This window comes from Drosophila montana, unplaced genomic scaffold (genome assembly GCF_035044405.1).
Source record: "Drosophila montana isolate Dmon_TW-CO22-7 unplaced genomic scaffold, ASM3504440v1 contig_2496_1, whole genome shotgun sequence".
NCBI classification, from domain to species: domain Eukaryota; kingdom Metazoa; phylum Arthropoda; class Insecta; order Diptera; family Drosophilidae; genus Drosophila; species Drosophila montana.
In genome coordinates, this window is record NW_026997364.1 from 669,522 (window position 1) to 813,700 (window position 144,179).

General features: G+C 38.4%; 4 protein-coding genes across 6 annotated transcripts; 2 read left to right on the forward strand and 2 right to left on the reverse strand.

Moving 5' to 3' along the window:
- The first annotated feature begins 48,932 nt into the window (after positions 1-48,932).
- On the forward strand, positions 48,933-83,528 carry ovo. Its single transcript, XM_064682752.1, is given in 8 exon segments — positions 48,933-48,951; positions 76,288-77,865; positions 78,004-79,299; positions 79,377-79,427; positions 79,430-79,621; positions 79,624-79,847; positions 80,877-81,629; positions 82,436-83,528. Coding segments are annotated over 7 exon segments (3,651 nt in total). The 5' UTR covers positions 48,933-48,951; positions 76,288-76,916; the 3' UTR covers positions 82,622-83,528.
- A 10,088-nt stretch (positions 83,529-93,616) lies between these two features.
- On the reverse strand, positions 93,617-105,613 carry LOC135428697 (AF4/FMR2 family member lilli). Of its 3 annotated transcripts, none has more exons than XM_064682784.1 (5): positions 105,486-105,613; positions 101,583-103,484; positions 98,651-99,675; positions 97,558-98,579; positions 93,617-96,077 (listed from the first exon to the last, which is right to left on the reverse strand). In XM_064682784.1, exons 2-5 carry the CDS (start codon positions 102,633-102,635, stop codon positions 95,038-95,040), a joined length of 4,140 nt encoding a protein of 1,379 aa, XP_064538854.1. In that variant the 5' UTR covers positions 102,636-103,484; positions 105,486-105,613; the 3' UTR covers positions 93,617-95,037. The 3 variants fall into 3 exon arrangements, with proteins under 3 accessions (XP_064538854.1, XP_064538856.1, XP_064538855.1); XM_064682786.1 differs by having other exon boundaries at positions 101,583-103,364; positions 105,486-105,607; XM_064682785.1 differs by having other exon boundaries at positions 101,583-103,392; positions 105,486-105,589.
- A 421-nt stretch (positions 105,614-106,034) lies between these two features.
- Positions 106,035-120,811, reverse strand: ogre (optic ganglion reduced). The gene is made up of 6 exons (XM_064682792.1): positions 120,275-120,811; positions 111,953-112,419; positions 109,595-109,702; positions 108,053-108,208; positions 107,633-107,985; positions 106,035-107,184 (listed from the first exon to the last, which is right to left on the reverse strand). The coding sequence occupies exons 2-6, from the start codon at positions 112,199-112,201 to the stop codon at positions 106,962-106,964; spliced, it is 1,089 nt and encodes a 362-aa protein (XP_064538862.1). The 5' UTR covers positions 112,202-112,419; positions 120,275-120,811; the 3' UTR covers positions 106,035-106,961.
- Positions 120,812-128,375: 7,564 nt separating this feature from the next.
- Positions 128,376-129,324, forward strand: bou (boudin). Its single transcript, XM_064682751.1, has one exon. The coding sequence runs from the start codon at positions 128,622-128,624 to the stop codon at positions 129,063-129,065; it is 444 nt and encodes a 147-aa protein (XP_064538821.1). The 5' UTR covers positions 128,376-128,621; the 3' UTR covers positions 129,066-129,324.
- Positions 129,325-144,179: the final 14,855 nt, after the last annotated feature.

Here is a 144,179-nt window from a genome sequence, read left to right on the forward strand (position 1 = left end):
CAGGCAGCAGCAATTTAAATTAGCCTCGAAAAAAAAAAAACAAAAAAGGAGAAAATGCCGAAATGGAATTGTGTATACCCTGACACAGAGTCGAAAGTGTGTTCTAACTGAGAGTTTGTGGCTTAAATTAAGTTCAAAAGTGTTCTTTGCTCGTATCTATGAAGAAAAGTGACCATGGAGGTGTTTAGCAGTACATAAAGTGAAAATGGAGATGTGCAATAAATAAAAAATTATATTGAATATAATGTTGCAAAAGAATAACCGTATTTCAGGCATATTTTTGCTTACAAGTGACCATGGACGTCCGATTGAACGCAGTTTTGGTGTAAATGAAGTGGCCATGGAGGTTATGTATGGCAAATATGCACAACAATTGAATAAGGCGACTCGTTTAAGCTTATAAGATTACAAATTCCTAGCTTATTCTTGTATAAATGTGACCATTGAGGACACTTTGAAGGATTTGCATGTGAATAAAGTAGCCCCGGAGGTGAAGTTGTGCGAGAATGCTCAAAATTTAATGAGACCAGATGAAGAGAACACATGAAGGCGCAATTTATGTGTCCAAAAAAATGGAAGCTGCAATGCAATCCTAAACAACATGGTGGACCATTTATGCACAGTTCAAAGAAAATAAAATAAACCAAATCAAATAAATCGATAAAATATAATAAAATAAATAAATCAAATAAACAAATCAAATAAAACAAAGAGGTAACTAATTAAATAAAATTTAAAAAAATTATTTAAATAAATAAAATACAATAAGTAAAGTAAGTAAAAGTGAGCATGGAGCACATACAAATTATATTGTATGCAATTTAAAGTGAGTAAAGAGAGCAAATTGTGTGAATAAAATGTAGAGAAAACAACGAGAAATGTAAAGTGAAACAAAGTGAACATGGAGGACAGGCTGGAATAGAATGAAGACTGACACACTTAAGTGAAGATGGAGAGCAAATTGTGAGTTAAAACTTAAATTAACAACAAATGGAAGAAAAGACATTAAAGCCAAGTGAACATGGAGGAGACCAAATCAAGTCTTACGAAGACTTTAGTTACATTTACAGTTAAGGGAATATCTCTTATTCGAATTAAAGCCACAGGGAACTCAGACAAAGAAAGTGAAGATGGAGGTGACCAAGACAAGTCTTATGCAGACTCAAGTTATTTTTACAACAAGGAGGATAAAAGAACTTAAAGCCTCAGAACAAAGAAAGTGAACATGGAGGAGAACAAGCCAAGGCTCGTGAGGACACAAGTTAAATTTACAATAAAGGAATATATTTTATTCCAATTAAAGCTACAACGAATTCAGACCAAAAAAGTGACCATGGAGGTGACCAAGACAAGTCTAAAGGAGAAGGAGGTGACCAAGTCAAGTCTCAAGCAGCATGGCAAACAAGCCAAATCTCAAGTAAAGTAAATATTACTTGGCACTAAATAGATAGCATAGCTAATATGCCCGAATTAATAAACGTTGTTAAAATCAATACAATTTATCGACACGTATCTAGGATATTAAATAGGAGAAAATGAAACTGCAGCTGCTGTTGGTTTGCCGCTGATGCAGCTTCTGCTGCTAATGCTGAGCCGCATCAAAGCCGCAGCAATAACAACAAGACAACAACAACAACAACAAGACAACAAGAACAACAACATAGGAGACGACACAAGGCAATTAATCAACGAAATGAGTTTTATGCATTTTAAATGGTCGCTCGCTCGCTATAGAAGCCAAACCGCACCGTTAGCTGTCGTTTGTCGTCGGGCAAACGCAAACGCCGCTGGCCACACTTGGGCAGTCAATCAACATGGATGCAAAAGCCAAAAGTGTGTGCGGCAGCCGGGCCCAGCCTTCCACTGAAGACGCTCCGAAGACTGAAAGACTGAGAGACTGAGAGATTGAGAGACTGCGAGACTGCAAGACGGAAGACTGAAAGACTGAAAGACCGAAAGACTGAAAGACTCAAGAATCGCCATGGCGTTCCGGGTGTATGCAATTTTCAAATCAAATTCGCTTTCATGCCATTTGGCCACACAGTAAACAAAAAAAGAAAATAAGAAGCAGAGATCATGTAAGAATTATTTGAAGTTAAAAATGCTTGACTGACAGATACCCTGCACTTGGGAAAATATTTATAAAAATAATAGATGCATTTCCATTGGCACACTAATACATATAGAATATTCCCATTGTATTCGCATAGTTCAAATAAGAATAAAAGACACAAATTTTTAATGTTGGTACAAGTTTATCAGTGTGAAATAAGATTAACCTAAACTTATGTTTATTTAGGTTGCGGTTATGAAAAGTTTGGTTAGTTTCGAGATTAAGTTAGGTTAGGTTCGATATTAACTTAGGTAAAGTCGAAATACATTAGATTAGATTATTAATTGGGTTAGCTTAAGTGCGGTTAAGTTCGATTAGATAAGATAAGATTAGATTAGATTATATTAGATTAGGTAAGATTTAAGTTATGTTAGGATAGTTTTGGTTAAGGTTGGTTAGTTTAAAAGAAGTAAAGTTAGGTTCGGGTTTGATTAGGTAAGATTAGGTTTGATTTATGTATGTTAGTTTAAATAAGTGAGGTTAGGTTTGACTAGATTAGGTACGGTTAGGTTCGGTTAGATTCGATAAGGTTTGATTAGGATCAATTAGGTCAGTTAGGTTAGGCATGATAAAGTAAGGTTGGGTAAGGTTCAATTAGGTTACATTAGGTTAAATTAGGTTAGATAAGTAAGGATAAAAGAAGATAGCTTTCATCAAAAAAAGTAAGGTTACACTAAAATAAGTTGAGCTACTTTAAAATAAGTTAGGTGAGGCGAGAAAAATTGGAGTAAGGCTAGATTGGATAGGCAAAGTTGGGTGCGAAAAAAAGCGAAGTTAGGTTAGGTTAAAAAAGGCAAAATAAGGTTTAATTAAGTTCGATGGGTAAGATTCAATTAGCTACGCTGTCCCCTTGAAATTCAAAGTGGGCAGAATTGGGATGTCCTATCCAGCTTAGCGAGAGTCCAAGCCCGATCCTCCAGTTCCCTCTACACGATTTATTTCCAATTACCGGATCCGTACTCTGACAAATGTTGAATGTTTTCTTTCTCATATTCCATCCCACAGTTATCCCAACACAAGTCCTGAATGCGTGAAGCTCGCACAAATTCTGATTGCAATAGTTTCTACAGCCGGCTGTTACTACGGCTTTTACTTATCAATAATAAATATTTATATATGCAAAGTAACCAGCAACTACCTGTTACACGCCTCTGCACAACATTATGCTACAACTCTTAACCACCATTTACAGGGTATTTAAAAGCAAAATTCTTTGCGCACGGCTGCCGCACATTAATTTAATAAAAGGCTACGCGCTGCGCTCAACCCGCTGCACGCGGGACACGCGGACAAAGTTAGCCAACTGCTTATCGTGGCTGGGGGCACCGACGGCCGCAAAAGTAAGAAAAACACACAGATGCACTTAATGTGCGCCCACCTCTTGTCAGCTGCATGTCGCCTCTCCCCCCCCCCCCCCCCCCCGTTCACCTCTTGCATGCCCTGCCCCTCGCCGAAAAATAACCAAAACCAACTAATGGGGTGTGGCATTGGCCAGTGCAAATAAATTAAAGAGCATCGCGCGAAAAACACACACAACACAAAAATCCACAAAAAAAATAAACCAAAAAAAAAAAATTGCAACCAGATGACTGAGTGGGGTGGGCGGGGAGAGGGGCCACAGTACAGAGTTAGGTGGGTAACAGCAACTGTTCGAGGCATTTTGATTGCATTTCATTTCATGACGCGACGCGACGCGTCGCAGTCAACGATTTGGCTTTTGTTTGCTTTGCAAATTGCGCTCAAGTGAGGCAGCGAGGGCAAAGTTCGGGGGGCAGAGAATGAAGATAAGGGATGGGGAAAAGTGAAGTTGAGGGCAGGGAAAGAAGGCAAAAGGGGAGGAAAGAGGCTGCAGTTGAAGTTACGGATGAGAAGGAGCTTGGGGGAAAATGACAGAAAAAAAAGGGGCAGAGCGGGGGGAAGGAGAACGCTGTAGTTAAGATGAAGGAAAGGTCAGGTGAAGCAAAGGATGAAGCTGCGAATAAATCAGAGAATGAGCAGGCTGCATATGAAGCTGAGTCTAAGACTTGAGATCTTGAGCCACAGGCACAGCCGGGCAGAGGCAGAGGCTGTGGCTTAGAGAGAAGGTGGATAAGGCTAAGATGAAAAAGAAACCCGAAGATGATAAGCGCGAGGATAAGAAAGCCGACGATGAGACTAAGCTTAAAGCTATAAATGAAGCCGAGAGGCTGAGAAGAAGACCAAGACTGGGCTGAGAGGCTGACAAACAGGAGGCCGAAGGGGAGCGCATGTGGCTGAAGCTGTCGATGAGGCAGTGCTGGGCATGGGCCAGGCAAAGAGTCAAGAGTCGAGAGACCAAAGCTGCATTGCATGTGCCTTATGATTTCTTATCTGTGCAGCTGCCGGCACACTCCAAGTGTGTGTGCGTGCGTGTGTGTCATTCTTTGAGCAAATAATGGCAACAATTACCAAACAGCAGAAGGCAAAGGCAAGAGCCAAAGTCAAAGCCAAAGCCAAAGCCAACGCCAACTGATTGCACTGGATGATTATGCAATTTAGCAGCTTGTAAGTGATTGTTTGTGGGGCGTTCTGTACGCAAACAAAAAAAATATACATAAAAAACCCAAACCCAAACCCAAGCCCAAAGCCAAAGCCAGGCCCGAATCCGTACCCAGTGCACGGACTTCGATTGCAAGGTGCAACCTGGCGGCAGCTGTGCGGCCCGCAAAATTGTGAATTCTGTTGCACATTTCATTTAGCCCGGCATTTAGCCAATTTTACATTTTTTTTTTTTATTTTCACCCGTCATTTTCAAGTATTTTTTTCCTTTGGTTTGCTGCGCTGATTGTTACAATTTTTGTGCAGCAGTTGCATTTTTCGGAGGGCTCCAAAAATTTGAAGACATTCAACTGCGGCAAGCCAATGCGGCAGGTGACTCCCGAATGCTCTCACTCAATTCATATGCTGATATCAGAAGCTCAATTGAAAGATTTAATTTACATAAGTCTTACATAAAGAATTTAAAAATGCCAAGCCTAGATTTTTCTTAAAAGAAGTCCAAACAAATAAATATCTATACAAAAAACATATAATAAACCATAATTCATAAAGAAATTCAGATGAAATAAATAATATAAACTAAAAGAAAACTCTATTTAACAAAATAAAATTAATAAAATAAAGAATTTTTTAGGAAAAATAATAAATTTAAAAAAAGATAAAAAAAAAATTAAATTAGAAATAAAGTGCATTAAGTAAATTAATAAGAAAACATTAAGAGCTCAACGTGTGCATTCATTATTAAAAAATATTAATAAAACAATTGAATAAATAAACATGAAACAATATTAAATAAATACATTGAAAGCGAGTAAGAGTGCCCTAGTCGGGAGTGCCCGACTAGGTGATGCCCTATACCTTCTTCCAACAACACCAAATGCACGATAGCTATAAAATGAAAGCTACTTGACCTGTATATACTATTTTAGAAGCTACATGACAAGTTTGGTGCCTCAAGCTCGTAAAACCGAAGAGGTTTGCTCTCAAAACGGCGCAGGGTATCGAATATCGGAAACAAACTCGTACTCCTCCTACTGCCAGTAGGAGGACCTACGTTCAAAATATCAAATTTCTAGCTCTAATAGGATCTGAGATCGACACACGGACGGACGGACGGACATAGCTAAATCGACTCGGGTTTTGAAATTGATCAAGAGTATATACACATTACGGGGTCGGGGATGCTTCCTTCTGCCTGTTACATTTACATTTTCACAAAAACATTTACTTTACCCAGTTACCCATTTTCAATGGTATACAAATAAAAGTTGTAAGCGAACATTCAGTGCTGCCTGTAAAACGCTTACGAATGACAGACAAAGAAGAATGGAAGAAAATACCAGCGCGCGCGTTAGAGGATCTCCAACGTAGTCTAGACTCAAGCATTTGCTCTGCTTAGATCGCAAAAGAAAGTTCATTCTGACTTGTTACAATAGGCGGAAAGCCCGTTTTAGTTAGGGTATTTGCAACTGAGCTGAAATGATGAGCTGATGCACTCAAGCGCTGCTCAAATGAAATAATCGTAATTTTTATAACAGCTGCTGGCAAAGTGGCAACCAAACGGCAACAACAACAACAACAACAACAACGACGACAACAACAACGACAATAACAAGACGAAAGGCAACAAACGAAATCATGTTCAAGGTCGGGCAACAAAAACTGCTCAAAGAAATTCATTGAACCGACGACTTTCGACAACAATTTCAACAAATTTGCGACAACGCCCAAAATGCTCGTCGATCGACAATCGACATTCGACAGTCGACAATCGACGTTCGACATTCGACGTTCGACATTCGCCGATGACGTTTGCAATTGTGGTTTAGGAATACGAACATCCAATGCCCATCAACAATACCTGAACCAATTTCTACCCGTTGCCCATACAGTGACCGCAAATTAATTTCGCACAATTGAAGCGAAGCCGGCGATAACATTTTTGGGGCGACACAGGTCTGAGGTCGGCCAGCCACGCCCTGCGGTTGACAGTGCGAGTGGGCGCTATCCCTGTCACACTTGCGGTTGCGACCAGGACGAGCCGCAACACATTTAGCTGTGACAAAATGACTCAAATTAAAAAGAAAGAATAAATAAAAGTAAATAAAAAGAAACACGTAAGAGGTTCTAGTCGGGAGCTCCCGACTAGGGGATACCCTGAGCCCTCTTCTTCCGACAGGCGATAGGTATAAAATGAAAAATACTTGCTATATATATATGTATATACTATTCTAGAAGTTACATTTCAAGTTTGGTGACTCTAGCTCATATTATTTACCGTAATTGCTAAAAAAAAAAAAAACAGGATTTCGCTATCGATTTGTATCGATTACTTGGAAACGGGGCATGTTATCGAATATCGGAAACAAACTCGATCTGCGCATGGACCAAGAGGACATACAGCTAAAATTTCAAGTCTCTAGCTCTTATAGGTTCTGAGATCCTTGCGTTCATACATACGGACAGACGGACGGACGGACGGACGGACGGACGGACAGACGGACAGACAGACAGACGGACATGGCTAGATCGACTCGGCTATTGATGCTGATCAAGAATATACATATATACTTTTTGGGGTCGGAGATGCTTCCTTCTGCCTGTTACATACATTTGCACAAATTCATTATACCCGTTTTACCCATTTTTAATGCGTTCAGGGTACAAAAATTAATTTAAAATAAATAAAAATTAAGGCTCCAGAATCGAATCGCATAAAACACAGCGGGACTGGCCACAGCGTCTCATCCACTGTCTTTGGGGATGGCGGCGGGGGCGGCAGGCTGTGTGTTGAGGGCGCGGGGGGGAGGGGCTGCTTTGACTGTTCATTAATCATATGACAAACGTTTTTCTTTGTTCGCAACGTACAGCTTTATGAAATTTATGCGATTCTTAACAACGGTCTGCAGCCAAAAGGTGCCCTTTCTCTCGCTCCCTCTCTCTCCCCCTCTCTCTCTGTCTGTGAGAGTTGCTACGCTCTTTCTCTCTCACTCGCACTGAGGCCCCAAATATAAATGTTGGTTTCAGATTCGAGATTTGTCCAGATTTCAGTTGCAACGCGCGACTGCATTAAGCTCGTTTTTTATAAGCATCAACAACAACAACAAGGAGGCAAATGGGGCGCAATTTGAGAACTGTCCACTGATTCATTAAAGTCGAAATTTCCAGAAAATAAAAAAAAGACAGCTCAGCCCAATGCGTGAAAGCAATTAAAAGCCTTTGGCATGATTCAAAAACTCAAACAAGTCGACAGAGCTGCAACAAAGCCGCCAAGTCTTACGGCAAATGAGAGTTTAGATAAATGGGGATAAAAGTATTTTTATAGGCCCCATAACTGAGGTTGCCAATAGTTCCGTGGCAGTCCTATCGATTTGGTAAAACATCTTAAATCGATAAAAGGGAGCTTAGTCGCAAACAGGTACGGAACGAGATCCTGGTCTGATCCCAAGCGAATCGCTCGAGATAGACGCCAGAATTTTTGTATCCATTTTAATTGTAATGAGACTTTTTTATACCCTGAACCCATTTGAAATGTGTTAGAAGAGTATAATGTATTTGTGCAAACCCATTAGCTACATTCTTGATCATCTTCAATATCCGATTCGACCCAGCCATGTCCGTCTGTCTGTGCGTCTGTCCATCTGTCCGTCCGCCTGTCCGTGGGTCGATCTCAGATCGTATAAGAGCTAGCGCAGCACAAATTTGTTTTCGATAATCGATAACTTGTCCCGTTTACAAGCAATCGATAAATAAATCGATATAGAAATCTTGTTTTAAGAGCAAATCTCGCAGATTTTAAGAGCTAGAGTCACAAAATTTGACATGTAGCTTCTTTATATATATATATATATATATATATTTATATATACCTTTAATTTTATAGCTATCGCCAGCCCCAGCCTCCACAATTTTAATTCAATATTCTTTTAATAATATAAATATAAATCCTTTAAACCTAAGTTTTAGTGGCTCGGAGCAAGTAAGGCAAAGCCTGAAGTACTCCATTTTGTAAATATCTTGAATACTAGATAAACTTATAAATAAATAAATTATTAATAAATATTCTAATATTTTATTATCGCCATGAGCTAAGCGGCCACACACTGAGCCTGAAGTTCACAATTCAAGTTCCTAAGAAGACGGCAGTGGTTTTTTTCTGCGAATTACACAAGCAATTTCGCTAACATTTGCAGTTGCAACACTACTCATTTGAACCGGGCAAAGCCGGTTAATTTCTTTGGGTAAATAATGCGAAAAATGCATTTAATTTCACTGCCGAATTTATGAACTAACTGAATCTTTTTTTCTTTCTAGCTCGAATGTTTATGATACACCTGCCCCTGGCTAAGAAACTTTTCTTTAAGCCAAAAGCCGCTTCACAAATTGAAAAACCATTTGTAGTAAGGATCTGTAAGTTATGCTTGACGGCACTTCTGCAGCTTGTTGCAGCGTTCGGCGGCCGCACGATGTGCCTGTTGCAGTTGCAGGCCGCATTTGGTGGCATCCAGCCGTGTTCGTAGCATTTATGATTAGTTGTGCTTTTGTCAGCTGCTTGGCGATGCCAACATTATTGAATATTTTGCATGCAAGTATAATAATTGCATAAATATATACACGAGAGGAAGAGAAGGGCATTCCATCATTTTCATGCAGCGTGCCTCAAAATGCAGCCAAAACTAAAACCAAAACCAAAACCAAATCCGTATTTGTTGGTTCACGGATTGCAACATACTATATAATATCATGGGAGTAGACACACTCACACTCACACACACACACACACACACACACACAACTTGGAATGCTACACATAATTTTGCATAGTTTTATTGGCCAAGAATGCAGGCCGGGACTAACTCTGGCTAACTGGCTGAGGGCCAAGTGAAGTGCTCGACATTTATATGCGCATCACTTAGAGCAGCTCCCGACTCTGAACTCTCCCGAGTCCCGCCACGCCATTCTTCAGTTTTCTATCTGCTGTCTGAGCCGGCATTTTCAAATTCCAAATTCTGGAAACAACAAAACAGCTGAGCGGAATTCATAAAAGCCCAAACACACTGTCGAGAGACCCTGAGAAAAGCAGTAGCTGCAGCTGTAGCCCCAACCATCTCTTCTACACATACACACCTACATTTAAATATATATATTATACATATGTATATCAACTATCCAAAACCTTTAAATACCCTGTTGCTCAAAACTGGGCGTAAAGCGTATCGTCAATTGGCCTCAAGAGCCACATTTGTACCCTTTAAGCATAAACAAATATGCATCGTCTTAGAAAACGCATTAATCCAGCTTTTTGTTGTTAGTATAACCCATTGTACGAGAACTCTTATTAACCAATATACCATATATAGATGAAGTTTTCTATTTCTTTTTTTAGAATCCGTTTTAGATATGGAGTCTTGAAATTAGCCATACTCAATTTTGGGCATATATTCTTTACATTTTGAAAATTACAAAAGATTCGCAGTTATTAAGGAAATATTTCGAAAGATTACGAATAGGCCGCTAGAAGCTTTGTATCTATGTATGTGTTTGATATTGTTATTATTACTTCTGTAAGCCTGCAGATTAAAATGTTATATTATTATAATATTATATTAATATCATTATAATACAGGGTGTCTCTTAGTAGAGCCACTTTCAAGCAGTGTATTTCATCTAATTCATTCTGACAGCCTGAGTGAATTAGTCGGAATATTCTGACTAGCTTAAAACCCTCAACTTGGTTTGGCTATGACATAAGAAAATTGCTTTTAAATGCAACATTTTCATGGCGTAATTGCAAAGAAGCAACCAGCAGCAGCAACAACAACAACAACGGGCGAAATTCACTTGAGCGCAAAAACAAAAGCGGAAGCTTTGGCAATGATCATGCAAACTGCTCATTCATAGGATAATTATTCCATGAGTTCATCATAAACAATTGTTTTTGTTGTTGTTGTTGTTGTTGTTGTTGTTGTGGCACCTTCTGATGCATTCATTGCGCTATTCTCTACACCGAAGCCAATGTCGTGGGAGTTGCACCACAGAACCCGAACGCCCCCGCGACTGCGCTCCCTCCCGCCCGCTTTGGACCACACCTTTGCATCTGCGCCCTCCGCACCTCAAATGGATTGCATTGCATTTTTAATGTTTTCATCGCGTAAACTGCATAAATAATTAATATGAAACGAATGCCGCGAATACAAAGACCTCGATATACCCTATCAGTGCTGTTAACCACGCATCGCACAATGCTATCTATCTTTATATGGAGCTCTGTCTAACAAGATCTCACAAGATCTAATATATGAAACAGTTATTCCATATTCTTATATTTGATACAACTCTAATTTTTGGCATTGAGCTTCTATGTTTTAATAGTTCCGCTTTGTCCTGAGTTTAGGCACATACCATGAAAACGTTAACGAATGGAGTGTGTAGGAGAAAGCAAGAGAGAGAGAGAAAGTGAAATAAAGAATGAAAGAGAGAAAGAGGGAGGGAGAGAGATAGAGAGAAAGACAGAAGAGAGAAAGACAGAAGAGATAGATAGAGAGAGACAGAGAGACAGAGATAGAAAGAGAGTGAGAGAGAGGGAGAGAGAGAGAGAGAGAGAGAATGAGAGAAATTGAGGAAGAGAGAAAGTGTGAGAGAAAGAAAGTAAAATAAATAAAGTAAAAGAAAGAAAAAATAAAGGGAGCAGAGAAAAAAAGTAAGAAAAACAAAAGAAAAAGAGGCGGGGAGAAAAAAGAGATAATATTAGAGAGAGGGATAGATAAAGTAGGAAACGGAGGGTTAAAGATACACTGAAAAGGGGTAAAATACAGGGGCGGAAAATATAGAGAAAGAGAGATAAAAACAGATTTACAAATAGACAGATACTAGAAAGGAAGAAGGAAATAGAGAGAAAGAGAGGGATAAACTAATTGATAGACAGAAAAAGACATAATGAATATACAATGTATGCATTTACATCCATGTTCGATATTGGCATATCCAAAAATATATATATGATATATATACGAGTATACGGGTATAGATACGGGAATAGAATACACATAGGGATATAGATAACATGTATTCCCTTTTCAACTAAATTCAACACTATTTTTACTAAAAACTGTTATACTGCTAATATCAAAACAAACCACTTTGTATTACCTAATGGACTTTTCTATAACATTAGAGGGTTTCTTGAAGAGCTGCCATACAAATTCGCGGGTCAGCTGAAGTCATGACATAGCGACAAAGTTCACATCCGTCAAACAGTTGATGACTTTGTCTTTCTGTAAATGGACGCGCAGTGTACAGAAGGCAAAGTATATAAGTATTTAAGTAAAATATAGTATGTACAATGAGCAATCGCTGCATGCAATGTGCATTTCATGACACAGTTTTTTAATTAGAGAATTGAACAGCGAATTGCATTGTTTTGTTTGAATTTGGTCGAGAGCATGGAGATCGCCCTGCCCTGGGTTACTACTTGACTTACTCATACACATGGGGCGAGGGGGTGAGGGGGCGAGAGTGAACGAGGGGGAGGATGGCGACGCCTACGCTACACAAATTCAACCAGTTTTTGTGTATATCCCAAAGTAAATAAAGCCAAAAATAAAATTCTTTGACAATGACAATGACTGAGTGGTCCACATACTTAACTCAACAAAACGCACACACATGCGAATATATATATATATATATATATATATATATATCTATATATATTGTGAGGGGCCATTTGTTTGTGTTTGCACAGTGAATTATGCGCGGCGACTAACTTGCATATGTGTAGTATATAGTATAAGGTATTTATAACTGAACGGCCGCTTTCTGTTGCTGCTGTTTTGTGTACGTGTGTGCGGCTTCCTTTCGCTGAAAACGGTAAAAAAGTAAATTTGATTCAATAGCAACAACAACAAAAGCATTCGCTTGTTTATTAAACACGTTGTTGTTGCGGTTTACTCGCTTTTTATGGCTGCCTGGTTTTTTGTTTTTGCTGCTTCTGTTGTTGTACAAATTTCTGCGAAATTTTATTGACAAATTTCATTAGAACTTGTACTTTGTGTCGCGTTGCTGCCGCCCAGCGAACAGTAGCGAATGCCAGTGCGGAGCGGCGGGACAGGCGGGGGGGGGGGGGGGGGGGGGGGCAGGGGGGCTTTGTTAAAGCACCTGGCACCTGGTTCCTAACTGTAGTGAACTGAGCTGAACCGCAAAGAGTTGCCAAAAAAAAAAAAAAGAGCGGCAATCAGCTGTAACACAAACAAAAGACTTAGGCAACGAACTTGAATCGTATGCGGGCATATGCGTGTGTGTGTGTGTGTTTCGGTGTGTTTAGGAGTGTGTATGTGTGTGTGTGTATATGCCCATGGAAATAAACAAATCTAGAAGTAAAGCTGCAAGCAAAATATCAATACATGAATTTTCAGTCGTTCGTAAGGAGAAAAAGCTGTGAATAGATTTTGAATTATTTGTGGTACAGCACAAAAAGTTAATCATAATTAATTCCTATAATTGAAAAAATATTCTGTGATATACAAATATATACATATATACATACACTTAAAAGAAGTCAAGATGAAAGATTTAAGGAAATGCATGATTTTTCAGTAGTTTGTAAGGGAAGAACGCAGTAGTTGGGTTGAGAATTGAAGTTGAGAAACATGCCAAAACTAAGTATTACAATGTTTGGAAACATATATATACCATAAATAAGATTATCTAAGATTTAAGATAGGGCATGATTTTGCAGTAGTTTGTAAGGAGAAAAAGAAGCTGAGAAACATGCCATAATAATAATTACACTGGGAAACATATATACAATTATTCCTTGACACATATACTATGAAAAACTGTTATCAAGGTTCTGACAGAGTACATGATTTCTCAGTAGTTTGTAAGGAGAAAAAGAAGTGAAGTGACGAAAAGTATGCCATAACTAATTTTAATGTTGTTTGGAAACATATTTCGTGAAATATATACGATTAAGAAGATTTATAATATGCTCTATATATCAATCAGAATACTTTCATAGATTTCACAAAGTGCACGATTTTGCCGGAGAAAAAGAACAGGGAGGCTTAATCAGAACTTTTTTTTTTTTTTTTTTTTTTTGCCAGATTAATATCTTTATTTTGGTTTATTTTGCGCTGGAATCGATCAGTGCCTTCTGATCTCTACCAAGCGGAGTTAAGGGTATATTGTATAGTTATTATTTAATAACTTAAATGATAATTACAGACTTAAAAATATATAACAATAATGGGAAAGGGATGTTTAAGTGATGCGCCTCGTTGGTAGGTCGTCGGGGTGTAGCCTTCGGAGGCGCCTCTCACTGATGGGCTCAGCCAGGGCCCTTGCGGCTGCGTTCGGATGCTGCACCAATTTGTCGGAGTATCGGCTGCTGAAGAAGTTGAGCTGATCTCCGACCTTTGTTAGGCGGAGATCGCGTTCGATGGCGTCTGTTGTTACGTACCATGGCAGGCCAGCAACCTTGCGTGCTGCCTTGGCTTGGACCACTCTTATGCGACGGAGCTGGTGTGCTGATGCCGTGCCCCAGACTTGGATCGCATATGTCCAGATAGGCGTTACCATCGTTTTGATAAGCAGTGTCTTCGTGGATATGTGCAGCTTGCTTTGAGGCTTTAGTAGCCAATCGAGCTTTTGTAGTCTTCTCAGGCATTTTGCTCTCGTTGCTGCGATGTGAGGCCCCCATATGAGCCTTCGATCGAGGTGGACACCCAAATAGCAGAAAGAGTTGGTCTGCTCAATGGTTCCTCCATCGAACCGTAGCCCCTGGCAGCTGTCTGGGCGCAGCGTAAAAGTGACGCAGGCGGACTTGGCACAGTTTATAGCGATGTTCCACATAGCTGTCCAGGTTTCGATCTGCAGCAGCCAGTCCTGCACTGCACTTGTAGCAGCTTGCAGATTTTTGTGGGAGGCTAGGAAGGCAGTGTCGTCCGCATATGTTGCCACCAGCAGTCTCGCAGGGCTGAGGTCTTCATTGCTTTGTCCTTGTGTGGGCAGGTCCGCCGTGTACAGCGTGTACAGCATCGGACCGAGGACGCTGCCTTGTGGGACACCTGCTCTGATGCCCTTAATTGCCGACCTTTGGTCTTTAACGGCCACATTAAAGGTGCGTCCTGCCAGAAAGGAGCTAAGGATGCTGAAGTATGGCGCTGGGAGTATCAGTTTGATCTTGAACAGAAGACCATCGTGCCAGACCTTGTCAAACGCTTGTTTGACATCGAGGAAAACGCCGACGCAGTATTGCTTCTGCTCAAAAGCTTCTATTACATGTTTTACTGCCCGGTGGACCTGCTCGGGGCAGCCGTGAGACTTTCTGAAGCCAAACTGATGATCCGGGACCAGGCGCGTGACCTCGTCGAGTTCTAAGAGACGGCTTAGCAGAAGTCGCTCAAAGACTTTTGAGAGCGTCGGCAGAAGGCTTATAGGGCGGTAGGACTCAAGTTGAGTTAGCGGCTTACCGGGTTTGGCGATCATCACAATTTTCGCATGTTTCCATTGCTTCGGAAAGTGGCCAAGGCGGAGCATGGAGTTGAAAATTGTGGCGAGCGCCATGACTCCTTTGCGTGGGAGAGCCTTAGCTGCTCTGTTGTCGATTTCGTCGCATCCTGGGGTCTTCTTTAGCTCAAGAATTTTCAGCTGTGTCCCGATTTCCGCGGGGGAGATGCTTCTTATCGGGAGAGCCATCTGCAGTGGAGCGTCCAGTGACTCGGCTACTTTACGGCGCTGTGCAACATCTGCGAAGTCGAATGGCTTGAAGGTTGTCTCCAAGTAGTCAGCAAATGCATTGGCCTTTTCCTCGTCCGATCGGAGCCAGAGGCCAGAGTGGTCCGTGATCGGGGAGGTAAAAACTGTTTGCCTTTTAATGCTTCTGGTGAGCTTCCACACTGAAAAGGTGCTGTTGCCGTCATGCCCAGTTGCTTCGAGGAAGCTGTCTAGATTTTCCGTTCGAGTCCTAGCCATCAGTCGTCTGAGCCGGTTGGACGCGCTTACCATTTCTGCCTTGGTAGAGAGGTCTCCGTTGCGGATGTACAGCCTCCTTAGACGTCTTTTGTCGGCAAGGAGACTCCTGGCTTCAGGGCTTAGTAGGGACCTTCTGAAGGTACGAGTGTGAGGCAGGGTTTGCGGGGCTGCACGTCTAGCAGCTTCCGTAATTTTCGCTGTGAGGTGGTCAACGTAGCTCTCCAGTTCACTTGCCGTATTTATGGTGACGTTGAGCTCTAATGTGTCCTCGAGGCAGGCCCGGTATACTTCCAAGTTAGAGCGCGGCGGGAGCATTTTGCGGATTCCAACTTCCCACTTGGGAGTCTCCTCGAGCTCAATCAGTAATGGGAGGTGATCCGACGTCAGGTCAAGGAGGCTTCGTATTCGCAGCTGTTCCTGTCTGAATCCCTTGTAGAATCAGAACTTTTATGTATAAAACATGAAACCTTTGGCAACTATTTTACATCTACGTAACTAACTGTTAAAATAAGCTTGATAAGGTCAGGTCAGTGAGCAGAGAGTATTATCTGATGTATTATTTCATAAATGCTTGAAAGGATTTTCAGCATTTAACCGATTCCCTTTCCAAAACTCCCGCTCAGCACACTTCTGATCAAGGCACATGCTAATTGCTGATCCAATGCATGACCGACAACTAGCTTAACGCGAACCAAGTTAAACGAACGCAGCGCCGAACAACTGAACTGAGCTCTTAATTAGCTTGCATATGCAAAGAGTAAGAGGAAGCAGCAGAAGTTCATTAATCTAAATTGTAAACAAATCGGCGAGTTTGTCATCTACAAACTGAAGCTCATTAACTAGGGACAGCAAATGCTCAAACACTCGCGTTTCAAGCGGGTATCAAAAAATCCAGTTTAGTAGCGACGACTACGCACAAGGCATGCGGAAGGCATGAGTGAGAGGGATCGGGGGGCGCATGACTTGAAGAGATCAAAAATTGTGTAATCACCAAAGCGTACACCCCATCAAAATCAACTGAATTGCTAATTTGTGGGCTCTATGCGACTCTCACACTGTCCAGATCTCCCTCTCCCCCTCTATCTCGCTCTCTCTCACTCACTCAGCGAACAGTTCTGTGCGGTGTGCAGAGCAGCGTGACAAGAACAAACAAAATATACAAATAGAAGAAAAAAAAAACAGAAGCAAGAGTACTCTAGTCGAAAATCTCCACAAAAATATACCCTGCATTTTCCCTCTGCAACACATTCAAATAACTTGTCTAGTTATGGTCCAGTTGTTAAAAAAAAAATGTCTGTTCCTAAAGATGACATTATAATGTTTGCATTCATCAAAAATCAAGAACATACCTCGTATAGACGCTTGTAATTCTCAACTAGTTAAAGCCTTGCGAAAGAAGGCAAAGCGGTTGCAATCGATATGAAAGTCCGCGGAGAATAAGGGAAAGAAAAAATTGTTAAATTCCTAAGCTGTGTATGCTATATGAAAAAAGCAGAAAAAAAGTGCTAGAAAACAATCTTAAGCTGAGCGTCGCAATAATAGGGGCAGAGGTCGCTGGTTCAAATCCAACAATTGTCAAGCTCTTGCAGTTGCCGAAACGTTTAACAAACACTTGAATGCCTAAATTAAGCATGTTTATATTTTAATTTAATAGCATTTCATTTACTCAACTATAAGATACCCTTTCTTTTTAGGCATTTTCAGTAACTACAGGGTATGCGAAAAAAAAAATCCAGAACTTTTGCTAGGTATTGAAATGGTAATAGATTTGAGTGTTCTGTGTGGCTGTTTGCTGTGCAGCCGCCGCCGCCGCCCATTGTGCGAGATTTGCAAGAGCAACAACAATATGAACAATAAGAGCAACAACGTTGTTGTTGTTGTTGTTGTTGTTGTTGTTGTTGGCTGGTGTTGCTGCTGCTGTAAGTGTTAAAGTTCGTGTGAATGTTTAAGCTGGCTGCCTGTTGTTGTTTCAGGGAGCAGGCAGCTCAGCGGGCAGTCGGCGTTGCTGAACATCATTATCATGCCACACTAAACAACAACAACAACAACAAAAGCAACAACAACAACAAAAATGTTTGCCATTGTTTAGCTTTTGTTATTACAATGAAAGCTCTTTGTATAACAATTGCAATCAAATATACAACAAGTGTTTTACCTTTTGCCTGAGACAGACAGACAGACACACACACACACACAATTACAACAACAACAACAACAACAACACTAGGCAGCTACAACAACAACGACGCCAACAACTTGTCCATTTTTGGCCACAAAATGCCCCATTAAAATGTTACATTGTAATTCCCAATGCCCTCGCTGTGGGTCGGTCTTCAGTTAAACTTGGTTTGTATGAAACGCATTCAACTCAGGCATTTACGAGCTCCAATCGATGCTGCACTCTACGCTCTGAGCCAAACTCTCTGTGCTGTTAGCCTTTATGTAAATTGTTAAACACGTTTTATTATGGCCAGTAAAAAAATATTGTAAATCGTTGCATCGAACTTTTGTGTCACTTAGCTAAAGAAATAAGTGTGCCGAGTACTTAGTTTTTAGTTCAAAAACTAAATTGTTTTCTGAAAAAATTTATTCCAAAACAACTAAATTGAGCTTTTAGCTGATTAGAATTGTGTTAACCGGCGTTGCGCGGCTCGATACTTCAGTGTAATTTAATTGGATTTTATATTTATATTTTTAATTTTTTTATACAATGGCAATTGCCAAGGCTCGAACTCGAGTGTTACTTTAAAAATTATCGATGCAATTTATTACAGAAATTTTATTTATATTTATATATTTTTTTATGATTATGTATTTATAATTTTTTATTATTTAATATTATTTATCAAATTTATTATGCAAAAAATTTGCTTCAAATCTGAACTTTTCAACCAGTTAGGGTATTTGCAACTTCGTCCTCTTGTTGTTAGCTTTTCTTGCGTCTTGTGCATTTCTATTGCTGACTCTTTGCATAGTGTGTTAACAATGTCTCGAGGAGCTGCAAGATTGGGTCATTGTTGTTGTTTTTGTTGTTGTTCCTGTTCTTGTTCTTTTTGTTGTTGTTGTTGTTGTTGTTGTTTGGTTCTAACTCGTTTAAGTTGCCTTTTGCAGTCTTTACGGTTTATGGCTTCTGTCAGGGCTTTTGTTCTCTTGAGCTTCCACTATTTGCCTTTGCTTGTTACAATTCCATTTCGGTTAAACTTCAGTTTATGCACTTTTTCTTTCAGCACCTCCGGCAGTGAGCAGCAACAATGCGCCAAAAATCAATGAGGAAGTAATTAAATTTAATTAAATTACATTAGATCAGATTTTATGTGATTAGATTATTAGCTTACAACGGCGTTTGGGTTTAGGGCAATTTTCATGCCAGTTGCAGGTTTAATTTTTCAAGTTTTTTCAGTCTTTCCTTTTTTGTTGTTTATAAATCAAGTGTAAGTGACATTGAAATTTATTATGTTTATTGTTTGTGCGCGTAAAGTTGTTGTTGTTGCTTTTGTTGTGTCAGGAGTTGTTATTATCTTGCCGCTGTCTTGTCTTGCTCTGTTGCGTGAGAGTTTCGCATGTTGTGCGGCAGTTTAAGAAACTTGAAAGAGTAATACAAGTATTGTATATATATACATAAAATTATACACACAAATAAGTATATATATATATATATGTTATATATGTGTGTTACCTATTCTATGTTCTCTTATATAAATTGCAGCTCAACCAGCTGACAAAAAACTGTCTGCCTTTCGAAGTAATTCTCTAGAGTTCAGCTGAGAGAAGCATATTAATAACCAAAAACTTATCCAAAGTTTTGATATGCTATGCACGCTTCTCTCGTTGCTTGACGCCTGTAATTCTCAACAAGTTAAAGCTTCGTGAAAGTAGGCAAAGCATATCTATACGCTGCAGCGCCTAAACCGTTTGGGAATTATTATCTAAGCCCAAAATCGAAAATTACAGTCTTTATATTTGGTATACGCACACACTTAAATACCAACAGTAGCTGCTGCATATATCACATCGATGGGCCCATCAGCACAAAAGTTACTTAAAAAACCATATTAATCTTAAGAATCGGCCTGAGAAAGGGAGAACGAACAGTGGCTGTCTGCCTAACTATTATGTCTCATTGTGTACAGTTTGTTGTATTATTTTATTAATATGAATCTCGAGAATTGGCTAAAAATAGCATACTACATGCTAGCTTTAGCTCAGCTCCAGGCCATAATCTATTCAAAGCTCGGCCAATTCTATCAGCTCTTCCCCCCCGTGGCTCAGAGTCCGCGCATTTGCCAAACTCTTGTGTACGCCGATTTTTGCGTGTTCAAACGAAATTAATTTGCATTTTTGCTACTTCCGGACTTTGGGGATATTGAAACTGGCTGGCTAAGATAATCATATGCGATGTGTCGCTAGTTTATGCGAAGGGGAAGAGAGGGAGAGAGAGAGAGGGAAAGAGAGAGGGAGACAGTGTGGATATGTGAGAGTCACAAAAAAAGCTGAGCCAATTAGAACAAACATCTTTTGATTGATGTTGCCTAACGTGGAACATGATTTTCAATTTTGCCAAGAGTCTTAGCATCAGAGTGGGAGCCAGGGGGTTGTTAGGCGAGGGGGGTGGGGGGTTGGGCCTGCTTGCTCTGTTGTACAGCGAGTCACGCACAAACGGCACTTTTCATGGGCCAACTGGGAGGCGGGGGGGGAGGGGCGGTCTGGCACACAGCACAGAGACATTCACAAAGGCCGCACAAAATCGGACGATGCGTGGCATTAACTCGTCTTAATGGTTTGTGTTGTGGGGTAGTTGGAGCAGCTTAGAAGTTAATGAACACACGATGCTTTTTGTTAGTTTCGGCAGCCAGAAAAAACAATTTTGTTTCTGTTTGTTCGCGCGGCCTTGGCCTTGACGTCGGTTATTGGCTGTACAGAAACTAAAATAAAGCTAAATAATGTTGCTTTTATTTTGGCCACAAAAAAAATAAACCAAAGATATAGTACGGCAGGCATTAGGCTCTACAACAGCGCCATGCTGAAAGAAATGGGGAAAAAAATTGTATCTGAACTAACTAATTTAAATGTTTGAGTAATTAAATCAAGTCAGCGCATCTTTGGCAGCAACGAACTCTGTCTTAACTCATTTCTATTTCAATCGTATATTGATTTAAGGCGGATGTAGCTGCCCAGGTCAGTGTATGCGAGAGAGAGAGAGAGAGAGAGAGGGACACACGATGTCCGGCCAGGAAATTCACACGTGAATTGTTTAATTAATGCGTTGACGAAAAAAATTAAATTGATATACAGTAGCTGCGAGTCAAGTTGCCGAGTTGAGGCACAGAATAAATGCGCTTAACGGATGTTCATTGTAAAAATATTAACAATTTATGTTTGCCAGCTTATACCCTGTAAACAAGCCAAAAATGGGCACAACCCAGACACAATGCACACATTCAAAGAATGTAATCAAAAAGTCAGTCAAGTGCTGGAATTCAGTTCTTTGCATCTACGTACATTTAACTCATTGAACTAGGGATCCTTACGAGCTGGAACTATCAAATTTGGTATGAAGACTCCTATTTAATTTAGCATGCATATAGAACCTATTCATTATATATAGCCCATGGAACTCGGGATCTTTATGAGCTACAGACAGCAAATTTGATATGTAGACACCCGTAAGCTATTATAACTCAAATAAATAAAATGCACCTAAATTCATATAACATTTTTAGCTCTATTTCACTTTCTCTTAAAGATATTAGGACCCAATGCCAACACAATTCAAATGTAGAACCTATTTCAACTCTACTCTCAGGACAAGCTTCTACATATCCGAGTGTGCATATTGAGCCCTCCTTAATTATTTCCACAGGTAATTTGCTAGTCGAGCTGTTTCTAGCTCAACAAACTCAGGTGTTTACTTGTGCTTTTTTCGCATTTTTTTGTTTTTTGGCGAAATCATGTGCTGAAATTGGCCTTTAACTGTAATGTTCTATTTAATCAGCTTTGCTTGGACTGTCTCGCTTGTGTCTTCATTTATAATGTTGGCAATGCGAAGCGTCATGTTTATAAGTCTGGCAACAGCTCAATCGATGCGAATTGCCGTCAATTTGCTGGCCCAATAGCCAATCAGAACGGTATCAAGAGACTTAAGCCTTACGAATTTTGTTGCGACTTACATAACGGTCCCATTTGAAGATGCGCAATTAAAACAAGGCAAAATTCCCCCCACAATGTATCTTTGAGATAGCTTTAAAATGCCCGCAAAGTCTCTTAGGGGGCAATGTACAATAGACAAACACGCACACACACACAGACAGACAATATATTGTGAAGATTTACAGCTTAAAAGATGATGTAAACTTTATGGATTTATGTACGAAAGAGTTGCATCAACATTGTAGTTTGTTGTATGTCTGTTTAGTGCTTACAAACAATGTTTGATTTGTATCTTAGCATGGCCGAAATTAAACAAACTTGCGGACATTGGTCATATTAAATCAGCTGCAGGTATAACTAGTTGGGGATTATAAGCTTGATTGAAAATGCTTGATATGATCAACTGTCGAAATATAAGAGCATATAAACAAAATGTGTTGCCATTTATCAGCATTAAGCCAATCGAATTCTTAACTCCCTTTTCCTTCAAGGAAAGGATTTTTTATCCCGGTTGCCCAACGAGATGTATTTAGGAAGTTTGAGTACACATTAGTTTATCCCAGCCACAAGCGAATCCAAGAAACATTATTGATTTTGAATACTCAATAAACCAAAATGGCAATCATCAAAATCGGCTACATTCACTAGAGATTGATCAACAAATCGCCAAAAAAAAAAACTGTTTTCAGATATCGTTTATTACTAACTTTGATACCCGCAATCGTTTAGAAATTGAATACAGATGCAGATATGTAGGAATAGGGAAGCTCGTAAATGCGGAGTTTAATGCAAATATCGTAAAAAAGAGAATATTTCGCCGTACAAGAACCAATCGTCCCTATTACATCGTCGTTCAGACATATGAGCTGCCTGCAATAGAAAGACGGACCTATAAAAAGTTTAAGGACGATAGCTTTAAAACTTCGCATAGAAACAGACAGACGGAGAGACGGACAGATGGATGGACGCACATAGCTTTATCAACTCGGCTGATCTAGCATACATATGCCTTATAGGCTCGGAGATATCTCCTCCTGTGCGTTACACGTATTATGACAAAATTATAACACCTTCTACAAGGGTATAAAAAGACAACAAAACAAGGAAATATGCTCTCAAAAATCCTTCATAAAATCGAAAATGTCAGCCTCCGCTTCCCACTTATTTTGCAACATGTATAAAAATATACAAATTATCTACTTACTTTATAATTATCAATTAAAGCGCGACATTACAGCTTCCCAAATCAGCTGCAAACTGAAACTGAAACATAAAAAAAAATATTAATTATATAATAAAAAAAAAATTAATAATAATAAATAAGCAAGCAGCTAATTATAGAGCAAAAAGTAATCAGGGAGCGGCAAGGAAAATGATTGAAATGACTAACAGAAGGCAAAAATAAATTTTAAAAAAAATATCTAATTATAATTAGACTTAGGGAGGATTAAGAGAGAGAGCGAGAGGGAAAGAGCGAGAAATAGTGAGAGAGAGAGAGAGAGAGAGAGAGAGAGAGAGAGAGAGAGAGAGAGAGAGAGAAGCAAATAAGGAAATCGACGGCAACTGCGACAAGTCTGGCAAAATCGCATAAAAGCCGCCAACTCGTTTCATAATTGTTGTTATCATCATCTTGTGAGCGCCATAAAGCGAATCATTTGAATGCAATTTATGAAATTGAATTGCAATTGAAAATTAAACGACATTCATTAAAAAATGTTAAAAAAAAAAAAAAAAACAACGAGCAGGAATGCGCTGCATGTTACCATCAGACCATGAGATACCCTGTACGCAAAAAGTTTTCAAAATATTTTATTTGCAATTTTCTTGAATTTAGATTTCTTTGTTTTAGATTTTGGTAGAGTTGGAAAAGATTTCAAATAGGTTCAAAAGCTTCTTGAAGTAAAAAATGTGTTAAGAAAGCGACGCTTATGAATTCTGGTCAAATATTATCTAAAGAGACCCAAATAGACGCTTACCAAAAATCCCACAAGTATTCTTTGACATAAAATAATATGATTTATGATTGTATGATAATAGAGATATATGTTTATGCTCTCTGCCCAACTAAGTTTTAGTCCAAGAAGCGAACTAATTTGCGAACACGTTAATCCATTAGTCATTTTATTTTAACTTTCAACTTGTTCCCAGCTGAAGTGTGTGTTTGTGCTTGTGCCTCACAAATCGCGCTTATTTATCTTTTATAAATTTCGCCGATTTATGCCGAGAAAAAAGCGTTTCCATTTCACAAGATGCGCTGCAACAACAACACCAACAACAACAACAACAACAACAACAATCAACACTGATGCGACTCATTCACTTAGTCAGCTTGCCCAGCGCCCAGATAGCAGGCTTGAGTCGCGCCGTCTCCGTCTGTGTCCATGTCGGAGTCAAAGTTATATGGTAGTTTAAGTTGGGCCCAACCAGTCAGTCAGTCAGTCAATGAACTGCAAATTTTGCAGGCCAATTGAATACGCAGCTCGGCTGGGCTGACCACGACAGAGCGCTATAACTGAGCCAAGCATGAGAGCTGCACTTTTGCTGGGAAATGTATGAAAGTTGATTCAATAATTGCCAAATTTAAGTTTGTTAGAGGTAAGAGAGAAGCGCTAGCAGCGCAAGCAGTCAAACGTTTAAGAATGATGCGCAAAAGAGAATGGAAATTTGGCACAAGCGAAGAACAAACGCTGAAGAGAGCAAGCGAAAGAGATACAGACAATAAACAAAATGTATATGAATGTAATTGGACTTAAAATCTTAAGTGAAGCACCTTTAATAGATCATAACGTTTAAGGCAACAAGCCCAAGGCAAAAGAGAAAAATTAAATGCTAGCTAAGCCTTTGAGCAGACATTTTAATACCACTTGTAAAACAAACGTTTAACGTTTAAGAAGAGCGTACAAAGAAGACCCGAGTAAAGACGTGATAAGACATATGACAATAGTCAATCCATGAGAATACAAATAGAAGTTACCGTATATTACTCTTCCACAGTGAAACTTCATATTTTCTACAGGAGAATAACAGTCGTCGCAGCCGCAACAAAAGTCAAAGAATCAGCAACTGGCAGCACCAAAAGCGCCAAAAACAATTTGTGAATGAATGCAGACATAAAATAACAATAATTTGCGCAAAAGAGCCAACAACAATAACAACAAGAACAACAAATTATTTGGGCAAAGAAAATTACTCGTATATATTCCATGTAGCTGCCAAATCTAATAACAGTTGTTATACATTCTTAATTTGCTGATTGTTACCCTGCAAGCTGACCAAAAATAGATAATGCCAAAAGCAGCCAGAAAAATAAAATACATTTAAAAAAAAGCTATGGCTAAAAATAGCCAAACGCAAAAGAAAATTAACTTGGGTTTAAAGAACACGAAATACGCTTGCTGTTAAAAATAATTAAAAGAATTTAAAATTTATTTTAAGTAGGATAAAGCTGGGATAAACCTAGCTAAACTGGAGAAATGTCGGAAAACAATAAATAAATATATTATGAATAATGAATAATAAAAAATAGATAATAAATTATAAATAAAAAAAAATAAATAAATAATAAAAGCTAACCAAAAAAAAGTTTGAGAATTTCTTATTTAGCTTGCTTAAAGCAAAATTTAAATGATATTATTATGGAAATCGGTCGAAATTTTCCACTCCCATAACTCGGTCAAAACTCAACCGATTTTCACGAGGAATGGCTCTTTGTTCATGTCTTGGACTCTAGATCGATTTGGCATCAAAATCTGACAACACTATTTTTGGTCGAAATTCATGTAGAAATAGTACGCTCAAATATCCTTTAAAGACATAGGTCGAAATTTCCGACTCCCATAACTCGGTCAAAACTCAACCGATTTTCACGAGGGATGGATCGTTGTTCATGGTTTGACCTCTTAATCAAATAGGCATCCTAATCTGGCAACGTTACTTTTGGTCGAAATTCATGTAGAAATGGTACCCTCAAATGTCCTATATAGATATAGGTCGAAATTTCCCACTTCTCTAACTCGGTCAAAACTCAACCGATTTTCACGAGCTGTGCCTCTTTGTTCATGTCTTGGCCTCTAAATCAATTAAACATCCTAATCTGGCAACATTATTTTTGATCGAAATTCATGTAGAAATGGTACCCTAAAATTTACTATATAGACATAGGTAAAAATTTTCCACTCCCGTAACTCGGTCAAAGTTCAACCGATTTTCACCAGGGATTGCTCTTTGTTCATGTCTTGGCCTCTAGATCAATTTTGGCATATAAATCAGGCAACATTATTATATATGATATTATTAATAAATTTTGCTAAATCCCAAAAAAAAAAATTAAACCAAAAATGTATCATATAAAAGCTTAATACTCGAAAGACTACTATGATAAAACCTCAGCCATACGATATAGCCAATGAAAGTCGTTTCAATATATATTTAACCTATACCTATACCTGTCAACAAGACAGCCTCACTTAGAGTTACCGTGGAACATATAGACACAGACGTGATAACTAAATCTGATTTCAAGCTTTTATTTAAAAATGTAACACATTTCATGCAAAGTTTTCAGCACCCGCTGTAAGTGTAATAAAATTCACATAACTATGCGGAATAACAATCGATTGAATAGACCATTTCACACATACTTGGGCTATAAATAGCATTAGAGAGTTCTTGATTTTGCTAAAAATGATGTGGAACAGTTACAAAACTAAACAACCTCCCCCCCCCCCCCCCCTGGTAATGTGGGTGGGCCGAGCTAAAGCAACCTGCTGGATGGGGAGATGGAGGTGGGGGAACTATTAATTGTTAACTGACCAAATGAGTTTGGCATTGGCTAGAAAGAAAAAAATTGCCAAGAGCGTCAATTAGAGCGCGAACGCGAGCGCCGATCATTAGGAAAAAGCATTTTTTGATGGAGCCAACAGACGATTGGACAATTGTCAGTGATAGATAGCCAGCTGGAGGATGGATGGCTGGACAGTCGGACAGCTGGGTAGCTAGATAGCTGGGTAGCTGGATAGCTGGTATTGGCATTCGAGCTAATTCCATTTGTGGATATATCAAAGCGGGAGCGGCCGCTTTAAGTGACTAATTTATGGCCTTTTATGAGTATATATGTATATATATATATATATATATATATATATGCGTTGCGATATGCGACCAAGACTATGTGCACGTAATGTCCAATGCAATGGTAACAATCGAAACAATCGAAATAAGCGGACCAATCGAAACAACGGACCTGAGTCTCTGGGGTAGGCGTGGGGCTGGGGCATTGGCTCTTTGTCTAATTGCCGCCGATTTGTCCCATTTGTTGGCACACACACAGACACAGACAGACACACATACGCACACACACAACCACACATAGAGAGACAGCAATGAACTTTTATCAGCAGGCACTTACATAGCGCACTGTAAGCTCAGGCACACTGGTCGTAGCTCATGAAATTCCATACCAAAAACCTAATCAAGCTATTTTTATACCCTTGTAGAGGGTATAAGATCCTACTATTCCACCGATCTTTCCTATAGTAGCTATATTAAATAGTGGTCCGATATTGATAAGATAAGGCATAGTAAAAGGTGTAAAGGCCTAGTTTTGGTAAGATAGAGCCTCATTTTCGACTGATCTTTTCTATTGCAGCTATATGATATAATGGTCCGATCCAGCCGGCTCCAAAATATGTACTGCGTGCAACTGAAAGTATGCAAAGTTTAATGACGATAGCTTTAAAACTGAGAGACGGGTTCGCAAAGAAACAGATAGACGGACTGACGGACATGGCTATATCGACTCGGCTGTTGATACTGATCAATAATATGTATATATATACTTTATGAGGGTAAGGGGCAAGGGTATAAAAGAGCTGTTTACAATTTCCAACATGCCTGCTTATATGCATACACTTAATAAGAAAGAACCTTTAAGAACATTTGTGCCACTGTGCAAGGCACCTGCTGACAAGCCAGGGAAACGAACGACCCTGGGGGCCCTACCAGAAAAATGCAGCAGTCTTCAACTATGCAACATACACAAATATATACGTATGTACCTATCTAGAAGTTAAGATCGTGCAGTGGTCCGCTTCGCTCATTAAGCATGCTTCATTTCTCTGGACATTTATAGGCACGTCAACAAGTAGATTTTAATGTGAGCTGGAAAAAATAAAAAAGAGCTGAAAAGCTGTAAGGCCGAGGAACTGCAGAACTGGAACCAAGAGCTACAGCCCGTAATCTCGGCTCGTTTATCAAAAAACATGCTACAGAGTGAAAGATAGAGAGTGAGTGAGAGAGAGGGAGAGAGCGCGGCGAGAGCGAGAGGAAAGTCCGAAATACGCACACACTAATTGGCCTAACAAGTTGGTCAGATACTCGAGGTATTTAGAAATTGATGAGTGGGGGGAGGAGGGGGGGGGGGGTGATGGGTGGGGAGGGGCGTAGCTGATGTTGGGGGAAGCCTGACTTAGGGTTAGCTGCAGCTGCAGTCACGTTGCGTATGCAAATCAACAGCTACTTTTTTGATTATTAAAACAAGAACAAAAGAAATATATAAAAACTTAAATTTAATTTCCTTTTTATATTTTTTTTTTCTCCCAACCTTTTCTTCTTGGTTAATTTTTATTGCCAACTGATTTGCATTGCCCGCTTTGGAAATGGACCAAAGAAAAATCCATTAGGTGAGCTGTTCAATTTTCCAAATGCACAAGACCCGAATTCGTGGGCATTCTAGCGCCAGGCGTGTTTTGGCCTTTTATCTTGGGCACTTTTGGGCAGTTTTATGTGCGCGATCGATAAACCAACCGATTAGTAATCGAAAATACAAGGCTACGCATCGGAAACTGGGTCAGCAGGGTAATCAAACGGGCTGGCCTATCGCGTGGACAACATCGCTTGTTCGATTCTTATCGGCAAATTGTTAAAACAAGCTAATGACGAGCATTTCGTTGCGGCAATTGCTTTTCGGAGCAGCCCTCCTTTTTAAGCCCTTGTAGAGTGTATTATGATAGTGCCATCCAATATGTGTAAAGCATAGAAGAAGATTGTAGACAATTTGCAGTTGCCGCTCAGTTTAAGTTCGCATTAGTTACAAATATATATAAACATGCACTTGCCACGCATGCAAAGCTCATTTTTATAAGTTTTAATAAGTTTAATTTCGAAAGCAGCTAACAAAAAAAACTAGGTATTATGTCAACAAAATGTTGAAATTGTACGCAATGGCAACTGCATGTCAAATTGTGGCATGCGCTTTGGCCATTCAAAGCGAAGAAAACGAAATGCGCTCTGACAACGTCTTAATGTGGCTGTCAACTTCATAAATCATACAAAAAAGCTGGCAGTTTGGCTAAGAGAAAGAAGCATATGAATTTGTGCATAGTTTGGCAGCATGTTGACATGAATGTCAACTTTGACAGCAACGTGACAAATTTAAGCCCAATGAAAAAATGAAACCAAATAAATTAGATAAAATGCAAATTATGAGTGACAATTTGTTAAATTGTTAAAACATAAAAGAAACCGTAACAAAGTTTGACAGCATGTTTAAGTGGCTGTCAACTTAATAGACTCACATTTTAAACAGGTTGATTGGATTAAAAAAAAAAAGAGTTGAGAAGAGAGGTAATCAGGAATGTCAACAAGCAGATCAGCTACAAAATTATGAAGAAACACGCTGAAGACGACATCTTCAGCATGGTACTGGCTGTCAACTTTGACAGGCACATAGAAAAACATGATTTCATAGAGCTTACAATATGAAGCACTATCGTTGTCTCGCTCTTACCAATTAAGCTGTGTTTGCGTGAAGTCGTTTATTGTTCTGGCACATTAACGTGCCTTTCTATGCGATTCTCATCGATTTTTTAACAGCCAGGAAGTGAAATCCATAAGCTAAATTTGAGCCTGAAAGCACAGTTTAAATTTTATAGTCAAATTTGAACTGAATTTAGAAGAGTCGTCAAACATTTAATGATGCCCCGCAGCTCGGTAGCTTTATTTCGGGCTTAGTGGCAGCAAAATCCGTTTTTACGATGTGAATTAAAGCTGCTTGGGAGCACAAACAACACACTTTTCACACACAGACACCAAAACATGATCAAAATGTATATCAATAAAAAAATGCAACTAACAACTAACACAAAAAAGGAAAGGGGCGCGACCTAATCAAATCGACATTAAAACCGCTAGAACGACAACAAGCCCAACACACAAGAAAAGTGTTAACAAGAGAGATGAGGAAATGCAATAAAAACAAATAAGAAAAGCATACTTGTAGTACTTACAAGTCCAATAGGCTTTTGTTAAGAACCTCAGATCAATTTTCGCCCAAAAATATATTTGCATGATAATGGAATGGAACTTGAGATGCAGAAGACGCAAGAGTTAAATAAAACTTGGAAAAAAATCTAAAAATTCAGCCACGAAACTGTTAAGCAACGCACACAAAACCGGCGCGTATTAAAGTTTTATATTACAGCAACTACTTTTGGCTAGAAGCTTGAGGCCCGCAGCGCATTATCAGCCAGCTTTTTTTTTTTTATTTTACGATGGGAGCCACAGCGGAAGTCATTTGTCTGGCAAGCAACAAAAGTGGCTTTTGCATGTGCTGTACTTGTTGTTGTTGTTGTTGTTGTTACTGCGATTACGTCACTGCCACTGCAGTAAGAGAGGGGCGTCAGGGGGAATGGCAGTCGCAGCTTTTGTCACATTTGTCTGGGATGAGGCAGCTGCTGCAGCTGATGAGGCTGGCTCGCAATGTGAACGCAGCGTTTCCCATGGTCAATCTTGATATATATACCACATACTATATATATATATATATATATATATACTATATACACGATATATATATATATGTATATAAAGTACAGCTAACTGCGATCTGGTGAGACAGCAGGGCAGCAGAGTACAACTCAATCAAAGCAAAGCATTCGCGCTCAGCTCACAGCTGGGAACCGAGCGTGTCCATTACTATTTTGCTACCTGCTAGCTGCCACTTGCCACTCGCTGCTTGCCACTTGCTGCTTGCTGCTTGCCGCTTGCCGCTTGCCACTTGCTATTTTTGCCGTTGTATGACGCTGCGACAAGTGCGAGCTTTAGCCAAGAACTCGGATAATGGCAACAGCGGCAACAATAATAGAAATTAACTTGGCTACAAACAAAAAAAAAATAAAACAACAACAACGAAAAATTAAAGTAAAAAAAAAATAAACGGCTAAAAGTCAGGCGATTAGCTGACCGTTTTGCAGATTTCAGATATGAAACAGCAGCTAATGGAAATAGCGACAAAACACAAAACATTCAGATTACATACAATTAGTCGCAAATTGCTATTCTCGAGAGATTGGCGATCAAATTAGCTCCCAACTACATTCAATAATAGCCGCGAATTTGGCTGCAGCTGGAAAGGAAGTGATCTAATTTGTGCAGATGGGTTTTATATGAGAACATGACTGTGGCATGTCAGCCATTAGTTTTCTGATTACGTTTAAATTGAACATGGAGGACATGCAAAAATTTATTCATTTAAAAGCAAGGCTAAAGATATAGCCTCTTAATGTGACCTCCTCCTCTTGCATTACATAAAGCTAACAATTAAATGCGTCATAGTCGGAAAAACCTTGAATTTCGCTTTTGTTTATCAATAAACTGACAATGGAGGACATAGTAGTAGTTTTCCCTTTAAATAAACCTAATGTTGAACACAAACAAATAACAGCTAGAAATGTATTATATGATTCTAATAAAGTGACCATGGAGGACACGAATGAATCCAGCCAAGTTAAAGATACATACAAGACCTCCCAAACGAAAGTGATCTAATTTGTGCAGATGGGTTTTATATGAGAACACGACTGTGGAATGTTAACCATTAGTTTTCTGATTAGGTTTAAAGTGAACATGGAGGACATGCAAAATCCATTCATTTGAAAGCAGAGCTTAAGATAATTCCTGGTAGGTCTGGAGGGAGCAAAGAATTGCAGACGGCCTCAAAGAAAAAATGAATCTATGCTACTGCTGCACAATCAGACATTTCATTTGTAATTCCCAATTAGTTAAAGCTTTAACCTCATATGCATACTTGAAATTTCGAATAGAGAACATCAAGTACATAGGTTGGGATATCACTGACCCGATGAGGGAAGTCTTAAGGCATGTCCGACAAGCTATGCCCCTACTTATAGCTGGGCGTGGTCAGTGTGTTCGCGAAGATATCCTGAAAGCAAACACTTTATTATGGGAGGAGAAATCTCAATAGAGAATACGTGGTACATGCTATTGTAATTTATAAATAATAATTAAATAGAAACAAATGGCGATAATTCCTGCTAGGTGTAGAATGAGTAAAGAATTGAAGAGGACCTCAAAGAAAAAAGAATCTATGTACTATCTATGCTCTGCTGCGGCACAGTATTCAATTTCATTTATAATTCCCAATTGGTTTCTTAAGTGCTTTATTATTTATTATTGATGGAATTTAATTTGTAATTCTCAACTACTTTAAGCACAAGTTCCCATACACGCCTTCAAGACGTGCGTGTGACTGAAGATGTTGCTTATCACTTAGCTTCACGGTTGTCGTATTTGTTGCAGTTGCTGTGGCTGTGGATGCTGCCCGGGTTGATAGCCACTTGTAGGCTATCAAAGTACCGTTTCATCAGCAGCCGATATATAAACTACTTAAAGAATTTACACACACAAACACATATATAAGTTATGTGTATATATACTTATATAAATATCGCATCTAAATGATATGCAGTCCAGAGAATGCCGCCTTTATCAAGCGACGGCAGCGCCATAAATTTATGCTAAAATTTAAATTTTCTTTAAAGTAAAAAATGTGTTGTTGTTCTTCTCTGTGTGTGTGTGTGTGTGTGTCGCCCTTAGGCCCAAAAGGTCATACCAAATGGGACCAGAGCTCGGTGACAAAATGCCACATAAATATTACATGAAGCGCAGCTGATAGGCAAATGTCACTGTTATTAAAATGAAAAGAAAGAAAATTGTAACAAAGCGTGCATAGAAAATGACATCAAATGCTGCTGTCCATTGATCGAACTTCCGAATATCTGCATGTAGTATGCGACGAAAGCATCAACCTTCGAGTAGAAGAACAAGCTAAGCAGATAAACAAAGATCCCAGACTGTGGAGGCAGAACAAGTGTCTTTGTGTGGTGTTCAGAATATATACAAATGCGAAGACTTACAAAGCCGACAAAAACATGCAGCTATTCACGTTGCCTGCTAACTTGTTAGCTTTGCTAGATTATAAACAGAAATTCGGTGTGAACTGCATTGATTTATATTACAGCATACTTTGGAGACTTAGCTGATTATATCTGTTTATAAGATGTGCAAAAAATTTAAAACAAATAAGCAAAGCTATCAAGCTAGCAGCCAGCACTCTCCTTGGGCACTTGCTAGCTAAAAAGAAAGAAAATGGTAACAAAGATTACAGATTTGTTCAAATATCGGGCTACGCCAGAGCTAGCAAAGACATCACGATTGAAGTGATTTAAGCTGCTCTTAAAATTAGCAATAAACAAGTAAAAGGTGTTCTAGTTGATTTGGTAACTCTAGCTCTAACCTAAGTGAGCCTAAGTGATTTGCTCATAGAACAGGATTTCGATATCGATTTTTATCGATTGCTTGGAAACGGGGCAAGTTATCGATTATCGATAAAAAAAAACTCGTGGTGAGCGGGCACTAGGAGGAACTTCGTTCAAATTGTGTCTAGCTCTTATAGTTCTTGAGATCGACGCGTTCAAACATATAGATAGACGGACGGATAGCTAGATCGACTCAGCTATTGATGCTGATCAATAATATATATTCTTTATGGGGTCGGAGATGTTTCCTTCTGCCTGGTACATACATTTGCACGTTTGGGTTCAGAATATAAAAGAAAGTACCCAAGCTGCCAGCTACCAGCCAAAAAGAACATTGATAAATTTGCTAAGTTTTGAGCGAATTGTCTTTTAGTTCAATTCCTACATCGAACGGCTTTACTTTTGTTGCGATAATAAGTTATTTTCATATTTAAAGAAGGTAGCTAGCAAATGGCGACACTTTCAGCTTACTGCCCACAAATTTGAAAATGCTGTCAAGAAATCATAACTTTAGTCGGTCAAAAACACAGTTTCAGTCTATTTATAAAATATTCCTTTGCTAATTCATTCACAGAAAACTTCTGCCTTTCATGAGCTACAAATTCTTTCAATAAAAAAAAATGAAAAAAAAAAAAAACTTGTCCACTAAATAAGCATTAACATCGTCTTGACTTCATTTTGTGTTATTTGTTTGCTTTCGGATTTGTTGTTTTTTTTTTTTTCTTTCTATTTGTTATTTGTCGGAAAGGCTGTGAATGCAGTCAGAGCTGGTAACCGATCGCATTTATCATCAAATTAGAAAAGGGGTAAAAATGGGTAAAAGCCCAGAGCCAAAGCGTTCTCTTTGCTGTCATGAATGGTTAGGCTTGGAATAGGGCCAGAATCCGAGCCTCAGCTTTAGTTCGAGTTCGAGTTCGAGTTCGAGTTTCAGCGCTGGGCTTTTTTTTTCATTTTTCGTTTTATCAATCGGACGCCCTGCGGTGCGGCGTGTTGACGTCTCTCTTATTACAAGAGCCTCATTATGGGGCATTAGGGCTATTAGGAGCCATTATATGGCCAACACAGCTATTGATGCCTTGTGTGCGCTCCTCTTTAGCGAGTGTCACAATAAGCCAAGGCGGCAAGGCATTTGCCTAGACATCAAATATATTGTATATACTCTCCATAATATTGACGGCGAGGTCTGACAGCAACAGGAAGCTTTGGCTGGCAGGAAATTTGCGATTTAACGCATTTAAAAGTTAAACGCGCACATGACACAATTAAATGGACAAACGGAGTTCAATTATCAGAGCGCACATGTAAACTCAAAGTCAAAGTTAATGGTTTTTAATTTCAGTTTACCTTGAACATTAAAAGCCGCAGCGATAACCCGCCCAGACACCCGCCTCTGATTGCCCGCATAGCTGTTCTCTCTAGCACCCGACAAATGCTTCATTGCATAATTGTTGCCAAACTACGCAATCAATGGCCCAGAAGCTACACGAAAGTTACATAAGTTCAAAATACAAGAAAAGAAAATATAAAAGCTTGCCAGACACACTTATCACATACCCTGTAGTTAACGTACTTATTCAAAAAAAACGAAAAGGTTAATATTGACTGATCGATGCTGGACTGGCTAACTGACTGATTGATTGACCGAGTGATTGAATCATTGATTAAATAGACTCATTGACTGAATGACTGACTGACTGATTGACCAACTGACTGAGCAACTGTCTGACTGATTGACTGATGGAGTGATTGACTAAGTGATTGATTGCCTGACGTTCAGACTGATTGATTAATTGACTGACTGATGACTGATTGATTGATTGATTGATTGATTGATTGATTGATTGATTGATTGATTGATTGACTGACTAACTGACTGACTGAAATGCATTTATCATGTGTTTTACACTTCATGCGGAATCCAAGCTTCTCGGTGGAAAATGCGATTCAAGTATATATATTGTGATGGAAATTTTAAGTTATGCCCTACATAAGAACTTAATAAGAAAGTGTTTTTGCGATTTTGGAAATTCCACTCGCAACTGTGGTTAATTGATCGGCTTCAAAATCAGAGATCTTTGTGAATATTCAGACGTGTTTCACACATTTGGCAAATAGCTATCTAGTGTATTTTTTATGTCCATCATTCTTAACGTTTCAGAATCGCACGAAACAACTTATTTTTAGTTCTTAAATAATAATTTACTAAAATAAAAACATGTCTTATAAAAAGTTAAACTATATTGAATTAAAATTAATATATACATATATACTTTATAGGGTAACAGAAGACTACCCAGTTCTAGCTGCTCACACAGCTGCAGGGCATCAAGAAAAAAAACCAAAACAGAGAGTGGAAAGGCATTGAGTAACTAGTCGGAGTCTTGAGTGCGAGAGTACGGGGCTATGATGTAAAAGTTACATAGAAAAAGAAAACCCTGCGGCCCTACGTAACCAAGAACAACATCAACGACAACAACAACGAGCACAGCAACCACAACAATAACAACAACAACAACAACGAGCACAGCAACCACAACAATAACAACAATCGCTTTAAGTAGTCCAGAACCTGAATGCAAATAGTGTTCAAGTGAGTTAAAAAGACCAAAAAAATAAAAAGTAGCCATAAAAAACCCAAAAGCCAAAGACAAGCAACAAGTCAAGACAACAACAGCTCTAGCTTTGTTTGACTGTGGCACGACTAGACAATACTCTGTAAAGCAATAAGAAGTAGCTGTTCGAAGTAAAATTAGATGTTATTACTTATATACATATATGCCATATTTTATATATGGCAAGAAAAAACGGACTGAAAATTTAAAAAAAAATTGTTCTATTTTAAAAATAAATAATAAGCGAGAAGGTAAGGAAGATTGAAACCTCTTTCTCGGCCGTTTCTCCTATGACATTCAGATGATATAGTGAGCCGATGTTAATAGGATATGGAAGGAGCATAGTGAAAATAATAAATGCCGAGTTTGGTCAAGATATCTTGCTAAACAAAAGAGTTTTTCATACAAGAGCCTACTCTTCAGCCAATCATTCCTATGGCAGCTATATGATATAGTGGTCAGTTCCGACCGATTCCGAAATATGTTTTGCCTGTAAGAGAAAGACGGACCATCAACTCGGCTGTTGATGCTTTTCTGGGATATGTATACTTTATGGGCTCGGAGATGTCTTCTTCTATGCGTTACACATTCTATTTCAAAATTATAATACCCTCTACAAGGGCCTCAAAACAATATTAAATCCGAAGCTCGCAAGCGATATATTGTAAAATAAATTTTTTGTGGTACTTTTTCTTTGATAATAAAAAACTAAAGAAAATTTGTACAATTTACATTTTGCTGCTGATGTAGCTTTGTTCCGAAATGTGCCAAATTCTGTGCATTAAAAACTGCTCAAAAATCGGCTAATTTTCATCTAACTTTTAAGCCAACAATTTGCTTGGCTAATTGAAATTACTTGACGTAGCGCAGCAAAATAGGCCCAAACAAAATAATAAAGAAAAATTTCAAACGCTTAAAAGCGACCGCAAGGTACTAAAGCAGCAACAATAGCAGCAGCAGCAGAAACAACAACAGACAGCGCAGTTGTTGTTTTGCGCTTGTCGTGCTCGAATTCAAGTACACACACACACACACACACACACACACACACACACACACACACACACATGCGCGCAGACACATACATGAAAAAACCCGCCAAAGAGCGACGACGACGGCAGCAGCAACTGCACGTGATACATTCATCATGAACTTGAATTTGAATTTAAAGTTTAATGGTAAAATCCATTGTTGTTGTTGCTGCTATTGTTGCCGTTGCTATCCGCTGTTGCTGTTGTTGCTGTTGTTGCTGTTGTTGCTATTGTTGTTGTTGCTGCTGCTGCTGCTGTGACTGGCTGGCAACAATTTGCGAGCACTTGTTACCATTGTTGAGCTGAGCTCAACTCGCTTTGACTCGGCGGAAGGCGTTGCCCACGGCGCAGCTCACAAAAATATTTAACCAGAAATGTTGCAGCAACAACTACAGCAGCAACAACAATTGTTGCTGCTTGGTTCTTCTGTTTTATGTTTTCTTGTTTTTGTCACTTGCACTTGTTGGCTTCATACGGCATTGTTATCGCTGTGTTGTCCGCCGTTTATCTGTTCATCTTGCCATCTCTTCTGTCGCGCTGCGCCTTATTGTATAACTGTCAAAGCCGAAAGGCTTAAGCGACCGCTGCCACGCCTACCCGAGCGGTGTGCTACCTGTGCTGCGCACAAACGCCCACACAAATGCGCAAAAGCAAACGCCCCAAAAGTGCTGCAACCAAACAAAAACAAAGATAAAGGTGCAAAGCAAGTTTGTTGCCTAAGTCTTTTGTTTGGCCAAATTTTTTCACAAGGATTTTTAAGGGGTTCAGCGGGAGATTAACATGCTTCTATATAGATATATAGCTAGATTTGTGGCAAGCATGAAATTTAATAAATGATTATGTAAAATATTTATATATGATGTATGTATGGCAAGTTTGTTGCCTAAGTCTTTTGATACCAACAGAGAATATTAAGATTTCGTCTCTACTTATTCACGAAAATGATCGTATTTTAAGCTATATATAGTCAAGTTTGCTGCCTAAGTCTTTAAAAAGGGGAAAGCATGAGAAAATTTGCTAAACAAGAATTATTTTTAAACAAATTATGAGATGGAGCCCAATAAGAATATGTCCGCTGGAACTTAAGGGAACTATGTTAGAAATACTTGTACTAAAGTTTACAAGACAAATCCAAAAATTATTCAAAACGAAAATGAGATAAATTTCGATATGTTCGGCACGCCAAAGATTTAATGCCCTTGCAGATATTTGTCCTTTGCAGATATGTAAGAATAGTGAAGCTCGTAATTGCTGAGTTTGATATATAATAATAAGTTGGAAAACAGAATATTTTGCCACAACTTAATTCTAATGGCAATCAAAGTGTTAAGAAGTCCAATTGAATATCTCAGAAGTAAACAGATAAAAGTGAAGCGGATTGTTTAGGAGCATACGAATAAATCAAATATATTGAAAGAGTCGCTGACTAAGATACAAACTCGCTAAGCAGCTAGACAAAAGTAATATAAAAAACTATTCGTACATGCAGTACCTATATGATCCGGCCCATTCTGAGCTGCCGTCGCCTGATTAATATGGCAAACAGGTCTAAAAAAAATACAACATAAAATAAAACAAAAGACAAAAAAAAAAAACGTGCACGACGTCGCGCAACTGTTGAAGGTACAACGACATTACGAGCAGCGACTGAGCAAGGGAGAGGGGGAGAGGGGCGGGGGGGGGGGGGTCTACCCGGCGCGGTGCGCTCTTTAAATGAATTATGAATTAAGTTTTTCGACTTGATGGCCACGTTGGCAACTAATTTCGACCTTGCATACAATTTTAATTAAATATTTTTTTTTTCATTTATTTTTACTGTTTTTTTTTTTTTTTTTTTGCCTCTTTTCGTCAATTATTGTGTTGCATACATATAAATATTTGTTCATACGTATATCTGCGCGCTTGCAGAGCAAAAAAGAGGTGTTGACAGTTCGGCGATGCGCATTTTGTAATGTGCGAGACGTGAGGTGCAATGTTTAACGACAACAAAATACGTTTCCAATACAACGAACTTTATTGCAAGTCCATTATAAAATATTAGAAAAGAATCCTCTCTAAAAATATGTTTTAATTATTCATTGATTTCTTTTGTGAGAAGCAGAGAGCCCCTCGCAACGTGGGCGCAAAGTTTGAATACTTTAAATGCGATCTTGCAAATTAGAAATATTGCGAAATAATTAATTTAAATAGATATAATATAAATATTTTATATATATGTATATAAGCATCCTTCGTCGCCTTCAGAGCAGTTTGTTTATGTGAAGAAAACGAGAAGTGCTCGTAACATCTTGGGCGCAAAGTTTGAATATTAGCGCAATTTGAAACGATTGAGCATTTTTTAATAAAACAAAAAAAAAACAAATGCAACTTTGTAAAAAAATACACATAGAAAAATAAAATAAAAATATATATATATAAATAGAAATACATATTAAAGAAATAATAAAATAAATATTTAAAAAAGTTTCAATATGCTTTTAACGTCTCTTTCTGAGACGTATCCAAAAGCCCAACGGATTCTAAGTGATGAGGATCATGCAAGGCGAACCAACCAAAAAACCGAGGAAAAATTAACGATACAATTAAGCGGAAAAATGTTTATACACCAATATCTCTTCTTAATGAAATTTTCGAACTATTTTCTGCATAAAATTGTATTTAAATTGAAAACAGGAAAAAATTATTTTGACACTCAAAAGATTATATACGCGTCTCCAATTCCAGCAAGCGCCGTGGCTATTAAAATACATTGCTTAAAGACACTCGGTTCAAATGTATTATATATAAAAAGAAAACGTAGAAAACAGGACATTCACTTTATGTTTGACAACTAGTATCAGAAATACTGAACAGTTTCACGCAATCAATTGCAAAACCTCTCCAATTACATAAACACTAAAAGAAGTTATTAGATTGCAATTTAAATTAGATATAAAAATGTTATAAAAAAATTTTTATACGCATTCTAAAGCCTGCAGAGTCTAAGTGATGACGATCATGCGAATCCAACCAAGCAAAAAAATCGGCGATAAATCACAATACGATTAAATGTACTAAGTAAACGTCAGAAGTGCCATAGAGAAAGACTTTTTGGCAAAAAAAAAAAAAAAAACGTAAAAAAAATTGTTTATAAATATATTACGACAATCTCGAGATGATATACGCGACTCCAATTCCAGCAAACGCCCTAGTCAGACTTAAATTATATTAAACGCAAAATAAGAAGAGAATAAAAAAGATGATAATAATAATAATCGAAAAGAAAACACAAGAAGAGAAAAAGAGTTCTGTCCTCGACGAGGCACTGAGCCAGACTGAGCATGAAAAATGTTTTCCACTTGTAGGTAAACCATTTGAAGCATTCCAAAGCCTATTTTGATGGTAAAGAAATTTGTTTAATTGTTTCAATTTGGCAACTTTCAGCTGTCCAAAGCCTACTTCGAAAAGGAAAAACAAATACTCAATATCGGCGAGTTTTGATAAAATATCAATTAAAAATAATAATATTGATTCTTCCTAGAAAATCATATGATATACTCGTTCGATCTTGAGAAGGCATTCTTAATGCCTTTGGTGCAAATGCCGAGTTTGGATCCTTGCGTTCATACATACGGACGGACGGAAAGACGTCCTGATCTAGTTCGACTCGGCTATTGATGCTGACCAAGAATATACATATATACCTTATATATTGAAAAGTCAGCAGAACCCAATTGATTTCTCGCAAAAGCTTTCAATTCAATGGCCAAAACCAATCTATCGAACGAATTATGGCCACAATAGACATGCCACATGCCACCATGAGTATCGGTTCGACTTGACGACAATTTATGGCGCACTGACAATCCATGTGCTTGGGAGGGGGGTTTGGGCAAGAGGGGGAACGGCAGCGGAGCGGCAGGGCTATAAGTACCCCACACTAATCGCCGCACACAGAGCTCGAGTTAAACTAAAGCATTGGCTCGTCTAAGACTTAATGTGGATCTTCTACTCTGCCAGCTGCGCTTTCCATATGACCGTCAACATAAATTAGCATAGGTAAAACCACTATATAGCAACAACAACCCCCGCCCCCCCCCCCTCTCTCTCTCTATCTCTACATTCTCTATACGTAGCCGCAGCGTCCATTGATATATATATTGGCTGTTCATTACAGGAAAAACGCACGAGCCATCAGCAAAAGACATGGCCAAAAGGGGGGTATATTGTGTTGGAAAAGAAGACGGAGGGGGGATGGGGGAAAGAGGGGCGGCAGCGGGGGGTTGCGGTGGGAGTTGTTAAGGTGAGCAAAATTCCTGCGTCAGAAAAAAGTGAAGCGTTCATAAAACGGCACAAAAGGAAACAGCCAAACGACAACAACAAGCGACAAGCGACAGCATCTGGAACTAAGGAAACTGAGGAACTGCGAAGATGCAGTCAAGATTCCAACTGGACCAGGGACGAAACGGTATACATGACGCTAGGGCGGCGAGGGGCGAGGGCAAAGCGTTGGGAAAAGCAAAAGCAAAAACGACAAACGCGCAAAAGATGTAACCAAAGTCCGAAGCGCAAGAACTTTAGCGCAAAAAAAGAGAGGAGAGAGAGGGAGAGAGAGGGAGAGAGAGTGAGGGAGAGCGAGAGAGGCGAAGAAGAAGATGAAGACGAGGACAGGCGCTGCGCTGCGCTGCGTTGGGTTGGGTTGGGTTGGGGTGCTGCCAGGCAGTGGCGGGGGGTGGCAGCTGAGGGGCGTAGAGGAGTGAAGTAGGCTTGGGTTGGGTTGGCACTGGGGGATTGCGATGGCAAAGGCGACTTGGGGCTGGCTGGATCGGGCTTGGTTGCGTCGTCTTCAAGCGCATTGTTGCTGTGGTTGTTGTTGTTGTTGTTGTTGTCAGGCGTGTGCGCCGTGAATCCGCTATAACAGTGTTAGTACGTTAGTAGGTATACAAACAGGTAAAACAGGTATTCCGGCCGCTCTTCATTTACTTTTTTTTTTTGCGCCGCCGCCGCCGTCGCTGCCGCTGCCGCTGCTGCTTCTTATATTTCTTCTTACTTCACTTTACTTTAGCATTATTTTAGCGAAAAGGCGGCAGCAGCAGCAGCAACAACAACAACAGCAGCAGCAGCAGCAGCGAGCACGTCGCCGTCGATGACGACAATTGAGCAAATAAATATAAAAAAAAAAGGAGAAGAAGAAGAGGCAGAGAGAAGTGAAGCAAACGCAAAGAACAAGCAGAAAGGAAACAACGGCAAGGTGCGAGTAGGAGCAGGAGGAGCAAACAGCCGCGGCATATTACATGGCGAGTGCGAGAGGGAATAGGAGAGGGAGTGGGAGAGGGAGAGGGCGAGAGAGAGCTGGAGAGAGAGCGTGGCCAGCAAGAGAGCAGGAGAGCGAGAGAGCAGCATGGGCCCAAAGAAAACACATTCTTAAAGACTGCAATTACCGCACAGACACGGCAGAAGATCATAATGAGGCACATAATGATGAGCCTGATGATGATCATGATCACGATGATGATGATGATGATAATGAGGAGCAGCCCAAGCTGGCGCACGAAGCAGAAAAAAAGTGTGTGTGTGCGTGCGCACTCATGCGCAATTTCAAGCAGCAGCAAGAAACACACACACACACACATATATACACACAGAGAGCCGATAAGAAATGTACACACACACACGCACACACACACAGGCATAGGCATACCTGTCATAGCAAGCCACAAGTGACCCTGGCCTAGGTCTACATTATTAACTAGGATTTTTATAACGTGTAATAACCATAAGGAAAATATTTTTAAATGAAATCCAAATGAAAAGCAGCAAAAGAAAAGCTGATTAACCGAAGCAACAGAAGAACAGAACAACAAAATAAATTGCATAATAACTATATAAAGAAATGAAAAACACAAGAAAATTGTACAAGTTAATTAAGACAAAACGGAAAACTCGCAAAGTTCAAGCATAGGGCAAATTTTATAATAGGAATAACTTAAAGAAACAAAGTAAGGGAAAAGGAAAAAATAAAATACAAAAATGATTAACTAAAAGCATTTTATCTATGGGGTAATATTATAAGAAGAATATTATAAAAAAAATATTTAAAAAGATAAATGTACATATAAATATATCAAAATTACCCAAATCATTTTAATCAACATTGAAAGAGTATGTTGAAAAAATATTTAAATTTAAATAAAAAAAATTTAAATAAATGTAATATATGTTTATTATTTTAAGTATAAATATTCAGAATTCGTTCAAAAATATTTATTTTTTAAGGATATCTGAGAGGAAACAGAGAGAAAATGATCCAAGTCTAATTGGGAACAAGCACCCGAGTGGTATCGGCAACTATTCTAAATCTAGATTCTAGTCCCCATATACAAGAAACTAAGAAAGATTCTAGTACCCAAACTAAGTCAGATACATTCTACACCTTGAACGCAGGCAAGTTAAACTCGAGAGGGTAAAAAGTATAGCGCCCGAGCAGGTATTCCTTCAAAACAATCTTAACTGAGGAGAGAGTAACTAGAGACAGATTCTTAACAAATGGAGAAGGGACTTATTCAAATTCATCTAAGCTAAGAAGAGAAAAACTAGATACAAATTTTAAATAGATGCATTGTCTTTCACATCCTTTCAAAAAACCCTAAATAGGAATTATAAAGTATACAAAGTAGCAGGGATTTCTTCAAAGATTCACAGCTTCTAAGTAGATCTCTTCGCGGTTGTCTCAGAGCTAAATAGACTTTAAAAACCCCCAATAGGAATTGGCGACCGAGCAGGGACTCCTTTATAATAATCAAAGCTAAAGAGACAGTAACTAGAGAAATAGAAATTCTAAATAGATGCACAGATATCCATATCCAAAATATACGTTTAAAATAACCCTATACAGGGATTATAACTCCTACACAAAAATCTAGGCTGAAGGGAGAATAACTAGAAACATATTCTAAATAAATGGACGGACTTTCATATCCTATGCGTACGTTCAGAAAAAACCCTATATAAGAATTTGCATGGCGCCCGAGCAGGGACTGCTTCATAGAAATCGAAGCTGAAAAGAGAAAAACTGGATAGAAATTCTAAATATACTTAATACTTACATACTTAATAGCAAGTCGTATGACGCCCGAGCAGGGACTTTAAATAAAATAAAAAAAATTAATGATATAAATATTACAAATTATAAATAAAAAAAGCTTTAACTTAAAATTAAGCCAAACGCGTTAAAGCAAATCAAAAGCCTTAAAATTAAACGAATTCTATAAGAAAAAAAATCTCAGCCATCAGGATTTTTCACTTGCTGCTGCTGCTGCTTCTGCTTCTGCTGCTGTTGTTGTTGTTGTTGTTGTTGTTGTTGTTGTTGTCTCTGTTGCTGCTGGCTTGCAAAGGGCAGAGCACTTGCATTTGGTTAGCAGCGGCATTTGAGTGAGAGTGAAGTTGGCGCAGGAACAACAACTACAACAACAGCAGCAGCAACAACAACAACAAGAGCAACAACAATTAGTTAAGAAGCGCGCGCAGCTATAAGGCAGCTATAAACGCTGCACCGGCGCTACCTCTGCCGCTGCCGCCTCGACGCCAAAGTCAGAGTCACAGTCAAAGCCACTGCTAACAGGTATTTGATGATTTGCGCTCTCTCGCCGTCTTTTGCTCTCTCTCTCTCTCTCTCTCGTTGCGTTCGTGCGCTCTCTGCGCCGCATGTTTGGCGCACACAGCTACAAAGCTAGCTGTAAATTTGTTACGTCGCCGCGCTGCTTGACTGTATGTGTGCGAATGTGTGTGTGTGTGTGTCACACAGGTGTGCGGTGCTGGCTGCGGCGAATTCGCTCCGTTTGCAGCGCTTACATCACACGGCCCAGCCAAGCGCACACACACACACACGCACACACACAAGCGCGCGAGCAAAGTGTGTGAAATAACGTTAGTTGCCGTTGCCCTCGCACTCGTGTGCGCTAGAGCGAGAGGCGGCACCGTAGAGCGAGAGAGCGGGCGGCAAAGCGTGAGCGAGAGAGTAAACGTTGATATCGGCGGCGGCGTTGACGACGTCGTCGACGACGGTGACGGCGACAGCGACTCTCGCCGCAATCTTATTGCCATTCTAAGCGCGTTCTAAGCGCTCATTACAAGCCGACAACGCCGCTGCTTCTTCATTTTATTGCCCACACACGTACAAGCGCACACACACACGCGCGCACACACACCTATATGAAGACAGCGAGTGCGAGGCGCGTTGCCAACTATTTTGCCGTTTAATTTCGCTTATATGGTACTTATTGACGTTCTGTTCTTGTACTTCTTGCGTATCTACGCGTCTTCGTAGTTAAACACACACACACACACACACACACGCGCGCGCGTATACACACAAACACATACTGCTGTTGATAATGTTGAAATGAAATTCTTAAAGGGTCTGATGAGAAGAGACTTTGGTCAGGCCGCGAATGTTGAACGCATGCAGATATATATATATATATATATGTATGTTTATATATTCATATGCAGTTAAAGACCATAATGCAAGTCTGAGGCACTAACAAAAGAATTAGGCAACAAACTTGCTTTACCAAACTTAAGATCATAATAAGCAACAGTCGATTTTAATTGGGAATTGTGCGTGAAAGCCATCAAAATCATCATAAAGTCTATAAAATGTTACAATATACATATATTTCCTCGTCTACAGTAAAGTCTCACAAACAACAACGTTTTCTTGGCTAGAAAATACAGTTTTGCAATTTAACAAAATAGCCTTTGTATCTTATGGCATACAAAAGTCAAAGTTTTGCTCTGCAATTAAAATACTTGATATCTAAACGGCAAAAAAAACGCATGTAACTCTTTAATTTTGCAGGGATTTTAATAATGTTGTTTAATCATTTGACAAGCTCACAAGTGTCAATAACAATAATTAAAACATTGACAAAAATCTGATCTAATTGTTCTAACATTTTTGAAACTCCAATATTCAAACATTTCTAAAAGCGAAAGCGAACAATCTAAGGAAGTAAAAAGAAGCAGAAGCATACATATTTACCAAATATTTCATCCTTTGTCTAAATAATATTGTAGCTTTTTATTTAATCATTAAATAAATTAATTTATAGAGTAGCTTATAAACATATTTTTGCTATGGTAAAAAACTATTATTTTGTTAAATGCACATTTTCTTCTTTTAAAGAATTTTCTAAGCTAATATATAATGATTACTAATAATGTTGTTATTATTATTATTATTATTATTATTATTATTATTAATATTACTATCATTATAAATATTATTAATACCGTTATAAATAAAATTTAATTTTATAAATATTAATATATATTATTCTTTTAATTATAATTTGCTATTAATATCATTATCGTTACTATTATTGTTGTTATTGTTATTATAATTGTTATTATTATTTAAATATTATCATTTTTCTTGTTGTTATTACTAGCATTATTCACTTCATAATTTTCATTATTGATAATAACTTTTATATAACTATAATTTTCATTAATATTTTATTATCATTATTATTGTTGTTTCCTTGTTATTATTATTAATACTATTATTATTCTTTTTATGATTTTTTTTATTATTATTAATATTATTATAAGTATTATTATTATTATCAAATATATATTTAGAATGGATAATATAATTATAATTATATTTCCCGCATAGTTTCTTACAGTTCTCTGTACATATATATACATAGTATTTATATATATATATATGACTACATATTTGTTCATATCTTTACCAATTCTTTGACAACATTTTAGGCATTTACACGCTTGTAAAATCTTTGAAAAATATTATAATTTTTTCTTTATGCCCTATCATTTGCAGCCAAATGCTCAGTTCAGAGTCAAGACCAAAGACATAACAACAATAACAACAGCAGCAACAACTTTAAGCAGCTCTAAGTACAACAAGTACAAGCCAAACGCAAACACACAAAACGAGTAAAACATCCCAACCGGCAAATGGCCAAAGCAACGACGACGACGTCGACGGCGACGGCGTCCAAATCGAGCAACAGGCAAGAGCAGCAGCAACAACAACAACAACAGCAGCAGCGGCAGCAGCGACGCCAGCGACGATAAAACATTACCTCTACCTTGACTCTGAACCAACAAGAAAAAAAAACACACACACACACATGGCGGCGAATTAAAAAAAAAAAAAGAAGAGACGCAGCGAAAAAAACTGCATGAGAAACGTTATGTGAGCGAAATGAAGCAAAGGCAACAACAACAGCAGCAGCAGCGGCAACGGCAGCGGCAAAGGCAGCGTCAGCCGCAGCAGACGCAGTCGAAAACACTCTCACTCTCTCTCGATCCTCGGCAGCGACGTCGGGCAGCTCAGGTGCTCAGCCGCTGGAAACCGTTCGCCGTGCACAGTTACAAGAGGCAGCAGCAGCAGCAGCAAAAACGCGAGCCGAGCCGAAGACGCAGCCGAAGCGAAAAACGCAGCCGAAGCGTGTATCTTCGCCCTGACTCACAGACGAAAGCGAACTTGAGCGAGCGTGCTCTCTCTCTCTCTCTCTCTCGCTCTTTGTGTGTGTTTGAAGTACGGCTTACGGTGTTTTGCGTTCGTCGCCTGAATTCGCCTCTAAAACTAACTGAGTTTGTTGTAGCCGCTGTCGCTGCCTTCGTTGCTGCCGTTGCTGTTGCTGCTGCTGCTGCTGCGTCGCGTCGCTGCGCAGCGGTATTGCTTGACTTTGGCCTAACTGCTCAGCGGCTGGCACCGCTTGAATACAGTAAGAGACGAGCCGGCGTTGTGAATGCACGTGTTTTGTCGCTGGACAGCAGAACCTGCCACAGCCAACACACAACTTTGGCAAAAAACAATAGAGTAGAAACAAAAAACGGTTACAATTTAAACGCGCAGAACAAAATCGCGTTTCAAAAAAAAAAAATTAATTAAATTAAATTTAATAAAACAGAAAAAATTTCAAAACTCAAAAGCTGCCAAAAAATGAAAGCAAAATAAACATAACAGTTAATATAAATGGCAAATGAGAAATAAAATTGATTTATTTCACAAATTTTTGTTTTGTTTTTCAAAGTGCGCTATATATACATAAATATATAAATATATATGTATAGCATATATGCAAGATTAAAACAGCATAAATCCAAACTCTGGAAATGATGAAGAAACACAAAAAAATAAACTGAGCCGAGCTCAACAACAACAACAACAACCACAAATAACACCGGATTTATATATAAAAAATATATATAAAATCTAATTTTTTTTTTCACCAATCGCTTAACTGATCAAAACAAGAAGAAGCAGAAGAGTTGGCAGAACAACAACAGCAACAACAACAAAAACAACTGCAGCCACACACAGTATTAAACAGACACGCACTTGGATTAGTGTTTTGTTTACTGTGCCTGTGTGGGCTTGTGTATGTGTGTGTGTGTGTATGTGTGTACGCGCGCGCGTGTGCTAACAAACAAATCATAACAACCAAAAACAACAACAACATTAACTAATTAGCCCGCAAAAATGCCGAAAATCTTTCTGATCAAAAATCGGCTGCACCAGCAGCAGCAGCGCCTGCTCGAATCCCAGAATCTGCTGCAGCACAAGGCGCAGGACGATGAACGTTGCCTGGTGCCGCCGCTGAGTCCCAGCGCCGGTGCATCGAGTCGCGAACAGGCGCCGCCATCGCGCACGCCCACACCAACGCCAGCGCCTGCGCCGGCGCCGTCGCCCGTTCCGGCACCGGAACCGGAGCCGGAGGGTCAGGCCCAGGCGGCGGAACAGGAGCAGCCGCTCAGCCTGACAGCGGCATCGACGCGCAAACGTTTCCATCATCGACGTCATTATTTTGGCCAAACGCGACACAGTCTCGAGCTGGCCCAGGAATCCGGCACAAATTCCAATCTCAATTCGAATGCCGAGACCAGCAACAAGTCGCCAGCGACGCCCGAGCAAGTTCAAAATGGTAAGTTGATATCCCGCCAGCCATAAGAGATCCGAAAAGCTCTTAAAATCGCTGCAATAAAAACAAAAGACTTAGGCAACAAACTTGGCAAACATTCAGTTCAGTTCGTTGCCTAAGTCATTTGCTGCGCACCATTTTATGAGTCCTATGCAAATCTGCTCGAACAACATGCACAAAAGAATGCACATAAAAAACAAAAGACATAATTGAAAAGAAAAAAAACTTTTAAGTGACAAAAAGATTTTTTTAACTTTCTTCAATTTTAGCTTAACTTGAGATTGGTTTCATGTTGCTTTTATGTTCTGTTTGTGTTCAAAAGAGTTCTTTGTCCAAAATCAGCTAAATTTCGGTTACTTTTAGCATTCGCTTTAGAAAAACTTAATTGAAATTAAATTTATTTAAGCCATAGAAATTTGGGTGTTCCGCCCTAGAGTACCCTATCTATTGTTGCTTGGGTGTTCTTTTCGGCAGGTTTCGGAATCCAATTCGAATTTATGTCTCAATTTTGTGCTGGAAATCAATTTTACGACACGACAAACGCAAATTAAAAGCATGAAAAAGTTTTTTTTTAATTGAAAAATTATAATTTTCAAGCCATCAACGTTAAGTTTTTATTGTGAAAATCTTTGATCAAAACTTAAAAAAGCTGAAGAAACTGAAATAATTTGTTTCTTTATTCAAACTGAGACAAAAAATAAAGCTTAGCTGGAAAATTTTTTGATAAATAGTTAAATAACTAGAAATGTTTTTATAGAAACTTCAAACTGTAGCCTAGGCATGCCACAGCCTCAATGGGAAAATTTAACTAGAATTCTCAGAACTCGGTACCTGTCAGATAATATATTTTCAGACATTCCTGATGAAGGCGCACATTTTGCTGCATATTTGTAATATTTTATATTAGGCTGGACTTAATATATATTCTTAAGAGTACAATTTTTGTGAAATAGAAAGCTAGTTATGTAACAGATTTCGTAAAGTTTTTTCTGATATTGATATTGATTGAAAGGAATTTCAAATTTATTTTCTTCAGAGCAACATATGCCTATAATAAATCGTGTTTTTTTTTTATTCTCCAACGTATTGAGGATTATATTCTTATTATAAAATATATGTATTATTTTACAATTTAGTTTTTTATATAAGCTATCTATCTGTCTATCCATCCATTAATCTATTTATCTATCCATTTATCTAAACATGCATATATCTATCTATCTATCCATCTATTCATCTATCTATCTATCCATCCATCCATTTATCTATCCATCTATTAACTCATCTACCCATCTCTCTATCTATCAATCTTTCTATCTATCTATGTAACCATCTATTAGATCTCAGATTCGTTGTCATAAGACTACAAATATGCCCATAATATGAAATCCTTTTGGAAAAAACTCTCAAAACATATATCTAAAGTCTGTTTATATATTTTCTGTATTCATTTTCATACGACTACAAGTATGCCAATAATATAAACTCAGATTAAAACCCTTTTCGAGAAACTTCTCTCAAAACATATTGCTTAAGTACCGTTTGTATCCCCCGCGAGACAATCATCCCATTGCGCCTAAATTAGTTCTATGCTAACTGAATTATGCTGCATTTCTGTGGTTATTTTGCATGTTTTTGTATTCCATTTGGGTTTCTGCGAACCTTAGATAGCATCGAGCTGTTAGGTAACTATTCTATGCTGTGCTACGATTCAAAATCTTTGGCGTGCTGGGCTGTGCCTTAAGGACAAACACATTTCCTGCGCATTTGTTACACTTCCAGCTCATTACAAAGAAAACAAAAAGCTGACAGGCAAATAAATGCTTATGACCATATAATAGCTACAAATCAGTCAAGACAAATGCTGATGGCTATCTACAGTCTACAGCGGTCTGTGCTAGCCAAAAAGCTACCAATTCAGAGCTTCAAGCCAAATAACAACAACAACAGCAGCAGCAGCAGCAACAACAGCAAATTAGGCAGCGTCGAGCGTCGAGCGTTGAGCGTCTCGGGCATTTGTTGACGCCCACACGACACGACCCTTGGCTTGATTTTTATATTTCTGTTTAGATTCTACGCCGAATCTTTTGGCCAACATCAATCACTTTCATTGAATTGCCAAACAGAAACGAAAAGCAAGCAGCAGGAACAACAACAAGCCACAACTTATACAATTTATACAGTTCAGTTCATTCTAGTCCATCTATTTGGCGTCTTATATAATCGGCGGGGCGGCTTATTAAGTCATTTCGTAGCCGCGCTTCACCCTTGACCATGACTCCAAGATTTATAAAAATTTTATATTTACACACACATATATACATATAACAGGCGCCATATCAATATATTCCAAACGCATAACTTTCTTTTTGCGACTAAACAGAATTTATGAATTTCTTGAAAGTGAATTTTTACGCAGATGTTTCTTCTTTTTTTATTATTTATTTATTTATTTATCTATTTTTCGTTTTGTTGCCAGTTTTAGTTTTATCTTCCTATATTTTTGTTCACTTCGCTGCCTGCGTGCGTGTGTGTGTGTGTGCATGAAGTTCGCTGTCAAGTTCGCTGCCTAAGTCTTTTGTTTCACATCGTCTGCGTCTTAACTGCCCTTTGTCTTTTTTTGCGCAAAAATATCATAATTACATGTAGGAATAAGTATAATAAACCGAATAGCATAGAATGGAGTGCATAAAATAGAATGGAATAGAGTGGAATATTATATGGCATGCTATTGCTGTAGACTGCGGTGAAGTGTAGTGGGGTGTTTGAGGGGTAAGGTGTGGTGAGGTGTGGTGAGGTAAAGCGATGCGAAGTGAAGTGGCGTGGCAAGTGCTGTGGAAGTGGATGTGGAAGTGGAAATTGCTCGTCGTTGTGTTGTGGAACCCAACCGCAGCTTAAATCACACGCAGCCACCAAACAGCACTGTGTGTGTGCGTGTGTTTGTGTGCGTGTGTGTGAGTGTGTGTGCAGGCAGAGAGCCAAAGATCAGCTCTAATATAGAAGCTGATATTTGAGCTGGATGTTCTTTAACTTAATCACAAAAGCTATCAACCAAATAAAATGCAAAAAAAAATGCCTAAAAAAGTTCAAATGAAAAAAAAGATACAGAAAATATGAATTAAAACGAAATTGCTTTTCAATTTTGGTTTAAATAAGCTAAGCCCCGCTTTTCGAGCCAGCTAAATAAGGAATTGTCTAATCAAATATTCTGGCAGCACAGGGTTTTCAGAAACAATCGATGTAGGTAAGAAAAGAATTTAGATGCTGGCATCAGAAAATCAACTAAACTTTTCTTAAGTAGGTTAAAACGCTGCATTTGTAGACTGTAACTTTCAGCTATTCAATTCAATCGAATTACAAATGTTAAGCTCCATTTTATTGCGTTTATCTTAAAGAATATTATATAAATATAATATATATATAAATATAATAAACATTTGTTTAGCTGAACAGGGCCTTGGACCTCGAGCCAGCTAAACAAATATTCATAAAATACAAAGATCGCCAAAACCAGCATTAAAAATATATTATATATAAATAGAATATAGAATATTATAATAATAGAATATATAAAAAAAAAACTAGCTGATATATTTTCCTACCAAGTTTGACGCTTTTATATAGATAAAAATGTTCAATCATTAGCACATTAGAAAATCACTTAAATAAAGTCCAACATAACAATTTGAATTCCCTTTTATAGTTAATTTTTACCAAAACTTTCCTTCTAAAAGCTTTCAATTTCTGAACAAGTCTTTGATTTTAAATTATTTGTTATAATTTTTTGCAATAATTGCCCTAAGAATTCTTTAAAATTCTCAACTGGTTGACGCCGCCCAACTTATATAGCTTACTGTTATAATTATTTTTTATGGCAAATGCCTTAATTTTTTTTAACCTGAGCCGCCCTGTGGCAAGCCACACACACACACACACTCACACACACACACACACACACAAACACGCACACACGCACAGTTGGTTAGTTGTTAACGTTCCTTCTGTGCAGGCCTTGCATTACGGGCCTGACTCACTGGCTCAGTGGGCTCTGCCTTAGCGGTTAGCGGCCAAGAACTTCACACAGTTGAGCGCACACACGCACACACACATACCAAGAGACAGGCATAATATATGTATATGTATATATATATATATATATATATATATATATAAAGTTAGTTAAAGTTGGCAATGGGCAAATTATATAACAATGTGCTCCAGCGCCTAAGCCACAAATCTCTTTTGTGAGCCCAAGCAAAAGTACAAGTTGAGAGCAGCTCTCGAATGGGCAGTAAAACAAATGAGAAAAGAAGATGAAGTTGAAGCAACAGCCGCAGCAGCAGCAGCAGCAGAAGTGGAAGTGGAAGCAGCAAAAGGCCAAAGATAGGTAGCTCTAGCAAAAGTAGCAGAAAACTTGCAGCTAGCTGAAGCACATCATGAAAATGTTGATGATGATGATGATGGGGCAGGGTCTGGGGCTGGGTTTTGCGCCGTTTCGCGCAGCGTGTGTGTACATAAGCCCAAGTTGACTTTGGGCGTTGCTCCTCATGCGGCCATTTGGCCAAAGCGCAAGGCACAAAAGCAAAGGCAAAGGCAAAGGCAAAGTCAAGGCAACAAGCGGCAAACAAAAAGTGGTAGAACCAGTAAACCAGGCAGCAGCAACAGCAACAGCAACAACAACAACAACAACTGGCAACACGATTCTTGGCAAGGGCATGCCACACGAGAGATGTAGATGGCCACAGCGACGACAAGAGTCGAAAAGAACAAAACCAAAGCGTACAGAACGTGGCCCAAACCGTGTCTCAAGTGCAACATAATGTTGCTGTTGTTGTTGCTGTTGTTGCCACGGCCATAATTGCTGTTTGCCAGCGTCTCTGATTTAGCTCCCATACACACACAGAGACACACGCACACACACACACACACACACAGAACCCTGAGTACTTGCCTTATAAATATACATGCATATGGAGCTAGAGCTAGAGCTATATCTATGCTCGGCTGCACAGTGAAAAATAAAAATAACGATAAAAATGTTGCTTAATTTCATTCTTTTTGGCTTTCAATTTAAGCCCCGCCAAATGCTCGCCCAGTTGGCTTAGCAAAAGCCGTTTAATTGCCGTCAGACTTGGGGCAAGGGACCCGCGCGGGCAAACGAGCGACCTTCCCGGTTCGAATCCCCATTTCATATCAAATTAGATTTTCATAGTTTTCCGCAACATATTATTTAATTTATAATGCATACGATTTTACCATAAATATTTGAAAACATGAATTACCCGGCGTTGCCCAGTTCTAACTCGGTATTTATAATAATATAGATAAATAAATAAAATAATATTAATAAAATAACTAAAATAAAATAAAATACGTAAAGTAAATAAAATAAGACAAGTATATTAAAAAAAAAAAACAAATTAAATAAATAAGATAAATAAATATATTACAAAATTAAATAAATGAATTAAAATAACAAAACATAAAATAGATAAAAGATAAAAGACAAAATAAATTAAAAAATCAAAAAAAATAAATATATATAAAATTAAATAAAAATAACATAAAATAATATAATAGACATATGATGGATTTGAACTAGCGACTTTCCTTTCGACTTTACCAGTAACGAACAAACTGTTTCATATTTTTTTTACATTTAAACCAAAATTTTTTGCTCTGTGTACTCTATAAATATACAAAAGCTAGACCAGTAATTGCAATCTGCTAGTCCACAGAAAGATGGAAAAATGCTCGAGTGTTGCGTGCCACAAGTGGCAGGCATAAATATTCATATGCAATATATACTATAAATATAAATATATGTATATATATATAGAGAGAGAGAGAGAGAGAGGCGCGACCTTAAGACAAGGTCTGCTGCGCGCGGCTAAAAATTCCTAGAACAACAACAACAACAAAAACTACGACCACAAAAACAACAACTACAACCACAGCTGCCCAGCTAACTGCGCCAACTTCCTGTACCTTATTTTTCGTTGCTTTTGGCCAACTTTTTAGCAAAATTTCACAATCGTTTTATTGCCATCTTTTCATTTCATTTCATTTCATTTCTTTCTGCGGGCCAAAGTAAAAGTCAATAAATTCAAAGGAAATTCATTGATAAAGTCGCCGCGATAAGTCAACATTGGCTGTTTAGCACTTGATAACAACAACAACAACCAGCGACAGGTCTGGCAGCTGTTAGAAGCCCGTCGAAAAACAGAAGAAAGAAATAAAACGTTCAGAGTTCAATGAAGAGTTGACGCCGCGTACACGCAGATGTTACAACACGCGGCCGGAAGTTAGCGAAAGGTTGCAAAAGTTCTGCTGCCATTTATCTCTCTTGGCCCGCTGGCTAAGCCCGCTTTATGCCACGGCTAACCAAACCCTGTGCAACATTAAGAGTAATGCCAGAAATGGACAAAAGCAAAAGTCAGCTAGTAACTTGGCTAAATGAATAATTAAAACTTCTCATTTTCCATTAAGTCTTAAGTTTGATACGTTTAAGATATCTTAAAAGAAGCTTAACTGTTTTAAGGCCCAGCAAGAGTCAGAGATTTTGCTGTATACAATACCGCAAATTACAATAGAACTTTCTCACGCTTCAGTTAATCGACCCTTTCCTTCGATTTAACTATTAATTTGGCAAATAGCTTGAACATTAAAATTAAGAAATTGATATTAATATTATTTCTGCATATTATCCTTTCTAAGATCTTAAGAAGATAAGGAATAGCTTTCGATTTCTACAGTACAGTTTTAGTTTATATATATAAGAATATCAGATGCTTTTTATCACTTATAATTTTTTATCTATTATTTATAATTTCTCTATTATTGCTTATTTATAACTTATTAGTCATTGTATATTATTAATTATGTATTATTAATTATTTTTTATTTACTATTGATTATTTATTATTCATTATATATTATCTATTATTTATTATTTATTATTTATTATATATTATTTATTATTTATTATTCATTATCTATTATTTATTACAAATTATTTTAAAATTTTTATTTATTTTTTTATAATTGATTTATTTTTTAATATTCATTAATAATTATATTTTATATATTACGAGTCTTTTCTATGCAATTCTCAAAATTCAATCTTTAGGAGACTATGAAAATAAATGAGGACTTCATAAAGAGAAAATATATACATAAAATATCTGAAAATTCTATATCAAATATCATTTGAATACATATCATTGTTATCTTAAAATAAGCTCAACTATTTCTTAGCTCAAGAAAATATAAGAGAAAAGTTCGTTAGGCGCAAAATCCTCAAATAATTATCTTTACTTCTATTTCAAGAGGACAACATTTAATTTCAAAATTAGCTCTAGGATTTTCAACTTAGTTCAAATATATTCAAGCCTGTTCTTAGTTCAAGATATTTTTGCCCGGCTCTCGAATTGCCGCTGCCCAAAATCCTGTTTCTTTGACCATTTCCACTTAAAGCTCAGGTTTCAGCTTAGGCAAAAAGTTTTCTTCTGTTTTTTTTTTTTTTGGTTTGTGGAATACCTAATAAGGTATTCTCAGCAAATGTTAGTTGCTCGCTGGACAATTTGAATTGTCTGAAGAGATCCTGTGGCAAGTTCGTTGCCTAAGTCATTTGTTTTTTTTCTCTTTTCTTCTTTTATCGTATATTTTGTTTTCTGCACTGCGTCTGGCATTAGTTTTTACCTGCTGCCCGAAGACTGATAAACAATGCAGTTGTCTACCTGTTTAAGGGCTGACTCGCCTGTCTGCCTCGCGCGCCCCGCGTCGCTCGCGCTCTCACTGAAAATCAAACTAAGCAGCAAACAAAAAAAATAAAGAAGGGACCACGAAGAAGCAGAGAAGACGAGAAGAGAAAAAACAGAGATTTGACAATCAGAAAAACGAAGCGAGAACCAAAAGCAAAAAGGGCAAGAATCCTGCACACACACAGATACACACTGTGATAAAATTCAAAGCTGAGATTTATTTGTGCAGTGAATCAACACACACACACACACACCCACACACACAAGCAGAGCGAGAACTGGTCTCAAGTGCTGCGCTCGACTGCGTTCCGCGCATAAGAATAAAAATACACTTTTATGTGTGTGTGTGTGTGTGTGTGTATTTGAAAAGAACAAAAAAGTAAAAAAAAAATAAATAAAGAATAATAATAAAGGAAGCGAGTTTTTTTTCGCTTCTTCTTCCCATTTTTGCTGGCTGGGCACTCTTTTTTTTTTTTGGTATGCGATGACGACGCAGCAGCAGTTGGAGCTCAAATACCTGACCAGAGGCCTCGCCTCTGGAGACTCGCTGCGACTCTCACGACTCTCCGGAACGCCGAGTCTCGACTTTGTCTTTGGCCCAGCCCTGTGCTGCGTAAAAGGTGTGTGTGTGAGTGTGTGTGTGTATTGATTGCACTGCCTGGCCCCTTGGGCCTTTGTTAGCCCCTGTCACGGCCTTTGTCTCCCAAGTCATCTTTCAGTTTTAGCATGAAAATGCATTAAATTGTGCAGCGCACACAGCTTCCACACACAGAACTCTTCTCTCTTTTGCGCTGCTCTCGAGTCGCTTCTCCCTTAATTGAATCAAGGCCCTAACAATTGCACGCCAAGAGCCAGGCAATTGAACCTCGGCAAGTTCTAGTCTGCGGCAAGTTGCTTCCAACGGCACCTTACGATATTCTCATTTGTTACTTTGGCATTGGGTGCCTATTAAAGGAAATAACTTGACTCTTTTGACGGGTTTAACTGTGTTTGATAGTCTAGTAATCACATCCCAAAATGTTCCAGGCTAGCTTTAATAATCTCTAAGTATACATGGTCTAGTTGAGATCTATTTTCGTTAGTTCACGTAATCCAATAATAAATTATAATTATTCTATTGGTTTTATTCCAATTTTTTGATAATTCACATGTTGCTGAAAATCCACTCATTTGGGTGGAATTTAACTTTATATTCACTTTAATTTAAATTTAAGGAATTCATTTATAAATTTTAATTATTTCGTGTGTGAATTGCATTTCTATTGGCAGCAATCTGATTTTTGAGAATCCATGTGAAAATCTGTTGAGAACATGTTTCAGACATTTCTGCAAATTCACTCCTGTGTGGTGGAATTCGACTTAAATTCACTTTAATAATTTAATTTATTTTAAATTTCAGGAATTAAGTTATATATTATAATTATTTCTTATGTGAACTGCATTTCTATTGGTCGCTATCCAACTTTTGAAAATTCTTTCGTAAATTATTTAAAACATATTTCACGCTTTCCTGATAATACACTCCTTTGGGTGGAATTCGACTTTAAATTCACTTTAATCCCTGCAAAGAGTGTTCTTATTACCTTCTCTTTGAAACCAAAACTTTTTACATTTGGTACACAACTGCATCTAAATTTCTGAAATGTGAAGCTAGATTTGAACCCGCGCTCAATTGTTAGTTAACCAAAACCCACCCGAGTATTTCACATTTTGTCACAATCAATTTTTTTTTTGGAATTTCTGGTTTTTTTTGTTGTTTTTTTTTTTATTCAGTGTCAATAACTTGTAAATTGTTTGCCGTATTTTGAATTTCAGTTACCTTTTTTGTGTGTTTTTTGCTGTTGTTGTTGTTTTTTCTGGCATATTTATTCACATGTATTATTCGTATTATTATTATTAATATGGAAACTCGTTTCGGTTTAGCGAGGCGATAAAGCACAAAATTATTGCATTTGTTTTTGTTTTATGTAGCTTATATTTATAAAAAAATACTGTGTTTTTTTTTTAATTTGCGATTGAAACACGTTTAACGCTTCATAGCAACAACAACAACAACAACAACAACAATAGAACTTGTTTCCTTTTTGTTGTTGCTGTTAAAAGTTAACTGTTGTTTTGTTTAACGCTAAAGACGAACGAGTTTCGCGTTCCGCATGCTTCAGAATTCAATTTCGATTGTTGATTCTTTGTTATATTTCGTCTTTTATTGATGAGACATCTCTCAATTTGGTATGCCCAAAACGAGAGAGCGTTTCGAAAGGATATAGAAATATATATATATATACATATACATATATATTTTTAGGTTAGATGAGAAACTGTATCCAGAACATTTCTGCATCTATCTTCAGATTTCTGAATTCTAATCAAAATATAAGTTCATATAAGTAATAAAGCATTTGGTTTTCAGTCCATTTAGATTTTATGTGTGCATATGTATGAAATGGAGAATAATCTGATATTATAATAATAAATAAATAGAAAATAATTCTTATTTGTGTGTAATACTAATAAAGTTAGGGTAGTTTAACAAAACATAGGGAGAGTCCGAGAAGGTCTATAGTGCCTGTTACTTGAGAGGCTTAAGAGTAGCTAGGTTAGCCTGCAGAAGGAACGTCGTACTCTTGCTGCAGCAGTTTCTGATCACAGCTAACGGGACAAACTCTTTGCTCAGCTGCTTCCTTTTATCACAAGTAAAGGTAGAGAGAATGTGCTTTGTCTATCTCTGAGGAGCAGAAAAAGGAAGTCATCTTTGTGAAACCTTTTTGGTTCTTTTCTTATTCTAATTATTTAGTCAGCCTGCCTCTTTTCCCCAAATACTTCTTACTCGCTCTCTCTCTCTCTCTCTTTATATCTCTTTCACTCTCTATCTCTCTCTCTCTTTATATCTCTTTATATCTCTCTCTCTCTCTCTTTCTCTCTTCCCCTTTCTCTCTCTCTCTTCTCTCTCTCTCTCTTTCTCTCTTCCTCTTTCTCTCTCTCTTTTTCTCTCTCTTTCTCTCTCTTTCTCTCTCTCTCTTTCTCTCTCTTTCTTCCTCTCTCTCTGTCTCTCTCTCTTTCTCTCTCTTTCTCTTACTCATTCTCTTTTCTTATTACTCCTTTTTCTCTCTTTTGTATTATTTATTTTGTTTAAATTTTCCAATCATTTTTGTTTTTATTGTTTGGCATTTGAACAATATGAAACGGAATGGAATGGAACACGACAATTTGCGACCTTTGGCTTTGGGGTCAAACTCAAAAAGTCCCTCAAATCCTGTATGGAAATTTTACTGTTTAGCGCGGAAAAGGAAACTAAAATCTCCAACTAGACGCAAGCTCAATTAATTTGGTTGCTTGAAGGTGTTGCCTATAGTTAGAGATAAACACACACACATGCACTCACACACACACGCATACTTTCACGCAGTTACAAGTTTTCATTTTCATTTGATTTGAATTTTATTACGTTTAGTTCAAGTGTGCGAATTTTATTATTATTCAATTGTTATTGTTGTTGTTGCAAATGCAAATTGAGCAAAAGTAAATAAATATAAATTGCATTGTTTAAATAACCATTTAATGCATTTAGTTATTGATTAAACAAATTATGGGCTCGTTTAGCATGATTTATTGTTGCTCTATGCTAAACAGTTTCCGCTCCGGCAAATGTCAATGTCAAGTGCAAATCAAATTGTGGAGCCAGGTTAGGGTTTAGCTCAAGGGAAAATGCTTTAAATGGAAATTGTGAGAGGGCAACGCGATTCGATTAGATACAATTTCTGATAGCAGATAATAGACATAGATATATTGAGATATATATTAGATAATAGTTGCTAAAACTAAGCACTGGCACGCCGAAGATTTAATACCCTTGCAGACTTTTGCAGATGTGTGAGAATAGTGAAGCTCACAATTACTGAGTTTGTTGAAAATAACTTGAAAAACAGAATATTCTGCCATATAAGAAACTACTTTTCGGTCGTTCATTCCTATGGCATCCATATGATATAGTGGCCCGATGTTAATAGAATATGTAAGCAGCATAGAGAAAATTTCGAATTCAAAGTTTGGTCAAGATATCTTAATAATCTTAATCGATCGTTCTTATGTCAACTATATGATATAGTGAGTGGTCGGATGTTGGCAGGATTTAACATATATGTCGACAGCATAGTGTAACTTATATATGCCGACTGTGGACACGATACCCTCTACAATGTCATAAAAATACAAAGTAAATCTCTTAATAATTTTAAATATAAGAATTGGGCAAACCCAAAATTAGTATAAAATATCCTTAGAAAGTTCTTGGAGCTTAGTAAATATTTAATATTTGTAGAGCTTGTAGAACATTTAATGACTTGGCCACATAAAATCCTGAGAAATTGTCACGCAAATTACTTAACATTGTGTCTTACAACATTTTTTCAATATCAGATGATGGGACTATAACAAAAACAACAACTACAACAACAGCTATTACAACAAATTAATGACAATATCAATAATCGCACACACGCACACACACATGAGAGTCTAAAATTAAACAGCTAAAGCAGCTCAGCAGCTACAACCAGCGACTGCATGCATACACCTACACACACACACAGACAGGTGTGTGCGCGTGTGTGTATGTGCACATATGCACATGTAATGCACACACTAGTGTCATGTATTTTTCAGGTCAGGGTTGACTTGTGACTGACTAAATGAATGAATGAATGAATTGAATGCATGAATGCGCCCCACCAACTGTCCCGCTCGCGCTCTGCGAGTGTGTATGTGTAACTGTGTGTGTGTGTGTGTGTGTGTGTGCACGACTAACTATATGTAGCTATATTGTAAAGCTGAACCGCTATAAGCTGCCGCCCCCCCCCCCCTCCACCCCTCATACACAACCCCAACCCCAGCAACACTTGTCGCTGCATCTCACTCTCTCTCTCTCTCTCTTTCTATCACTGTTGCTCTCATTCTGTCTCGCTCTGTCGCAATGCAGTCTGAACTGGTTAAGCACTTGACAACTGTCAACAACTACAACTACAAAACTGCAGATGCCCCCGACACGCCAAAGCTGCAGCGCGAGATGCTGCTTCATTAGGGCAACATTGTATTTCTTTCTAGTATTTTTAGTATCTTTTTGACAAACCAAAAACACAGAAAAAAAAGTGAATTTCAATCATGTAAAATTGTTCATCAAATTTCAACAGGCGCTGCGCTTTGTTTTCCTTTCCATTGTTTCGTTTCGTTTCATTTCATTTCGTTTCGTTTTTTTTTTGTTTTGTTTTTTCTTCTCCTTTCCCCCGCTCCGCTTGGAATTGTGCAATTTTGCACATCTCACAGCTAAATAGCTTCGCGGCCTGAATTGGTCAATATTTGACCTATGAATTTGTGAAATTTTTTCATATGAAATCTCTTTAGCTTTTTTTTTTTGGCTCGATTTGCATAAAACGGCAATTTTAATATTATGGCGCGAGATGTGTCATTCGTAACGATTGAAATGAACTGAAACACGTCAATCGGCAGCAATCAGCAGAGAGTATCTGGCAGGGAAAATGTAAATGGGGCTTACAAACAGCCACACACCAAATTTTCAAGCTCTAACTAATATAATCCCCGAGATCTGATAGGCTAGTAGCTTGAATTATTGAGAGTATAATACAGTTTTCTGTGAAAACTCTGTACTATAGTCCCTGTAGCAGCCACATACCAAATTTTACAACTCTAGCTCCTATAATACCCGAGTTCTAATAGGATAGTAGCTGGATTATGGGGAGTATAATACGGTTTTCTACAAGAAGCAAGTAGTAAGGTCTTTGGAGCAGCCACCTACCAAATCTCCCAGCTCTAACTAATATAATCCCTGAGTTCCGATAGGCTAACAGCTTGAATGGGGGGGATTACAATATGGTCTTTCATATACACCTAGCAGTAAAGTCTTAACAGCAGTCACATGCCAAATATTTCGGCTCCAGCTCTTGCAATCGCCCAGTTCTTATGGGCTTGTAACTGTGAACACATCTTCCTCTATCATTTACACAAATTTTAACAACTTTATTGCAGCTTGTCGAGACTTTGTTTAAACAGTTTTTAAGACAATTTCGTTGAGAGCTTTTGTCCGATTAGACGGACTGCGTGAGGCATCACTTTAAAGCGCCATAGCAAATACTTGAAAAACAGTTTGTCAAATTGCTGCTAATTTCGTGTACAAATCTTTACGCTACGGAATTGCCCAATTGGAGTTCGTATGTGTGTGTGTGTGTGTGATTGTGTATAATTGTGTGCATGCGGCCACACCTCAATTGATTACACACAAGAGCTGCGGCGGCAACAGCTATCAGATTGGCAATGACAGAAATTTCAATATCAATATCAAGTTCGTTGCCTAAGTCTTTTGTTTGCCGCTTGCAAGTGAAAATTTTGACAAAATACAATATCAAAACAAATTGCAAAAATATATAAAAAAAATTATAAAAAATTAAGAATACTAAATGAAAATAAATTGATATAGCTAAAACTAATTTAATTCAAAAATAGATTTATAAATAGCTTAATATATAATCAGCTTAAAATATAATCAAAAATTTAAATAAGCTAAGCAATAAATATATTTACATGGTATTCATATAACAACATCGATTTTTATATATGAATCAAAATGATTACATTAATAAATATCACAATATTTATTATAAATATAACTATCACAAAAATTAATTATTTCATTATGTCAAATTTGTTTATTTATTTATTAATATAATATTAATTAAAAAATTTTTATGTTAATAATATTGTTTTATTTATTAATATTATTTTATTTTATTCATATTATTTTATATCCATATTTTTATTAACGATAGTTTATTTTCGAAATATTTTATTTAGTTAATTTTGTTTTAAATCATTTTTTTTATTAACATTATTTTATTTATTTAAATTACTTTTTTATTTATTAATAATATTACTTTATTTTATTAACATTATTTTATTTTAAAATTATGTTATTTTATTTATATTTTATTTTCTAAATTATTTCATTTTAAAACTATTTTATTTAAATTAAAATCTTAATAGATTTTGGCATTTTGATTGTTATATATACAAATCGATGTATATATTTAAATGTGTGTCTGGCTGTAAGCCTTAAGAGGCAAGCACATATAACACACACTCACACACACACACACTTACACATGCACAGCAGCAGCCCGCCACACACATAAAGTAAAGATAAAATAAGAAAAAAAAAATCTACCGGTTTTCAAGGTTAGGCGCCGCTTTAACTGTATTAACAGCGGGCCGTAATCACAGCAGCCGCAGCCGCAGCAAAAGTTACGTCATAAATGAACAACACACACAGCGGCAACAACAACAACAACAGCAACAACAACAACAACAAAAACAAAAGACGGCGACAACTTTTGTTGCGCTTGTTGCGGTTTTGGCTCATTTCATTTGGAAGCTGATCAACAAAAAAAAAACAAAAACAAAAAAAAGCTCACAAACTGAAAACCAAACTGCAGGCAATAACAACAACAGCAACAATTTTACGCATAATTTCATATTTGTAACAAAATACAATGGCAAGCGAATGAGTGAGAGGGAGAGGGAGAGAGAGAGGGAACATCATTTATATGCAAAATGTTGTAAGTGGGAGTTTACTTAATACAAATTTGTAGCTGATTGTTGCTGCTGTTGTTGTTGTTGTTGTTGTTGTTGTTGTTGTTGCTGGGATGCTCAACTTGTTTTCCATTGATTTGTTGCTGCTGCTGCTGCTGGCAACAGCATTTAAAATGTGGGTCAAAACTGGTAGGTAGATCGGCAACAGCAACAAAAAGGGACGCCTGCATCATTTCATATGTTTACAGTTAAAAACAGCAACAACAACAGCAACAGCAACAACAACGCTGCAAATTGTCGTCCGTGTAGCAATAAATATTGAAGCAACAACGAAATAAAATGAAACGAAGCGTTGCTCATCAGCAGCAACGTCATCAGCAACATCATCATCATCAGCCTCATGATTGTCATTGTCAGCGGGCATCATCATAATTAAATTCTGCTAATTTTGCATGCACATATGCATATACACAAACACACACACACATACCTACACATATATAATATATACACATGTATATTTCGTATATGTATATATTGACACATATATGGCATAAAGGCTGATGCTGTAATCATCGCCTGTAACGGTTGAGAAGGTCAACCAGATGCGGTTTTCATTTCAACCAACCAAAAGCAACAACAACAACAACAACAACAATAACTTAACAACAACAACAACTGCTCAACAAAGCGGCCCGACTAACTGAAAAACCTGATTATCAATTAGGCAAGTGCATTAAATGGCACGAAATGTTGACCCAAAAAAAAAAAAAAAAATACTCTGTGCCCCTTTGCCCTGCACCCACGTCCATATGAGTCACACGCATCAAGAAATATTTATACATCTATCTATGCAGATCCTCTTCTATCTCTGGCTTGCCGTTGCATCCTTAAACATTGTTTGTCAATCAAACCTTTTGCACAATGTTTTGCTCCTCAATTCTTCTTTGTGCGGCATCCTTCAACGTTTTACTGTCCTTGCTCAAGCGCCAAAGTGGTTGTTAATCAAAACTAGTCTTCAATTCTTCTTTGTGCGGTGTCCTTAAACGTTTTGCTGGCAGTTTCCTTTCCGTGCACCAAAGAATTTTTGTAGCAAACCCTTTTAAATATGCATACTCCAAAAGTCTTGCCCTACTTATGCTCTCCTATTCCTCTTTGAGCGGCATCCTTTAACTTTTTCACTGGCAACACTTCATCGTGCCTGCTCGGGCATCAAAGTAGCAGTACATCAAAGCATCTTTTCATTTTTATACGCATACTCCAAATATTGCGCTAACTTTTTATGCTTTTCCGTTCTTATGTGTGTGGCGTTCTTGAACGTTTTACTGTCCCTGCTCCGGCGCGAACTTATTTCTGTATGAAAAGTACTCATTAACTCTTGTTGCTTCTTCACTTCTTCTTTGTGCGGCATGCTCAAATGTTCTACTGTCGTCTATCTTAAAATATCTCTGCTGTGACTCAGGCCCTATTACATCGTATCTCAATTACGTGAGCTGCTGTAATTTCCACACGCTATTTGGTTTCGAAAATCAATTAGAAATCAATGCTGTTACTCACTTGAAAATGTATTTCAAATTCGTTACGTTCTCGAGTTGTTTGTTATGCAAACGCAAAACAAAGTTTAGCTTTCAGTTTCACTTAAATTCTATACAAAATTATTGAGTCAGCTGCTTGACAGCTATTTTAAGCGCATCCACAAATACAGCTACAAAAGGGATCGAGGTCGTTGTAAACAAAACAAAACAAAACACAAAAAAAAAGTGCAACAAACTGTTTAACAAAGACGCGAAAATCAAAAACAAACAAATAAAACGGCCCGAAACTAAAGCCGAAACGAAACTTTTGTTTGGAATGGGCAAAGTTTTAACGCAATTGCGTTAAATAATTTGTTGCTCTTTTTCTTGTTGCTGTTGTTGCTGTAGTCGTTGCAGCTGAGCGAGGCGGCTGCTGCGCCTATGTGCCCCGTTGTAAATGTTAATGAGACAAGCACAAACGACAGTTCAGTTCTATGACTTGTGGGATAAGCCAATGGACTTGTATGCGCAATGCTCACAATTACAATATGCACTCAATACACATGCGAGGGCTGTTTGATCAACATCCGTCGGAGCGAAGATATTTTAGCAGCCAGTGAAACGTTTAAGGCTGATATATGAGAAAAAGAATAGGGCATTGAAATGATCCAATAGGTTTTATAGCTTACTTATAATATGTAGAAGGGGTGTTTCTCGGGTGAAATGTAAGCTCTGCAGCCGGTAAAACGTAAAACGTTTGAGAATGTCGCATAATGAAGAAATGAAAATGGTAAGCAACGGCGCCAGAGCAGGGGATGAGCAGCAAGTGAAACGTTTAAGAATGCTGCATAAAGAAAAGTAGCCAAAATAAGCGCTGTGAAAAATGCTACAGCTCATAATGTATAAGGCGAGGACATTCGCTTGAAGCCAGCCTTTAGCAGCCCAGTGAGAGTCATTTGCAAAAGCAGGCAGTGAAACGTTTAAGAAAGCTACATAAGAAACATGAAACATGTCAAACATGTGACAGCCTTTAATATACATCCAGCTAGCCTTTGGCCCTCTAGCTGGGAACATTTGCGAGAGCAGCCAGTTAAACATTTAAGAATGTCAAACAAAGCAGGCTTCTAAGACGTGGTCAATTGTTGGCAGGCTTGAATATGGAGTTCAATCGCCAGACATTTTACTGCTCATTGAGATTCACTGGAATTGGCCAAATGAGCCTCGTATATGGCGTATGGATAGACAATAGACTTGTAACGCGTATAGACGCTTATTGGCAGTAACAATTAGCACACACACACACACACACACACACACACACACATATTACCTTAGCTCAGACATTGTCACAGCGGCTCAATCAGTCTGTCAGTCGGTCGGTCGGTCGGTCAGTTTGTCAGTTGCGTCTCATTCAGTCGCACATTGTTTGCTTTTGCTTTTGCAGTTGCAGTTGCATTGTGTTTTAGTAGCTGTTTAGCATGCTTCTTTGTGCAACTCACACACACACACACACACACACATGTAGCAATTGTAATGGTTATTATTTAGTTTTTTTGCTGCTGCTGCTGCTGTTGTTGCCGTTTGCAACTAAATGGCAAACAGCAACAGTCATAAAATTTAGGTCAACGCATATAATATATTCATTCTAAAAGCGTCACTCAGTTGTGTGTTTGTATGTGTGTGTGCATTGGTCACTTTGAAGCGTGTCGAATTAGAAATATGTTGACAAACTCATTTACGTTTTGTTTGCGAGCTGCTGCTGTTGTTGTTGTTGTTGTTGTTGTTGTTGTTGTTGTTGTTGCTGTTGCCATTTTCTGTGCCTCATTGTTTGTGCAACGTGCCTAACGGAAATGCATTAACAATTGCAAAAGCCTTCAACGCAGATGAGCAACGCCTCAAGAATCAGTTAAAATAGTCGAATGCGAAAAAAACAACCTTCAATATGTTAATATTAGTATAACAGATGCTTAACAGACTAGGCAGCTGTTAGGTAAAAGCATGCCATAGCTGCTTTAAATATTTGTTAACATTTCTAAACTGGTATAACAGTTAATATAATTTTAACAGTTAACAGAAAACTAGTTACTTAAGGGTTGATTTAACAGCTGCTTAACATGCTATGCAGCTGTTAGGTAAAAGCTTGCCATAGCTGCTAGTAAAAGTTCAAATGGTTGTAAACATATTTTACTTTGTATAACAGTTTATTAACAGAAGCCTTGTTCCTTCTTTGTTGATTTAACAGCTTCTTAACATAGCCCGCAGCTGTTAGTAAAAGAATGCCAGGCTCGTTCAAATGCTCGTTAACATTTTTAAATTTATGAAACTGTTTAATAACATAAACCTAGTTTCTTACATGTTCATTTAACAGCTGATGCTTCTTATAAAAACGCGCTGTAACTTAACATAGAGAGTTACTGTTAGTAGGAGCGCGCGTAATTTTCTAAGAAAAATGCAAAGAAAACACAGCTTTCCACCTGTTCGATTCAAATAAGTAAGCTAAGAGATACCCTTTAATACAGAAAAGCAGAAGAATTAGACACAAAGTGTTTGAGTTGAGAAACGGAAAATCATAGAGAAGAAATAAACTCGATATAAACAACCTCAATTGAACTAAATAAATGCATATGCTACATAAGAGCTAAAGACCAGCAACAGGGTATGCGAAAAATAGCTTAATCGTTAGATAAATTAAAAGCCCGGCCACTTAATAAACAATGTAAACGAGTTAACGAGGCAAAATGAAACAGAGCAAGGTTAACATTGACATTAATACCGCAAAGAACAAAAAAATAGAAAAAAAAAAAATCATATATAAAAAAAAAAAATAGACAAACAAACAAACAAATTGAAGCACATAGCTAGAATACGGCGGCAAATGGAAAAAACTATAAATAAGAAAAAAATAGAAAAAAAAAAAAAGAAAAACAAGCAAGCAACTGTAATTAGCAGCTGCACAAAACGTAGCACATGTTGTTGTTGTTGTTGTTGTTTTTGTTGTAATTGTTGTTACTGTTGTTGTCGAGCATGTGGTTTGCAATTTAAGACGCGCTTTGAGCTTGAAAGCTGTCGGCAGCTAAGGCCTTAGATACTGGCAACAACTGCCAATCTGAAGCTGAATCTCAATTCTTCAAGCTGCAGTCTTCGTTGTCTCAGTGTCAAGTCGCCATCTGCAGCTTCGATCTATCAAAGCAATGGCATTTGGATGCTGTCGATAGCTCACACTCACTCACACACACACACACACACACACACACCTGCCTGTGTGTCTGTGTGCACATACGAGTATTTCAACTCGCATACGTTGCAATTTTGACCTTGAAAAGCTGCGGCGGCTGCGCAACAAAACAGTTAAGAGTTTGTGTAGGCTGTGCAGCAAAACAGCAGGGGGCGGGGGGGGGACGTTGGGGGGTGTGTATGTGTGTTGGGCTCGCTGCAAGGCTGCTGTGTCATTCAATTTGGAAATTACTGGGTTAATGTTGAGTTAAATGTTGTTTCAATTCTTTTTTTTTGTCTTCATAACTGAAAAACAAAAGACTTAGGCAACGAACTTGAAATGTACAATGTGCAATGTGCAGCAGGCTGAAGAAGAGAGAAAATGTACAGCTAAATGAATATGTTAATCAATAAATGCTGTTTGTTAACAGCTGTGTAACATAACATAACATAACAGATTTAAAAAGTGTGGCAGGCTTTTAATCAACAGCTGTTAATGCAAATGTTATGTTCCATAATTGCTAACAGTATGTCAATTGGCGCAGGCTTTCACTAACAGCTCTGTTTAACAGAACTGTTATGTTTTTTTTTTTGGAGCTTTACATTAAAACACATTCTAAAATGCATGAAACTTCAACTTCAACTTTTAATGTGGCAGGCCTTTGATACACATTTTAAAAATATGACATTGGGCAGCTGTAGTTTAACAGAATTAATTGCCATTATATGGCAATTAAGGCAGTTTGTGTGAAAGTACTGTTAATTGATTGGCCGAAACTGAGTAAAACAAACTAGAACTTAACATGATTTCATTTCATTTACAGCACTGTTAAGAGCAGCTTTAAACTCACTGTTATATTTTAACATAAATCTTGGCAGTAATTAATATGCGCAATTAACAGTGTTACATTAACAGGCGTTACCTTAAAATAGGTGTTATTAATTACATAGTCCCTGCGAAATGCCTGCGAATCGCGTCCAAAAATGAGGCGGCAACATTTTAAAGTAACAAATTGCAGCAAAATTATAAAGTTGCCAGAACAAGTAACGCGTCGGCATTTATAATGTATAATTTATAAACCTGACCAAAAAAATAAAAAATAAAAATGAAAAAGAGAACAAGAAACCAAGCGAAGAAAAAGACAACAAGATTAAACTTGACTTTGCTGATTTGAGGGCATCGATAAACTTAATTGCATGGCACTTAATGCATTTTAAAGTTTGCGCCCGAAACCTGAGAACAGAACGCCAGACTATATACATATGCGGGCATATACATATACCTATATATATGTATATATATACATATATGTTGGCACTAATAAAGACCTTGTGCGGCCCCTTTGGCCCTTAGAAATCGAACTATCAACAGCTGCCCCGAAACTCGAGCCCCGCAAAGAAGCACAAGAAGAAAAAACAACAGAGTCAACTTTAAGCTGGGGCGTTAGAGACAAATTCATTTAAACGCAGATCGCTTAGGCAATAAATTTATAGACTGCCCGCCGGCAGTTAGAAACCGAAGACCAAGCGCTTAAGCGCTGGGGCAAAAGGCAAAGCGTATCCTGATATCGCCCCTATGTTCCCTCTGACCCCTCTGTCCCCTCTGGGCCCTATGGCTGGCGCATTAGAATTGCTAAACGTCCGACAGAGGGTCGCATTTGCGCAGGATCGCGCTGGCAGCGCATTAGGTCATTTGGTCAGAAGGTAGAACCAAGCATAAGAAGAAGACAGACGAATGGCAAGAAAGCACCTGTTAGACTCCTGGCCACTTCCTTTTTACGTTCAAACGGATGCATTCATCAATTTGGCGGCCAAAACAGGAAGCCACAGACGCGAACCGCCTGTTTCTGCTCCTTATATTTTTTTTTTTTATTTTTTGGCAAATCATGCGCCCAGGCTTTGACAAGGGTCGAGCATCTGCCGCGGCCGGACAAAAGCTGGCACTCTTCCCCTTCTATTTTTTATTATTTGAAAAAACGCACTTGTCATGCCGCTAGCAAATCGGAGCGCGGAGATCGGAGAGCGGAGAGGGGGCTATCAGAACGCCAAATTGATTAGCTGTCGACTAATCGCTGACACTAGCTGCCTCTCGCTCACACTCAACGACCATAGACAATCGAGAATCGCGCCCTCTCTCTGTCCCACTCGGTTGGGCTGTCAACGCTGCGTGCTTTTCATGCTCTATTAAATAACTGGACAAGTGGGTGGGTATATACACATATATATATGTACATTTCGTTTTGGGTGTGCCTTATTGCCCCACAGTGCAGCCTCAAGACGGGGTCAGGGCCAAGTTGACATTGTTAATAGAGCGTTTATCGCTTGTGTAAGATGTGCAATTATTTCTTTAACTGAACCGACTAAAAGCTAGCTTTATCTGTTTCAACTGTTTCAGCCAGCCCACATAACTGAGCTTAACTCTAAGAGCTTGAGCCAGAAACTTTGGCATGTGTGCTCTTGAATGTGTTTGGCAATCAAATTTATTGCAAAGTCTGGCCTATTAGGCAAAAGAAGCTTGAAATCTTTAAATATTTTAAAAATATTTTAAATGAAAGTTCTCTTTTAAAATAATTGAAATTTCTCCTTGACTTGATTATTAACCAAAAATAAAGAAAAAAAGATTTAGGGCGGCATTTTTGTAGCCACAAATTCGAAAACCAACTCCTGAAACTCGGCTTCAATAACAGCTAGAGCTATGAAATTTGGTATATGCACTTTCGCATGCTTTTAAATAACATATTTATTTTAACTTTGTGCATTGGACACAAGACAGCGACATTATGAGCGAATACAAAAAATGACGCTATTCAAGCTAACCTCACTTTTAAGGCATACAATTGTTAAACATATGGCAACGCTGTGTACATTAACCCTGCCAACGATGCTTTTAACCCTTTTGGGTGACTCGATAAAGCGGCGACCCTTGAAGCAGCTCATGTTGTTTGTTTCTATGAATGTGAACGTGTGTGTGTGTGTGTGTGTGTGTGTGTGTGTGTGTGTGTGTGTGTGTGTGTGTGTGTGTGTGTGTGTGTGTGTGTGTGTGTGTGTGTGTGTGTGTGTGTGTGTGTGTGTATAGTTTATATATGGGCAGAGCCGCTTGGCGACGTGTTTGGCATTTGCAATGGCACACAGAACAGCACACCAAAACAACAACAACACAACAACAACATCAAGAGCTGTGCGATGCTTGGGCTAGGCATCGGGTGATAGATGGGACGCGTCGAGGAGTGTCGTCATCGTCGTGCATGCCGGGAATTTAACATGTGCTGTTAGCCAGAGAATGCGTTTGGAATTCGCCTCTACATAACAGCAACAACAAAAACAACAACAACTACAATAACAGTAACAATGGCATAAACAAAATCTCATCTCATACACCTACAAAACATTTCAATGTTGACTTTTTGTGCCGTTTTCCGTGGTCTTAAGAGCAACAGTTGAGGGGCAGTCGCGGGCTGCAGGCCAGCTGTTTGCGGTGGGCGTCGCGTAAATTACAAAAAAAAAAAAATTAACAACAAATAAAGCGACAAAAAAACACACTGAACGACACCCGCATAGATATAGAATAGAAGAAAGGAAAAAATAATACGTCGCTAGTCGCACTCTGCATACCCTAAACATAAGCTCAACAGCTCAACTTTCATGTTAAAAGCCATGCTAAATGAACATACAACAGTTACTGTTAACTAGCTGCATTAACAGCAATGCCAAACCGATAAGCTAACCAGGCTTCACAGCCAGACTGTTATATTAAGTGGGCTGCTAACCTTACTTAACTTCTAATCGGCATGCCAATTGGAAATGTATTTTTAAAAGAAATTTTAACTCAAGCTTAACAGAAGTTTTTGCTGTGTCAGTTATACAGTTAAATTACAGGCATGCTGTTAAAAGAAATTAAATTTGCATAGATAGATAAATCTGTTGCCAACTCTGTTGATTAGGTGTATAGCACCTCCCGCTGCAAAGAGCATGCAGAAATGTAAAAAGTCAAAAATAAAATGGAAACAAAACAAAAGGCGCAAAAAGTATTACAAATTCTGGGCAACAACTACGACGCTTTGTTATGCACATTAACATACGCATGCACACATACATACACGCACGCTCACACAAAACTACGGCACTATCGCTGTATTTGCTTTGATTTTGTGCGTGCATGTGGATTTGTACGTACACACATGTGTATGCATATACACGCACACATGCAAAGCTGTTTCGTTAAGACGCATTTTGCGCTAGACCAAAAGGGAAGAGGACACAACAAAATAGAAGAGAGAACAAGAATATCTTAAAAGTTCAAGCACACGCAACGGGCAAATACAAAAAAAACAAAAAAAAAATAAAGTAAAAACAAATCGCATGGAAATCAATTAATGTAAAGGATAAAACGTGCATTGAACTTTCGCCCAGCGAGAAAAACATAAGACTATTAAGTTTAGCTTAACTTAACTGTTAAAACTTACCGACACATGATAATGTTTGTATGTATGTATGTACACACGAACTTTCGTCAACTTTTGTTCTACTGCAGCAATGTTAAATTACGATTGTTGTTGTTGTTGGCGAGGTCAATGTTTCTGTTATTGTTGTTGTCGTTAAATTGAACAAAAAAAAAACCGCAACAAAAACAAAATTCGTTTCCTCATAGCAAACAAGCACAAACACTTTTTTCGCATTTCATTATGTGTAAAACGTATTTGTAATTATAAAGCATTTTTACAATTGCCTTGACCTTAACACAATAAAATTAATTACGGCAATTACAACAACTAAATTGAAAAACTGGAAAGGCATAGCCATTTTAACAGCTCGTTATGCAGCTGATCATGTTTAGTGTGTATGTGTGTATGTAGAACAGATTGCAGCTTACGGGCATGTTAAGTTAACAGAACACCAATAAGGTGAATATATGTATGTGTGTACATATGTATAGACAAGTGTACATATGGAATGGTGTATTGCTTTTCTCTGCTAGTGGGCCGCTGGGCGTGGCATGTGCATTTTAATGGCGGGCGTCTGCTATTAGCCCATTAATAAATAAATGGCAAAGCCAACATTTTACGCTCAATTTAAACCAAATGGTTGGCGGGGGGCCGCGGGGCGGACGCGAGGGCGGGACCAGTTGCAGTTGGCATACGAATTTAATTTTAAAAGCAAATTAATAGCATATAACCATAACAAAATGTGCGTTTAAATGTGCCAAAGCAGCCGCACAAAATAATCAATTATGTTAAATCACAATTGTCTGCGGCGAGCGGGCAGAAAAAAAAATTAACTTCAAATGTTAAACGGCTGCGCGCACGTTCAAGGCTACAGCCGCTGTTAACTGTGCAGCGGCGGCGCGCGCTGTTAAGTGGCATGCGACAGTTAGAATTTAGGCAGCCCCCGCCCCCCTGCCCATTGGCACGACTGACGGCCCTGACCGACAGGCAGAAAGCAACAGTAGCAGATGTGCTGTCAGTTCCGCTTTTGGCTCGTCAAAAGTGGCTGGAATTCTAGCCTTTTTTTAGCGTTTGATCATTTTTGATTCGCCTTAATTAAGAAAATATTGATTCTTCACTTTATCTTTAAGCAAACTAGCACATTTTTTGTTCTGCTTTTTTTTTTTAATAAAATATTTTCTAACCACTCTTCACTGAAAAACTAGCTTTTTTTCTTGCTTCTCAGCACTGAGCAGCAGCTGTGTGCGTGTTGGGCATTGAAAATAACACACACACACAACAGCCACTGTTACCATATGTAATTATTGGTACTGCGCGTTTTGCATGCAATTAAATGCGCATATGTCTGCGTGTGTGTAATTATGAAGGGCTAACAACAACAACGCCCACGCACAGAAAACTTGTTCATTGACAAATGCCGCTGCATTACATCAAACACGCACACACACATACACAAAGCAATTGCAAAAAGCCTTGATCTTGATCGCATGAACGTAACAAGCACATAACACACACACACACACACGCACACACTTGTAGAACGACGGCCGCCAACAGCAAAAGCAGCGACGTCGACACCAACTTGATTGCCATTGCAATGGGAATGGGGCTGACTGTTTTAGTTGTTGTAATGGTTGTTGCTATTATTTATTGCACTTGATTTGATTTGATTCGATTTACAGCCAAGACTAGTTTTTCTTTTTCGTGTTTGGCAACCTTGTCTTTGCCCGTTTTGACGACGCGTCGACTTCGAGGGCGACTGCACCGGCGCCTCGCACTTGCACTTGCTCTTCACACTCGCGTTTAATTAAAATAAAAACTCTTCACTATATTTACAATGCCCGCGTTGGCGTTCACTTAATGCATTTTATTCAATTGTAATTTGTTGAACTTGCAAATGAAACAAATTAAGTTATTTTTATGGACGCACTGCAAAGCTGCGTATTTGCCTTTGCTTCTTACTTTTTCTAGAAGGGGAAGACGTAGAGAACAACACATATACATATGTACATACATTCATATATTTGCAGGTGCGTGTGTGTGTAGGTGGTAAAGCGTAGGCAAATTTTTTCAACGCACTGGCAACTCTTTGCAATTACAGTTATGCGTTTGTTTTCTTATGAAATCCAAATGAACAGAAAAAATATAGAGCAGGCACACACACACACACACACACTCAAGTGACAAAATTGTTGCGAACAAAAGTACAGTGGACGCTCGCAAATAAAACTCTTCCGGTTGGTGTCTTATTCCATAAATGTCTTATATTCAAAAATGGCATTTTGTTATTGCAAAAATAACAACTTAACAACTGCAATATAACATAGTATAAATTAAGTAATTAATGCAATTGATCAATTTCAATGGCCAATTCTTGCAGCTCTCTATTTCGAGCGTTCACTGTAATAGGATGATCTTGGCGACAGAATTGTTTTTTATTTTTCGGTTTTCGTGCATTTCTTGTGAATATGAATATGTGAAGGAGAAAGAAGGAGATGCGCTTACAGTTAGCAAACGATCGTCGTGGCGATTGCACGGTTAATTCTTGTCGCTTGTCTTTCGATATTGATTTCGGTTTCGATTTCGTTGTTATTTAATTATTTAAGTTTCGTTTTTTCCCTTTCGCTCGGTTTCGGGCAACTGCCGTTGTACATTTATAACGTAACGAATGTAAAACTCATGATGAGCATGCAGCACTAATACATACATATATACATACATGAATATTTATGCTTATAGATATATAATAAATCATTTTAATTGCGCATTTGACTAATTACATTTTTTTTTTTATTATTTTGTTATTTGCAGAAAATACCAGCTGTTTAACGCCAGCAGAATTGTTGCAGCGTTTAAGCTGCAACAGCAGCAACAGCTCCACAGCAGAAATCTCCACCACCACCAACAACATTAACAGATCACCAACACCCACACCCACACCCATACCCATACCCCCCGCAACAGCTACAAAAGACTGCGACGAGAATTCGTTAACAGCAGAAGAAGAGGAGGCAGAAGCAACAACAACAACAACAACAACAATTACAAGCAGCATACCAAAAGAAAACGAACACAGCCCAAAGCAGCAGCCACCGCCGTCGCCAGCGACTGCGCCGCACGCCAACAGCGACGCCGAAGAGGAAGCTGATGCTGAAGCTGACGCCGACGTTGACGTTGACGTTGGCCTTGAGGCGCCAAAGCCGCGTTATTACGGCGCAGGCGTTGTTCTAACGCAGGCGCAGCGCAAGGAATATCCGCTCGAGCGCAACATCAAAGATAAGACGCAACACGTTGACGTAGACGTTGACGTCGACAGCGGCAGCAATAACGAGAGTAGCAGCAGCAGCGACGCCGACGACGACGACGACTCCGACGACGGCTGCAAATTGATTGTTGACGAAAAACCGCTGCTGCCCGTCGATCAGCCGCTGTCGCTGCGCATGCGCAGCACACCGCCCAGCGCCGATCAGAGACCAAGTCCGCCGCCGCCGCGTGTACCCGCCGTACGCTGCAGCGTTATACAGCGCGCACCGCAGGCGCCCGCACAAGAGCAGCAGCGCGAGAGCAGCGAACCGTTATACCAGCAACAGCTGCAGCAGCAGCAGCAGCGCGAACGCCAACTGTTATACCAGCGCACGCTCGACCTCGAACAGCTGGGCCCAGAGCAACAGGAGCCGATCGACTATCACGTGCCGAAGCGACGCAGCGCCAGCTACGACAGCGACGAGGAGCTCAACGCACGACGCCTGCAGCGCGAGCGACGCGTGCGCGAGGCTCGTCGACGCAGCAGCTATTTGGCAGCGCGCGTGCTGCAGCTTAATCCGCGCCTGGTGCGCAGTCTGCCCGGCATCTTGGCAGCGGCCGCGGGTCACGGACGCAGCAGCAGCAGCAATTCCGGCCAGGGTTTTCAGACGAGCAACAGCTTCGGCGGCGGCAATCAGAACGCCGGCAGCGCTGGTACGCCCGGCAGCGGCGGCGGCGGCGGCAGCAGCAGCGGCGGCAGCGGCGGCGGCAGCAGTAGCTTTGGCAGCGGCGCCGGCGGCGGTGGCATGGGCGGCGGCCGTGACGGACGCGGCAATTACGGACCAAATTCACCGCCCAGCGGCGCTCTGCCGCCCTTCTACGAGAGCCTCAAGAGCGGCCAAACCGGCGACGCTCAGGCGACCACGCCCACAACGGGCGCCCATCACGGCCAGCTGCTGCACAGCAACTCGCAGTTTCTCATACAGAACGCGGCGGCAGCGGCATACCTAATGTCCGGCCAGCAGTATAACTGTAATGGCGGAGCAGGAGGAGGAGGAGGAGGAGGGGGCAACGGAGGAGGAGGAGGGGTTAACGGAGGAGTCGGAGGAGTTGGTGGTGGAGCTGGAGCTGCTGTTGGCCTCGATGGTAATAACATATTGAACTTTGCGAATAATCTGGGCCACAGCAATTATAATGATATCAATTCCAATTCCAATTCCAAATTCCATAATTTACATTCCAACGGAACTGTGGGTCATCCCTTCTATGGCGGCAATCCCTCAGCCTACGGCATCATACTGAAAGATGAGCCCGATATTGAGTACGATGAGGCCAAAATAGATATTGGCACATTTGCCCAGAATATAATACAGGCCACCATGGGCGTTGGCAGCGGCGTTGGCAGCGCTGCTGCTGTCGCTGCTGCTGCTGCTGCTGGGGGCAACGGCAGCAATTTCTCTGCCAGCGCGTATGAGGACGCGATAATGTCCGATCTGGCCGCCAGCAGCGCAGCGCAGTGCCCAAACGGCGCCGTCGATCCTCTACAATTTACGGCCACATTGATGCTCAGCTCACAGACGGATCATCTGCTCGAGCAGCTGTCGGACGCCGTGGATCTCAGTTCGTTTCTGCAGCGCAGCTGCGTCGACGTCGACGACGAGGACGAGCACTCGACCAACAATAACAGTCCGGCACATCAGCGGCAGGACTTTGAGCTGGTGTCGACGCCGTCGCTGACGCCGGACTCGGACGCCGTCTCGGTGACGCCGCACGCGGCAGCGCAGCTGGATGCGCTGCACGAGAATCTGCTGACGCAGCTGACCAACAATATGACGCGCAGCAGCAGCAACAGCAGCAACAACAACAACAACAATGTTTATGGCGCTGCCCCGCAACATGTTGCCAATGCACAGCAGCATTTGCAGCAACATGTTGTCAATGCGCAGCAGCAGCAGCAGCAACATTTGCAGCAGCCGCCGCCCTCGTATCAGCATGCGACGCGCAACTTGTTGCAAATGCAGCAGCAACACAACAGTAACAACAACAACAACAACAATAACAACGGCTACCATCAGCAGCAGCTGGCACAGCAGCAACAACAATTGCTGCAGCAGCAACATCACACGCATCATCAACAGCAACAACAACAGCAACAGCAGCAACATTTCCATCAGCAACACAATATCTATGCACATCAGCAACATCATGCACAGCAGCAGCAGCAGCAGCAACATCACTTCCATCAGCAACAGCAACATCATACGCATCACGCGCAACAACATGCGCACCAGCAACACCAGCAACATCAGCAGCAGCACCAACAGCAGCAGCAGCAGCAACATCAGCAGCAGCAGCAGCACCAACAGCAACATCATCATCACAACGACAACAGCAACTTGTCGCTGCCATCGCCAACAACAGCTGCTGCTGCCGCTGCCGCAGCGGCCGCCGCTGTCGCCGCCTTGCGCCCCATGTCCAGCAGCAGCAGCAGCAGCTCGAACCTGCTCGATGCAAACACGGCAGCGGCTGCTGCTGCCGCCCTGCTCGACACGAAGCCGCTGATACAAAGCGTAAGTGCCCTAAATATACTAAAGCCCATCAAATGCAGCAGCGAGCCGCCAGCTGAGCTGGTGGACACAGCTCCGCTCACCTACATGCTGCTCAACAGCCACAACAGCCACAACAGCAACAACAGCAACAACAGCAACAACAGCAACAACATCAACAGTTACAGCAATTGCAACAGCAACAGCAGCAATTTTAGCCAAAGCACACATTTTAACAGCCACATTAACAGCAATAGCAAACATAACATTAACAGCAGCTGCAAAAATAACATTAACAGCAGCAGCAGCAACAACAACAACAACAACAACAACAACAACAACAAGAACAGCAGCGGCAACGGCACAAAGCTGGGCGGACGCGCCAAGGCTAAGGCCTATGGCTCCACTGTGGTCACATTTGTCTCGACGGTGAAGCCATCGCCGGAGGTGCCCGCCCAGCGTCACGTTCATCGCACCACGTTGCGCTCGCTGGCCTGTGCGGCGGCTGCGACGGCAGCGGGCCTGTTGCCCCCATCTCCGACCATTTCGGTGCTCAATGAGAGCAAAATGCTACAGCGGCGGGTAAGGGCCGGTGCCACAGCGGTCCCCCTAAATGTCTGTGTGTGTTACCCCTCTCCCAACTTCTCTCCCTCTCTCGCTCTGCCTCTCTCCCTGTCTCCTTTGTTGTCTCTCACCACGCCCACTTGCTCCCTCTGTGTGTCTTGTATTGTCCCCGTTTAGGCTTTTGCATTTGACTATTCTTTTCATTTTGTCACGTTTCACAACACTGAATCCCTTAATTCCTGTTCATGAACACTACTCGAAAGTAGTTCGGAAAAAAATGAATTGAAATTCCACCCGAATGTGTGAAAAAGTCGTGGAAAACGATTATGTGAAACAAAACTCTTTTGTTCACCCTTCGATCGGCTGCAAACGAATTTGTTTAAGATTTTTGTAAAAATTTATTTGTGACGCCTTTCAAACTTTTCCACTTCAAATCTTTTAGTAAACATTTATTTGTGACGTGCTTCACACTATTCGCAAAATCCACTTCTGGGGGGCAAAAGGTAAAGTTTTGGGCTACTTTCAAAATATTCAAATCAAAATTCACTTGAGACGAATTTCACACTTTTCGCACAATCCACACCTCATCGTGGGAAAGTTCGGGTCAAAGTTTGCTTCTTCCGATTGACTTTTAAATTATACTCAAGGCTCTACAGAAGAGCTTGATGAAAAATGTGCTTTAGTGGTTTTGGGCAATTCCACTCGTAGCCGTGGAAAATGGTCGGAAACTCTACCCTGAACGTTTTTAATGCATTCGTGACGTTTTCTTTAAACATTTTAATAGTGGGTTTGTTTTGAATATTTTTTTATAATATTGCAATGACTTTTCAGGCCAATTTGTCAGACTGCCCCCTTCCTCCCCCGTTCCCCCCCTGTAACTGCCCCTTTAAGGCTCAACATGTTGTCAATTGTTATGTGTTGTGCTGTGTTGTTCCTTTTGCTCTGTTTTGTGCTGTCTCTTAAATGTATTTGAAATTGATTTTTTGTCAGCTGTATTTGAACGCGATTTACTCAATTTGATCCCAATTTTGACTTTCATCCCTTTAGCTGGGCCTGCCGCCGGACTTGCAGCTGGAGTTCGTGAACGGCGGGCATGGCATCAAGAATCCGCTGGCCGTGGAGAATACGCACGGAGGCCATCATCACCACCGCATACGCAACATGGATTGCATCGATGATCTCAAGCATGGCCATCCGTCCCAGCAGCAGCAGCAGCAGCAGCAACAGCTGCAACAGCAGCAGCAGCAGCAACAGTTGCAGCAGCACTCGCCGCAGCTGCAGCAGCAGCATTCGCCGCAGCAACAGACGCTGCAGCAGGCGCAGCACTTGTCGCTCAGCCAGCAGCACAACGGCGGCGGCGGCGGCGGCAACAGCTTGGCCAGCATCAGCAACAGTCGCAGCAGCCACAACAACAACAATAACAACAACTGCAGCAGCAGCGTCAGCAGCAACAGCAGCAATCAAGGCGACTCGCTGTGCCCCAGCAACAACAGCGGAGCGGAGGACGCCAACAACAAGTTCGTCTGCCGCGTCTGCATGAAGACGTTCTCGCTGCAGCGTCTGCTCAATCGGCACATGAAGTGCCACTCGGACATCAAGCGCTATTTGTGCACCTTCTGTGGCAAGGGCTTCAACGACACCTTCGACCTGAAGCGCCACACGCGCACCCACACGGGCGTTCGTCCCTACAAGTGCAACCTGTGCGAGAAGAGCTTCACGCAGCGCTGCTCCCTCGAGTCGCATTGCCAGAAGGTGCACAGTGTCCAGCATCAGTATGCCTACAAGGAGCGACGCGCCAAGGTGAGTCACGAGCTAGTGAATCATCACTGAAATATCATGCCTATTTTAAGCTATGCTGAACATATTTTAGATTCTAGATAAATTGATTTGGATATGAGCTAAAGTATCTGGGATTTTAGAAGAACAGCGCTTTGTATTTGGTATTCGTATAAAACGTTAACAAATGCGGCTTTAACAGAGCCTGGATAAATTAGTTTGAAACCAGTTCCAGCATGGCTTAGAACTAGTTCATAAAATATTCACAATTATTCAGGTGTAGAGAACCAAAAATAATAGGAAAAGGTCGAATGTTGTAATTCACAAGCAGTTTAGGGTCTGTTTGAAATCATATTCGGCACGACTTGGAACTAGTTCATAAAATATTCACAATTATTCAGGTGTACAGAACCACAAAACTGTATAAATACATAGGAAAAGGTTGAATGATGTGATTCGCAAGTATTTCAGGCCGGGATAAAAAATCAGATATGTTTATTTGAAACCAGTTCCGTCAAAGCTTGGAACTAGTTCATAAATATTCAAGTGTAATGAACCAGAAGAAAGGAAATGGTTGAATGATGTGATTCGCAAGTATTTCAGGCCAAGTAAAACAAAGAAAAAAGCTGGTTTGAACCCAGTTACGACAAAACTTGGAACTAGTTCATAAAACATTCATTAAAATTCAGGTATAAGGCACCAGAAGAAAGGAAAAGGTTGAATGAAATGATTCACAAGCAGTTCAGGTCAAATAAAACGAACTTTCAAAATTGTCAAACTGCTTTGCATAGAGAACTCTAATTGAAGCTTTTCTTCATCTCCGTTTCTAGATGTACGTATGCGAGGAGTGCGGTCACACCACCTGCGAACCGGAGGTGCACTATCTGCATCTGAAGGACAATCATCCGTTCTCGCCGGCGCTGCTGAAGTTCTACGACAAGCGTCACTTCAAGTTCACCAATTCGCAGTTTGCGAACAATTTGCTCGGCCAGCTGCCGATGCCGGTGCATAACTAAAACTGGAAACTAGCTATAGAAAAGCCGTAGATTAAGCCTAAACAAACTAACTAAAACAAACAAACAAACAGAAACTAACTGAATTAATCTAACGTTAATGCAAATTCAACTTTAAGCTGAAGTTTTATGAAAACTGCCCCCACGAAAATGGCGAGATTATGTTTTGTACATGTATAATCATATCAGATATCATATATAGTTATATCGTATACAGATATATGCATCTACATATTGATATGCATTGATTACTAGCTATGTAAGCGAAAAACGAAAAACATTTTACATTTAGTTTAGCTCAAGAATTTCAAATCAAAAACACGTTTTTTCGCTCGCCCTTAACACTTTGCTGTGCAAACAAAAAAAACAAAACACGAAAAACAAAAATGGAAGAAAAAAAAAAAAACTAAAATCGATAACAAAAACATTTTGAAATATTTCATTTCGTTTGATATTGAGAAAAGCAAGAAAAGAAGGAAAAACTTGTTAGCTCTTACGGTTTTTTTTTTTTTTGCTGGGCAAGTCCCAAAACTAATTTTATGCGCTTAGTCAAAGTTTTTTTTTTCTTTTTTTATGTATTCAAAACCAATTTTTTTTTGTTTCGGAACCACTTTTTGTAGTTCTTTAGGCTAAGCTTAGTTTTAAAATGCTTTAAGCAAAACAAAAAAAAAGGTAACAAGAAGAAAAACAAATGAATTATCGATTTAGTTATCGATTTAGTTATCGATTTAGTTATCGATTTAGTTATCGGTTTAGTTATCGTTTCTTGAAAACACAAAAACTCATTCGCTGTTTTTAGCTAAATGAACAAGCTGCAAAAACTCTTGCATTTATTTACAACAAACAAATGATTTACAAATTAGAAGAAGAGCAGTTAGAAGAAGCAGAGCGGATAGAAGAAGAAGAAGAAGTAGAAGAGGAAGAAGAAGAGTTACTAACACTTAAGCTAAAATTAACATTGTACTGTATTTATTTAATTCGAATTTTTGAACAAACGCATCAAAATTCATTGTAAAGAGGCATTAAAAAAAAAAAAGAAACAAGAACAAAAACAAACAAAAAAAAAAACGAAATGAAATGTAAGCAAATTTAATTAGTTAAGCAGCCTAATTAAGTTGAATTAATTAAATAACTAATTAAGAGATATGCTAAATTATGCTGTTCATAAATGAAGTCAAAGCACACAAACAAAACACGAAAAACACATTTATGTAATATATTTTAATTATTATGTATTTATAAGGCGCGCACACACACACACACACACACACACACACACACACATACGCAACCGAACGCACACAATTAATTGAATTTAGTTTAATTTCTTTAGAATTTTACTAGATTTTTTTTTCGATTAATAATAATTTAAAAAAAAGCTGAAGCAACCACCAATTTGTACTGAGAACATAAAAACAATAATAATCATAATATTAATAATAATAATCGTAATAATTATGTGGCAAGCATTTAAGTTGAAATTTTCACACACACACACACACACACACACACACGTATATATACGTATATTTATATATAGTTCTTATGGGCCTTACTTTGTTTGTGAACAGCATTTTGTGCAGCTGAAGCAACATTATCTTAATATATATTTTTTTTTATTAATTTTATTTGTAGAAGTTTTCGCTTAGTTCTCCCCACACACACACACACACACACACACACACACACAGCATACACTCTCGCATACACACAGTTTGCTTATAAGTAAAATTATAAAAGTTTTTTTTTTTGCATAGTTTTTTAAGCAACAACGGGTTATTTGTGCAATCGCTTGGTGTTGGTATTAAAAAAAAAAAAAAGAAAAGAAAAGACAACTTAACTTTAGTTCGTATTTAGGAGCTTTGTTGCTGCTGCTCACGGGCGCTGCGCCACGCCCCGCGCCCCACGCCTGTGCGCAGCACACACACACACACGTATACATATATAGAGGTATATATATTAGTTCTCTTCCAACTTTCGTTAGGCTTTAAACAAAAACTCAAAAACTGTAAATTAATGGCCTTTATTCTATATACATATATACACACACACACACACACACACACCACTACACACTCACCCCCACACACACACACATCATGTACTTCCTTGAGCAAAAATTGAGAAAATGGGAAATTTTTTTTGGAATTTTTACACGAATTTCTGAACTAAACATTCACAAAAAAACAAGCAAAAAACAAAAAAAAAAAAAACAAAAACAAAACAAAACAAAAATACAAAAAAAAAACACACACACACATGAAAGTGTATTCAAAATTCGTAGTAGTTTATCGTAACACATTGAATTAGTTTTAAGCAACAATTTTTTTTTCTTAACATAACTATTATATGTACACTACATAAAGTTTATGAGAAGCAAATTATATAATAAATATTGAATATTACAAAATCAAATCAAGGAATTGAATTTTTTGTATGCCAAAAACGTTCTTCGCTCTTTCCGAAAACGTGTGAAATTAGGGATATTGCGCATAAAAATCGGTTCAGTTTGGCAAGAGTTAATTCAATTGGAAAATTTGAACTATTGGTTGGGATTATTTTGGTATATTTTGTTGTTGTCAAATCTAAATGCAGAAATCTTCGAAAGATTAAGCCATAAAATAAAGAATTTCGGTATATTCCGAGCAAAATTTTATCGATTATATCGATAAAAAAAAATGTTCATAATAAAAAAAACTTTTCTGGTTCTTTTAAAGGTTCGACCTTAGGTCTAAACGGGATTATTTTTGGTATTATTGGCATATTTCAGAGTAAAATGTTATTTGAATTTTGATTAAAGAAGTGTTGTTCTTAAATATTAATGCAGAATCGTTCCAGAGGATCAAAACTATTGCTTTTAAATTTTCAAAAACGAATTCTTATGGATTCGACCCATGTCTAATAATTATTATTGGTATATTTTGGGGTGAAATTTTCACATGAATTGCAACAAAAACAAGGATGTCAGATTTAGATGCCAAATTGATTTAAAGACCAAGCCATGAACAAAGAGTCAAACCTCGTGAAAATCGGATAGGATTTGACCGAGTGGGAAATTTCTACTAATGGCTATATAAGATATTTGAAGGTACAATTTTCCCATGAATATTGACCAAAAATAATGTTGTCAGATTAAGATGCCAAATTGAATAAGAGGCCAAACAATGAACAGAATGAAATCGGTCTAGTTTTGACCGAGTTATGAGGGTGGGAAATTTTGACCAATGTCTAGATAGGATATTTGACATATTGCCAGATTTAGATGCCTAATTGATCTTGAGGCTAAGCCATGGACAATGATTCAAGCCTTATGAAAACGGGTTGAGTTTTGACCGAGTTATGGTATTGGGAAATTTCGGACTATGTCTATATAGGATAATAGCGGGTATACTCCAGCCTTGCTCCTGGCACGTTGTAAATAAATTCTCTCAAAGATGTTTGAAAATGAGTTTGAACTCGATCGGATGGTTAACAAACGCTTTTTGCGATTGTTCCAGATATGCAGGTAGAATTTCCCGATAGCCCAGCCCTTACGGTCAGGACAAACAGTTTTATATATAGAGCTAAATATAAATTATAACGATTTTTTTTTTTTTTAAGGAGGACAAACCTGGAAATTAAAGTTAGTCCGCATAAATTTTCTATAGGGATTATTTTGGAGTATTTTTGTCAGATCTATTATGCCTAGGCATGGCTCAATCCGTCGCTTGAGAATCGCGTAGGACTTACTAAGCACGAAGTGTAAGGATCGAAATCCTGAAAAACAAAAAAAAAATTGAGAATTAGTAAATCAATGCTTTTTTTAATAAACGTTTAAGCCTCGATGCCGAGCTATTATATTAAAGTGAACAAAATTTGAGTAACCAAGTTACGAGCCAAAGATTGGGTACGTCAGGATGGAAACCCAGCTCCAACCAGATAGTAAGGATTTACGGCATGCCGAAGATTTAATACCCTCATAGCTCATAGATTATAGTTTATAGTTCATAATTCATAATTATTTGATAATATATTTGATATAGTTCGTATATATAGTTCATGTTGCTGCAGGCTGAACTTAGCCAAATAAGTTCATTAATCAACCATTTCTGATATGCCTAAAACTTTTTTGTCTTAGTGTATAAAGATCAGGCTGGCAGAGGAGCTTAAGTCCATAACTATTAGCAACCAGAAAGTAAGGCCAGAGACAATATGTAATAAATACTAAGATGAGTAACGCCCATACATTTGAATGCGACGCCAAATTTCAAGCCTGGCTTTTCATCTGGCTTTTCCCACCGTCTGGCTCTTCGCTCTCCAAAAGCCAGACACGAGCAACGAGGCGGTTCTCATGGGCTCCCCTTTGATCTGTCTTCTCCTTGGGTTCCCCTTGATCTACCAGGATTTACCTTGGGTTTCCCTTAGCTTCTTATCTGGGTTCCCTTTGGTTCATCTGGATTCAACTTGGTTGACTTTGAGCTAAGTCCCCTGGATTCACCTTGGTTCGCCTGGGCTCATTCAATAATTATGCGTACGATCAAAAGACAGAATATTTACACAGGAAGTTTTTTTTTTTTTTGAAATGTTTTCACTTTATTTATTTCGCTAGTTTTCATTTTATGTTTTATGTTCAGTGTTTTCTTTGTTTGTATTTTGGGTTTTTGCAATTTTTTTTTGTGAGTTTTTGTGTTTTTTTCTTTTCTTTTTCTCTTTGTTTCATCTTATTTTCTTTTTTTGTTTTTTTTTTGCTTGTTTTTTTTTTTTTTGTATTTTTACATTAATTACTGAAATACACACACAGACACGGAATTACAATAAAAACTAAAGTTTTTTTTTGATTCACATGAATTAATATAGATATTTTTTGTTTTGTTTTGTTTTTTTTTATTATCAAGAATTGTAATATATGTATTTGTTTTATTAGTTTAGCAAGTGTTTTCTTCTGCTTCTGCTTCCTTTTAAGGGCTGTCTTTGATTAGTTAAACTAAACACTTGAAAAAATTCAACTATAAAAAAAAAAAAAAATGTTTTTAACGGAAATTTGTTTTTTAAGAAATTTATTTATGTTTTCTTTTAAATTTTGTATAGTTTTTTTTTTCTGTTGAGCAAATTGGGCCAATTGTTTGTTGTTGTTGTTTTTTTTTTTGCATTTTTTTACATTGCCATTTACATAAATAAACTATGCCTAGAAATTTGTTTAGTCTGTTTTTATTTAATTATTTATTTCTCTTTTATTATTTATTTTTAATTTTATTGATATGAACCACACGAGCGCGCTAGAAAATCAAACACAGGTTTTAAAAAATATATTTGTTAATATGTATTTGTTTTTTTTTTTTAGTTTATATATTTTTTTGTTTTTTTTTTTACATAGAAAATAAAAGCGAGCAAATTACAAAAATTATAATTAATATATATGTATATAAATAAAATATGCTTATAAGAAAATTCACATTTCGTTTAGTTAAAAAAAAAATGTATACAAAATATAAATACACGCAAAAGAAAATCATAAAAAAAAAATAAAATTTACTGCATTAGTTTTTGATTTTTGTTTTGAAACATAATATTTAATTAATGCATAAATACGTTTAACAGCAGCGCGCGTTGCTCACATGGTTTTCTGGCCTCACTGTACTCCAACTGATACATATATATATATATATTCATATATACATATATATATATAATTTATATAATTTCGTTTTACACACATCGAATTTTTGTTATTGTGCTTTTAATTGGTAGCTTACACAAAAACTAACACTAAAAACAGACACATTTCGTTTAAATTTGTTTATTATTTTTTCTTTAAATATCGTATTCATATATATAACTAATTTTATATATATATATATATATATATATAGAAATATATATATATATATGTGTGTGTGTGTGTGTACGTTTGTGTTTTTTTATTTATATATATTTTACGTTAATAATGTAAACATTTATTTCTTATATTTGTTGTTTTAATGTTAAAAATGCTTCTAAAAATTGTTTACCATATATATATATATATATATATATATTTTTTTTTATATATTCTTTAATTGTTTTTATTGTACACGCTACACACTTAATTGTTTTTGTTTTTTTTTCAAAAATTTGTTCACGCACATTTTTTTTTTTTTTTTTTAGTTTTTTTTTTTTTAGTTTTGTATAATACTGAAAATACGACTAGACATTCATAATATATATATAAATATGTTTTTGCTTTTGTGTTCGTTTGTTTTGTTATCTAAATATATACATATGCATATGCACATATGCACATATACATATACATATATATAGATCTGTTTATATATATATTTCGTGGGCTTTAGGTTGTTGTTCAGATTGAAATTGTTCGGCTTGGTTTGCTTTTTGTTTGAAATTTTTGAATATTTCTCGAAAATGCGCTTAAAAAACGTTTTCTTCAGTTGCGGCCAGTTTTGCTGTTTGTTTTTGTTTTTTTTTTCAGTGTAGAAAAATAGGTACAACACAAATGTGAAAAATTGACAAAATTGGCAAAATCAATTCCAACAAAATTCAAGTTTTAGGGTCGTACGACTTTTGTGCTATTATTTGTTTTCTTTCTTTCTTTTTTTAAGTATTAGTTTTTTTTTTTTTAACAGATTTTATGTTGTTTTTAGCTCGTTTAAAAATAATTTACACATTTGGGCGCCAATTTCTTTTGTTTTTCTTTGTTTTTGCTTTTCTCATATAAATCTTATGCCATTAAAAACAATTTCATATGTTATTATTATTATTATCATGCAATAGAAGTATTTGCCTTTGTTATGTTTTTTTTTTTAGTTCGAAACTACACATTTAATTAAATTTATGTATATACTATATGTTTGTGTATATATACGATTAGTTTTATGTAAATGTTCTCTTCTTCTTTTTTATATATATTTTTCTGTTTTTTTTTTTTTTTGCCCCCAAATCGAAGACGTCTCAAGTTGTGATTGTTGAAATTGAAATTTTTTTTGTATTCAATTAAGTTTTTGTGTTCTTTTTTTCTTCTCTGTTTTCTGTTTCGTTTTCATTTGCAATTTTGTTAGGTACATTTACTTAAAAAAAAATATATAGAAAAAAATGTATTTGTGATATATATTTTGTTTTGCGTCAACTTTTTGGTTCCTATTTTTAAGTTTTTGTTTTTTTTTTTTTGCATTTTAGAATATAAAATATTGCGCTTCGTCTAATGTTTGTTTGTGTGTGTGTGTTTGTTTTCTGAAGTGGGCGTGGCAATTACTTTAGGGGCGGGCTCTGTTTAAACAATTTTTAGCTAAAAAAAAGAAAACAATTCGCCATATTTTTTACTCAGTGTAGACGACTCTCTTAAGTGGGCGTGGCATTACTTTGGGGGCGGCTTTTGTTATTTTTCTCTAAATTCTGCCCAAATTTGTTGAAAGTTTAAACTTAACAAATGCTGCAAATATATTAGATAAAAAAAAAACAATTTGACATGTTTTTTCTCAGTGTAGGTGACTCTTAGTGTGTGTGTGTGTTTTTTTTCACTTGGGCGTGGCATTACTTTAGGGTCGGGTTCTGTTAACTTTCTCCAGTTCTAACAAAATTCGAAAAAAAAAATCTAAAAAATATAAATAACAGTTTGCCATAGTTTTTCTCGCCGTGTACGCGAATCTCAGTGTGTGTGTGTGTGTGTGTGTGTGTGTGCGTGAATTTGTACATATATGTGTATGTATATGCCTAAAAATTATCTTGTTACGCTTGACTTATTTTTTTCTTTTTTAATTTTTTTCTTTTCTTTTTAATTTATTGCTGAAAAATTTGGCATCCAAGCCTTTATTTATTTATTATGATTTTTTTTGTTGTTGTTAATTTTGAGGCTTGGTTTACACTTAAAAAATAGTTTTTCGCTTCCTTTTTCCATTTCGCTTCGCTTTCTTTTAAAGTTAGGTTCTGTTTTTTTTTGTTTGTTTTTTTTTTTACTTAAGAGAATTTCATTTTTGTTTTTTTATAGTACAAAAAAATTTGTTCACGTTTTGTGTGCGCAGTCGTTGAGTTTTTTGTTGTTGTTGTTGTTGTTGTTTTTTGTTTTGTTTAATTCTTCTTCTTGTTTGTGTTTTTTTTGGTTTTAGAATTGCGTAGATATTGCATTGGCTTTTTACTCCTCTCCTCTTCTACTTCTTCTGCTCGCCCGATTTCTGGTTTTCTGTGGGCTGTTGCGGGCGGGTTCTTCTCTGTCTGTGTGTGTGTGTGTGTGTGTGTGTCTCTCTCTCTGTGTGTGTGTGTGTGTGTACAGTGGGGCGAGATACAGCTTTAGTTCTGTTTTATATATCTTTATACATATTTTGTTTTGCTGCTGTTGCTCCGCTGGCAGCTGCTTCTTCTTCTAGTCACACTATATAAAATAGATTTTCCATATACAAAATAAATTCCTTTTTTTTCCTCTCTGATTTTATTTGTTTTTGTGTAAAATTGGAAAAAAGGGAAATTGCTTATATAGGGTGTCTGTGCCAGAGTTCCGCCACACTCTCCCACTCTCTCTCTCTCTCTCTCTCTCTTTTTTCTTTCTCTTTCTCTCTCTTTGCGCGCGATTAGGCTTCTTGTTGGGGCAGTGCTTTTATTTCTTTCGAATTCCTGAAATTGCTTCAAGTTGTGGATGCTTTTCGTATACCTTTGCAGTCAATATTACAATACAGATCCTTCGGCGCATTCTTCTATGATTATAAAGGGTTCTCTCTGAACTTTTGGCATTCTTATAAAGTTCCTTCGCTTGACACAAAATGGCACATAAATTCGAACTATACAAATCGGTTCAGTATATCATATAGCTGCCATAGCAATTCGGGTCTTTTTCAAGACTTTGACAAATACATTTTTCTTAGAGATAACCATAAACGAATTCGGGATGAAGGTTTTTTTTTTAGTCGGGTCTTCGAACTAGCTAAATCTTTTTTGCAGTATATAGCGCATAAATCATAATCAAACAAATCGATTTACTATAACATTTAGCTTTATCGCTTTTGCATATCATTTAGCTTTATTTCCATACTATATCATTTGGCTCTATTTCTTTACCATAGCAGTTAGCTTTTTTTCTTTACTATATCCTTTAGCTCTATACGCTTTATCAAGCCATTTAGCTTTAGCTCTTAACCATATCATTTAGCTATATTTAGAAAAGAATTGTGGAAATTTCTTAAATTCTTTGCCAAATTCCAGTTGGGATCTATTAAATATGACTGCAAGGGTATTCAAAGCTTCGGTATACCGAATCTGACACTTTCGTGCTGGCTTTAATGTTAATGTTAATCTCGCTTATAAACTAAATGTTTCCTTTTTTTTTTGTTCATTATGAAACAATTATTAAATATGTATGTTCCAACTGGCAGACGTATATATTCTCTAACAAATCGCCTCAAAAAACCACTAAAGTCGGTGCGGAAGACTTTTTAAAGAGCGTGTGTGTGTGTGTGAGGGAGTGTGTGTGTGTGTGTGTGTGTGTTGAGCATGAGCTGAATGCCACAGCACGAGCCTGGCATTTGGATGCCAAAAAAAAAGCGAGCAAAGCGCAAAAACAACAAGCCAAAAAATGCAATTTAAGAAGTTACAAGGAATATATATACATACATTGATATATATAAGTGCTTGCAGCTGTGTGTGTGTGTGTGTGTGTGTGTGTGTGTGTGTGTGTGTGTGTGTAAATATTGCTTAAATGCAATAATAAACATTAACGTTAGGCATAACAAACAAAAGTTGGGCAACAACAAACATGATTATGCTTAAGGATTGTTTGCGACGCAGCGCGACATCAACGAAACGTTTAAGGATGACGCAACAAAGCGAAAACGAAAAAGAAACATTTCATGTGTATGTGTGTGTGTGTGTGTGTGTGTGTGTGTGTGTGTTAGCTTTGTTAACTATTAGGCTAATTTTGCAGCTACGTAATAATTATATAATAATTGCTTTATATATATTTATATAATTTTATTTTCTTTTATTTTTTTATATTCTTTTTTTTTTCAGGCAGGTCCCTAAAAAAACGTTTGTTTTGCGTAAATTAAAGATTGCGTCCAATTGGAAAACGAACATTGAGATAATTATGCTTCTGCTTTGTTTTACAACTATTTTTTTTTTGTTTTTTTTTTTTTTTTTTTTTGATATTTGTTAACATTAAATGCTTTGAATAAATTTGTTAATTTCAATTTGCGCTAAAAAACTTGTCAACTTTCATTCTTTCTTTCTGTTTTTTTTTTTTAACGTTCTTGCGCGTTTCTACGCTGTTTCGTAAACGTTACTAGCCATGTATATATACATATGTTGTATATGGTATATAAGTAGCATACTTTCGTTATATATATATACCACGCTTTTTTTTTTTATATATTTTCTTTTTGGAGTTAAATGTACATGCTTCCAAAAACAAACAGAAAAAATATGAGAACTACCAAGAGCAAAAACACAGAGAAATCAAAAAAAAAAACGTGTTATTTAGGCGAATTAGCAAATAAAATTAAAATTTCATTAAATGCAAAGAAAATCAATTTGTATATATTTCTATATATATACATATATATATATATATATATATATATATTTTGTAGGTATTATATATGTTAAGATCATGAACGTAGCTTTAAATATTATATTAGCTATATATATATATATATGTATATGCATAAGTATATATACACATATACATACATATCTATGTGTGTATGTGTGTATGTGTGTGTGTGCGTGTGTGTGTCGTGTGTATATATAAAGCATGCTCTCGAGCTTATGACTATGAAAAAAATAGGCGCTTAAATATAACTCGCTCTATATATAATATTATATTAGACATACATATATAAGTAGCATATAAATATGTGTGTATATATGTATTTGTAGGTGTATATGTGTGTGTGTGTGTGTGTATGCGAAATTAATTAAAATTAAAACTTAGCAGCTAATTAAGGAAACCACAATAATTTCAATTTTAAGTTTTAAAGCACAAAAACTTGCTAGAGTTCTCGAACTCTTCTTCTTGTTCAAGATCATAATACGAATTGTTATGTATATAGATATATATTTTTTTTATAGCAAAATTTCAAAGTTAGTTTGGGGGCGTGGCATTGTGGGCATGTTGTGAGAATTGCACATAAGATCGGGGGGAAGAGAAAGTTATAAACTAAATATAATATATATAGAGAGAAGAGGTGAGGTTGGCTAGCGGAAAGTATTTAAACAAAAAATACTGACGAAAACTATATATATTTATATATTTGAGAATTTGCTTCTTTTTTTTTTTTTTGGAACGCGTTTCCTGATGATCTCTTGCCTAAGTTTAGAAATCTTAATTAACAAAATTTGGTTTCGGGGCCGAAAAACAATACTGAAAAAAAAAACAAAAAATTAGAAAGATATGACGAATGGGCAAACATTTGGCACGCCTGGGCTGCGGGTTCTCTTTAAAGTCAATTTCAGGGCGTCAATAAAGTTGATTATATATATATATATATATATATATGTATATATATCTGTGAGATAAAGGCCAAAACTTGGTTGATAGTTAACAAATGAAAAATCAACTGTAAGCGAGATCAAAGCTAACAAAACTGAAAGTCGTGCAAGTTAAGGAAAGAGAGCGCAAAAACAAGTGGACACAAAGAGAGAAAGAGAGAGGGAGAGAGGGAGAGTGTGTGGGGAGAGTTAAGGCATGTAGCGACAAATAGTTTAAACAAAATACAAGAAATGATAAAACTAAGAAAATTTCAAGACAATTTGTTGCTTACGAACTGGACAAAGACACACAGAGACAAAGAGAGAGATATAGAGTGAGCGAGACAGACAGACACTATAGGTATGATATTGTGTGTGTGTGTGTGAAAGAGACAGATTGCAACATTCTCATACATCCTAGCAGAGCAGTTGCTGCTTTCATATTTTTTTTGTTGGTTTTTTTTTTTTGCCTTTTTTTCAATTATATAGAAACAACTACAAAATACAGTTACAAATACGTTTTACACATTGATTTAGTTTAAGATCACGTTAAGATCACGAGCGCGACAGAGATAGCAAATTACTATAGATATACATATATATATATATATATATATATATATATATATTAGATAAGTGTATATATATAAATATACATGTGTATACAAGGAAAAAAAAACATAATCTCTCTCTAAACACATACATAAATATCTATAGATATATATATGTATATATATATATATATATATATTAAGGATACATGGGGCTGGTATATATATATGTATGCACACGAACATGTGCTGCATGTGTGTGTGTTTTTGTGGGTGTGGGTGTGTGTGTGCGTTAAGAATTCGAATTTGTTGCTGCTGGTGCTTCCCCTGCTGCAGGTGCTGCTGCTGCTGCTGCTGCTCCCGCTTGTCGCCCTGCCCCTTGGGTCAGCATACAGTGGACATGGCCGCGTCGTGTACACGTCGGAGCACACGTCGCTTCACTCAATTGTATATAAAGTTGGCGGCATCGCAGAGGGCATCGCTGTCATCATCAAATTTACCATTCATGGCATAGCTGCTGGTGCCGCTGCCGTATACCCATTCCTTTTTGATGAAATCGCCATCAGTGGTCGAGGACGAGGTATTGTGCAGTCCACCCAGCGAGCTGTGATCCAAACGGAAATCATCATCATCATCCGGATAGAGCTGTACGGGTATGCTGTCGGGTATTGAGTGCGGCTCAAAGAGGTTACCATATGGCGGCAGCGAATGATTTAGATCGACATGATGATCAACCAGATCGCTGTCAAAGTTCGAGATGCGAAATTTGGAGCTGGGCGGCGATTGTGGTGAATGTGGTGCGGCTGAATCTTCGAACATGACCTCCTCTTTGATGAACATGTCGTTGGAATTATCGCCGGAGCCCGATGAGTAGAGATTCGGTTCCACTTTGATAATGGCAGCTGTTGCCAGGGACGGTGATGATTTCTCATCATCATCATCATCATCGAAATGATTGTGATGATGATGATGATGGTTGTGGTTGTGATTATGGCTGTGGCCATGATTATGATTTTGATTCAGGTGCTGCTGCTGCTGCTGTTGCTGCTGCTGCTGCGGCTGTTGCTGATGATGATGATGATGATGCCCATTGGTGGCAGCGCGCAACTGTGCGCTTGTCTCATCCTCATCATTATCGTCATCATCATCATCGTCATCCATGTCCGCCAGATGACGACGTCGGTGGTGATTTCGGTGGTTATTACGCTGCTGCTGCTGCTGCTGCTGTCCAGTCACAACTCGCAGACTGCTGCAGTTGCTCTGCTGCTGCTGCTGCTGTTGTTGCTGCTGCTGTTGTTGCTGCTGCTGTTGCTGCTGCTGTTGCTGCTGATGATGATGATTGCGCGTGCTGCGAATTATTGTGGAGCCGCCCAGCGCCGCCGATGAGGCAATCGACAACGGCACACCCGTCGCCTTGGACACCAGCACGGTGGAGGAACACGATGTGGATGAAGATGATGGCGATTGCGCCGGCGAACCAACTAAAAGAAGAAAACCAATCAAATCAATCATTAGTTCAGCTATATATATAAACCATGACAGATTGCAGGATCTTTAGTATAAACCATGCCAGAACTCAGGATCTATAACATAGACCATGTCAGATCCCACGACCTAAAAGAGGTAGTTCGGCTCAAGTAGTTCCAGATTATGTGTATAGAAAAGTTCATATCAAAATTAGTCGAATGTTTTTGAGATATAAGAAATAGAAGAGTTTAAGAGTTTAACACAGTTATTCCTCGCATTTTCCGATCGTGAATTTGGAATTTTAACTAATCCGTAAAGCAAAGTTATGTCTCATATTAATGTTTACATTAATTTCAAAATCTGACTTTGATTCAAATTAATTCTCATGGATCCTTAAATCTATGTTTGATCGGATGAGGGACAAAATGTTTTATGCAAGAGCATTTCGCAAATTTATTAGAAAATAAAAAGAAAAACATGCTTAGCCTCTGACTAAGCCAGATTTTTTATACGGATGGATATACCGCATAGCGCATTAGCCTAGGTATTTAATACAAACAAATATATATATATATATATATTGGACTGTGCTTATGATACTCAACATTCTCAGGTCTGTTCAATTTCTTGATCATTTATACTCTCGTACTATCGTATAATATATAATCCTTTTATTTATTCGCTGCTTTTTATTTGTATCCCTATATATTGTTGCCGTCCATCTTCTCTTTTGTTTTTGGCAAATCTCTCTTCAAATTTCTAAACTATGACAGCCAATTTTGAAGCTTTTCGTAACTCGTCACTTTCGCCTTTTTATTTTTGCTTATTTAAACTGGACTAGTAAATTTAAAATAAATAATAGTTTTACATCTCTTTCATTTTACAATAAATACTTTGAAACTTTTCTTTTGTACATTCCCCTCCTGATACTCGCTTCTTTCCTCTCATTTCTCGCCACGATGTATTTGTAAAGATTGTATTAATAAAGGTTTGTATATAATTCTTTTGATATATCACATTCCCCTCGGGCTATTCGCCACTCGATATTTGTTACTCGCCACTCGTTACTTATTACTCGCCACTCACAAGTGACTTCCCATTCAAATAAATTGTTTAATAAAGAGTAACAGAAGTCTTTTGATTTGATGTATGAATAAAGATTTGTACATTATTCGTTTGATCAATCACATTCAACTCTTGTTATTCTCTGCTCGTTTCTTTTGACTAGCTACTCGTTACTTGCTACTCGACACTCGTTACTTTCTACTCGCCACTCGTAAGTGACTTTTTGCTCATTCAAGTCAAACTATTTATAATGCCTTAAATTTTTTTGATTTCTAAAGTTTCCAGTCTTGCTAATCGCTGAATTTTACTCGTTACCTGCTACTCGTCACTCGCCGCTTTTACATACTTTTTTTTCACATTCAAGTTTAACATTATTCTGTCAACTTCTTACATTCTCTCGCTATTGGCTACTCGCTACTCGTTACTTACCACCCGTCTGCTGCACCACGCTGGCGAGCGCGGAGCTAAGCGTGCCCGTCGAGTGTATGATGGGCGTTTTGCGCAACAGTTGCTGCGCCAAATTGCTGGCTGTGGCTTGTGTTGCAACATTGCAGGTACTGATGCTGCTGCTGCTGTTGTTGCTGTTATTGGTGCCGTTGCTGCTGTTGCTTGTGTGGCTGCTGCCGCCGCCACCGCTGCTGTTGTTGCTGGCATTGTTGTTGGCGTTGATGATGTGATGGCCGTTGCTGGTGCCCGCACCGCTCTGTATGACCTGTGTGTGCAGCACGCTCGAGCAGTTGCCATTGCCAGTTGGCTGCTCTGACGATTGCTGCTGCTGCTGCTGCTGCTGTTGTTGCTGCTGCTGCTGTTGCACGTAGTTCTTGATGACAATGGTGCGCGTGGGCGTGGACACAATATATTGCTGCTGCTGCTGCTGCGGCTGTTGCTGCTGCTGTTGCGAGTGCGTTGAGCTGGCTGAGGAAGAGTGCGGCTGCTGTAGCGAGGCATTCGATGAGGACTCATTCGAGGAGTCTTCGCCGGTGGTTAAACGATTATTGGTCAAATTATGGACAGCACTCTCAGTCTCCTCATCGCTCACGCCAGACTGATCATCCATGTCCACATCGTGTTGCTGTTGCTGCTGCAGATGTTGTTGCTGCTGCTGTTGCAGACTGGTGCCGGGTTGTTCCAGACCCGGTTCCAGTTTGACATTGGCTGCTGACACGGCTGCGACAGCATTGCTGTTGCTGTTGCTATTGTTGCCGGTGCTGGTGGTGGTGCTGGCGGCGGTGGCGGCGGCTGCGGCGACGCCGCTGTTGCTGTTGCTACTGATGGCGGCGCTGCCCTTGGGCTGATCCCGCAGATGCACCTGCATGTGCGTCTGCAGTGAGGATTGCGTATGCAGCTTCTTCTTGCACACCTTGCACTCAAACGGAAAATCGCCCGTGTGCGTGCGCGCATGTATTTTCAGATTATAGCGCTGACCAAAGCCCTTGCCACAGACGTCGCATCTGTTAGGGGGAAGAAAAAGAAATATATGGATAATATTGTTTATACTGCTGGCAACATTCGAATCACTCACTTGTGCAGCTTGACGCCCGAATGCAGCTTGGAGTGGCCGCGCAGCGAGGCAAGCGCACTGAACACCTTGCCGCATATCTCGCAGGTCAGATTCACGTTCTCGTTGTGTATCTTCTTGTGCACCTTAAAGTATTCAAAGCTCATGAACTCCTTGTGGCACACCTCGCATTTGTATTTATGCCTTTCCGATTGCTGGCCCGTATGCACGCGCATATGCTTAATAAAGTTTGGGCGAAAGCGCACAACACGACCACATATCTGGCACTCGTAGGGCTTGCAGCGCAGGCAATGTTTCTCATAGTTTTTAAGCGACTTCAGGACCATGTTGCAGATGGCGCACTTCATATTGTTGGCATGCCCGCTGCGATGTATATCAAAGAGTTCCTTTGAATCGAACTTCTCCACGCATTCCATGCACTGGTAGCTGGTCGTGGATGTTGCCACGCTGCTGGTGGCAGGCGCTGGCTTGATGGACTGATGATGTTGTTGCTGTTGCTGTTGCTGCTGTTGTTGCTGCTGCTGCTGTTGTTGCTGCTGCTGCTGCTGCTGTTGCTGCTGCTGCTGCTGCTGTTGTTGTTGCTGCTGCTGTTGTTGTTGTGCCAGGGCCAGCGCCGCCAGTTGCTGCTGCTGCTGCTCGTTGCTGGGCGACGGCGCTGCTGCTGCGGCTGCTGCAACCGTTGCTGCTGCTGCTGCTGACTGTGGCTGTGGCGGCGCCTGTGCCGCTGCCGCCGCCGTGGCCGCCTGCAATATGAGCTGTGCGGTGGGTCCGCCCGTTTGCTGCACCACATTCAGTACGGTCATCGGACTGCGGCTGATCACAGCCGCGGCCGGCATGCGCACATATGTGGCGCCCGCCAAGCTGCTCATCGTTGCATTGCTTATGTAGACGGGACGTCGCTGCAGCTGGACCAGCGCCGCCTCTGAAACGGGCACCGCCAGAGCGCGCGTTGTGGTGCTGACAATGCTGCCGGCGGGCAGCACCAGCTGCTGGGCCGTTGTCGAGTACTCCAATTGTTGTTGCAGTGACTGCGTTCGGGTTGGTACCAAAAAATAAGCATACAAATATATAGATTAATAACAAAGTTTTCAATTAAAAACAATTCAATTAGGTATGGGCTTAAATACTTTTTCCAATTACTTGAGTAACTGTGAAAATGGTTCAGCAAATAATTTACTTGGGTTTACAATTGCTTTAATTACTTGAGTTATTGTGAAAAGGTTGCGGATTTAATTTATCGGTTCAGCCTTTCATTTACTTATTTGTTTTAATTACTTGAGTAATTGTTAAAAGGTTTATCTAAGTTTCACTAATTTTGCCAATTACTTTTTTAAATTACTTGAGTAATTGTTAAACAGTTGAGCATTAAAATTTTAACTTTTAAAATTACTTGAGTAAACGAAAACAAATAAGCACTAAATTTACTTAAGGCTTACTACTTTTGCTAATTACTTTTAAAATTACTTGAGTAATTAAAAAACAGTTGAGCATTTCTATTACTTCTGTTCAGCTTAATTACTTTTAACTGTTCAGTATCACAATTAATTGGATAATTAAGGCTTAACATAGCAATTGCTTCAGCTTCTCTTTAATGTTATCTCAGCATTTGCTAATTACTTTTAATTATTTAATTTTACAACAACTTGAGAGACTTGCTTGAGTTTAATTACATTAATTGAATCGAATTCAAAGCACAGAAATTAAATTTTAAATATATTATATTATTTGCTAGTGAATGTGATTGACTAACAGCAATAGCTGGGAATTTTAATAACTTGCGAGTGCTTTGATTTAATTGAACTCACTTTTAAAAATTAATTTTAATTACTGAAGCAATTAGCAAACAGCTAAGCAAGCATTTAAATTACTCTATTTTCTCTTAGATTTAGATCTTAAAGTTTATATCATTTCATTTCTTTTACTTAAATAGCCATAACAATTACTTGATTACTTTTTGTTAAACAATTAATTTATATTATTTATGGCAATTGCTTGAATTAAACATATTTCGTAAACATTTCCATTGACTACAACAACTTATTTACTAATAATATTACCTAAGTTCTTCATATTTGGAGAGCTGTTCAAACGTTTTTATTGACTACATAACATCAATTACCAGAGAATAATATAATTTACTCAAGGCTTACGAGTCTATGGCTATATATCAGATGAGATACTCTCTATATTTAGAAGCAGGCTTAACTGAGAGTTAAAATCTGTCCAAATTTATAAATTTAACAGATGAGTTGACTAAAAAGTCTGTCCAAATTTCTCTATATAGAAGATTACTTAATACATTTGAAGTGCTTAATTATTTAAAGAACTGAAATTCCTTGGAATAAACTGACCTATGCTAGGCTAATGTATGCATATAGAAGCTTTTCTTAGATATATCATATATACTCGATTCCGGAATTGTTGATAAATAGATCTTCATACTTTTCATAGCCGATTCACTTAAATCACAAGTATTTTTGCATAATTCCAATTACTCAAGTAGTTATTCTTATATGTTGAGTGCAAGAATTTAGCTTTATACAATTCCTCAAGTAATTAAACACACGTTTGATTTAATTCTAATTAATAAATTACTTCACCTACAAGATTTTTCATTGGCATATTTTAGCTGCTCACGATTACTCAAGTAATTAAAAACACGGTTTACTTAATTCTAATTACTCAAGTAATTATTCTCATCCGTTCAATGTACTCAAGCATCATTTTTAGACAATATCATTTTTGACAAGAAGCTTCTTCTATAACTCCCACACACAAGGATTTTCATTATAAGATTTAAGCTGCTCACAATTACTCAAGTAATTAAAAACACAGTTTAGTTGATTCCAATTACTTAAGCAATTATTGTAAATAAAAAGTAAAAGCCATTCAATTAGTTTTTATTCAATTTGAACTAAGTGCCTAAGTAATATACCTCAAGTTGTTGCTGCTGCTGCTGCGCCGGCTGCTGCATATGCTCATCCTCGTCCTCCTCCTCCTCCTCCTCATCGTCGGGCATATCGTCCAGCTCCAGTTTGACCTGCGTCTGCAGGTGTTGCTGCTGCTGTTGCTGCAGATGTTGTTGTTGTTGCTGTTGTTGTTGCTGCTGCTGTTGTTGTTGCTGCTGTTGTTGCTGCTGCTGCTGCTGGTGATGATGATGTTGATGATGATGTTGTGGTTGCTGCTGCTGCTGCTGCTGCTGATGATGATGATGATGTTGCAAATGTGTCGCCGTTTCGGGCTCCTCATCAGCCTCGGCTGCCTGCGCCTCCTCTTCGATGTCCTGCAGATTCTCATCGTTTAGCTCCGGATCTTCCTCCTCCTCCTCCTCTTCCGGCTCGTCCTCCAGCTCCTGTTGCTCCTCCTTGATGTCGCTGGCCGCCAGGACAGAGGTGGCGCCGCTGCCCGTTGATTGAATAATGATCCGTCGCCCATTCAGCAGATGATGTTGCTGCTGCTGTTGCTGCTGTTGGGCGTGATGTTGTTGCAGCAACAGTTGCTGATGTTCCTCAACACTCAGGCTGTTGTTGTTGTGGTTATTTATATTATTATTATTAATGTTGTTGTTGTTGTTATGGTTGATGTATGCGGAAGCGCTGTTTGTTGTTGTTGTCGTTATTGTTGCATTTGTTGTCGGTGGGTGGTTGTCGAGCTTCGACGCTGCCGCCGCCGCCGCCGCCGCTGCTGCTGCTGCTGCGGCTGCTGCCGCCGTCGCTGCTGCCGCTGCCATATTGAGCTGCAGCTGTTGCTCGTCATCCTGCTCCATGGGAGCATCTTGTAGTATAAATTCGATTTGTTGCGATAATGCGCTATCATTGATGGCAATCAGTCCGTCCATATCTTTGGCGACGGCGGCGGCGGCTGCGACGTTGGCGACGGCGCTGCTGCTGTTGCTGCTACTGCTATTGCTGCCGGCAAATAGTGAGGGCAGCGCTGTTGCGTTGCTGCTGGCTGCATTTGTTGCGCTGCTGCTGCTGATGCTGGCCATGGCAACACAACACAACAACAACAACAACAACACTGAAAGCTCGGCTTCTGTTGTTTTGTCTGTTTTTCGGCTTCTGTTTTAGTTTTTTTTTATATATTTTTTTTCAGGCGAGAGTTTTGCTGACACTCTCTCTCTCTCTCACTCGCACTGGCAAGCGCTCGCTCTCGCTCTCTCCTTTAGTTGTATTTCGTTTTTCGTGTGCGTTTAGCGTTCTTTTGTGTAGTTATTGCACGTTAAACTGCCGCTACTGCTGCTGCTGCTTCTTATTCTGCCTTTTGTTTTTCTACTCCTACGGCTATTCTACGCCTTTGTTGTTGTTGTTGTTGTTGTTGCTTTTGTTATGATAATTATTATATTGTGTGTTTTTTGTTGTTTTTGTTGCACTCTTTAGTTTGAAGCAATTGTTTTGCTTGCTTTTTAACGTCGCGTCGTTCGGTCATGCGTTGCTTTTTGCTGCTTTCCACGCGTTGGCGGCGGCTGCTGCGACGGCAACTGCGAATGCGACGCTGTGTGGCGCTTCTGCTGCTGCGGCGCATTCGCTGGCTTTCCACATTTTTTTTATTTAGTTATTTTATTATTTCTATTTAGCTGCCGCTGTGGCCGAAATATTTTGTTCGTGTTTTTCTTTTTTTATTTTATTATTTATAGTTCTCTTTTGTTTTACTTTCAATTATTTGTTGTTGCTGCTACGATTAAAACACGGTGCACACAATCCAACAACAACAGCAACTATAAGAAGAAGAAGAAGAGTTGGACACTTAAGAGCGTTTATTGTTATTGTTATTATTATTGATTTCCTTTTTGAATTGTTGTTCATCAAATGCTTTTGCAGCTGTTTCGTCGTCGCTTCTAATTTGTGCGCGAGCATTAAAAATATACATATATATATATATCTTATTATATATATATAAATATATGCACGTTCACATTTTGTATTTGTATTTAATTGGTAAATGCGTTTTACAAAATCATTTGCTCCCTCTTCCTGCCTGCCTGTCTTGCGCGCTCGCACTCACACCCGCACTCTTTCTCGCTCTCACTCGCTCTAGCACACACAGCACACACATACGCACGTACGCACACAATGGCAAATACGCGCGCGTGAACAAAAACAAAAAATTAATTTTAGCTTTTCCACAAGTTTTTCACATTTGCTCCATTTTCATTGATTCCATGATTCTTCTTCTAGCTCACACACACATTTTGACCTTTTTTTCTTTTGCCTTTGCACGCTTTTCGCTCACTGCTGCTGCTGCTGCTGCTACAATTTCTGTTGCTGCTTCTTCTACTTGCGCCTTGTTCTTTAGCTTTGCTTTTAGTTTTGTGGCCTATTCCTTTGCGCCCTGTTCCCGTGTCGTTTTTCACACACCATAAAAACGTCAAACTTGAAAATTTTTGGTTATTTTTGGGTATGGAAATTTTTTTTCGTTTTCTTTTTATTGCTCTGCGTGATTTGATTTTGCGACGCGACCGACGGCAAAGATTAGCGGCTGCGCTGCTTTCCTGCTGCCTGTTACTGCTGTCAATTTGCTTTGCTCCCCCGCGAGCAGTTTTTTTCTTTTCGTTTTTTGGTTTTACCGCTGCTGCTGCTACTCATACAAAGAGAGCCGTTTTCTATCTTACGTTTTTGTTGCTGTTCTTGATTTTCGACCACACGCTTTCCCACTCGCATTCGTGTGCGGCACACAGGGTTGCACACAGCGGCAACAACAGTAACAGTGTTGCCAAACGGCTGCCGGCCGGTGTTGCGCAGCGCTCAATTTGCGCAAAATTTTAAGCAGCAAACGTCTTAACAACAATTAAAATGTTCGCATCAACTTATTTAGCCAATGAAAAATAAGTCTTAGTAAATTTTAGCATAAAAATACTACACGAAGTTGGCAGAAAAGACTTGCCCAACAACAATCAAGTGTTTTGGCTATGCTTTCAATTTCCTTTCCGTTGGCTGCTGCTCTTTTGGCTTACATTTATGCCTTTGCACACACACGCACGCACACATACAATACACCCGGGCGAACACAATTATAAAGGATAGGGCGCTTGGAGCTCAACTTTTGGCTGCCGCAAAATAAGCGTCACAAGAGAGTCAGAGCGAGAGAGATAGAATGCGCACGAGTGTCGGACAGAGAGACGGGCAAAGTGAGAGACAGAGAGAGAGAGGAAGAGCGGGAAAGTCGAGAATGTCAGCAAGTGGAGCGCAGAGCCGTTTTATTTCGACAGTTTTTGAATTACGGCGCCGCTGCTGCTTGTTATTTTAGCTTAACACCCCAACAACAACAACAACATCACCTTCGTTCGACCGAGTCAATTTTCAGCATGGTTTTCGTCAGGGGGTGCTGTTCGTGCCAGGGGGTGGTAGTTGGCGCGTGTGGTGGTGAGGTGCTGCCATTGTTGTTGTTGTTCTTCTTACTGTGCCCGGAAAGTAGGGGCAGGGGCATTGGGGGTTGAATTTTATGCCAGCAGGCGTCGCTAAATTCCATGCACGCACACACACAAACACACATTTGCACGCAAGGGCGCAAATTAACACAATATAAAAACAAAAGAGAAATCAAAATTGCGGCGCTCTATGTTTACATATATGTACGTATGTCGGCTGCTATAACTATAAATGCGCCCAGTCCCCACTCCCACTCTCATACATTCGTGTCATGTTTATATTTTTTGCCCGTAGCTTTTGCGCGTTTATTTTGGCTCTGTGCAGTAGATTTTTGCTGCGTTTTCAACTGCTTCGCACTCACACACACACACGCATACACCCGCACGCGCGACTTTAATAAATCATGATTTCGCTTTAGTTTTATTTTTGCATTATTTTTGGTTTGTTTAGACAGACGCACTTGCACTTACACTTGACATCACATTTTTATCACTTATTCTAATTCGTTTTAGGTTTTTAATTGAGTTTTGCAACAAATTGCTGCATTAGTTTAATGTGTTACGCAGTTTGATTTTACGTTGCGCATTCTGCGTTCACGTTACTCATTTTGGGCTAACATTGCGCATTTTACGTACCACGCGCTCATTGCGCTTACGTTACTCAGCTAGCGACGTTTCGTTCAGTGAGCACATATTGGCTTAACGAAGCTTGCTCACATAACGAAAAAATGCATTTCGATAACTGTAGAGGAATTTAGTTTTAAGTTTTCTAAGAAAAATAATCTTATCAAAGTACTTTATTAAGCTGGTATTAATACTTTAGTAGTTAAAAATTTTAGTTGTTAAACATTTGCCCCGACATATTTCAGCGCTTAACAGCTTTTAGGAATCAAACCCTGAGTTTTTGAAGGTATTTTGAAATTCTTATGCGAAACAGATTTGAAACATAATTTAAATAGACTCTTGTTTTAACTGAATCTTTGTAGTAGGGTTATCTGAATATTTAAAAAAACAACTTGATTTTCGCCAGTTATATAGAGTTTATTTCATACGTATTATGCATATATTTCACTTTTATAAAAAAACTTGCAATTTTCGCCTAAAACTACACAATAAACTTAACATTTAGTTATCTCTTCTGCGTTCGATTTGAAACAGCTTCAAATGTAAATGTGCCAGCAATACGCTTCATAGTTTATGATTTATAAGGATTTATGATCATGTGATCTATTATGAAAGACTCAAAAGCAATATTTATATATTTATTATAATATTTCTGGTATTATGTTCTGAAGCGTTGCTATTGTTGTTGTTGTTTGTTGTTGTTGTTGTTGTTGTTGGTTTTTGCTTGGCAGTTGCAAGTTGCTCTTAATTTCATAAGAATCAAATATATATATAATTATATATGCCTATATATATATATATATATTGTTGTATATATATATTTTTTAGAATTTCTTGGGCCGTAACTCGTTTTTCTTTCTGTTTTTCTTTAGATCTACATAAATACATGCTAAATATTAAATTAAATTTAATAGTATGAAAAAAAATAAAAAAATATTTTTGCTTCGTTTTGTCAAAGAAAATCAATAAAAAAAAATATCAAAAAAAAAAACTGAAAAAACTGAAAAAATATTTCTTCAAAAATATTTCAACAATTTTCTTCTCTGTTTTTAAGCTGCCTTGCGATTTGAAATGATTCGAGTTGTGATCATTGATTAAGAGTTTTGGGCGGGGGGTATCGGGAAGGTAAGCGGTAGTAGAGCTATTGCTAAAGATTGTCATTTTCTTTTTGCATTCGGTGTGTGGTTTTCAACTAATTGTCATGATTTGTGCTAAATAATAATAATAATAATTATGAATATAATCCAGAGCAGTTGTATCTCTCTCTCTCTCTCTCTCTCTCTCGCTCGTTGTCTCTTTCTTGTGCTTAGCCCTTTTTGACAATCACTTGGTGCGATCGTGCTTCGCGGGCTCCACCTGTTTGGCAAACTCGCCCATCACATCCTTGTAAATGACCGGATCCAGATTGCGGCCAAGCATATAGATGAGCCACCAGTCACCGATGTCCAGTTTGCGGGACAGCGAACGACAGATTTCCATGGGTATCATGCGATTGCGCGCATTCAGCAGACGCGGCCGGAACTTGGGCATGAAGATGATGCAGGCGCTGCAAGTAATTAATTATTATTATTAGAAAATTCGCAATCGATCAATGGGTCAGGTTTTTTTTATTTCGAGTTCCTGCTAAAGCTAGTTTTCATTTATCCATCTTCAAATGAGCCTGAGGCTTGTGTTCAACATACAAGGCAGTTTGAGAACTTGTTAACTACTTAACTGGAAGCTAGAATGTTGAGTGTTGCCACTTGGCAAGGCAAGATCATCGATAACAGTACAATGCGGACTGTTGGACAGCTGCAAGCGCTTAACAGTACGCTGTTAAGTTAACATTTGCAGCACTTCTGTAAACTTAACGACACAGTGTTGCCAGACGATTACAATAAGCTTACGTTAAGCAGTTAACATGAAAACGTAAAACAACTCAATCGGCTGTCAAATAACATGAGCGCTAACAGCAGGAGCTAGCAGGCACGTGCCCTAAAATATGCCTTATTTACCGGAATATCATCAGTCCAACGAGCAGTACGAGCAATATCCAGTACCAGAACCAAATGAACACATAGGTTTTCTCGTTCACAATGTTGAGCGGCAGAATGCAGAGAGAGTCGTGCGTCTGCAATGAACCGCCGGCTCCGTATTTGTGGAAAATGCATTTGGTGACACGGGGAAATACATAAACCATCGGATCCATGCGCTGCTCCTGCGGCACATCCGACAGCCCCATAATGTTCGTGCCGTACGATATGAACTCGCCGTCAAAGAAACGATTCATCAGATACATCTGCACCACGATATTGATAAAGCAGAGCACCTCGCAGGCCCAATAGCGTATGGCATACAGTTTATGGCGCTGTAAATGCAATTGGGGAATCAGTTTGGATTCAGATAATGTTCGGGCTCTTAAGATGCCAACTCACCTTCACATGCTTGATGAGATAGTCGAGCAGGGCATCGCGTTTGGCCTCCTTCTCCTCGCGCGTGCAGATCGTGATGTTCAATCCCATGACAATCATGCGCATCAGCCCGCCCTCGAATTTGTTCCACAGAAACTTGGGCGTATAGCAGGCCATGGCCTATAAATAATACAATTAAAATAATTCAATTAGCAAATATATTAGAGGGGAACATTTTTATATACATATACGGGGAAGGGAATTCGTGATCATGTAAAGTCAGTTAAACGTTTAAGAATGCTGCACTAAAAGGAATTGCAAAAAGAGGCAGTAAATAGCGCTCTAAGCGCTAGCAGAGTTGCAAATAGTTCGGGTAGATTTTACTGTAGAAGCGTACTGAGCGAGTAAAAAATGGATATCAGTCGAAGTCAAGAGCTTTTAAGTGCTTACAAAAGCTGCTGAAGCCCGTTTTATGCAAAAAACAAAAAAAAAAAATTTTCAAAAAGTAGGTAAAGGCAGTTGTTTTCAATTTTAGGCAGATTTTACTGTACAAGCAGAAGTAGCATGACTCTAAGAATGTTTCAAATGGGAATCAGTCGAAGTCAAGAGCTTTCAATTGCTTAAAAAAGCTGCTGAAGCTTGTGCTGAAAGCTTTCACAAAGTAGCTAGCTAGGCACTTGTTGTCCGTTTTAGTCAGATTTTACTGTAGAAGCTAGCTCTACTTAGTTGGCAAATTGTTAATGACCAAAAGGCAAAGCTGAGTGAAGAGCTCATCAGCTGCGCGTGTCAGCTGTCAACAGCTGCGATTTAATCAAACAAAAAAAAGAAACAAGCACAAAAAAACATAAACTTCACTTGAAATTTGACTTTTGGATTTGGAATTTGTGAGAGATTTGTAGCTTTTTTTCAAGCCGTTGAACGGCTCAGATGCGTTTTATTGTTGCTTATTTTTTTTTTTTTAGCATTTAGCAAGTCATTAATCTATATGAATACACTATCTGGCATTTCACAAGTGATTGTTGTTGTTGTTGTTGTCTTTAGTGTTTTAGTGTTTAGCAACTGTCGCTGTTTGTGTGCTTGTTGCGCAACAGGCGCGCAATCATGCTTGATTGAGCGCGCTTGGCAATACAATGACCCCTCCCCTGAAAGCAGCCGATAGCTACGCAGCCCCAACCCCCTCAACCCCCGCACACACACACACACAAACATTGACACACACACGCACACCTATACACACAAACACACACGCTTTACATCCCTTTTGCAGCGACAACACGCACGCATTCAATTAAGCTTCATTGAAGTACAGCTTGCTGTGCGTATATATGTGTGCAAGTGTGTGTGTGCGTGTGTGTGTGTGCGTGTGAGTGTGTGTTATATGCGTTGGCATCTGCGCCGCAATTGAGAGCACGAGAACGAAAAGAGTCGTAAGCAAATCGTGAGATCTCCAACATTATTAACATTAAGTTTGGCGGCGCGGGGGAAAAGAGATGCACAAGTGGCAAAGGGGGTGGGAAGTAGGTAGTATAAAAAGAAATAGAAGAAGAAAAAGTGCTGTTAGCTTACCTGAAAGAAGAGCACAAAGCACACCCATTGATAGTAGGTGTAGTACTTTCTGGCATCCTTGTCATTGAAATCATTGGCAACGCCAGGATGTGCCACCTCGCGACCGACCTGCGAATAAATATGAAATGGAATTTTTCAGAAGGGTTTAGCAGAGAGTATGTGGTATTTACTTTAGAGGAATCCAATAAAAATATACATATATGTTTTATATTTAATATAATTTTTTGTATTAGATTATGATTAGAATCCGATTATTTTAAGATTATTATTAAATTATTATTATAATATTATTAGATTATTATTGGAATACAAAACAAAAGTTGTTGTTGATAAACAAAAATTTATCGAGATTTCTTATATTACAATAAAACGCGCCGGTTCGAAACCCAAAATTCCTAACCTCAACTACTGGAATTGCCTAAAAAAAATGAAACGAACCCTAGAAGTAATTACCAAAAAAAAGGAGCTTGATTTGCTCATCTTCTTACAATGATGAAATGGAAATTAGTTTCTTCAAGGATAAGAAATATATTATATAACGCTGATCACAAATATATGTTAATATATATTTTATATTCATTCTAAGTTAAGAACCATTGAGTATAGAAAATCCTAACTCCAATCCAAGCTTTACAAAAAGGACAAACCTTAAACTACGCTTAGTCAAGCAGATCCTGCAAAAATACAACTTTAAGAAATCCTTATGATCCCCTATTATTTGATATGATATAATTCTATATATGATTCCCTCACTCAAAGAAAACAAAGAGAATAACTTTTTTCTTAAGAAATATTCTATTTGTTACAAATTATATTTACAAACAAATTGCACGCTTCTTTTAAAGTTAGTATTATATTTGTTAGCTATTCCGATCTCTCATATATATTTCCCATTAAGATAAACTCAATTAGAATTTAGATATGCCTAATGGCTTCTTTTAGGTTCTATTTTCTCCTGCCTTTCACTCTGGCAAATCGCTTGATAAACTTAATGTACCCTACATAGGGATATTGACAGCCTGTCGGACTGCGCTGAAGGTTCCACGAAATCAGAAACGCTGCGTCGGGCACTTCCTGCCCCTGTTGAAATATGAGATAACTATACGCAAAAGCCTGTCGCGTCTGCGCTCCCGCGGGGTATTCAATTTTTTGTGTCGTTGTTAATCGGTTTCATTTTTTTTTCTTTTTTGGCCCCCCGCTTTTTATTTTGTGTATTTTTTTGGTTGGTTTTTGGGTCACACGGAGCGCAATTTAAATCGGGCCGCCGACAACGCCCAGTTTATAATTGCTTTATAGCCGCAGCATAAATATGCACATATTTATGCGAGTCTCCATATAGGGGCCTACAGCATGTATTACATATCATACAAATGAGACAACGCTGGACGTGATCGGCGTACACAAGCGTATGGGCAAGACGAGCAGCGCTCCAAGCTTGGAAAGCTTTGGAATTGTTCGCCAACGAAGCAGAAGAGGCCAAACAAATGCTGGGAGACTGTGCCTTGAGCGTGCTATAAATGAGTTTGCGCGACTTAAATGGCGAATTTACTGTTTTTTTTTTTTTGAGTTTGGAGACTTGTGGAGACTTTTGTAGACTTTGTAAAACGAGTCTTAAATGGTTGTTACCATCTTCCCTACCTTCTTTTATACTAAATGTAGCGCGAAATATACAAAATCTGATTTTGGAGACCAGTGTAGACTTTTTAAAGTTGCCGAATAACTTAGTTTTAAGTTTTATACTGCTTTTTATGATGCATAATGACACGAATTTTACGAAAACGGCTAAAAACGAGCTTGCGCAACTTTTAAAGGTAAATTTACTGTATTTTTAATATTTGGAGACTTGTGTAGATAGAAAAATATTGCTTAGTTATTAATATGTCTGATTTTTATGTAGCTTTGTACTTTTTCTGTATATATCAGTACCAAATATAGACACATTTGTGTTTGGAGACTTGTGTAGACTTTGAAAAGTTGCATCTAAAGCGATTTTTTAAATAGTTATTGCACTCTACCATATATAGACACAGTACCTGCTCTCCACTCTTCTATACAAATACACATCATTTGAGTTGGAGAGTTGTGTAGACTTTTTAAGTTATTTTACTTTAAATAGAAATACTTAAGTCCACAAAATGCTTTGTGGAGAATAATTTCGATATTTACATGTCGGATTTGGCATGTAGACTTGGCATTGACTTTGTAGAGTTTCTAAGATACGCAATTCACTTAGTACATGGAGTTTTAAGCCTTGTAGAGTTTACAAATCTGCTTGTAAACAAAGCAAAAGCAAAAGTTTAAAAAAAAAACTATGAATTTGCTTAATTTATAGATTTGTGTAGAGTTGTGTAGACTTACCTGTCGGTTGAACGCATCTGGCATAGTGAACGTGCTGTGTATCCAGCAGAATGTGTTGACCACATGCGGCGGAATGCCATTCACAATGCAGCTGATTGGCTGGCCCACGTACTGTGTGGCCGTGATGATCAGGCTGCAGGTGAGCAGCAGTACCGTTGTAAAGGAGTTGTGCAGACGGAAGACCGCGTTATCCGTCTGTATGTCCTGCCACTTGAGGTAGCTCTTCAGGCTACCCAAAAGCTTATACATCTTGGCACAATTGAATCAGTTTCTGGTCAAAGAGCTCAAGAGTTCGGCTGAGGTGAGTATTTCAAAAAAGAAAATTGCTGCTAACTGCAGGGCAGTGTTGCAAAATGTCAGTTGAGTTTCCGTGCAATTTACGGCTCGTGTTCTATCGACTTTCGATTATTGTTGTACTTCTTGTTGTTGTTAATCAGACAGCGCAAACGATGCATATCAATATCGAACTGCAAAGAAATGCAAAAAATGGTAAAATATATTTTATAATTAGTCTGGCAACGTTTGCAAAATGTAGAGTTGAGAAGGCTTTTGTCTTTGGAGAAGAAGAAAGAAAGTGTTGCAAAATAAACTTGACTTGGAATCTAAGTATCTGGAAAGTAGACAATGAGAATGCGTACTAGAAGATACTGTTATTTTAATACTATTTGAATCCCAAGTCAAGTCTGTTTATAAAGCAGTGCCGATAGTTGTAGTTAACTATAAAGGCCTTTCCAACACTCGTCTGCTTTTTAATACAATCATTTCATATCATATCATAATTCATTCCATATCATGTTATAATTCTATATCAATCAAATATTCTATATAATCAAATTTAATTTCTTTTTATACCCTGAACCCATTGAAAATGGCTGAAAAGTGTATATTGGTTATGAGCTAGTGTATGTAACAGGCAGAAGGAAGCAGCCAAGCTTGGGACGTCGCAGCTTATCATTCTGATCAAGAGCATATGATATAATAAATGATAAATATTGTATATAAAGAATTACTCCAGATGATTATCGCCCAAGATAAATCTTAAAAATTCCGATTTTTATGCCCAGATACTTGAGTAGATATTTTGGGAGCTGCAAAACGTCCCCCAAAAATAACAGCCCAAATGTCAGCGTGTTCCAGAATTCCTGCGATGCCAAGAGCCCGCAACAAGGTCGTGGAAAGCACACAATGCTGGCAACTGGAATGTTTAGATAACCTGTGTGTAACTGTATCTAAGGTATCTGCGAGTATCTGTGTGTGCGAGTATCTGGGGGATCGGTACATTTGCTTGATTGGAAAACGTGTCGAGGGTCTGATTGAAGTCGGCCGAAAAATGTAAATTTATTGTTCTGTCGAACGTTGTTTGCCTCACGCTATCTGAAGACAAACACGCGACTCGAGGCGAAGTACCCTTTGCTTTTCTACAAACGTGGGTGGGGAGGGGCTGTGGCCTGACGGGTGTGTGGCAGTGTGTGTGCGTGTGTGTGCGTGTGTGTGTGTGATTGAGCAAGAACATAAATCAACTAATAGAATCTGCAGACAGCTTCAATTTCAATTAAAAGCAAATGCGCTGCACTGAGAGAAATTGATGCGACATCATTTAAATATCCAATTGGCATTTGAGCCACTTGCCACCAAACCCTATGAAGCCCCCCCACCCCTTCCTCTCTCTCTCTCTCTCTCTCTCTACCCGCTCCGAGTTGAATGCACTCGTGATGGCAACGATCTTTACACGCTTGACCCGAGCGCCACTTAAGCGCCCATTCACGTACCAATCAGTTGTTTAGCTTATACGTTTTATACCCTGTACGCAGGTTGAAAGATGGCATATTGGTTATGGTCAGTTCTTCGTCGGTCTATCTGTCTGTCTGTCGCTCGAGATCTTGATCTTACGCCATCATAAGGGAAGTTTCCACAAATTTGTTGCGCTTTACCAAAAATCTAGCCAAATAACATTTTGGCCACGCCCCTTAGCCCCAAATTAAGGTAGGCTCTGCTTCACTTACACTCGACTGCCAGCTTCTTGCTTATTTCTACTGTCATCGATCGGGCATAGCTGTTGCGCTTGACTGCATTCAAATATGATTTTAGTTTATGCAAAAATGTTATATATGTTTAAAGTTTAACACTTTTGAGTTAACAGACTTGAAAGGTGCTGTTATTGGCAGCTCTGTTAAATATGATAAGCATAAATGTTAATAACAGCATGTCATTTATTTGCCTAGAACTGTAAACTTAACCTAACTGCTTGAAGACGCTGTTGATCGCAACTCTGCTGAAATTTCATTAGCAAAAGTGATAACAGTACATATTTGCATTAACTGGGATGAGCTGTTAAAACTAACATAATTGCCAAAAGGTGCTGTTATTGCTGTTATACAAAAATGTTAATAACAGCATCCCGTTTGATTATAGCTGTTAAGCTTACATTATATATGCTGTCTTGGGTAATTTTTCCTACCTAAATTTACCAGTTTGTTAAATTATCTATCGTCATATCATGTCACAGTTAAACTACTTTAACATGCAGTCAAACTCAATGTCACTTCATCTTATGCTCAGTCGTTCTACCTGTTAACTACTTGACTGGTGGTTAGATTATAAGTCAAATATGCTGAGCTTGATGTTAAATGGGAATTTTGTATTGATTCAACCTTTCTTCAGAGAGTTTTCAGGTAGACAATTGTATACAGTTTTAACATTCAGTTAAAAAGAGTGGAAATAAATTCAAAAGCTTGTCAATTCATGCCTCTGAGGTAATGTCGGATAAATAATTATTTAATTGCACTTGAGCTTTAAAGAAAGAGACTTTTCAACAGCAAGTACTCTTTAATGCCTGCCTTAATATCAAGCCGCGACCCGCTCAACTGAATTTGGAGTAATATTTCACTGCTTTAGATTCTTTCAATTTCAATTTAGATCATTTTGTATAAACTAATTCAATTAGCAAACTTAACAATGTTATACAAAAACGTTTAATCAATGGTGTCAATTTGAATCAGAGCAACGTTTAAGAATGTCACACAAAGCAGAATTGGAAAATAACAAGCGCTCTCTCTTGCGAGAGCAAATGCAGGTGAGAACAATTTAAACAATTTTATTTAGTGAAAAGCTCTCCTTTAAATTACATAGTTAACACACGGAATGTGTTTTCTTATATCCATAAATCTTTATTTGAGTATGAATTTAATTTAATGTAGGAATTCAATTGTAAAGAGAAAACGATTTACGGACTAATTGATTTAATACTAATTGATACAGACCTAATCTTTGATTAAATAACTAACTGGCGTCACGTAACGCTCAATAATAAAGTTGTTATGAAGAAAATGAAGAATATATAATATATAATTAAAGATGCTTTATTTTAGACTAGTAGAAATTACCCGGCGTCGCTCGGCTCAAACGTTTTTAGTTTGCGTTAATCACACCACAATCAGATATGAATGTACGAAGACCCAATAGCTGCCCCTCCAAGCATATATTGATCTATATAATCTTAAACTCTCCTATATTGTGTGTCTTTCTTCTAAAATATCTTCCAATTATAAGTGGAATAAAATATTTTTTCTTCACGTGGCTTCGAATCCAATCCGAAATTTTGCGCTCACTCTAGTTATACTTTATCTAAAGTTAGTTAGTTTATATATGTATCTAAAGTTTACGAGATATGATCGCGGGGCACAGGTAGTTTTATTATAGACAACTAACTCTGCCGACATCCCGCTGCGTCAGCCGCTACTCAACGCACACACCACGTGCCCCCCCCCCCTTCACCCCACCCCCCTCCCCCGCGCTCCCCTTCAGTTGCCCCCTGCCAGCGTTTGATCCAATGTTTTCCTGTTTATTCCACACGCTTCGCTGGCCACGACAAGGCAACTGCAACTGCAACTGCAGCCGCAACAATTAACCGCAACAACAGCAACAGGCAGCCAAACAATGACCGCCACACTGCCCCCCCCCCTCCCCCCTATTTCCCCTACTCCCCCAACCACCCACACACAGCCGCCCGCCCCATTGCCCCACTCGTTGGGGCGTTTTTGTTGTTGTTGTTTGTTGTTTCTTCCACAGTTTTTTCATTGCCAAGGCCATGGACAATGGGCAAAAGTTATGTGCGAAAAATTTCAATTTCTATGCACATTTTTGAGCGGCTTTTCAAGTGGATTAGAGCGGTGGCCAGGGGGGGGGGGGGTTAAGGTTGGGAGGGGGAGCGGGAGCGGGATGGAGAGGGGACTTTGACTAACACAAATGCAGGTGTCACATTGCAAAGGTCGCCAATGCTAAGCGTACGTATTAAATGCATTTTACGTGCTTGGACAGAAAAAAATGTTTATTCGTTTTGATGCCCTGTAAATGCGTGTATAGGGTATGCACGACCTGGACAGGTGCTATGTAACAGTTGGGCAATTTCAGCCTATGAATCGTATAGGCGTATATCGAGCTGCAACAAGTGTTGTTTGGCTGCATAAATGATTAGAGTTTTTAGCTTACTATCCATCGATACATTGTATTTATACGACCTCATGGAACTCGGGAACTATAAGAGCTAGAGCACTGAAAATTGGTATGTGACTCACACAAGCCTTAAGCATTAAGCCTATATTAATGGTTGAGCTGTAACAACAATTGGTTGAAAGCTTCAGCTAACTATCCATCTAAACGATCCACCTACCTCATGGAACTCGGGAACTATAAGAGCTAGAGCGCTGAAAATTGGTATGCGACTCACAAAAACCCTTAAGCATTTAGCCTATAGCTATCCAGACTTTATAATCATGTACATATAGAAACTTAATATGTATGTACGCTCTTCTAGAAGTTTCCTATACAAAGAGCTAGCGTGATGAAATTTGTTGTATGCGTACTTGCGAGTGGCTTTAAAGACTAGAGACCATATTAAATCTAGAAAAGCGAAACAATAAATAAAACTTGCCCACATAATGTATCAGCTATGTGACCTCAAGGAACTCAGCGACTGCAAGAGCTAGCAGGTTGAAATTTGTTATGAAGTTCTGCCTGAACCTTAGATAGACAAAACTATATTGAGATGGAGAATTTCGGCTTTAACTTTGCCGAAGAAGACTTGTAATTAATTTTAATATATTGTAATGAAAATGTAAAGCAATATTTTGATTTAACAAGTTGTTTTCATGCCCCAACTAAGAAGCAAAGGTACTTCGTATAGTTAAGGCTAACTTTACAGGGCATTTGGTAGTCGTGCTCGCTGGAGTTTACCGATTTCTAACACGATTTGCATCGCTTTTGGTGACTTTGTTTGTTGCTGTGCAATTAGAATGTTGAGTGCCTTTTTACACGTTTAACCTTAACATGAATACAGTCAGAGTTAGACTCAGCGACGATCGGCTAAACAGACTCAGTTAGTTAGTCATTTTTGTTTCTTCTAATTGGCTTTGCTAGTGACGTCACAAGTTTTAAAAGCAAATTCATTTGCATTTAATTGCATTGTTTCGTTAGCTGGTTGCATTTTGTTCTCGTTTTGTTGGTAAGCAGCTGGCCAAGCGGAAGTGTTTCCTCCCCTCTCACTGGCTTTACTCATACACATCTCTCTCTCTATCTCTCTCTTTCACTCTGCATCCCTCGTTCTATCGCCCTCTCTCTCGTTTTGTTGGGCTCCCTTCTATGACTCTGCCGCTGGCAGCTGGCATCAACTTCAATTAGAAAAGTCGAGGGTAGCTCGAAACATATCTCATCAACATTTACTCTTGCAACATTATTTGACTTTATTTTTGTTTCTTCTTTGTTTTTTTATTTTTTTATTTTTATTCTTCTTAGACGAGCTTTTTCTAATCAGAGCTTTTTGATTGAATTTCATTTATATCTGCGCCTGGCCAAGCCTTCTTTTTATCTTGTGAAGCTTTGGAGGACCAGAACAGAACTAAATTTGTTCTTAAAGTCTAAGATTTCACGTATTCTATATAAGTTTTTGCTTAAAGTTTTAGTTTTATATAAAGCTTGAGCTTTAAGTTAAAGCTTTATTATTGGCCAAGCTTTAGTTAGACATGTTTAAAAGATTTTGGCTTTAAGCCCAAATTGGGCTGATTTTAAGTTCTCTTGACGCTTTATTATGCTCAAGCTTAGTTAAAGCTCTCTTAAAGCTGAGTTATTTTGTTATTGTTGCTTTGAGTTCTCTCAAAGCTTTGTTATACTCAAGCTTAGTTAAGCTTAACCTATCTGCATACGATTTTCTTTAAGTTCAATCAACTTTAAATTTGTAGGTAAGCTTTGGATCCTATCAAAGCTTTATTCTTAAGGTTAATCTTTAGTTACATCAATTTTAATTTGTTTTAAGTGAAGTTATTTTGATCATATTTAAGCTGTCCTATATGAACTTTTTTCTCATCTTAACTCAGATTTTTCTAGCTAAGCTTTTGGGCTACAGCAAAGCTTCGATTGAGCTTTATATTAATAAAACTAAGCTTTCGCGTTCTTTCGAAACCTTAAGTTATGCATAACTGAAGAACTTAAGATTTTTCTGTCTAATAAAACTGTGAATCTTTGTCTTCTACAGAAGCTAAGCCCTTAAAAATGGAAATTTCTTGAGTTTGAATTATTAGAATCAGTTCTTAAGATCTTCAACACACGTTAAATAATTGAAGTACCTGGACTTGAGCTCGGCTTAATTGCTTTCCCAAGTACTTGTAGAACCGCCCTCCCTCCCTCTCTCTCTCTCTCACACGTTTTATTGCGTTCTTGGTCCGTAAAAACCGCAAGTGGCGTGCAGAGAATCAGACAGTGAAAAAAAAAAAACTAGTAGGGAGCAGCTCAGAGACCGGGACAATTCGAACTCGAACCGTAGACCCAGACCCGAAACAATGCATTGCCTCTGTGCGGTTTCAATTGACCATTTCCGTTGCCGCGCGGAGGGAGTAAAGGGAGCAGGGGCAGGGGCAGTGGCAGAGGTGGAGGGGAAGGGGGAGGAGGGGTGTCAGACAAGTAGAAGCGGCAGAAATGAGAAACATCTTTGAGACAGAGCAACTACAGATGCTCAAAATGCCGCCCATTGTCACAGCGAAAGGGAGACCGAAAGAGGGAGGGGGAGAGCGAGAGCGAGAGAGGGAGGGAGAGAGAGGGAGAAGGCGAGGCAGCTGCTGGAGATCGGGTGCTTTGGGAGTTGGGGAAGCGCTTTGATCATGAGTTATTAAGAAGCAGCATTAAAAACTCCGAAGAGAATGAAAAACAAAAAACAAAAAACAGAAGATGTGGAAAAGTTGGAGGCTGAAAAAAGATGGAAGTTTCCCATAATGAAGGGGTTGACTAATTGGTTGGAAGATGCAAGATAAATGTATATAAAGATTAATGCATAAAGGGAAATAAATTGTCAAAGAACTCGATTCGTTAAAAACTTAATAAAATGTAAATAAATTAAATAAAAACACGCATATTACAAAAAAAAGACTGAAGGGGAATTTCACAAGAATTCGTTACATTTAAAACATAATAAAATTTAAATAAATATATAATCAATCTCTATTTTGTAAAAGAAATCGTTACGTTCAAAATATAACAAAATGTAAATAAATTTAATATAATCTGGCCTATTATAGTTTTAAAATAAGCTCAAGGGGAATATATTGTAAAAGAATTGATTTCGTGAAAAACAAAATAAAATTAAAAAAAAAACAACTCATATGCTTTTATATACATAAATTGAATAATTAAATATGGTCTAATAGCGTATTAATTCTTTACTTGTCTAAAAAATAAATTAAATCTAATGCCAAATATCATTATCTAATTTAATTTAATATTTCATTATTTTTTAACTATTTAATTTTTAAATATTTAAATATATATATTTTTTAAATATTAATGATAAAGATATATTATGGTAAAAAATATTTTAAATAATTATTTTAATCTAGCCTTATAACGTATTAGTTCTTGATTTGACTAAAATATTAGTACCTAATTTAATTTAACTCTTAAATACATTTTCTAAGTTTTATTTTAAAATATTGTTTATTAAAAGATATATTTTATTTAATATTAAGCATACTAAAACTAAAAAATATATTTAATCAAATGAAGCTCTGTAAAACTGAACAATGTTAAAAGCTTATCTTAGGTAATATCAATTTGATATTAACTCTGCACAGAATCCAATTGGCACTGTTAAGTGTTTTGCATAACAGCTTTGACAGCTAATTAGAACTGTTAATCTGTGCTTTGACTAGGGCTTATCAAGTTTAACCTCGGCGCGCTCTCGCACACTCACTCTCACACAGAGACACACAAAACACACACACACACACACACTCAGCCAATTACAGACTGTTAATGGGAAGAGGCAGAATTGTGACTTACGCGAATAACCGAAATCCCTTGCGTTGGTCTCTTTTACTGTTGTTTGTTGTTGTTGTTCGTGTCACAGCAGCAGCAGCTGAACTTTCATTGTGTGTGTTGTTGTTGTTGCTTCGTTGCGCTGCAAAATCAGCTGCCAGGTGTGCGAGTGTTGTTGTTGCTGCGCTTATAGAATTTGCATAAGCAGCATACACACACACACACTCACACTCACACACAGAGACAGCAGAACAGGTTCTCTTGAAAGGTTTTTGTAGCAAGGGCTGCTGCGCGCCGTTTTGTTTTTGTTTAAGTTGTTTTTAAATAATATTTTATTTGATTTTAAAAATTGTTTGCACGTTGTTTCTTGTCGTTGTTGTTGTTGCCGCTGCGTAAATCGCGCGCGTCGCCGTTGCAGTCGCTGCAGCCGAACACGCGCAACTGAAACCCAAAATCAAAGAAACCAAAAACAAGCGCGTTCTAACTGTGTTGCTCAATCGCCCAGCAATTAATATTGTGACCAACAAAATTATGCATGCGTATGACAAAATATGTTGTGAGCAAAAATCAAAAACCCACAGAACAAAAAAAAAAACAAAATAAAACAGTAATATAAAGAAACGGCAGCAGCGCAAACGTAAAAACAGAAGTTAAAAATGAAATTGTTTTGAGCTCGCTTATGGACTGTGCGCTCCGGAATGGCTTTCGTTGTGAGCAGGGACCAGCGCACGCTGCTGTCGCCGTCGACTGCCGCCGCTTGCTTTTCGTAGTTTCGTTTCGTTCCGTTTTCGTTGTTGCTGTTAAAAAATCTCACACGCGCGCGCCACGTTCGCTGTTGCGCTCAAAACTGAACTGCTCAACTGTTGTTTTGGACCGCAAATCAACTCAGCTTCAAGCCGCTCTCGCTCGCGCGCGCGCCCACTCTCTCTCGCTCGCTCTCTCTTGCTCACCGTCTATCCCTTATGCACACAGTGTGCGTGCGCGTCTTGGCCGTTTCGCATGTGTATGTGTGTGTGTGTGCTAATGTTATTGCGCCCGCTCTTTGAGTGCGTTATGCGCTCACGCATTCGCGCTCACGCTAACTTGCTGTCATATTCTTGTACTTGCTACTCTGCGTGTGTTTTGTTTAATTTAAACGAACTAAGCTTTGCTTTAAACCGTGCGCGCACTCAATAAACAAACTGGAGCAGCTATTGTGACTGAACGCACTCACACACGCACACAACTACACACTGGAGCGCTTCTTAAGCACAGCTCCAATGCGCTCTTGAGCCGCGTATTTCGTTTGAGCTGCGCTCTTTTACCTCAGCTTGGTTACAATTTTTTGTACTGCTTCTTCTTCTCCTTTTTTTTTTGATTACTTGACTTCTTTTTGTGCTTGACTGCGGTTTTGGACAGCGGGGATCTGCGGTTTACGGGCAGAGCTATGTACACACATACATACTGCATATATATGTATGTACATATATATGCATATATGTATGCATGTGTATATTTTTTGTACATTTTGTTAATGTTTCGAATTTCACGATGTTCTCTTGTTGTTGCGTTTGCCTTTTCCTCGCTTTCCTGTCTTCAATTTAAAGTCACGCCAATACGGTCACATTTTGAAAGGTAAGTTTTTTATTTCTTTTTCTTATTTTTCGTACATACATACATATATTGTTTTCAAGTTTTTTTTTTCAGTTTTTATTTTAGCTTGTTTTTGTTTTTGTTGTGTTATAAAAACTGCGGCAAGAAGAAAAACTGGTAATTTAAATGGTGTTGAATTTAATTTTTCGACTTTTTTCATGTGTGCTCTATGTGTGTGTGTGTGTGGTGTTGAGGGGGGGGGTTGAACTGAAAGCTTGTTGACTTTGGAATGCTCTATAAATTATAATTAGTTCGGCTTAAGCGTTGCCTAGGATTTCGTTGGGTATATTGACTTAATATATGGTCTATAGATGACATCAATTCCAATTTAGGCGAGATTTTATTTAATTTCTTTTTGGTTTCAATGTTTTTTTTAGGCAAGTTGAGCAAAGTTTCAAGCCAGAGTTCTTTGCAGTTCCAAAGCTTGCAATATATTTCCTTATATAATTTACGTTTACGACCATCTACAAAGCAACCCTGATATTGCAGTGTTGTAAAGGTACCAAGCTAACATTACAAATAATATGCTTTCAACACTTTCTTTCAAGTTTCTTACAGAAGTGTAAATATGTATGCCTTCACAAATTTAAAGATAATGTAATATTAAATGTATATTTAATTTATTTTCCACCCCTTGACGCATTTAGTTTATTTTGATGTATTTTCGTGACGTTTGCCAATACTGTAAGTGGAGCTAGTTGATCATAGCCCGGCTACGTGACATGATGTACCATTATTTGTGCCCCAACTGACACTATCAGCGGGCTTACCTCGTGCTATCCGGGGAATGACATGAAGGTTCGACTCATCGGTCATTCCATATTGCTGCGCTCGGATTACAGTTATGTTAGGGTAGCCACCGCAGTTGCAGTTCGCATTTTAACCACATTTATGGGCCCAGAGTGTTGCGCGTGTGCAACGTAATTTATAGGGTTTGCCGTCGTCGTTGGTACCTCAAGGCATGGCCCAGCCCTCCAATCATCCCCACCCCAAAAGCCGCCGTACCTTTGCCCCATATGTGGTCGTATCATGCAGCGGGCGCGTGTACTTCTTGTCGTATACCCTGTACACGTAGGAAATGCGTAAAAAGGGATATGTTTTTCACAGATATATGTATATATATATCATATTCGAAGGCTCCATATAGGAGTCGATAAGTGTCAGCTGCACACAATTTGTTCTTTGAGTTCCACATTGAGATTGAGAGCTTAGCCCCTTCTATGCAAATCGATATATATCGATTTCCTGCCCTGGTCTTTTGCGGACATTTCGGAGGTTACAGAGTCTAGGGACACCAAATTGTGTATGTAAGTTCTTATCCCAGCATTAAATGAATCAAATACATTTCCTTTTTCTGATGAACACCTCTGCTTCCACTCCAAACCGATAAATATCGATTGCCAACTTGAATTTGTATGCTTTTTACGCATATCTCGGAGTTTGAGAGCACAAAACAAAAAATATCGGTCTCCTACGCAATATCTTAAGGATATTAAAGAGCCTTTTTAAGCTAAAGACTTTCTCCCGAATCGATATTTATCGATTTTTAGCCTTTTTAATTTCTTTATGATATAATAAGCTTAGCTCATATTTAATCGATAAATATCGTTTTCAAAACCGTTTTCATTTTTAGTCTAAACTAAAGTATATATAGTCTGTCGAGACGGCTTACAGGCAATCTCCTAGTCGAGCACTACCGACATGTTTTTTTTGTTTTTTTTTGGTTTTTTGTGGTTTGTTGTCTTGTCTTTTCAGCTTCTTTTTCTTCTTCTTCTTGAACGCCTTGCTGGTCTTGGCCTTTTTATGGTCGCACAATAAACTGCGCCACTTTCGTAAAGCTGAAATAATTGAAGTGCGTGCCCCGAGCCCCGATCTTGAGCCCGGCTTGCCCATATATGTGCATATGTATGTATTTATCTGTTACATTCCGGGCCTCTCGTTGCCTTTCACTCTGCCTGTTTGTCTGTCTGTCGCACGTCTGCCCGTTAACCGATAAACATTTCGATAACTGCCATCATGTGGGTGCTACGTGCGCGGGTGCACGGCGCAAGTACGTGACATTGATTTATGAGTGTGTACGTATGTGTGCACGTGTGTGTGTGTGTGCGTGTCTCTTGGCTTGCATTTTGATTCGGGCTAGCCACATTTCTTTTTCCTTCAGATTGAGCCTGTCGTGTTTTTACTCAAGCAGCGAAATGCACTCTGGCAACTCAATGCATTTGCGCTCAATTTGCACTCATTTGACTCAAATGCACTCGCTCACTCTCTCACTCGGGCGCGCTCCCTCGCTCTCTCTCTCTCTTTCGCTCTCTCAGCTGCTCTCACTCAACTCCCACTCGCGCTCCTGTGTTGCAACTTCCTTTTTATGCTGCTGCTTTGCTTCCGCCTGCGACGCAGGCAGCGCGACGCGACTGCAGCTTCCCTTTTTTTTGTTGTCTTTCCCTACACTGCACTCTCTCTCTCTCTCTCACTCATACGCTCTGTAAATGTGCGTGTGTGTGTGTGTGCAGGCAGCATCAGGAGCTGGGCGCATTTTTTAATTATTCACTCGGCTAAAAGTCACCAAATGTGTAGATCAAAGTGCACAATTCGTATGTGAGAGGAACTACATGCATTAAAGGGCTGCATGCGGCATATGTATGTGCACACATGCATGCATATATATGCATATCTGTGTCTGTGTGTGTGTGTGTGTGTGTGTCTGCATGTGCTGCATGCAGACACTGTACCTAACATTCGACTTGCAGCATCTTTTTCAGGTTGAACAACTCCTCGGAACGATCTTCAAGATCGTTTCGTTTGTCACGTACACGCGAAGACTGCGGACAATAACGACGACGACTCTGATCAGGTTTCTATATAAGCGACGAACACATTATGTACTATATATTCGCATAAGTACATGTGTATATAGTAGTGGGCATTACCCGGCATTGCCTGGCCCTGGTTAAGTGTGTTCTATATTAACGATGATTACAATATGTACTATATAATCGCATATGAATGGCTTGCCTGATCCTAGACAATCTTGTGATAATTACTTTAGATACCATAGATTCCCATGTGTAATAGTGGGCATTACCCGGCTTTGCCAGGTCCTGGTTAATCGTGTTCTATATTAACGATGTACTATTTAATCTCATATGTTTACCTCCTTCTATCCTAGTTAATTATGTTCCATTTACATTATATACTATTTGCATGTATATATATTCTACGCTAGTACACGCTATTACCCGTCCTTGCCCGGTCCATCCTATTTTTAATCTAAATTGCGACAGCAATTTTCTTACCCAGTTCCCACTTATCGCAATCATTCAAAAATATATAAATAACATGATAACTATTTAAAACTAAATGCAGCTGCCCAGCTCCTACGCCTATTTCTATTTAGTTAATCAGTCAGTCAGTCAGTCAATCAATCAATCAGTCTGTCTATATATTTAAAACTGTTTCTATTTGAGGACTCTTGTATTATTATTTTGTCTTTCTTTTCCCTTTAGAAAACTTTTGTCTTATGTGCAGAGTAAATTGTAATCAACAAGTATTTTATGTACTCCGCCAATCGGAGGCAGATCTTTTAAGTGCTGAAAGATCAGTTGATAGTCCGTACACGGACTCGAGTGCTTGGACTTGTCTCTGATGAACTGAAAACATGCATCATTAAAATGACGACAATATTTCCCTAATGGATACTTGAGTTGAAATATGAGCTATGGAAAAGGCATGTTCGGTTGGGTTAGAAGCGATTGTCGACTATAAAACAAGAAATATTCGTTATCTTGCTATGGTCGAAGATTGTATACACTTGTCTCTATAGAGTGTGTATATTGATCTGATCATGATCAAAATCTTGTCAAGAATTCGAAGCAGAATTTGTTAATCTTCTAGTGCATTAAGATTTTCTTTTATTCAGTCCATCTATATAGAGCCTGTTGAAATTTATGTTTATGGTTTCTATAGCTAGTGTATATCTAGTATTCCCATTTTATAATAATATAGTCAAATTCTCTAGAGAAGAAGGCTGGCAAGTGGTTTTGAACTGGAACTGGAACTAGAACCTGAACAGTTGTTCCAAAAGAAGGCCTCAAGCTCAACCGAACTATTTAATTTTCAATTCCAAGCAAATAAGACAAGATACGTAATTAGAATCTGGTTTCCGTGTGATAGAGAAACAAGTTGAGAAAACGAAGCATTCTAACACAAAACCCATAAAGAGAAGTCACTGGTTCGGTGCAAGTTTTGAACCAATGCCTCGCCTTTAGGTTCAGTTCGTGTACTTCTTTTTCTAGAATCACAAAATCAGATTACATTTCGAATCTTGTCGGGTTTCTTGCAATGAAAGATTTCAGCTGAGCTTACACTCAAAAAAAAATAGGTTTGTACATTTTGGTAAATCATCAAAAACTGAAAAATGTTTCAGAAAATATACTAAAAATGTATATTTAAGGTTATTTTTTTCTTAATGGAAACGCTTTCAAGAAATCAAGAATATTTCATGAAATTAGAAAACTTTTTCATTTTATAGCGGGACTTTTTTTGAGTGTATTTACTTTTACATATGAAAAAAAGATAGTTGAATTTAATTTTTTAAATATCTATCGACTGTTATTTGTAGTAAATGAAGGGAGTTCAGAGCACGAACCAGTTCGGTTCAAAACCGGACTAGTTCGAATGTTCCAGCAAATCTTGCGACATGCCTGCCAAACTCCTCCCAATCGAAAGACATACAGAAATGTCTTGTTTAAATTGCAGTCGTCTCTTTAAGATTGAGAAATGGCTAACCAAATGCCGCATGCCGCATGCCGCATGCCGCATGCCGCATGCGAGTCGCGGCCCAAGCTGAAATCAAGCATAAACCATAAAAAGAAAACCTGAAGTCTCTTGTGGCTGATGGCGGTTGATTGTGGATCGTTTCAATTACGGCCCGTGTGGGTATTTTTTCTTTCTTTAAAGGCTTGGCCCTGCTTAATGCCAGCCGCGTGGCAGGGGCAGCGGCGGGTGTGGGGCGCTGCGGGCGGGCGTGGGGTGGTGCGGAAGGTGGGCTCCGGCGATGGGACCCGGCCAGATCGTTGACAATGCCGATTTACTGGCTTTGGTGGGCAACAGAACCCGTTGCCACAAGAAACTAGAGTGTGCTCTAGTCGACAGTTGATACCCTGTAGCACTAACTAAATCGATTTTGATCGATTTCGGCAAATGCAGACAGTTATCGATATGTTTGAAGTACATTTATCGATAATTTTAGAGTAAACGTAAATTAGTTTTTTGGGGTCTGATCTTTAAAGATGGCATGTAAGACCAAATCATATCGATTTTTACCGATTTTGGCAAATACAGGCAGTTATCGATATGTTAGAGGTAAATTTATCGATAATATTGGAGTTAACTTAAATTAGTTTTTGGGGTCTGATCTTTAAAGATGGCATGAAAGACCTAATCAAATCGATTTTGATCGATTTCGGCAAATGCAGACAGTTATCGATATGTTTGAAGTACATTTATCGATAATTTTAGAGTAAACTTAAGTTAGTTTTTTGGAGTCTGTTCTTTTAAGATGGCATGTAAGACCTAATCAAATCGATTTTGATCGATTTCGGCAAATGCAGACAGTTATCGATATGTGTGAGGTAAATTTATCGATAATTTTAGAGTAAACTTAAGTTAGTTTTTTGGGGTCTGTTTTTTTAAGATGGCATGTAAGACCTAATCAAATCGATTTTGATCGATTTCGGCAAATGCAGACAGTTATCGATATGTGTGAAGTAAATTTATCGATATTTATGAAGTAAACTCAAATTAACTTAAGCTCAAGAATGTAAAGGGCTCCGTCATGCCCAAATTTACCTGTCACATACATTTGCTTGGAAACATTTAACCTGTTTGAATAGACATTTTCGATATGTATAGGGTATAGAAAGCTGCTTTTGCTTTGTTTGTATTGTTGTGCGAGTGTGTGATGTGCTTTTTTGTCTCTTGTTGAAGTTGAATGCCCTCGTTGGGCCTCACTCTCTCTCTCTCTCTCTTTCGCTCGCCGAAGTTTGCTGACGTCGCCAAAGAACCCAGCGATGACGTTTCCAATAGCAACTCCAATGAGAATGAGATTCCAATCAGAACTGCAAAGGGGAGCCAACGAGCGTGTGTCTATGTGTGTGTGTGTGTGTGTCGGTGTCGGTGTCGGAACGGCGTACCTGTTGCCTTGCATAGCTGTTGCCAAGCAACAAGTTTCGATAAACGATAAAAAGAAACGCGGAAAGGCGCGCCAGGGGGCGCCAGCAAAAGGATGTGCCGTACAGCTGACAGCTAGGGCTAGAGTAGCCGAGTCTTACAACAACAACAACAACAACAGTGGCAGGTGAGCAAGAGATAGAGAGAGAAAGAGCGCGGTCTAGCAAGCGCTCAACACACACACACACACACACACACGAATACAGTCGCAGTCAGTGCCGCTCGCAGCAGCGGCTGAAACGAATGGAAACGAAGTTAAAACAACGTTTCAGTACGAGCTTGGCATTTGCTGACGACGCCGACTTTGGTCTCTTTGCGTCTCTTCGTTTGTCTCTGTGTGTGTGTCTGTGTGCGTAGTGCGTCATTGCAGACCTCACCTAAGCCCCCGCTCAGCCACCCACAAGCTGCATTGTGCAATCGGACAGCAACAAAACAACAACAGCAAAAAAACATAGAAACCAAAGGTAATACAGCAAAAGGCAACAAAACAAAACAAAACAAAACAAGAAGAATGTCAACGTCGCTGCTGCCGCCGCTGCTGTTGGCAGCGCTGCTCTGGTGCTGCTTCTGCCTGCGCTGCAGCTGGGCGATTGAGTGTTACGTATGCGATGCCAGCGACACGCAGAATCCGTTCCAGTGCGGCGAATGGTTCGAGCGCTTCGATCAGCCGGACATCCAGCCGCAGAACTGTTCCAGCGTACATGGCGCCACCTTCTGTGTGAAGCATGTGGGCCGCTTCGAGGGCGGCATCGGGGCGAAGCGTTTCTGCAGCTCCAAGGATTTGGGCAACTATTGTGACTATGTGCGCAATAAGGGCGATCGCATGGATTATCGCAGCTGCATCTACACCTGCGACACGGATGGCTGCAATGGCGCCAATCAACTGAGCAGCAGCGGTGCTTGGGGTGTGGCAGCGCCACTGCTGCTGCTGTTAACGATCTGGCAACGCTGCTGAAATGATAGACCAGGCCAGCCAAAGAGCGAGAGAGGGAGAGCGCGGGGCGCGCGCATCACAAACATAGCTTTGTAAACAAAACAGACAAACAAACGCAAACAGCTTGTTGTTGGCTTTGATTACCTATATTTCTTCTTCTCTTTTTTTTTATTATTATACAAACAAAAATGTACGTTTTTTTTTATATTGTATCTATATATATACACACGTAAGTTAAGCTAAGTTGAATATGAGTAAAGTTTCTCACACAACAATAAAAGGCGGCATTTATTTTATTTTTTTTCGTTGAGCGGTACGAAATGGAATGAAACGTGCGCTTGGCTAATGGAACGTGTTAGATGCGCGTGTTTTTTTTGCTTCCACGCCCAGCAGCGGGCGATCGTGCGTGCTGATGCGGTGGTGTGTGTGTGCGTATGTGTGTGTGTGTGAGAGAGAGAGGGGAGGAGGGGGGGGGGGGGAGTTATGGGATTGAGCTATGCAATTTGATAGGTTTGCGGCAATATTGGTTAATCGACAGATTGATATCTGTGGCGGCCACTGCAACTGCAACTGCAGCGCTGTGACACACATTTCAACGACTGTTTATACCCTGTAATTGGCAGATGTTTGACAAAGGGCATGCTGTGCTTGTAGCTGCAAATGCTTAAAGAATGTTTATAGAATTTAGTATAGAAACTGTCGAGTTTACGACTGTACATACCCATTAAACTCAGCGAAACGTGGGCTTAGCGCGAGAAACTTTCTTATATGCGACTGGAAATACCCTTTAAACTCAACGAAACGTGATTTTAGAGCCAGATATTGTCGAGTTAACCTTGTGTACGACTAGGCATTCCCTTTAAACTCAGCCAAACGTGGGATGAAGTCAGCAATTGTCTAGTTTATCTTATACACGACTGGAAATACGCTTTAAATTGAACGAAATATAGACTTTTATTTTATAGAACAATCGACATACCCATTAAACTCAGCAAAACGTAAGCTAAGAGTCAGCAATTTTCGAATTAATTTTATATACGACTGTACATACCCATTAAACTCAGCGATATGTCGGCTTAGAATCAGAAACTGTCAGGCTTATCTTATTTGAGACTCAACATACCCATTAAACTCGGATACAGGTGGGCTTAGAGCCAGACACTGTCGAGTTTAACTTATACACGACTCGACATACTCATTGAACTCAGCGAAACGTGGGCTGAGAGTCAGATAATTCCGTATATAGTTAACCGAGGATAGGCAGAGCATATATATAAATAAAGTTTTAGTTTAGATTCTAGCTTAATAATCTCTGGGCACACTTAACGAAGTATTGTTATAATTCTTCAAATGTTTTACAAAGTAAGGCAAAATATATAATGGAAATTATGTATATATATCAGAGAGCATGAGGATATGTGTCCAGCTATATGGACAATACTTAGTTATATTTGACTATACCCATTGAACTCAGCGACTGAAAGAGCTAAAGCTACGAAATTTCGTACATAGTTAGCTCTATGTATAGATAACATACAAGTATATATAACATACCTATATATAACATATATCTGAACATAACCCATAACTATACCCTTAGAATATTACCATTCTTTTCTCATCTAACCCTTCTTATTATATGCAGAATCAGTGCCAGTGCCAACTTTAAGATGCCCAAAAGTTAATCTGGAAACTATATGTCATTTGTACCTATTTGAAACTAAACAGGGTATCAACTGGTCGAGCAGTTTGTCGAATATGCCGACTAGTTTTGAAAGTTGTCGCTGTGGCTGCGGCTGTCGTCGCCAGCCATTGCCTTGAGTTGTCTTACGATTGGCGACCCTCAATCAAACGGATCGTAACCTGTGCGGTCGATCGAGTCGTCTTTGGGGCTCATCAGTGCAAAAAAAAAACAAACACAAAGTAATAATAACGAAAAAAAAAAAAAGAATTTATATTGACATTTCATTAAGCGAAAGCCATTTAATCCAGCTCAATTCGCATTGATCAGCGCGCTTTTTGGTTTATTTCTCGATTCAGCTTCGAGAAACCTGCTCTGCGCTTTTTTTATTGTTTCTCTTATTCATTTTGTTTTTTTTTTTTTGTTTTGAGGTTAGAATTGCCGCCCACGTTGTGCCAATTCCAGGCGCACAGTTCCGATTCCATTTACAGTTGCGCAATTGTCTAAATTGAAAGCGCCTTGAGGCGCTATCATTGTCATGCGGCGCTAATTTGAGTCTCCGCCTGGACGGACAGCACCACCCAAAAAGATCCGACGCACACACGCACACACACACACACACACACACACACATGGAGCAGTTGGTACTAAATTTAGAGGAAATGACAGCCTCTAATCGAGGCGTCGCTTGTTGCGTCTTATCATCGGCCTCTCGCCTAATCTAATGGATGCTTCCAGTTCTTCGTTGCGGAGAGTTCTTCAATTGACTTTTCTGACATTGTCTCATCAGAGCAGAACAAGAAACAAAATAAAACAGAATAAAAAGAAAGAAACAGCGAGAAGAAAAAAAGAACAAATACATCACGTTCTGTGTAACCGAGCTGTGCCCTCTTGTTAGATCTCGCTTCTTGGCAGCTGTGGCATGTTTCTGGGTCTGGGAAATGCTACTTTAATTGCTAAAGCTTATTGCACAGCACATAAACAAAGTTCCGATAAAGAAACAACATGATATTAGCTTAAACACAAAATTCTTAAGGCTCTGGGACCTATGGGAACTCAGCTTCTATTGGAGAAAATTTGCTGAATTTTGGTAAAGTTGTTGCTTTTGATAGTAGTTCCCATTATATTGAAAATCATTTAGATTGTCACATTACATCATACATTATTTCGAGGCTATGATATATAGACCTATGCTCATAGGTTTAGTGATAGACCTATGAGATCTCGACTTCTAGTGAAGCTATGAGGCTGAAATTTGAAACAGTTGCTGCTTTTGATAGCAGTTCTCATTATATTAAAAATCACTCGTATTGTCACATTGCATCATATATTATTTCTAGGCTATGATGTATAGACCTATGGGAACTCAGCTTCTATTGGAGAAAATTTGATGAAATTTGGTACAGTTGCTGCTTTCGATTGTAGTTCCCATTATATTAAGAAACCTTCAGATTGTCACATTATATCATATTTTATTTCTAGGCTATGATATATAGACCTATGGTAACTCAGCTTCGAATGAAGCAAAGTTGCTGGAATTTGGCAGAGTTGCTGCTCTTGATAGTAGGACGCATTGTCTTAAGAATCCTTCAGTTTGCCACATTGTATTATATATCAATTTAGTGATAGACCTATGTGAACTCGCCTTCTGGTGGAGCTATGTGGCTGAAATTTGCTGCAGGTGCTGCTCTTGATAGTAGTTCCCATTATACTAAACAACATTTAGATTGTCACACTACATCACATATTATTTCTAGGTTGCGATATATAGACCTATGTGAACTCGACTTCTAGTAAAGCAAAGTTGCTGAAATTTGGTACAGTTGCTGCTTTTGATAGTAGTTCTCATTATATTAGAAATCCCTTAGATTGTCGCACTATATCATATACAAATTTATTGAAAGACCTATGTGAACTCGACTTCTAGTGAAGCTATGAGGCTGAAATTTGCTGCAGGTGCTGCTCTTGATAGTAGTTCCCATTAACTTAACAAAATTTAGATTGTCACACTATATCATATTAATTAAAGGCTATGAGACCTTTGTTAACTCGCCTTCCAGTGAAGCTATGTGGCTGAAATTTGGTACAGTTGCTGCTAAAGTTAGTAGTTGATATTATAATATAACACATTAGCATTTTCACATTATAGCATATAGACATAAACTTTTTCACTTTGTATGGAAATCTGTGTCTAAAACCCAAGCATATTTTAGCTGTGTTAGCCACAGGTGTTATTAAAACCCGAACAAAGGGCAATATAATAATATGATATTATTTTGTAATGAAAATGTGTAACGCTGGGAAGTGGGCAACCCCAACTCCCTAAAGTATATACATATACATATATATCCGATTATTATCAACATCCGACCTGTTTCTTTTCATCTCTAATTCCCAATGGAATCTAGTTTGTTAGTTGAAATCTTTCTTGATGAAACTCTGTCAAGAGAAACGATCCATCTAATAATAGGTTCTTGTATAAAAGTAATTTGGCTTTTGAAGAAATTTGTTCCCAATTGGCTCAAGTCTCAGATATTAGAGCGAAATTTTATAGATGAAAATATCTTTCAAAATTGAGTCTTTCATTTCTTAGATATAAAAAAAAAATGTATAAAATCTCACAAGTCCCTGCTATGTGTGCTAGGGTATTCAAAATTCGACCCACCAAAGGTAACCATTTCCCTTTGTTTGGTTTTTACATGCAACTCGTACGGCCCATTGGAATCCGTTTATATCGTATAACCGATTCACTCGCTGTGCATATCATGTTGGGGAATTACGTGAACAGTTGGTTTTGGATAAAATGGATCGTTTACGGAAAGGAAGTAGTTTCATCGTCGAATGCCAGCACGGAGTCCAATTTCCAGCTGGCGGCAGCTCGAAAACAGAGCTCGGCTCGGCTCGAGCAAGCGCGGAACGGTCTTTAATCTGAAGTTTACGTCATGCCCAACAATTTGTTGTGGAACCCAACCCCAAGCTGATAAGCTGATAATCAGGCGCTTACGAGGCCACGTAATTATTATGTAAAATAATCTAGGCAAATACCCTGTAATTGCTGGTGTATCACAGAGTTGTGGGTGGGCAGCTGGAAGAACTTAGCAGAGAGAGATTATTATAATATTTAAAAAGTTAAAAAGATTTTAAATTAACTCCAATTCATACCCTGTAATTTTATGCTGGAGGGAAATGGGCAGTCTAAAGCTACTTAGATGCATTTGCATATGAGAAAAAAAGAAAAGGAACCGCATATAAAGTGGTATTTGCTGCTTGGAGCAGTTGAATAGCTTGGGGAGGTAGCCTGGTGAATACCCTCTAATTTAGGGCTAAGCTTAGGTATTATTTTGGAACTTGGCGAATACCCTGTAATTCAGGGCTAAGCTAAGGTATTATTTTGGACCTTGGTCAAGTGGCTTGGTGAATACCCTGTAATTTAGGGCAATTATTTTGGAATTAGTAGAAATACCTAGGTGAATACCCTGTAATTTAGTGTTTAACTGGCGTAACTAGCTCGGGCTATTAAGTACTAAGGGAAAGTAGCTGATTAAAAGGCTCATTTTCCGACTAATACATACTTAAGTCTACTAATACCCTGTAATTTTGATGAGAGACAGAGATGGGAGGTATATATAATTGGAAAAGGGAAACTAAAGTAGAGGAACTGCTTTCAAAATGGCAAATGTGAACCTTGCATGCTAAACTGTAGGCTATCTAACAGTCCATCATGTGCGCACTGAACATCTTTGTGCTAGCCCCATCTGATGGAACATGTCTAAGGCTAGAGGTCAATAACATTTGTTGATACGCCCCGACGTGACGAGACAGGAGTCGCATGTTCCCAACTTAGGAGCTGGAAACAAAAATAAAAATATAAATAAAATAAAAATCGGCGAGAGATGGAAAGATACGTTGGGCATATTGTTGGGAGGGCAGCAGCAGCAGCTGCTCAAGGTCATTGCCAAGTGGCAGCCAAATGCAATGCGAAGCACGGCCAAAAGCAAGGGCATTAACACAGAAATGCAGACAAAGACAGAGTCATAAAAACGGAAATAGACGCCAGACCGAAACTCGAAGCTCGAACTATGAAGAAATCTCGAGAAACGCAGCGTACGAAATTTCCGGGCAATAAAAACGACATTAGAACGTGCCACATGTTACGCACACACACGCATTAACGCACACACACGCATTAACGCACACACACACACACACACACACACACACAGTAAACATTGTAAACAACCCCCGAATTCCTACTTCGCAGCACCCCAACCCTTGTCGCCGGGGTTGTGTATACCCTTGAACTGGGCATTATGATTTTGAGACCAAAAATGTCAAATGCATAGAAGACACATATATATATACATATATAGATATATATATATATAGGAATTTATATATATATATTTGTTTTTCTTTTCTAAGCTATATTTACATCGGAACAGTCTAAGCTATATTAACTTAATACAAGCAAAGTCTCATTAATATCGGAGCACTATATCATATCGTAACAATCGGTTAAAAGTTGAAGCTTATAAAAAACCTAGTCTTTTTTTTTTATCTATTTTGACCAAACTCTTTGAAGATTGATCAAATAAGCGGATCAGAGCTCTATATCATAATCCTAATAATGTAAGACCCTTATCGTAAAATTAGCAAAATCTCGTTAATATCGGACGACTTTATTATTTTTCAAAATCAAAATTGTTTTTTTCACTTATCTTGGCGAAATTCTTTGAAAGAAAGCTTAAAAATATTCCTTATTTAATTATCTTTCCATTCCTTGTATATACTTTATCTTCTTCAATCAACCTATTCCTTATATACTTATCTTATTTAATCAAGTGCTTAGCTCCTATTCGAACTATCGATCAAAATAAAAGCCTTGCTTTCCTGAACTTATCTCTTTATAGTTGAGCAAAATCTCTTTAAGACCAAGACATCATATAATTGCCCAAGTATCAATTGGACTCAATTGTGATATTAGCTGAAAAATCCTTTTAGTTCTTAAGATAGAATCTTTCCATTCTATATCATATAGCTGCTTTAATTGGAACAATTGGAGTTTCAAATATGTCTGGCTAGGATATTTAATTTTCGGTGTTATTTCTGGTTTTTTTTTTCTTCTTCTTTTATTTTTTTTGGTTCTTTGTTGTCCAAATATGTACGTAAAATATCCGAATGCATTTCGCTTCCTGGAATTCGGGAGGGTTCCATTACGCTTTCCGCCTTTCTCCGTGTTGCGGGTGCGAATTGCGTCGTTTGCTTTGTTTGCTGCTTCGGGCTGCTGCGACGTCATTCCGAGGGTTGCTACCCCCATTTCGCTTGATCCTGAGCCAAAGAGAGCGAGGCACACAGAGAGAGAGAGAGAGAGAGGGAGAGCTAGTGAGAGCGCGAGCTAGTTCCTTTGTCCTGTGCGTACTGTACTGAGTTTTTGAGTGAATTCTCACGAGTTGAACTGACCTACGCGCTGCACGCAATTCGTGGTTGGTATTTCGTCATTGTCCTGGCCCCAGGAATCCCATTTTGATACCCGGAACAAAGACACAAAGGCAACGCGGAAATAAGCTCATACTCCATGCGACTGCGAAGTAGCCAAAAAAAAAAGAAAAGCCAGAACAAAGACTTTTTGCAATATGTTTAGAACTCAGCTGAAACTAAAATTGCGGGCTGCTTTATTACAGGGTATAATGCTCATAATACCCTAAACTAAATGTAGGAAATTTCAAAAATATTCTCGTGGAGTCAGGAATTGCCATAAAAATTGCTTTTCCAAAGCTGAATATGAGTTCAAAGTTCATCTGCTTGAAAATTGGCTTATCTATTCCAAATTTATCAAGGTTCAAATTCCGCAAGAATTATTTGACATGGCGCCACATTTAACTCGCATGTCAAGAGCTTGTCAACTTTGACATGAACCCTAGCAAAAACCTAGGGAAATTCTCTTCATTCCAAAATCCAAACAAGGATTGAAATCTTTAGCGACCGTTCCAGGTGATTCTCAAAACTTGTTTAAAATTGAAGACTGTTAAGTTTGGCCTGGTCTTTGGGCAGCTCGTAAAAAAATATGGCAAGAGTTCTCCAATGTTTAAGAAAATACTAAGAAGAGAGTCGTTTCTTCCGCTGAGAAGAACCGAAAGTAACGAATCTTCGCAGCCATCGCAAATCAAAGCGTTGCTCGTGGAATAATTTACATTAAATAAAAATTACAAATCAAAAAAATATACGAATCATATACAAACATAGATGCAGATAATTTTGCAATCGATTTAAATATATATATTATCTTTACCTTGAAACGTAGAAGATAGAAGTCGCTCGATTTACGAGCCAAAACGTGCATAGAACCAGAACTTCGATCTTTCTTTTTCTATCAGGCCGGGTTTAGATAAATATTTCCGAAACAAAGAAAAAGTATTTTGGCCTTTTTAAAAGAACCCAAATTCACAGTAAAGAAATCCGATTCCCAATCAGAGAAAGTTCAAGTAATTTAACCAAATCAAAAACATTAAAAAATTCGATGGTTCTTTACAGATATTGGTCAATAGAAACTATTTTACAGATTCGAGCAATATCAAATGAATAAATAAATAATAAATAATTTAAGAGAGAATTCATAAAATATTAAATACGATGCGAGAGTTAATTCTATCGTGACTTGGGCTACTATTTTAAAAGTATTGCAAGAGAATATTATATATATTATAATATATTATATAAATAAATTCAAAAAATTAAATAAAAAATAAAAATAAAAAATTTAAATAAATTATAAAAAAAATCCTCTAACCAAAATATCAACAAAAAAAAGATCGGAAAAAAATAAAAAAAAAAAACAAAAATTCTATAAAAAAAAAGCCAAAAGGAGAAGTTCTGCCCTGGACGAGACACAGAAGCACACTAGACATTGAAACAATTTTGTATTATAAGGAAAACTAAATTGCAGCACTTGAAAGCCAACTTTGATGCAATGCAAAATTGAAATATTCACAATTTGAAGTTCAAAAGAAGTTACGAGCATTGCAAAGTCAGTTACGATTTTTGGGCAATGGGAAATTTTTGAAAGCCAATATCGAGGCTCACTTGTTGATTTTGAAGGTAGATTGCGAAGGTTGACAATTTGAATTTCTTTAAGGCAAGTGGCGAATTTGCAGCCCATTTCGACTTTGACTATAGCAACTTATGTCACGACAATTCTGGATGATATGTGGAAGATATGTAGTCCAAAAGGCGTCCATGGCCAAAGCCAAGTTATGCAGTCTTCAATAGTTCAAAGTATGCTCCGCATTGTGAACCTGTTGCTAAGGGCAGGACTTAAGCAAAAAAAGGTAATTATATAAGTGTTTCCCTTCAAGATCCTACTTTTCAACCGATCGTTCCTATGTCAGCTATATGATATATCCAATGTAGATAGGATTTTGCATATAAGTAAGAAGAATCGTGAAACTTATAAATATAAAGTAAAGTCAAGATATTTTTATAAACATATAACATAGTTATCTGATATAATGGCCTGATTCATCCGGTTCCGACATATGTAATGCCTGTAACACAGAGGCGGACCTATGCAAAGTTTCAAGACGGTAGCTTTAAGAATGCGAGACTAGTTCGCAGAGAAACAGACTATGTTCATGGTCTAATTATAAATTAATATGTAAAATAATAATAATATAAAAATGTATAAAATAAAGTATAGATTCTGAACCAATCTGAAAATAGTGAGCTTATATGGAACAAAGTATATAATAATTCAAATATTTTATACAAAGGCATACAAGTACTATATATGTGTGTGTGTGTGTATTTGTATGTGTGTGTGTGTGATAGTGTATGCATGCATGTATGTATGCATTTATGAATATATGTATGTATGTATGCATGCATGGTTGTTTTCTTATTCCAAACGCAGACCAAGCTTATTTGTCGCTGCGCTGCAAATTTAAATAAAACGAATTTCTGCCAAGTGCTCTTCTCCTCGATTCTCAAGAACTCAAGTAGGCTCTGCAGTTTTTCATGCTAAGCTAGTAGTTTTTGTTTTTTTGGTGTTTTTTGTTGTTGTTTTATTTTTGTGTTTTTTTTGTTTATGTATATATGTATGTACATATGTATGTATGCATGCATGTATGTATGTATGTATGTATGTATGTATGTATGTATGTATATATGTATATATGTATGTATGTATATATGTATGTATGTATGTATGTATGTATGTATGTATGTATGTATATTATGTACATATGTATGTACATATGTATGTACATATGTATGTACATATGTATGTATGCATGCATGTATGTATGTATGTATATATGTATGTATGTATGTATGTATGTATGTATGTATGTATGTATGTATGTATGTATGTATGTATGTATGTATGCATGCATGTATGCATCTATGTATGTATGTATGTATGTATGTATGTATGTATGTACGTATGTATGTACGTATGTATGTACGTATGTATGTACGTATGTATGTATGCATGCATGTATGCATCTATGTATGTATGTATGTATGTATGTATGTATGTATGTATGTGTGTATGTATGTACGTATGTATGTATGTATGTGTGTATGTATGTATGTATGTATGTGTGTATGTATGTATGTATGTATGTATGTATGTATGTATGTATGTATGTGTGTATGTATGTATGGATGTACATATGTATGTATGTATGTATGTATGTATGAACCGATCGGTTTCTTTGAGAGAATTTGGGTTTGGGGTATACCTGCTAGTATATAATAAATATAAAGCTATTAAACATGTTAAGATAAACACAAAGCTTAATAATTTGGCAAAGGGGAGAACATTTTCTGCTGGCAGCATTTGCACATGCGAAAACACATTCCGCGCACATGCCTTTTCTCAGTGGACTCTCAGTTTTTGCATCACGTGTGGCTTTAATTGAGGCCAGGCATTGGTGGAAATTGCTAATAAATTGCAATAAATGTTGCATGAGATGCAAATTAGATGCATGTGGGCCGATGCGAAATAAGAAATAAGAAAAAAGAATAAATGCCAGGAATTGGGCATTTGGGCGACACATTTGCTAATCCGCACAAATTAAATGCAATTGAAATAAATTTCGCATGCCAAGAAATTGGCAAAGTTCTTTCTGCCTCCCACACCCTGGCTGCTGCTATCCCCGGCGTGGCATGCAACAAGTGTGCCAATTGCATAAATTTATTGGCAACGAATTGCCGAGACAAGCCACAGGTCGCCGCACAGCAGGTCCACAGCATGTCCAAGTACCGAGCCCCCCAGCAGCCACTTCCCCATTTGCAACCCCAACCCCAGTCGCATCTGTCGCCTGGCCTGCAGCTCGTTTCGCTTGGCTGCAGCAGTTCAAAGTGTTAATTCTCGCATAAATTTCGATAATTGAGGCAAATTGTTGCCCTCCCCTCCCCCCCGTCCCATGCCAAAGGATTGGCCATGGGGGTGTCGCATTTGAGAACCACCTGAAAGTAAGCATATATTTCCATTAAGTTCAGCTGAACATTTGGCATTGGGTCGGTCGAGAACGACAGCATTTAAAATTTACCACAATTCTACACTTCATTTTTACTTGCTTTACTTATTTAGTTGCATTCACTTTTAGCTGGCATTACCCGTCGTTGCCCGCTTTCACCTTATGGCGTGAATTTTTCAAGTGGATTTACGGAAAAGTGTGAAACACGTCTCAAGTGAATTTATTCAAAGATCTTTTCAGTCGCCTTTGTTGGTAAGCGTAAAAATTGCATGCAATCGTTTTCCACCCGTTTTCCACAGTTGCGCGTGAAATCACATAATCTCACATCATTACAGTTAAGCCTATTACGGTATAGTACAACATTTTAACATTATGTTTATAGTTTATTGCTCTGTGCGTAATAATATGTTAGCCATTAAATACAAAGGACATTTTCCTTATACTCTGAGCGCATTAAAGCTGGGAAAAAAGGGTATATTAGTTTTGTGCATATGTATGTAACAGGCAGGAGGAAGCATCTCCAACTATATCGTGTATATATATTCTTGATCACCATAGATAGTCGAGTTGATCTAGTCATATCCCTCTGTCTGTCCGTCTGTATTTTTGTCCTTCGATCTCAGAACCTATAAGAGCTCAAGGCTTGAAATCTTCAACGTAGCTTTTCCAAGTGCCTGCGCAGTACAAGTTTGTTTCCGATAATCGATAACTTGCCCTATTTTCAAGCATATCGATAAAAATCGATATCGAAATTTTGTTTTTTGATCAACAAATCTTAGGTTTTAAGAGCTCGAGTCACCAAATGTGACATATAGCTTCTAAAATAGTATATTCTGATGAAGTATCTTTCATTTTATAGCTGTCGTAACCTTTTCTTTCGGTTGCAGGTAGTTTTTTTTTATAATTTATTTTTACTAATGCTAAGGCAAGCGAGAGAGAGCGTAGCACGAGCTGCATTTGGTATTGGTAGACGAAGGGTCGGAGCATCCCTTAGATCAGATATTTACCAGATATTCCTGCTTTGATATATTCAGATATATTTTTGCTCTGTGCACAAATGCATATTAGGCATAAAAAACATAGAAAATTTGTTTTCCATGAGCCCATAGAACTGAATATATTTGTATTACAAAGTGCTTTCCAAGGTGCTGTGTGGCAAAGCTTGAGATGTCGCCCACATCAAAGAGCTCACACTAGTTACCATTTCTTTCGAGTTTTCTTTTGGCTTTTGTTGCTGGTTAGCTGGCTTGGCTATTGGCTATTGGCTATTTGTGGATATGCCCAAAAAGACAGCTCGATGGGGGCCCAGAAGAAACCTGTCATACCAGAAAGCTGGTTAACAAATGTTAACGGTCATTCACCATGCGAGGGGCGAGGGGCGAGGGGCGAAGCGATTCCCAAAACAATGCGAACGGCACACAACAATGCCGAGCTGTACACAATTATTTATTGTTCTTCTTCTTGGTCTTGTTCTGGTTCTTTTGACTGGAATTTTTTTTCGATTCCGCTTTGCCAGAACTTCAAATAAACGAAGTTTCGGGAATGAACACAAAAAAAAAAAACAAGAAAAGAATTAAATTTGAATCACTTGATATGCAAAGCAACAAAAGAATTAAGCACGAAATGAGAATATATCTATTATATACGTATATATATTATGTAGTTCGCCCATGTGACATATTTATTTATTTCAATGCCCCCGACAATCCAATAATAACCTCTGATCAGTTCTCTTTTTACATTTTGCATTGATTCCATTTCGAAAGTCTGATATTATGCAAATAGCTAGCACAACAGATTGGCAGCACACGCTTTCTGTAGGGTAAATCAACTAGATGATGCAATTCGTGGTGAATTTTTATACGCTGAACCCATTAAAAATGGTGAAAAAGGGTATAATGTTTTTGTGCAAATGTATGCAACAGGCAGAAGGAAGCATCTCCGACCCCATAAACTATATATATTTTCTTGATCAGCATCAATAGCCGAGTCGATCTAGCCATGTCCGTCTGTCTGCCCGGATCTCAGAACCTATGAGAGCTAGAGACTTGAACTTTTGGATGTAGGTCCTCCTAGTGCCCGCGCAGATCGAGCTTGGTTCCGATATTCGATAACTTGCCCCGTTTCGAAGTAATCGATAAAAATCGATATCGCAATCTTGTTTTTTGAGCAATTTTGGTAAATAATATGAGCTAGAGTCACCAAACTTGACACCAATCGCCTGTTGAAAGAAGAGGGTTCAGGGTATTCCTTAGTCGGGAGCTCCCGACCTTAACCTCTTACTTGTTTATAATTGAACATTGCGAAGAGCCGAGTCTCTATATATCCACCCAATTGTTGCATGTGAACTGAGCTCTCAGTGCAGCTGGCTTTATGAGACTTGATGCAGCTGCTGCATATGTAATCGGATCACTATATTATTTATATAAAATGGTACAAAACGGAGTTTTATAATCATAAATTTAGTACATATAGTGAAATATTTCTACCAAGCTACTTAGTTGATACGTATCTCTCATTATTTTCGATGCTTAGGCATCTCTGGATCTCTTGTGTACAACTTTTTTGTTTACCAACTGATCGGCCTTAAGTTCAGTTTCAAAGATTTTTGTTCGAAGGCATTTGAACGGTGTTTAACACTTTTCGGAAAATCCATTCCTCCTTCGTATAAATGGGGGTCAATTGGCGTTGAAATTAATATCCATGGATCTTAATAAAAATTCATTTGAGATGTGTCTCAAGCTTTTCGCAGAATCCAAGCTTCCTTGGTGGAAAATGCGGATCAAAGATTTTCTTGGAACTGTGGTAAATTTGCGGAAAATAAAACGAAATGAATACGGCCAAGGCCGGGTAATATCCGTTAATTGTTATCGATTGTTAATTATTATCGATGAAAATGTTAAAAGGTATCGAGAATATATAAACGTGCTTTGCATTTGGTATAGGATTTTTCTAAATATGTGAATATGTAAGCTTTAACAATCTATAAAATTTTCGTGCTTCTAAGTTCTTTACACCTGGCTGTCGCTATAGATGGACACGATATTCGTTAAGATTGTTAATTAAAGAGAGCAACAGGTCTTCGGACAGATTAAGCTGCCTAGTTTTGTTTTTTCTACAGATTTCTATTAGCTCAACAACTTAAGGCGACAGCAAACACATGTCGACTGACAGCCGCAAGAAGGGGCTACTGCAGGTGGCCCGGGGGGGGGGGGGTCGGGTTGTCGGGGAGGGGGACGCTGCCACAGACACAACTCCACGCAAGTGAACTCGTTGGCATTGACCGCAAAATAAAAAGCAAACACTCGTCAGTTGGCAAAACAAACAAAAAGCATAAGAATAATTGGCAAACACCTTAAAAGATTTAGAAACGCAAAGATTTTAGTCGAGTGGCTGGCACTTTGGCCAATAAAATGTCAAATGGAAGTCAGACAAATGCTCGTCAGATCGCGACGTGCTCGACTCTGACCCGTTAAGCAGGTGTCATAACTAACTGGCAATTACATGTTCACAAATATGGCAATCGAATATTTTATGTTTCATGTTTTTTGACGCATTTTTCTCTCCATCGAATCTCAAGTGCCGCAAACGCCAAATGTTATATAGGGGCTGCAACAAATTGACATCGAGACCATATAAGCACATCATTTGAGATTGTAGTTTGTTTGCGAAATAACTCGGGAACTCTTGAAATGAATGTGCATTAAATTGGTATACGGCTTAGTTGGCGCATTCAGTTTTGGACAGCGTTTAATTTGCTGCTGGGCGTGGCATATTTTGCTAGGTACCTGAGGATAGCTCAGGATCTGTTGGACTAAATAATGGAATATTTCGTAACTGCGTTGGGTAGGGCTTGCACTTTCAGAAAAAAATTTGTTACTTGTTTGGTTCGGTCCATTGCGCGTAGTATCCGACAATCTACCTTATAGATAGATTAACCAAATGTTATATAAGTTTGGCTAAGCTATAACAAAG

Coding starts and splice junctions, on each gene's coding strand:
- LOC135428697 (XM_064682784.1), bottom strand. CDS start 102,635: ATGGCCAGCATCAGCAGCAGCAGCGCAACAAATGCAGCCAGCAGCAAC. Junction 99,676..101,582: donor AGCAGCAGCAACAACTTGAG/GTATATTACTTA, acceptor ACCCGAACGCAG/TCACTGCAACAACAATTGGA. Junction 96,078..97,557: donor CGTGGTGCAGCAGACGGGTG/GTAAGTAACGAG, acceptor TTCTTCTTTTAG/TTGGTTCGCCGGCGCAATCG.
- ogre (XM_064682792.1), bottom strand. CDS start 112,201: ATGTATAAGCTTTTGGGTAGCCTGAAGAGCTACCTCAAGTGGCAGGAC. Junction 108,209..109,594: donor GCTTTGTGCTCTTCTTTCAG/GTAAGCTAACAG, acceptor TATTATTTATAG/GCCATGGCCTGCTATACGCC. Junction 107,986..108,052: donor ATCTCATCAAGCATGTGAAG/GTGAGTTGGCAT, acceptor TTGCATTTACAG/CGCCATAAACTGTATGCCAT.
- bou (XM_064682751.1), top strand. CDS start 128,622: ATGTCAACGTCGCTGCTGCCGCCGCTGCTGTTGGCAGCGCTGCTCTGG.